Consider the following 124,753-nt stretch of genomic DNA (forward strand, 5'->3'; position numbering starts at 1 on the left):
TTAAGGGAATTTACACTGGTTATTTTTCTGCATTGGGTTGCATTCCTTCATAATCAGAAAGGAAATTTTGGCCGCCCCAAATGGAGGCCGCCTCAATTTGGGAAACCTGGGTTCTCCAAATAGATCTACTCTGCATTTTCAAGTTGCAACTCTTGTTTTCATGGCTTAATGTTTTTTATGGACATTAGGGGAGAAATTTTATACTCAGGTGGACCCATATACCCTCCAAATTTTCCATCTCTTGTGAGATAGTTAGGAAGTCGTGTTGATTGATTGATTGGGACTTAGGAAGTCCCGCATGTTTAATCGACTGCTCTATTTCATCCAATTCGTAGAAAAGGGCCATGAACAACCTTACCAAATGTTAATATCACCAATTTTTAAATAACAGTAGGATGTTAATCGTATAATACAGACTCGGAGGAGTCGAGTGTTAGTGAATGGGTGGGAAATTCATTATGAGCTGGTGGGAAAGCGTTATAGCCTAATACCTAGTGTCATCAACCTGCTAAGGATAGTATAAGGTAAATGTTTACAGTTACTATGCATTTGATTTCCCTCTGCCGCCGCCCCCTCCCCCTTAAATTGAGGATTTAATCTTGAGGCGTCATAGGAATCCGTCGACCTCCCAGATAACTTTCACCAAGCAACCAATTTAAATGTAGGGATAATATGCACTGAACTTGCACTGTATTTGCAATTAAAGCTTTTAGAAACCCCTAGGCAGCAATGCAAAGTTCCCCCGTGCTGCTCTCAGATCTAATGAGACGGGGGACGTATGAGATTTCAGTATATTGAAATTAATGGGAGAGATTTATAGCCCCACCCCCCTTTCTTGATGAATTATGCCAATTAACAAGGGCCGTTGCCTTGTCTGCCTGCCCTCCCCATTGTGCTCCCTCTGATATCCATAGCAAGATACAAAAGCTGTAATGCTCAGATTCAGTTCTACCAATTTGCAAATTATAAAGACAGACCTCATGTCTCGAGCGTCTGCAGAGTACGGCCACGGTGGTGGAATCAAGGCTCCCATCTGTTTGGTTTTTTTTAACCCGAAGTGCCATACAACATACAAAAACCAGATCAAGCTTTGATCTCACCGTCACAGCCAACATCCTGATTTTTGGGGGAGACCATGCCTGCAGACGCCTTTCCTCATGTAAGCAGATGTCGGTAAAGATGGATTTTAAAAATTGTAGTTCAGGTTTTACTTGGAAGCATTCTAGCGAAATACATGGACAATGCAAGTGATACATTAAGCACCTCCGTCTTTACAGACGGGTCTTTGCAATGCAAGCTTACGTGTTTTTCATGCCCATTTTAAGCAGACTTGAACTGTAGTACTGACTACCACTTTATCCATAACTTAAATTTTTCTGCACTTTTTGTCCCTGGTCTGAGGCAGCAATAAAAGATGAGGAATTCAGCCAGCTGTATTGTACTGTAATTATCTGCTTTCCAGTGCCTTGTTTCTGAATGGTTTGGAGTTACTTTGCATATCTTAAGCTATTCCCCGAGTTGTAGAGCAAAACACTGAAAGGAGATCAAAAATTAGATTTCTTCTCCCTATTTAAACTGTACGAAAGCTGTACTTGTATGTTTATAACTCGGCTTTTAGGGAAGAATTGTAGATTTGTTTAGCCCAAGGATTTAACGATGTATATATTTAATTTTCAGCTTCTGTTATTCAACTGTAAAGTATTTTTATATGGCGAATTGGATTGTCTAAACTTCCATTGTGGTTTGTTTAATGACACAGAAGCGGAAGAGTTTCTGGTTGGTACTTCGTTTCGTGTCTCTTTTCTCATTCGCCTGGTAAACGGCTGGTACCCACCTCAGTAGTTTTGTGCCATGGCACTTTTTGAGCACTTTCCTATAAATTCCCCTATTATTGCCGTTCTGGCAAGGGGGAAAGAGAAACAATGCAACTTCAAAGTCTCTTAATATGCACAAAGTCACCTCTTGCCCATCATCTTGGAAAACATGTCAGAGGACAGTTGCTAAGTCCACTTAAAGAGTTCTTGTCATCTCCACCAAAAATGTCGCATGTCCCTTGCAAGTGTTGCTTGCAGAATAGGCCCAGCTGCTGGTTATGTTTGATATATTCAAGAGAATCAGAACAGCCACACTAGATGCATTTTTTAGTCCTGAATTGTATAAAGCTGGGGTGTCCAACCCTGGGCCACTTTAAAGACCTGTGGATGTCAATTCCCAGAATCCCCCAGCCAGCCAAACGTTATCACTTATCAACGCTGAATATCTCCGGTATAAAGGGTAATTGCGTACGGCATCAGGTATGATGGGGGAACTATCTAGGAAGGCAGCTACATTTAGACAGTGGCTCCCTCTAAGCCAGGGGTCTCAAATTCATGTCACGGCAGCGTCACGTGACATATCAGGGCTTTCCCCCCCTCCTTTGCTAAACTGGGCGTGGCCAACGTGTGACGCATCCGGCCCATGGGCCGGGAGTTTGACACCCCTGGTCTAAGGGGATTGCAATCCAGGTGAGCCAAATTTAAATCCCAGGGAGGAACTGGGAGCATTTGTGGAAGCAAATTTTGCTTTCCATTCATTCGCAAGAAAGACAAAGGAGTGGATGATACCAAAAGTAGTCTCAACTGTTGCTTTCAGGTGCCTTCTTCCAAGAAGTTTGAAAAACACTTGGAAAGATGGCATATTGAAAAAGAATGAATAACCATTTGCCATCTCTTCCAAATTACACAGAGATTCATGGGGCTAAAACTAGGAAACAAACCTTCCTCCATAATAACGAGAGGAAGGAAAAGAGGTTTTTACGAAAGTGGAAATCTGGCCTCAAGAGCACTTAAATAACAGTCATTGAACCAGCTTGAACTGACCTTACAAGCAGCTACAGAACACCAGCTAACTCTCTTCTATTGCATGGAGCTTGTGGGAATTTAAAATCGGGGTTGGTTGCTCATCCAGTTGGGTTGGAGTTCAACATGCCCAAGCACACAGGTCTCCAGTCAACTGAGGTCACAGGAGTCATGATGCCATTGCACAAATGGCTACAAATTCCATCCTTTACACCAGTTGCGGTGATGCAACATTTGCGAGATAATGCATGAGGCAGAGTCGTTACGTCGTAGGCCAGGTGCTTGGGTGCGAAGGCCTGTTGGCTGTAACTACTGGGAGTTGAAGTAACCTCCAGTCCAAAGAGGGAGGTTTTAAGGCACTAGGCAGACAAGACTTGACAGAGCTATGAAGAATTATTTTCAGCTGCAGTAAACAATGCACCCTAAAAGTTGAGGGAATAAGGCAAGGGAGGAAAAAAGCTTGATTCTGAAAAAAACATTTCCTAGATTGCCTTTGAGGGTGATTTGCTGGTTCAAAATGTGTGCGTAGCACATGTTTATCGATGTTTGTCCTTAATAAGGAAGACACTTGATACCGATGAAACACATTTCACATGCTTTTTTTAGATGTCAGATTTAATCACAAAATGCATGGTGTGTTCTACCCAAGAGAACTTTTTATGCCGTCACTTTTTATGCAAAATTCTGGACGGCTTAAAAAGTTTTAAGTCATTCTGATTCAGACCTCTGGGTCAGAGGTGGGTTGCAAATCCTGGCGCTAATTTGCTCGCGCATGACGCTTCTGTGCATGCATAGAAGCGTCTGGGTGGGTGGGCGGAGCCTCCTATCGCCACCACTACCAGTTCGCCCAATCCGGGAGCAACCCACCTCTTCTCTGAATCCTCATATAATGTTGGGGAGATTTGCACCATGGAGACTGGCTGGTTGGAAGGACATATTTGTCATCTTCACCAGATGAAGGTTAAATAACTGGGCAGAAATTCAGATCAACAAATGGTACCCATGTCTCCTATTCGGGAGGCAACGGTGAATTATTCTAACAAAAACCAGGACTTTTAGAAGAGCAAAATTGGAGCTTTTCTCATGCATTTTAGAATACAAAACCACCGTTGATAAGTGTTTCTCAAACCCTGAATCGGACCTTCTAATTTCCCTATTCAAAGAATAGAAGCTTGACTAATAAAATGGGTATTTAATGAGTCTGCTGGGAATCTCTTGGTCAACATCTGTGTGTACAGTACTTTAAATTTTTCTGTAAGACTGATGAATGTATGTAAAGAGCAATTTCACTGTGTGATTTCCCCCCCCCCTTGCCTTAATGGCCTCAAATAAAGTATTTCTTTAAAAAAAAGCTATGGCCTGAGTTTTAATGACGGGGTGTCCTGTCTCATGGGGGAGGGGGGGGGAGCAAGAATCAATACATGGAGACAAAGTTGGTGAAACATGCCCTTGGCTGTCTATAGGCCACATTCTGGTACTTAAAATACTACTTAACAGCAAGGTGTTTTTAGTAAAATTTAAAAGGAACAATAACTTCTCTGCATTTTATGTTCTAATTTTCATCTGTGGCATTACAGGTAGTCCTCGACTTAACAACAGTTCGTTTAGTGGCCAGTTCGTTTAACAAGAAAACTGGTAAAATGGGGCAAGCTGACTTAACAAATGTTTCACTTAGCAACATAGGTTTTGGCCTAAATTGTGGTCGTAACCTGAAGACTACTTGTATTGGTTAATTGCTAAAAGAGGGTAAAGAGCAAGGATGTTTGTGGCTAGGGTGTGTCAATCAGAACAGAGCTGGAAAGGACCTTGGAGGTCTTCTAGTCCAACCCAGTGATCAAGAAGGAGAACCTATACCATTTCAGGCAAGAGGCTGTCCAGTCTCCTTAAAGACCTCCAGTGAGGGAGCATTCACACCACCTTAGTCGTTCTCAAGATGGCATCTGTGACCACGTGCTCGAAACTCGGGGTGAAAGATGTGTCTGTTCTTGGCTTTGAATATGGAAAGAAGAGAAAAGAATAGAATAACAGAGTTGGAAGGGACCTTGGAGGTCTTCTAGTCCAACCCCCTGCCTAGGCAGGAAACCCTATACCGTTTCAGACAGATGGCTATCCAACATCTCCTTAAAGAATTCCAGTGTTGGGGCATTCACAACTTCTGGAGGAAAGTTGTCCCACTGATTAATTGTTCTAACTGTCAGGAAATTTCTCCTCAGTTCTAAGTTGCTTCTCTCCTTGATTAGTTTCCACCCATTGCTTCTTGTCCTGCCCTCTGGTGCTTTGGAGAATAGCTTGACTCCCTCTTCTTTGTGGCAGCCACTGAGATATTGGAAGACTGCTATCATGACTCCCCTAGTCCTTCTTTTTATTAAACTAGACATAATATTTTGCAATTATCTTGGGAAATTTTTAATTCTTGCTTGGTTTTCAAAAGATCAGCAAAAGCCAACTGACATGCTCCTACGTAGCCAGATGAAAAAGAAAATCCTAAATGCAGATTTAAATTAAGCGTAATTTTAAAGAAAGCTGTATAAACATGTCGTCGCAATTCAGAATCAACCAAACGCTTAAAAAGAGCACTCCTTGCCCAGATGTCCCTGCCCCGTATGCTGAAAGGCACAAGGTCTATCCACTGGTGGGTTCTGGATCCCGTTGCAACCGGTACGGTGCAACGGGGCCAGCGTCCACCACATGAGTGCGTGCAGCACATGCATGCGTGCTTACCTCCTGCGACACTCCAGCTGCTTGGCAGAGTGTCGCGCAGGCGCTATACACTCCATGCACGGTAGCCCCGAAGAGCTCAAATACCGGTAAGGAATGTGGGCGGGCAGGGGGGCTCTCCGGAACGATACCCAGTGCTCCCGGCAGGCTCCGGTACGCCCGTCGTAAGCCACCACTGGGTCGCTCCAACTCCTGTGGCAGCATTCTTGGGAGGGACTTGGTTTTGCAATCATGACATGGGTCTTTAGCATTTCCTCAACCAGCTTGTTTTGCATCAGGAAGTGGGAAATAGCTCTGGCCAAAGCCTGCAAAAATGTGGACAGACTGCCCATTAATTCCACTGTTAGATCTGTCATTTCCATGTGGCTGGACCTGAGGCTAGAGTTTTCGTCACCGGCCCAATGGAACAAGTAACAGCATGGAGAAGCATTTGCTCTTTGCACCTCCTTAATGTGCATTAAACATTTGCTAGCACAGATTTGGAAGCAAATTCCATATATTGCCTGCCTTCATATTTTAAGTTGATGGCCCTCCTGACCGGGTTGTGCAATCAGATACCTCAGCAACACTGCATTGTCCAAAAGCCATAGGTCAGTGGGAGGAGAATAGTTCTCAATGGGTCTACAACAACTTGCCACAGCGAACTCACCATGCCCAACTCAACGTGGATCATCTCGCCATAGGATAAGAGTTATACTAATATCGAAGAAATAGTCAACGAGAATCGTTAAAGAAAGGATGACAAAGGAGGGACAAAATAAAATGTAAATGACGAAAATTACAATTACTAATTATTTTAAACTATCTGTTAACCCGGCGTTGCCCGGGTCTTGACAATACAATACAATAGCAGAGTTGGAAGGGTCCTTGGAGGTCTTCTAGTCCAACCCCCTGCCCATGGGATATTTGTTTATCCCAATCCTACATTAGACATTCACAAATATCCGGACCAAATGTAATTGGATTTTTCCCCTTACCAGAGGGAACCCCCCTTGTGCTGTACTGTGAAGCCGTTACCATGGCAACTCCACTGTGCTGTACAGTAGAAGCCATTTTACGGTAGAAGCCATTTTAAGGCACAACAGACTGTACCTTAACAGAACACACACCCCGAGCGGTGATAGGGGTGTCTTACCCCCACAGTATTTGTTTCCGGAGAGTAAGTCATCTGTGTACCAAATTTGGTTGAAATCGCTCGAGGCCTTCCAGAGTTATGTTGGAACATACACATACAGCCATTTCTATATATAGATAGATAATAAAGATAACAGATCATTAACTTCCATTGGAAACTGAGCCTCACAGAAGGTAGAGCTGTGGGAGCTGGCCCATACTAAAAAAGAGAAATATAAACCCCAAAACGGAACTCTTTTATCTCCTCTATCTCAAGCCTTCTAAACAGGGATATCTGGTTTCGCCAGTTTATTTCAAGCCTGCTTTAGATTCAAAGCCAGCTCTCCTTGGTAGCAGTGCTTGCCTGCCAGATAGCTTACAAGATAGCAGCTTAAAACTTTGCAACACATTAAAATAATGCCATCTGCTACTAGAGGCCTCGTTTTTTTTTATTCCAGGGAACCAAAAGTATATTCTGCAGTAAAATCAACCTAGCTTTTCCCCGGATTCTTAGAATCTCCTTTCTTGGAAGATTTTGAGTGTGCTTTTTTTTTCAAATCCTCTTCTATTTCCAAAGGAAATTCGGTTATGTGTGCTTTCACGCAGGGGAGGCAAAATCTTTTGGAATAGAAAAGACTGCAGTCCTGGAAAATAAATAGAAAAAAGGAACATCAACCCATGAGTCAGATTAAGAAACCTTCATGCCAACCGAGGTGTTCTTTGGCCTCGGTCCTCATTTTGAGGAGGCTCCGTGGAGAACTGTAAGCAGTATAACTTTGGGCAAGTTATCATCACATCTACCATCTTTCCCCCAAAATAAGACACGGTCTTATTTTCTTTTGACCCCCCCAAAATAAGCGCTTGGCCTTATTTTCGGGGAGGCCTTATTATTTTTGAGGCGCAGGAGGCGGCAAGCGTGGTCACCTCATGGCTGCTTCTGTGTTGCAATATTTTTCAGGGAGGGCTTATTTTGGGGGAAACAGGGTAGAATTGTTGGTTGGTGCCCTCGTTTTCCAACAACGACAATCTCCTTCTAAAGAAACCAGACTTGGGTGAACAGTTGGCCTGAGGAATTCTTCATCCAATGCAATTTGTTCCTCTCCAGTTGGGAACGGAGGAAATGGCCTAAATCGTTGTTTTCCAGCTTTAAGATGGGTAGACTTCAACCAGTGGTGGGTTTCAACCGGTACGCTCCGGTACGGGTGTACCGATGCCTGCTGGGAACACCAGGCACCGTTCCGGTATGGTGCTCCGGAGAGCCCACAGGCTCGCCCGTGCTGCTTACTGGTATTTGAGGTTTTGGTGCCTTCCGCGCACACATATGGAACGTACGGCACCTGCGCGACACTCCGCCAAGCAGCTGGAGTCGCAGGCAGTAAGTGACCTCAGAATTCCCCAGCCAGCATAGCATAGTTGGCTGAGAACTGAAGTCCGCTCACCTTAGGTCAGGGGTATCCAAACTTTTTGCAAGAAGAACCAGATTTGGTGAGGTGAAAATATGCCTGACATTCTTTGAACCATTAACATTAAATGCAATTGTACTATTTTATGAAAGACTAAACCAGTGGGTCTCAACCTTCCTAATGCCGTGACCCTTTAATACAGTTCCTCATGTTGTGGTGACCCCCAACCATAAAATTATTTTATGTTTTCCGTGTTTTTTCAAAAATATGTGTTTTCCGATAGTCTTAGGCGACCCCTGTGAAAGGGTCGTTCGACCCCCAAAGGGGTCCTGACCCACAGGTTGAGAACCACTGGACTAAACAAATAACTACACTAATGTGAAGGGTGATACTGAGATCTTGACTGCATTATATAGGCCAGGTCTGGCTCAAAAACAGTGGTTTTGATGCACAAGATGTCACACAGGTGAAAGTCACTTAGTCACCTCCTCACACGGTCTTGGAAGCGTGCTGCCAACTTTTATTTTTTTAGTTACAGTCGCCATTTTAGAAATGGGCACACAAGCCTTGTATCACAAGGGTCCTGTGGCGAGAGTGCTGACTCAGGCCTACAGCAATAACCACCAGCCTTGAAGGGGTGCTCAGCCAGCTGTGGATGGGCAGCAGGGAACAGCTGCGGGAACCGCTGTGCGGTGAACGAAAAACCGCCGGCCAGCGGGAATGAGTCACAACTGAGCCGGCAGGGAGAAGAGGCTGCGGACCATATGAAATTTGAAAAAGGCCAGACTTTGGATATGCCTGCCTTAGGCAAAGGTTCCCCTCGCACATATGTGCTAGTCGTTCCCGACTCTAGGGGGCAGTGCTCATCTCCGTTTCAAAGCCGAAGAGCCAACACTGTCCAAAGAGGTCTCCGTAGTAATGTGGCCAACATGACTCAATGCCGAAGGATGCAGTACTCCAAGTGTGGTCGTACTAAGTCTTTGTAAAGCGGTCCATTAGGACTTCAAGATCCTTCTCAGATACTGCTATTGAGCCAAATCCTGGACTTACAACTTCATTTAGTGACGGTTCAAAGTTACAACAGCACTGAAAAAAGTGACTTATGACTACTTTTCGCACTTAACAACCGTTGCAGCATCCCCATAGTCATGTGATCAGAATTCAGATACCTTGGCAGCTGGTTCATATTTATGACGGTTGCTGCGTCCAGTGGCCGCGCGATCCCCTTTTGCGACCTTCTGGCAAGCAATGTCAATGGGGAAGAAGCCAGATTCACTTCACAACCACGTTAAACAACAATTGCAATGATTCACTTAACGACAGTGGCAAGGAAAGCCGTAAAACGGGGCAAAACTCACTCAGTTAATGTTTCGCTTAGCAACGTAAATTTTGGGCCCAGTGGCGGTCATACGTCGAGGACTACCTGTCGCTTCTGTTCCAGAGGCAAGCCCCAATCAGTTGTCATGCCATTTCCCTGAATAACTTTAGTTTCCTCCTTTTTGAGAAAGGGAGATGAGGAAAGAAATGGCTCGTGAATCATTCTAACCACATCCTGGCCCAGAATCTGTGGGCGAATGGAAAGTGGGAGGGAAAACTGTTTGCACAACTTGGGAAAACGGCTCCTTTCTGACAGGCCTCACAGCAGGTCACAATTTCTGGCGGTTTCCGATCACATCTGAGGCAACGTGTGTGTACTCAAAGCAACTGATGCAGACACAGAAGGAAGACTCGGCACGAAGAGACCATCCTGGGAGGATCTGGACTTCTTCTGAAGGGGGCTTGCCGTAGAAACAAGGACCAGAAGCTTGCTTTGAGCCAGTGAAAGTGCCCTCTGAGCCCAGCAAGCGGACTCCAGCTCAACTCTTGCTGTGCTGGGCCCCGGTGGGGATACAACTTCTCCGTCGTCTTTCATTCTTTGGGAGAAATTAACAGAGTGGGGCAGTGATTTTGTCATCGCTTGCTGAATGCAATACATGTGCAACCCCCCCCGTGTCGTCCCCCCCGCATGTGCACGTGACCCCCCCACCAGTGCTCCGCCCCTCCCTCACCCATTTTTAGCTTCCAGGTTGGTGCAGGAGGCCTTCCAGGCCCAAAACGGGGCACGGGGGCGACTGTGCATGCTCCCCCGTGCCCCATTTTGGGCCTGCAAAGCCTTCTGCACCAACATAGAAGCCAAAATGGGGTGCGGGGGCACTACAAGAGCCCCCAAAAGGCAATGCAAGCGCCCCTCCTGCGTGTGCCCCACCGTCCGCGTATGCATGGCAGAGACCCGAAGACCTCTTGGCTGGTGGGAGGCATACATCCATTCGCAGGGAAGCTGGGCTGGGGCGACGGCTGGCTTGCCCACAGAGAGGGCCCTGCATGCCACAGGTTCGCCATCACGGGAGTAGGAGATCAAAGAATTCCTCCTCATGCCTTCGCAATCTACCACTTTCGGGAACTCGGGACAGACAAAAAGTACTTTAAACTCCATATCTATCTATCTACCTACTCACACCTCCATCTATCCACCCACTCGTCTCTGTTCTACAAGGCCTGAATCTCTGCAGCCAAGCAGAGTCCACCGTGTTCCATCAGAATGGAAGAGAACGAAGTATTTAATCCCACCCACTCCTAATTTTTTTTTCTTCCAGAGTCTCCCTTTTAGTGTCTTCTGGTCCAATATTCACTGGACTTGGGCAGTTGTGAAATGCAATTCTTTTTTTCACTACCGGTTCTGTGCGCATGGCAGGGGAAGGATACTGCCAAATCCCCATTCCCTCCCCACTCCAGGGGACGGATACTGCAAAATCCCCATTCCCTCCCCATTCCAGGAGAAGGATACTGCAAAATCCCCATTCCCTCCCCATTCCAGGAGAAGGATACTGCAAAATCCCCATTCCCTCCCCATTCCAGGAGAAGGATACTGCAAAATCCCCATTCCCGTCCCTCTCCAGGAGAAGGATACTGCAAAATCCCCATTCCCTCCCCACTCCAGGGGGAGGATACTGCAAAATCCCCATTCCCTCCTCACTCCAGGGGAAGGATACTGCAAAATCCCCATTCCTTCCCCACTCCAGGGGGAGGACACTGCAAAATCTCCATTCCCTCCCCACTCCAGGAGAAGGATACTGCAAAATCCCCATTCCCTCCCCACTCCAGGGGGAGGATACTGCAAAATCCCCATTCCCTCCCCACTCCTGGGGGAAGGATACTGCAAAATCCCCATTCCCTCCCCATTCCAGGAGAAGGATACTGCAAAATCCCCATTCCCGTCCCTCTCCAGGAGAAGGATACTGCAAAATCCCCATTCCCTCCCCACTTCTGGGGGAAGGATACTGCAAAATCCCCATTCCCTCCTCACTCCAGGGGAAGGATACTGCAAAATCCCCATTCCTTCCCCACTCCAGGGGGAGGACACTGCAAAATCTCCATTCCCTCCCCACTCCAGGAGAAGGATACTGCAAAATCCCCATTCCCTCCCCACTCCAGGGGGAGGATACTGCAAAATCCCCATTCCCTCCCCACTCCTGGGGGAAGGATACTGCAAAATCCCCATTCCCTCCCCACTCCAGGAGAAGGATACTGCAAAATCCCCATTCCCTCCCCACTCCAGGAGAAGGATACTGCAAAATCCCCATTCCCTCCCCACTTCTGGGGGAAGGATACTGCAAAATCCCCATTCCCTCCCACTCCAGAGGAAGGATATTGCAAAATCTCCATTCCCACCCCACTCTGGGGCCAGCCAGAGGTGGTATTTGCCGGTTCTCCAAACTACTCAAAATTTCCACTACCGGTTCTCCAGAACCGGTCAGAACCTGCTGAATTTCACCCCTGGATTTGGGAGAGGGGGGCGCTGAGAGGCATAGCATACTGAACCAGACCGTTGAATCTCGTCTCCTGCGCCTGGCCACCCAAAGGAGTGGAGGCAAACCCTGAATGGTGAGTGGCTGGGACAGAGGGTGTGTGTGCATCGGTGTGGGTGGATGGGTGTAATCATTTAGTAACGCTCCAGAGCCAGGCATTACATTCGGTATATTCACAGTATAACATTCACTTCTATAATAAGCTTGGCTGTGCCTCAATTCCTCACCGGCACTTTGTCAATAGTTTATTCATTTAGATCAATGTTTTTCTAACTTGCTAACTTTAAGATGCATGGACTTCAGCTCCTTGAATTCTTACAAATTGCCAAGTTCAAAAAATACTGGTTTACGTACAGAGGTTAAGTACAATTGAAAATGCGAAGTGAATTAAGATACTACCTGGACTACAAGGTCAGCGGGGGAGACTCACACCATGGACTACATGGCATATCGCCCAAAACTTGCAATCAGGGACAAGCATTAAAAAAGCCCCAATGACTGTACAGCCTAATTTGGGGACATCAAATAATTCTAGGGAGCAGCGCAAATGTTGCTGATCCAAAATAAACCGTGATAAGAACACTCTGCCTGGGCTGTACCAACCTGCACGGCCACTAGGGGGCACCAAAGCAAATTTTCAGGACCTCTTCCCCCCCCCCCCAGCTTTTCTATACAGACAGTCCTTGACTTATGACCACAATTCAGACCAAGCTTTCTGTTGGTAAGCGAGACATTAGTGGTTTTGCCCCATTTTATGACCTTTCTTGCCACAGTCGTTAAGTGAATCGCTGCAGTTGGTAAGTTAGCAGCCCGGTTAGCAGTCCGTGCCGTTGTAACTTTGAACCATCACTAAACACACTGTTGTAAGTCGAGGACTGCGCTGGCACAGTCTGGTTGCCAAGTGCCCAAACTTAGATCCTGTGACCGTAGGGACGCTGCGGCTGTCGTAAGTGTGAGGACTGGTCATAAGTCCATTTTTTTTTCCACAGCCACCGTAACTTTGAACTGTCACTTTAACAGATTAACAGAGTTGGAAGGAATCTTATAGGTCAGTGGTTCTCAACCTTCCCAATGCCGCAACCCTTTAATACAGTTCCTCCTGCTGTGGTGACCCCCCCAACCATAAAATTGGTGTCCCGGTTCCTAAGACCATCGAAAATATGTGTTTTCCGATGGTCTTAGGAGACCCCTGTGAAAGGGTCGTTCGACCCCCAAAGGGATCCCGACCCACAGGTTGACAACCACTGTTATAGGTCATCTAGTCCAACCCCCACCCCCACCCAAGCAGGAGACTTTATACCAGTGATGGCTAACCTTTTTCGGATCGCGTGCCAAAAACAGGAGTGCAGGGGGGTCGTGCGTGGGCATGCCACACCCATAATGCTATGCGCGCGACCTCCCCATGCGCCTGTGTGCGCGACACCCCCCCCCCATGCTTTTGGCCCACAATGGACCCATTTTTCGCCCTCCCCAGGCTGCAGAGGCTATCTAGGAGCCTGGGGAGAGCGAAACCAGCCCCCCCACTCTGGAGGCTTCAGGAGGCTTCCCTGAAGGCTCCAGAGGGCAAAAAACGGCCCAACGCACAAACCGGAAGTTTGTTCCCGAACTTCCAGTTTGCACGTTGCATGGTTTTTCAACCTCCGAAGGCTTCAAGAAAGCCTCCGGAGGGTGAAAAATGGCCGAAAAAGAAGGCCGAAGTCAGCTGGCCAGTGCGTGCACGCGTGCTGGAGCTGACAGGGCAATGCCTCGGGTGCCCTGACAAATGGCTCAGTGCGCCACAGGTTTGCGATTACGGCCCTACCCCATTTCTGACCAATGGCAGCCCAACCTCTTCTTGAAAATCTCATGTGACGAAGCTCCCGTGAATGAAGGGTTGTTAAGTCGAGGACCCCTTGCAACGAAGCAGGGTAGCTGAAAGTTATTTCGACCCTGGTGACAATTGTCTACTCCTTTAAAAATAACGGAGGCCTTGAGTCCCGACTCTGGAATGACGAGTATTTGGAAAAGCTGGCTGCCCATCTCAGTCCCATTGCCAGTAGGTCACTTATGAGGACAGACCCCAGCGACAGACGTCCAGAGGGATCACATGATACTTACCGGCCCAACACACACCCTTTTGTGACACAGACTGCACCGCGCTCCAAGGATAAGGAATTTGTCCTTGTCTGGGGTGAATGGGTCGTTCATAACATAGCAGTCTTCCAGGAGGCTGTAAAAAAAAAACCAATTGCAACTGAACCAAAATCAATTCCCTTTTGATCTCCATGATGTAAAAAAGATTTGGAGACTCTAGAAAGAGTGCAGAGAAGAGCAACAAAGAGGATTAGGGGACTGGAGGCTAAAACATATGAAGAATGGTTGCAGGAACTGGGTATGTCTAGTTTAATGAAAAGAAGGCCTAGGGGAGACATGATAGCAGTCTTCCAATCACAAAGAAGAGGGAGTCAAGCTATTCCCCAAAGCACCTGAGGGTAGAACAGGAAGCAATGGGTGGAAACTAATCAAGGAGAGAAGCAACTTAGAACTGAGGAGAAATTTCCTGACAGTTAGAACAATTAATCAGTGGAACAACTTGCCTCCGATATTAGAACTACTAACGACCTCCGCTCCTTCCGACAGAAGCTTAAGACCCACCTGTTCCAATTAGCTGGCTTGACTGATGTATAGTCCCATCTTTAACCTCCTGGCAAACATCTTACTGTGTAATTTTTAAGGGAAATTTTAATTATATTTGTATTTTAATTTAAATTTGGTACAGCACATTCTACCTCCTCCGTTTATATGTTTATATGTTTATATATTTATGCACATTTATATTTTGTATCTATATGGTTTTTAATATGTCTGTACGCCGCCCCGAGTCCTGTTTAGGAAAGGGCGTGGTTTATAAATAAAAGTTTACTTACTTACTTACTTACTTACTCCAGAAGTTGTGAATGCCCCAACACTGGAAGTCCTTAAGAAGATGTTGGATAAGCATTTGTCTGAAATGGTATAGGGCAGTGATGGCGAACCTATGGAGTCATTTGTCAGGGCACGCGAGGCGCTGCCCTGTCAGCTGGCCAGCGAGCATGCGCATGCTGGCCAGCTGAGTTCACCTTTTTTTAAAGCCATTTTTCGCCCTCCCCAGGCTCCAGAGGCTTTATGAGCTTCCCTGAAGCCTCCGGAGTGTAAAAAACCGGCCCCACGGGCAAACCGGAAGTTTGGGAACACACTTCCCGTTTGCTCGGAGGGTTGTTTTGAGTGCTCCGAAGGCTTCAGGGAAGCCTCTTGACAGTTCGCCATCACTGGTATAGGGTTTCCTGCCTAGGCAGGGGGTTGGACTAGAAGACCTCCAAGGTCCCTTCCAACTCTGTTATTGTATCTATTGTATCTAATGAACCACACAGACCAAGGGTGTCAAAATCAAGGCCCGCGGGCTGGATCCGACTCACGGGATGCTTAGATATGGCCCGCAGGGCCGCCCTGGAAACATCAACCGACTGGGCCACGGTGCCTCCTGGCAGTAAAAACGGAGCTCAGGAGAGCTGCGCATGGCCCTCCTGGGCTCCGTTTTCAGCTACAACAGCCTCCTGCTGCGCTCCTCCGCCAGCGAAAATAAGCCCTGTTTTCTTGCTGCTTCTTCACCCACTTTCCCCTCTGCTGCTGTCCCTCCTCCAGGGGTCTGCCTTTTGTGCAAGGATGACCCCTGGCGATCAGATGTGTGGCTTTTCCACGGAACAGGTCCTGAGTAGTGAGAAAAGATGGGCAGGGCCATCTACTTACGTGACTGAGTAGGCGTTGGGAGGTTTATGTCCATAGTAGCTGAAGGGGGCTGTTAATCCACACAGCTCGCATTCAAAAGTGTCCATCCAGGCTCTATTATGGGGAGTGGGAAAATAAAACAAAATTATATCTAAAGCAAGGCCTTCTAATCTTTTTTGTGCTACGTAAGGGAGAGGGGGCGGTCTAGAAATCTAATTAATAATAATAATAATAATAATAATAATAATAATAATAATAATAATAATAATAATAATAATAATAATAATAGGTTCCCCTGGCACATATGTGCTAGTCATTCCTGACTCTAGGGGGCAGTGCTTATCTCCTTTTCAAAGCCAAAGAGCCGAAGACGTCTCCGTGGTCATGTGTCCGGCATGACTAAACGCCAAAGGCGCACAGAACGCTGTTACCTTCCCACCAAAGGTGGTTCCTATTTTTCGACTTGCATTTTTACGTGCTTTCGAACTGCTAGGTTGGCAGAAGCTGAGACAAGTAACGGGAGCTCACTCCGTTACATGGCGCTAGGGATTCGAACCGCCGAACTGCTGACCTTTCGACAAGCTCAGCGTCTTAGGCACTGAGCCACCGCGTCCCCTTGTTCTAGGTAGCCTCTCTTTTTCCCCCCCCCAAACTGCCCCCCCCACGACTTGATCGTGTTACAGAGGAAACCAATTATGCTCAAATACAGTTAGCAAAATATAGAAAAGAATGTTATGCAGTAGAGCAAGCGCTTCTTTATGGATGCATCAAATTGGTAATAAGACAATACCCCTTTGAAGGGAGGAATAACAGTGAGATTGATAGACTTTTTTGGATTACTTTGCTGACTGTCTGGGATCGAAGGAAAAGTTAAATTTCAATTAAAGGCTCGGCAAAAAACTAAAGTTTCGTTTCTTCCCCCCCCCCCCTGAAATCCATCCACCCCACATTAACAGCGCTTCTATAAAGCAGCGCTTCTCAATTTTGCCAACTTTAAGATGGATGGGCTTCAATTTCCAGAATTCCCCACCCAATCCTAAAGTTGCCATGGTTGAGAAACCCTGCTCTAAAGCATCACAGATGGGAGAAGGGGCAGAAGAGCCAAACTCCATGATGTCATTCTCTCCTGGGATTCTGGCGAGTATATCCAAATATTCTGTCCATTGTTCATCCCAGGGATTTGCCACCGTCTTTGTACAGTAGAGTGCAGCAACCGCCAAGCACTTCTGAATGGTTGCCCTGATAGATACACGCAGGGGTGGGTTTCAACCGGTTCGGACTGGTTCGGGCGAACCGGTAGCTCTGACTATCATCTGGGAGCGAATCAGTTCAATCCAACTTTGAAGTGGGCCCACCTGCCCCACCTCTGTGCTATATTCACCTATATATCCTTTTCCGAAGCCCAGCTGATCGGCGCAGCAGAGTGGATTGCTGCGCATCAGCTGTTTTCCTCACCAAGTAATGTGGAAAACGGGTTTTCTGTAAACTGTGTGTGTGTGTGCGCGTGCGAACCCGTTGTTAAATACCCGGGCTGGTGCAGGACAGCATCAGTAGTTGAGCTGAAGGCTGCACAAGTCTTATCCAGTACCATCCACCGACTTGGGCTGATCTCAAAAAGCTAAGCATATGTAGGAGAATTGGTAGAGCCGTGGGGCGGAGTTAAACACCTCATCATTTCGGTTAAGATTTGGTGGCTAAGATGCTGAGCTTGTCAGTCAGAAAGGTCGGCAGTTCGGCAGTTCGAATCCCTAACGCCGCGTAACAGAGTGAGCTCCCGTTACTTGTCCCGGCTTCTGCCAACCTAGCAATTCGAAAGCACATTGAAAATGCAAGTAGAAAAATAGGGACCACCTTTGGTGGGAAGGCAACAGCGTTCTGTGCACCTTCGGCGTTTAGTCATGTTGGCCACATGACCAAGGAGACGTCTTCGGACAGCGTGGGCTCTTCGGCTTTGAAACGGAGATGAGCATCGGCCCCTAGAGTTGGGAATGACTAGCACATAAGCAAATCTTTACCTTTAATGACTCTAAGCTGATGATGTGCTTAACTTTGGCCCCAGCCCCAGCCCCAGCTCTGCCTGTTCTTCTCTACAGCATCTTGGATGGAAGATATTAAGACATTTTAAGATCGTGAATATTTTGGGAGAAGGCAGACTAGCCACTTCTGTGTTCTATCTAAAAGAAAACTTCATCGACATGCCATGAAGTCACCGGTCACACCATGCTACACCCAACACCATATCTTTGTAGAAAAGCCTGAGCAAAGATGGAATAAGACAGATTTGTGGTTTGAAAGCAAGCCCAATGGTGATTATAGGAGAAAGGGGGAGAAAATGTCTAGGGCAGTGTTTCTTAACCTTGGCAACTTGAAGATGTGTGGACTTCCTAGCTGGCTGGGGGATTCTGGGAGTTGAAGCCCACACATCTTCAAGCAGCCATGGTTGAGAAATACTCATCTAGAGATTAAGAGGCATAGCCCATCTTATTTGTTTAATTATATTCATCTAATCTCAGCTCCAATAAAGCAGAGACTTGAGGGGTTCCTTATATTCTTTTACTAATTCTTAAACCTGAAGGGTAGGCGAGCTAAGTTTTTATTAAGGCTGACGTGTAATGACTTGACTTCGGCTCTGGGCAAATGGGTAACATAAAATTATGTATGTATGTATGTATGTATGTATGTATGTATGTATGTATGTATGTATGTATGTATGTGTGTTACAACCCCTGGTATGGCCAAATATGTAACATATCTATTTCCCTGGCTCAGCTGATAAGGAAGAGAGCCTGTGGCTTAGTGGCAATTACACCTGCCTAATATGCAATACAGCCCAGGTTCAAATCCCAGTAAGGGTATGGCTAGCTGATGAGAGCTAAATAGCTTGAAATAGATCTATACTAGTCTCCCTTTATTTATTTATCAGCACAAATACAACATAGATATATATATTTAGAACTCCTCTGCCCTATCACATTTCTCTCACTGATAAAAGCTGGTACAAGTATTTTGCTTGGAATTTCTGTTTTTTAACAGAAGCCCTCCAACTACAGGAGTACAGTAGAACAATATGTACTTGATAGTTAGCCTATGCAATCAGGGGTGGGCTTCAAAAATTTCAGCAACGGGTTCTCTGCCCAGTAGCTGGGTGGGCATGGCCTAGTTGGCCTCCTGCATGGCAGGGCCCTCGTTTTCACCTTCCCCAGGCTCCGGAGGCCTTCTGGGAGGCCCGTTTTCCCCCCTCCCCGAGCCTCCTCACGGGCCCTGCTCTTAACTTGCATCCAAAATGGGCCACGTGGAGACTCCGGGGGAGGGGGAACAGGGTGAGATGGGAGGGGTGGGATTTGGAGGTTCTCCGAACCAGCCATAATGTTAGCTATGGGTTCTCTCGAACCTGGGCAAACCCGTAGCAGCCCACCCTTGTATGCAATGTTCTGTGATATCTCAGGAGGCTTTCCACAAACAGTTAACCATGATTGGTATGGAGGCTAAGGAGGTTTTATAGAGAAAACGGCTCACTGCTGAATTCATCCAACCAAGTCAAGTGCCCTTGAAGATTATCTGAAAGTAACCTGACAACCAGTCAGTTCTGTTCTGTGTTGGAGAAACAGAAGTCTATGTTTTTCAGGGCATGAAATGCTGTTGTTTCACAAATCAGGTTTACAAGCATTCTTCACCCATCGTGGGGTGGGGGTGGGGGTGAACCAATATATACCGTATTTTTCGGGCTATAAGACGCACCGGAGTATTAGACGCACCAAGGTTTTGAAGAGGCAAATAAAAATAAAAAAGTTTTTGCACTCTGCAGACCTCCCCAAAACGGCCCATTTTTCGCTCATTTCTGCCCTCCCCAGCCCCCAGGAGCACTCTGAAAGCCTCCTAAAGGCTCTGCACAGCCATTTTGGTGAAGGGGCAGGGTTTCGGGAGGCAAAAAAAATGCTGTATTCAGTGTATAAGACGCACCCAGATTTTCAGCCTCTTTTTTGAGGGGGAAAAGGTGCGTCTTATACTCCGAAAAATACGGTATCTTCAGGACAAAGCTGGTTTGGTCCAGTAATTAAGATATTGGACTGGAACAGAGGTAGGTTGCTGCCGGTTTGGCCCGGTTCAGCTGAACCGGTGGTGGCCCGGAGCAGCTGAGAGCGAACCGATACAGTGGCTCTTTTGGCCCACCTGCCGACCTGCACTCTATACCTTTTTTTATGGCAAAAGGCAAATTGCGCATGCGTGCACAGAATGCGGCACCTCCGCGAGCCCTGACAATCAGCTGGTTTGTCAGGGGAAGAATATTTCACCCTGAACTAGATGAGACTTAGACCGCGGCTTTTCCAAACAGCATTATCTTTAAGGTGCGAAGAAAAGAAATAAAAAATTCTGGAGAAACATATTCTAATGAAAAAACAAACTTTAATACAAAAATAAGAAATGGAAAATAAAACAAAACTATCTAAGTGTTACATTTTGGCAAAAGCAATTTTGTCTCCCAGTTTCCTGGAAGACGGACAAAGATCAAAAGGGAAGAGAAGTCTCTGGAATGTGTGAAATAATAAACATGTTAAGCATGCGCAGTACATCATTGTCAGATAAGACCTTATGACCTGCGCAGTAACTCTTTCAGTAATTATTCAGTTTAGTTTGACTAGCAAACATTTAACGCAGTGACCCGCGAACAGAACATGCGTGCGCACAATCAGCAAACCAGTAGTGACGGTAAGTGCAACTCACCACCAAACTGGAAACTAGGAGACCATGAGTTCTAGTTAAATGGCTTTTAATGGTCTGATGTCTGAAGACTCATGAAGATCCACAGGGATCTAAACAAGCCATGTTTAGCTTGAAGCAGTGTTTCTCAACCTAGGTAACTTTAAGATGTGTGGACTTCAACTCCCACAAATGTTGGCTATGGAATTCTGGGAGCTGAAATCCGTGGATGCTGGATGGGGAACTCTGGGAGTTCAAGTCCATACATTGGATTAAAGAACCGCAGAAATAAAATTAGTCAGGGGGAAGGGACTTTCTCCAACAGAGCAGTTCCACTCCGGAGTGAATTATTTCTGTGGGTCTTTAACAGCTTAAGTAATTGAGCTATGATTAAGGGCAGACAAGCCTCAACAGACAATGCAGTCTCTGTCAGAGAAGATTTCCACTGCCACACCTTTTATTTAATCTTCCCAAATTATACTCCTACCAACACTTATCTTCCTCCGCAGGTTATCCTTTCATAATTATTAAGGGAAATATTAATAATACCAGTATTTTCTGGATCATAAGGAAGCATTCTGCTCATGCCAGGGGCAAGTTTCCCTTATTACAGAAACTTAGTTCAGACATTCCACAAATCTTGAGCTATGTGGGTTATCAAAGCATCAAATGTGCAAGTGAGAGGAACCCACTTGCAGCAGAGGGAGTGGATCAAACATCAATAACTGAGTTTAAGCAGGCTTGGGGTAACCCTATGTTCATCCTCTGACAATTTTTTTTAAAAAATTCAAAGGGCAAACTTGATGGACCACTAGCTCTTTTTCTGCCATCAATTTTCTGTTTCTTATGTTCTTTCTATGTTTATGGATCAGGTGAGGATTGTCTGATCTCCAGAAATAACTTCACCTCGCAAAAGCCAACGATCGGTGAAGGTAAACAAGAGTATCGTGGTTTATCCTTTGCACTCGTGCAAAGATCAAACCATAAATGTAAGGCTTCAAGGCAAGCAATGGGATGTTTGGGGCCTAAATTAGGCCCAAATTTCAGAGGTGACTGATAATATTTGAAAGGTAAAGCCACTTTGGAGTGAAAGGCAGACTGACGTATTTCTCAAGGACAATATTTATGCAGCCACTGCGACTTGTGGCTGACATCCAAAAAATCAAGATGGCAGCCACCACCGTGTGACTTTGATTTGCACTAAGTAGGGGTCGACAACCTTAAACACTCAAAAGAGCCACCAAGGTCCTAATCAGAAGCCCCCCCATTCAATTCTGGAGCCGACCAGAAGTCCAATTCCCCCACCCTAGAATCTCCTAACTCCTCCTAACCTGTCCTAACCGAAAGCCCTATCAATTGTGGAGCCGACCAGAAAACCTGCCCCTTGCCATAAAGTCCCCTCCTGGCATGCCATGTTTCTCCCCCTCCCCCCTGCCGCCTCCCCAACCAGAAGCTCCTCTCAAAATTGTGGCGCTGACCGACAACACAGAGCCGCAGCAGAGGGGTGAAAGGGCCACATGGGGCTCAAGCACTAAGCAATCCACCAACTGGATGCTTGGATGGCAAGATACCCAGTCAATAGCGTATAAACCCAGGACTCGTGGTTTCAGATCCCAGCAGATTTTTTTAAAAAATGAATTCTTTTGAGAATATAATTGAAAAATGAGCAAATCTTCGGAGCATTCTTTAAATAATTGAGCCACTATAGGAAATTCACAAAGAAAGGGAAAGACGATCTACTGAAACTACTAAGATCCTTTTGCCTCTTAACTGATTCCAGGATCCAGACCCCCCCCCAAAAAAATTAACCCACAGGATGGAAATCAGGGAAGATAAAGTCCAGCTCATCTAGACAGCTCCAGATGGAAGTGGGATATCTCTAAGCAGCTTTTCTCCAACCTTAGCCACTTTAAGATGGGTGAACTACAATCAGAGGTGGTATTCAGCCAGTTCAGGCAGGTTCGGGCAAGCCGGTAGCAGAAATTTTGAGTAGTTTGGAGAACCGGCAAATACCACCTCTGGCTGGCCACGCCCTCCCACCACCGTTCTGTTTTTTAGCTCAGCTGATTCACACAGCAGAGCAGATTTCTGTGCCTCAGCTGAGCTAAAAACAGCTCAGATCACTGTCGCTGACACCGAGGGCGGTCTTTGAGTACTGTGTGCGCAAAGTGTGCATTAAGCATGCATGCGCAAAAATGCGCACTCTCATAGAACCGGTAGGAAAAGATTTGGAATCTGACTACAGATTCCATTGAATCTGACTACAACCCCCAGAATTCCCCAGCCAGCAGCCTGCACATCTTTAAGTTGCTAACATTGAGAAACACACACACACACACACAGAGACAGACAGACAGAGATAGAAAGACGGACATAGAGAGATACATTCACAAACTCCATTTGAATGGATCTTAACAAGGCCCCCGTCCAAATACAGGAAGCAGCATCCCTAGCCAATGTCAAAACTAAGGAGGATCAAAAATAACTCGCATTGGGATGAGAGGCCAACAGGAGTTCCTGCAAATTTGAGCAACCGCTACCCTATTCAGGGTGGATAAAAATCGATGGTTTTTTTTTTTAATCAAAAAAATTGGATTTTTTAAAAAAATCAATCAGATTTTTAAAATTTAAATCGGAATTTTTTTTCAATTTTTATCCAATTTGTTTTAATAAAAGGCTTTTGGAGCAAAAAAATATATCTAAAGATAGTTTTCTATTGACGATACATTCATAAATTAGTTTATTCAGCCTGAAATGGAGCTCAGTTGTGTAGGACGAGGCTGTATATATTCCGCAATATCGGAACTGTCGGTGAATCAACAGCAGGTCAGAGGAGGAGCCGCTGGGGGGCATAGACGACAGCTGCTCTTTAAAAATTATGATCTGAATCGAGTTGATGCAAATCAAGCCTTTTCTTACTAGTGATTTAAATCATGATTTCAATCGACTTGGTTTAAATCAAATCCACCTTCACCCTATTGCTGTCAAAATATGGAGCACAGGCATGTTGGGTCAAGCTTGAGATTGTTTTTGTTCTGAATATACACTCCTGCTGAAAACAAGGCATTTTAGTGGGCAAGGGGTGAGACCCCTTGCAAAAGTTCTATTTACTTCTGCATCACCATTGAAAAGCTGCTCCTTCTCCACCCTCCGCCCACTTCCAATTTGCAGCGGAAGCTGAGTCCCGTCCCCCCAATAAAACTGCCAAGACTAGGCCTTCCTTGCTGGTACACACAACTGGAACCCTGTCCCCACTCAACCACTTTCCCCCTATGCTAGCTCAGGTGTGTCAAACTCAATTTCATTGCGGGCCGCATCAGGGCGGGGGGGGGGGGGGGCTGGCTGACTGGGTAGGTGTGACCAACTGGGTGGGCATGGCCAGCTTGACACCACTCCCCAAACTCCTGGCAGGTTTCTTCTTCGCGCTGGATAGACCAGGACGGACCCTTTGAGCTGGATCTGACCACCTCGTGGCCCGGATCCAGCCCGCGGGCCTTGACTTTGACACCCCTGTGTTAGCTGATTGACTAGCAGCCCAGATGATGATTTCAAGGGAACGGACTCCAATAGTCAAAAGCGGTGTAAAAATTGCTTTCAAAATCCATTTAAGGGGAAAAAATGAATCAAGGAGAAAGAACAAAGCAAGTTTTGATTGGCCAAGCTGCCCAAGCATTGGGAATACAAAGAGTAGAGAGTGGGTGAAGGGGAGATACTCAAAAGGGGGTAACCGATGCCAGCAAGTTAACTGCTATCTGTAAAGACTCTGGACTTGGCAATGCACATAAAAACCAGATTAAACCTCCATCCCACCACTGTGCCTTTCTTTCTTTCTTTTTTCATAGTTTTTTATTTTTCATTTTCATAACATATAAATCGTATGTATACTATTACATAGCCAACATTGTATTATATTCTTAAATGTTTATATCAATTCAATTCATCTTACCATTAACTCCCCAAAAGAAAAAGAAAAAAACCCAGTTATTGGCTCTTTTGCTCTGCATACACTACCGTGTTTCCCCGAAAATAAGACATGCCCTGCTAATAAGCCCAATCGGACTTTTCAGAGCATGCGCCATAATAAGCCCTTCCCTGAAAATAAGCCCGGCCCCAACTATTTCAGCACATGGGCAACCATTCCCCGCCATTACCACTGTACCACCTACCGGTACAAGTTGCGGAGCAAAACGAGGGCTCACCGGAAAAACAGCAGCAGGAGAAGCAAAGTGCTTCCATGCCCCGCCCTTCCCTCCCGCGCAAAAAGAGCCCGTCGCAAAAAGAGCGGCAGGCAAAGCAAAGTGCTTCCACCCCCCCTGCCCTTCCCTCCCGTGCAAAAAGAGCCCGCCACAAAAACAGCGGCAGGCCAGCAATGCGATCACCCCCTCCCGCCTGTTCCTTCTCGCGCAAAAAAACACCGCTCACCCCACCCCAATGGTAAAGGCAGCCTGCCTGGTTCCCTTCCCTGCTGTCCCTTTAGAGATGGGTGGCAGGTGGGGGGGGGGAAGAAGTGAGGCGCGCCTCTTACCTTTCCAGGTCCGTTGTGTTCTTCGCCCTTTCGTCCAGTGAATCCCCTTGTAAAAAAAAACTTGCGAGTTGAACTCATGAGTTTTTTTTACAAGGGGATTCAATGGGCGAACGGCCGAGGAACGCAACGGACCTGGAAAGGTAAGAGGCGCGCCTCACGGCCCAACACGGCCCACCTCGCCCCAATGGTAAAGGCAGCCTGCCTGGTTCCCTTCTCGGCTGTCCCTTTAGAGAGGGGTGGCAGGTGGGGGGGGGAGGAGAAGCGAAACGTGCGTCCTAGCGCTACCAGAGACTGACAGCTCCTCTGCGTTCCTCACCCTTCCGCCCATTGAAGCCCCTTGTAAAAAAAACCTCGTGAGTTGAACTCATGAGGTTCTTTTTACAAGGGGATTCACTGGGTGAAAGGGCGAGGAACGCAACAGACCTGGAAAGGTAAGAGGCGCGCCTCGCTTCTCCCCGTCCCCACCCGCCACCCCTTGCTAAACGGATGGCGGGGAAGGAAACCAGGCAGGCTACCTTTACCATTGGGGCGAGGTGGGCGGTGTTGGGCCGCGAGGCGCGCCTCTTACCTTTCCAGGTCCGTTGCGTTCCTCGCCCTTTCACTCATTGAAGCCCTTTTTTTTACAAGGAGATTCACTGGGCGAAAGGGCGAGGAACGCAACAGACCTGGAAAGGTAAGAGGTGCGCCTCGCTTCTCCCCCATCCCACCTGCCACCCCAGTTGCCCCGACTCCACCTCGATGTAAGGGATTACGGGGTTATTGAAAGACACACACACACACACACACACACACACACACACGGCAGCAAGCTACTTTATGCACAAAAATGGAAGGACGGTTCCATCCCCACAATGGACGAATAGATGCAAAAGTTGATGGAGTTAGCAGGGATGGCGAAACTAACTGCTTTGATCCAAGAAAAAAACATAAGTGCTTTTGTTTCTACTTGGAAACCCCTTCTGGACTTTGTGCTTGAGGTGGGGAAACTTTGATTTTGGGTTTTACTGATCAGAAAGATTTGTTGTTATATAGAAATGGCTAGATTTTATTATTATGTAGAAGTAAAAAAGTTAAGGTTTGACATTACTGTTTTATTCTACAGCACCAGATGGAGGGAGTTGGAAGTCATTGCCTTTTTTTCTCATTTTCCTTTTCTATACTTCTCCTTTCCCCTTTCCCTCCCTTATTTTTCCTTCTATTTGCTTCCGTATTTTTTGCATTTTATATTTTAAACTAATAAAAACTGTTAAATTTTGGGAATCGTGAAGAAAAAGTAAGTTTGCAACTAATCATCACATTTATAGCCTTTGCGGGTCTGCCAAGCAAAAGGGAGTTCATAAGCACAGTGGCAGTTTCACTTAGCAACCAGTTCACTTAACAACCAAGTTACAAGTCCCAATTGCGAGCGCCAAACGTATAAATGGCTGAGAAATATTCTTGCTCATCTGTGGGTGCTGCTGCCATCTAGAGGACAAACTCAGAAACTTTTGCCAAACTCTCTCTTTGGCAAGAGAACATCTGCAAAGGACAGGCTTGAAATGCTGGATCTCAAATGCAAAGGCTGCATGTTTTTAGAGACCATGCAAATATTTTAGGTAGTCTACCCACCCACCCCCGCCTCCCTTGAGATCAGGCTGGCCCCTTCTCTGGAGGTTTTAAAAAAATTATTAAAAAGGGAGGTTTTTCCACCAAAACATTATCTATACCACTTCTGGTTCCTCTGGTCTTTGTCTCCTACTTTGGGTTTTGCAGTTGGGACTTATTGCCTTAATTCCTTTGTGGCTTTTATCATAGCAACTTGTGAGCGATTGTCAAATCAATAAATAAACGGAGCTAAAATACTGATGCAGAGATAGCCTACAACCAGTTTTCTCTCGGTGCATGGATTTGTGTTTTTGTTTTGAAGAGAAGTGCAGATAGGTTGCCTAGCGGATGGCTTAGTACAGGGCTGATCGATCAATCTCCCGGGCCACGGGCTGAATGCCTGGTATAACGAAGGAAGGAAGTCCCAAAACATCATGTGTCGCTGCCGTGACGTAAGTTTGACATCTTGGACTTTAACCAATGAAGTTCACTTATTTCTTAAAATTTGTTAATCAGATTTATATCCTACCACCGTCAAAAAAACAAGCAAGCACAATTACAGTACATAGAGGAGTATTTTATAAATGTAATCTGCATATATAAAAGCCAAATACCACTCACTCATCACAAAATCTCCAGAACCGTAAAGTCTACAAACTTGACATTTGGCACGCATGTTCCTCTTGGCTTCTAGGTGCTCACTAAGAAAGGATTTTTCAAAATGGCCATCAGATCATTAGTATTTCTTATACAGTAATTAACACGCTCTGATGCTAAAGAGTTCCACTCCCCCTTTCCACCTGAAAAGGGCTCTGTTCCAACTGCCAGTTGCCTTATATTAATACACTCTAATGCTAAAGAGTTCTACTCCCCCTTCCCACCTGAAAAGGACTCTGTTCCAACTGCCAGTTGCCTTATATTAATACACTCTGATGCTAAGAGACATTCTATTCTCCCTCCCCACGCGAAAAGAACTCTGTTCCAACTGCCAGTTGCCTCATATTCCGTTACCTCAGTTCAAACTGGCAGACGTTCCACTCCTTCACTCAGGAGCGGCCTGGGTATTTCAGCAACAGAAGACAAGTCAAAGTTTGACCTCTATTCAATGTCCATTTTAATCACAGGGGAGCCAACAAGGAGTTCGCCACTATCTTGACACAATATCCCTGGTTCCCAAAACTAAAAACAATTCTACGAGGAAAAGTCTATGCGACTTATAGTTTCGCTTCTTAAAACTGAGCCTGAGAAGAGGCTCATCAAATAGACTGTGAAGGGGAAATTGGCAAGGCCACCACTAACCAGGCCCTTCTAAGTTGCTGCGCTGTTCTTCAGCCAAGACAGGGCACACAAGACCCTTTAGTAAGTTGACTGTCTGAATGTAAGAGGCACCTAAAGCAACACTGATCTTATATTTTATAATACCTTGGTAAGGCCACACTTGGAATACTGCATCTAGTTTTGGTCGCCACGATGTAAAAAAGATGTGGAGACTCTAGAAAGAGTGCAGAGAAGAGCAAGAAAGATGATTAGGGGACTGGAGGCTAAAACATATGAAGAACGGTTGCAGGAACTGGGTATGTTTAGCTTAAGAGAAAGAAGGACTAGGGGAGACATGATAGCAGTCTTCCAATATTTCAGGGGTTGCCACAAAGAAGAGGGAGTCAAACTATTCTCCAAGGCACCTGAGGGTAGGACAAGAAGCAATGGGTGGAAACTAATCAAGGAGAGAAGCAACTTAGAACTGAGAAGAAATTTCCTGACAGTGAGAACAATTAATCAGTGGAACAGCTTGCCTCCAGAGGTTTTGGGACTTTCATCACTGGAAGTTTTTCAGAAGAGATTGGATAACCATTTGTCTGAGGTGGTGTAGGGCCGTGATGGCAAACCTATGGCACGCATACCACAGGTGGTGCGCAGAACCCTCTCTGGAGGCACACAAACTGTCTCCCAAGCTCAGTTCCACCGTGCATGTACCTCCTGACGGCCAGCTGATTCTTGGGTCTCTGCCGCGCATGTGTGCGGGGCGGGGGGCTGCATGCGGGAAATGCCTGTCCATGCACAGGGGGAAGGAGCGGTTACGCACAAATGCATGGGATGGGGTAGCGCGGGGGGGCAACACCAAACCCTCCTCCCTCCCCCCCAACCGTTGTTGGGTTCCAGGAGGCTGCAGAGAAGCCTGCTAGGCCCAAAATAGGGCATGCAGGGGCGGTGTTGTGCGTGCATTTCATTATGGGTGCAGGCATACGTGAGGACAAAAAGTTTCATCATCCCTGGTATAGGGTTTCCTGCCTAAGCAGGGGGTTGGACTAGAAGACCTCCAAGGTCCCTTTCAACTCTGCTACTCTGTTCTAATCCTGAAAGTCCAAAGAGGGAGAAAGCGCCAGAGGACAGCCCCACCTTGATTTTTTTGGGGGGGTGGGGGGTCCCTAGAAAGAGGCAAAGAAAGGTTTGGACAGCTCCATCAGCAAAAGAGAATTTCTGGAAGAGCAAAAGCCTCCAGGAAAGGTCCCCCTCCCCCCCCTTCAGTGCAACTCTTTTCAAAACAACGTCGCTTGGTGTATTAGTGGTGCATAATTGGTAACTAGGTGGCTAAGGCACTGAGCTTGTCGACCAGAAAGGTCGGCAGTTCAGCAGGTTCGAATCTCTACTACAGGTGAGCAGGGGGTTGGACTGGATGACCTCCAAGGTCCCTCTGTTATTGTTTACGTTACTACACTGCAGGGACCGTCCCCTCCCCTCCCAAGATGGCAATGCCCAGCTTCATTTATTTCAAGGCTGCATTTTTCCCTCCTTTCCTCCTCGAGGGTAAATCTCTGGCATGATAAACCACCGGCTTTTCGGCTGAAGGAGGCAACCGAGCCCCGCTGCGTTGCAAGGGCCTGAATGCTGGAAGCCTGCCCGGATTCAGCCTGGCCGGCATTTCCTTAAAGGGACCCACCCACCCCCACCCCCCTTCGCTGCCTTCCACGGGAACGTACCTGGCCGCTTAAGTTCACACGTGTAACACGCGCGTAAGGTTCGAGGTGGGAGGGGGAGGAGGGGAGCAGCACCTTCCCGTTTCCTAGCCACGCCCACGGCGATGACGCTGCGTGCTCGGCTGCGTTGCTCCGCCCCTTCTTAAAGGAGCAGTAGAACGCTCTGCAGACTGGAGAATTCTGGGAGTTGAAGTCCGTCAGGCTTAAAGTTGTTAAGGTTGGAGACCCGTTTTAAGGAACACTGAGACGGACGGGGGGGTGGGGGGGAGTCGCTCCTTCACAGACACACAGACACAGATGATGATGATACTCAATTAAACGGACTTGCTGGCAGGAAATCCCGTGCAAATCAATTTTGGTTGCTCCATAAATTCAGGGGATAAGGCAAGACTCCTCTACCTGTCTACTCCCTTCAACCGAGGGCCCCTTGTCCACCTGCTGAGACCCCCCTTCCCACCCCACCCCCGAGGGAGCAGCACCGGGCCGAGCAGGGCTGAACCTGCAGAGGTTTCCTCGGATGGGAGACCATCAGGTAATCCCAAGATGGGTGGGATGGGGGAGCACTGGAAATTTGGAAAAGAATTGACGAAGTGCGCTGTGGAAAGCTATGTCCACTGTGCTGGCAAGAAGATTTGTAGGGATGAGGCTTCCCGAGAGCATGAAGCAAATCCTTGTCCCAAAAAAAGACCCTTTTATTAATTGACTGTGAATTCTGCTCATTCGTATCCAGCAAAGTCTTTTGAGGGAGGATTTACAGTCACAGGCCTTATCTGGCTTGGAGAGCTACTAGGCCGGTATCTGCAAAACTTGGCAAGGAGTCTCGGAGAGTCACAAACCAACGAAGCGAACTAATTGTCTCCTGCAAACTCCACTCCCCTTTTGCTCCTCTTTTATTTCCTCTGGGAGGGGCCGTTCATCGCCATTTCCCTGTTCTTTAGCTGTTCCCTTCATTTGGCAACTCTGTGCATGCGCACACTGGGAACAGGCTACAGCTGTTCTTCTGCCGCACTGATCTCTGACTCTGAAGGCAGCTGATAACTGGCATACGGCTCTGGCCCCCTCTCTGCCTCCAATACAGAGTCTTCATCAGAGCCTTCCCCAGACTCCAGGACTGGCCCATGTTCCTCCCCAACCTCCTCACTGTCCGAATCTGCTGCCAACTCTGCTGGCTGCTGGCAGGCCACGACATAGTGTGAGAAAAGGACATTTTTAATTATGAATGTGCACGCACACAAACACACGTATGGTCATAAGTGTGAAAACGGCCATAAGTCATTTTTTTCCAGTGCCGTTGCAACTTCAAATGGTCACTAAACAAAAGGGACCTGTACACACCTGTGCACGCACGTTTGTACGCTGTGATTATTTATTACTGATTATCCAGCTTTTGGACACCCATAATGGATGCCAACACTTTATTGTGCCAGTTCCTAAGGCAGAACATGGGATAGCGGTTTTGAAAATGTTAAGGATGAAAACAGAACAATCAAAGAGACTTAAAATATTCTTTAATCTTGACGGTGATCGTTCTTTGGCAGGTAAGGTGCTCTAATGTTTATGAAATTCCCTCTGAAACCTTTTTTTTTAAAAAAAAACGATCAATGTTTCTTGCATTAATTTGACTTTTAGGTTTCGATTCTTCCTCTCCAAGAAAGATGGTTGAGACAGCAGTTCAGCCACTGGCTTTCGTTGAAAATGTCAACGGATGCTGCAGTTTGAAAAATTAAAGAATAAGAAAGGAGCTTGCATTTAAAAAAAGGCTCTCTGAAATAAATACAGAAGTTTTAGAATAGTTACATAAAATGTCTTGGTCCTGGTCATTTTTCCTTCTTCATAACCGAGAGGATAAAAGGCCAGCAGGCATGAAAATAGAAGAAATCAGAATATTCACTTTTCATCCCGATTGGCTGTATGTATGCTTGCCAATAATGAAAGAATAATTATTCCAAAAATTGTAATGTGAATAAGCAAAGAGACTCCAGGCTGAAGCTAATGCCTGGAAAAAGGGATTTTAGAAATTTGAGTCCTGATTTTCTTCCCTTTTTTTGAAACCAGCACTCAAATGACAAGATACACCATTTTCTTCCCATTTATTTTCCTGGCTTTGAGTCCAAGGTGATGCATGCTTTTCCGCTCAGGAAGCCCAAAAAGCACCCGATTAAAGAGTTCCGTATCGGTCGTTGATACCGGCCTGAACGTGATGAAAGCCCAAATTCGGTGGATTTTATGGAAGAGAAAATTAACCACCTCGGCTTCGTCGGAAGGCTCTTCGTAAACCGGCTGCTTCATGTCCTCGTAGGCCGACATAATCACCGCTTGGAATAAATTGATCAAAACGCAAATCATCACCATCATGAAAGAGGCCAGGAAGAGGCCTCCCAGAGCACGGTTGGATCTGAAAGCCGTGTCTTTAAAGGCTGAAACACAGTACGAGAAGACGGTCTGTGCCGAATGGGTCATCATGTTGTAGTTCCATTCGTACTGGCCAAAGACCAGGTAGCCAAAGGCCATGTAGACGAAGAAGTAGACGGCCACCACTAAGGCCATGGAGCAGATACCTGGCAGGGCGGCTAGAATGGACCTCTGGGCCAGGCGCACGTCGTAAAAGAAACGAGAGTACCTGAGAGTTTTCAAGACGATCAGAAAGGCCAAAAACCCGAGAGTGATCCTCAACGTTTTATCGACGGAAGAAACTTTATGGAAGGGGATGTATTGGTTCGGTTGACGGAGGTAGAGCTCGATAAGGCCGGAAGCCAGCTTGAACTTGAACGCAAGTTGCAGGAGGAAGAAACAACACACCGCCTTTATGCCGAAGTTAATTAAATTGGAAACATTTTTTAGGTAGTTGAGTCTCTGCTGCTCCACTACGCAAAACTCGTCAATGATGTAAAAAACTAGCATGTAGCCTACCAGGATGAAAACAAACTTCTCCCTTCGGTCCAGCTGCTTGAAAATGGGGAGTCTATAGGAGTGGATCCACAAAGTTGCGTTAATAGGGCCTAAGTGAGAAAGTTCGAAGATCACCGATATGCTGCAAAATAAGTCCGTATCAAAATTAAAAGTTGTCATCTCGACTATTAGCGCCCAAGTGTTCTCATCCAGCCAGTTGTTTTCTTCCAAAGATGCCATTCTTTTCATTGATTCGGAGACTGTCTCCTTGGGGTAAAAATTGAACATATACTCTCCCGCTTTGTACACATTTCGCTCTCCGTAGGAATTGTATCTCCAGGGATCTCTGACTTTGTGGTAGGTAAAGCCTGTGAAATTTCCCGAAGGATTCGCCACGGATTCATTAACGGGGTTCTTCCATGACCCGAGATAGTTCCTGCGATCCCCTTCGTCGACGCCATATTTGTGAAGACAGTGGCTTTTACTAATCACAAATTTATTTACAAAACTGTGTGGATAGAAGCATTCTTTCTCACTACGCTTTGCTCTTATCTGCCGCATTATGGGCAAACCCAGGATCTTGGACCAGGTGTCCGGGAGAAAGGTTGGCTTCACGGGATTGTGAATCAGTTCCAAAAAGACCTCTCTCAACCAGTGATAAATCTCCTTTATTTTGCTGACTTCAAAAAGCCCCTTCGACAATTTCGACTTCATATCTTGATTGTAGTAAAAACTCGTGGTGTTTTCCATGGAGTAGGCAATGTTCAAGATGAGGATTAAGAAGACGAAGTGGCATAGGACGTCCTTCAGGAAAACGAAGGCTTGATGTCGGATCTTCTCTCTTTTCTTAAAAATGGTGATCTCGTCTTCTTCCAGGGGCTGGTACTGCTTGCTGCCTCTCATTCTCACGAGATTGTAATGCAGTTCTCGCATGTCGTCAGCGTTCATGCTGGGTTCGTTCAGTTTAATCTCCAGGAAAGTTTCCTTGATCGACCACGGGATGTTTTCACAGGAATTGGGATGAAGCGATTTGAGGGCAGAAAAAAACAGGATGTTCAGCGTCTGAAGGAAGAACATGCTGACAAGCAGTGAGACGGCAGATGCCACGAGCCATTCTAAAGAGGTTTTGTAGTCCTGGGATGTGCCATATAATATGATAGAAAAAGAGGATGTGGCAGAAATAACCAAGACCAACATCCATGAAGCATACTTGTTCCACCAAGATATGATCTGGGGCCTTTTGAAGAAAAGCATGCTGGGAGTATTGAGTGGCCTCGTTTGCTGCTCTGCCTCCTTCTCCGTGGAATTATTGTTAAAATTGATGTTGGCATGGCCAACGTCCGAAGCCTCTTCCTCCGTTGAAATTATATTGGCATCCCCCTCTGGAATCGTGCAGTTGTATCGGGTTTTTGCTCTCTGCCGCCCCCTAATATTCTTCTGTTGTGCCAGGTTTCGGGCATCGGAGGCAGCGGCAAAGCCACCGTCTTGAAAACCAGGCCCTGGGGATTTCGAAGCAGTCTCCTGAAGGTAACATTTCTGCAAGAGTTCTTTCCAGTTCCTCAGATTTCCAGTCGTTAAATGAGAACACACTTTTTGCTGAGTTTCCGGGATTTTCTGGTCAGAGGGCTCTTTCTGCGAATATTTGAACAGAGCAGTTATGATCATCTGCAAAGGGAACGAAATGAAAGCGCTCTGAATGCCAATTATTAGAAGCCTCAGATACTGCAGATGTCCTGGATACATCTGCTGATCCACATCATCCTTGAAGAACATCATGTTGATTAGCAGGATGCAGAAGAGAGTGGCTAAGCAGCACGACAGCCTTTGAAGCCTGTTGAAAGAACCAGTGCACACATGGGCAAAAGGGGAGAACCATAAGTGATTGTCCGCAAGATCCTTGGAGAAGCAGATGAGGAAAAAATCCATTTTTTTTAAAGCAGCCAAGGGCTGGACCACAACAAACACCCTCTCAATCAGGCCGTTGTCTTTATCCAGAGCAAGCCATTTTTGGCATATGAATACCCAAGACTGCTTGGTGTACATATTTTCCACCTTGACTCTACTCAGGAACCAGCTGGGGGAAGAACCGGTGTTATCGTGCCAAGCTTGAAGGCAATAGATGTCTCCCAGGTCATTCTTAGAAGTCAGGAGAAAGGTATTGATGGAGCCACGGAGGAAAGGCACGTGTTCAGGGTGGCTCAAGCGGTGAACGTCACTGACCGCTTGGTCCCCTATCAATTGGATGAAAACGGTGGCTGTCGTTCCTGCCCCGATGCGGCTGCCTGTATAGACGGTGACCAGGTAGCAAACTTTATCAAAGGGATCGTTGTCAGGCAAGACAATGGTGTGGGCTCTGCTTTCTAAATCAGACCTATCTTTTCTCATTGCCCAAATAGCCAACAGGATATAGGTAAGAAAAATGAAACCGACGGTCAAGATGATCACCGGGTTCCTCTGGATTTGAGCCAACTGGATCTTTCTCATCTCTGCTGGATCAGGATAGACTGTCACCTTCCCTGCTAAAAATGTGACGTTTCCCAGGGAGGCTCTTCCTGTTGGTGGGTCGACACTCCTCGCAGTGCGCCTTTTGCCCGCACAGACGCAGTGTAGCTTTCTCCATGTAGTCTGAGGTCCGAGATGACACTGATCTTGTCTCCAAAGTGTTTGGGCATCATCCAGATACAAGCAGTTGGCAGTAAACAGCATGAGGGCAAGTCTCTGTGAATTGTGGTCCTCCAGAAACTGGTTGGATTGGAAAACAATAGAAATGTTTTGTTTTTCAGCTATGCTGCCTCGGAATATGGATTTGAGTAACGTCTGCGAAAGGCAAAAAACGTAAGGCCTCTGAAATACACAGTCGTCACCTGTGGAATTCTTTGTCTTCGAGATCACTGGCTTATTGTGGGAAACATTAAAAATAGCTATGGGAGGATGACTAAGCTTGAGACCCACGTATATAAAAACCTGGAAAGTAAACTTTGGTTTTGTCACTACCTGGATTAAGATGTCTTTGGAATTTCTACAGACTTCAAAACTGAATCCTCCAGATGCTTCAGGGAAGTTTTGGCTGCGCTCCACCACCATCTCAAATACAGCTGCCTTTTCCTCATTTCTGGTCAGGATCATTTCAACCACATCAGGCACGATTTCAATCACATCACCATTAGATTTAATTCCCGCCATTTTGAACCCTGCCACCCTTGTGCTTATATTTCCCAAAGATGGCAACCAGAAAAATGGATTGTTGTCAAAGTCATAAACTACCGTAGAAATTACTGCATCGTTGGGCAACTGGTCATATTCCACCTGCTTCATTTTGGGATAGAAACAGTTTTGGCAGTCTCTTCTCTTAGCAGAACTTTCAGAAATATCCTGCTTTTCTTCTTTCCTTAATGTGATGGTCCAGTCATCAGCTCCTATGACGGTTTCATGTTCTCCTGGGACTTTGCCTTGTAAAAGGAGGTCTGTTAAAATTTCAGCGACAGACATGGTTTCCTCAGCCATGATTCTGTGGCTTTGTGGGTTTTTTAACAGGGAAGCTTTCAGGGCTTTGGATAACCCCACAAGAACAGCAGTTCCAAGATCACAGATTTCCTTAAAACCTCCATTTTCTCTGTTATGTCTTCTCAACCCATCAGTCACGTCCTTGAGCTTTTGGACTACAAGAAGCTGTGATTTCCTGTTGATTTCCCCAATTTCTTGGGTTATCTGCAAAATACTTGCGATCACGTGATTTGCCTCCATTATGTTTGTTGTCGGGATCTCAGCCAAATGATTTAAAAGAATTTCACGCAGTTTGGTCTTAGAGGAGTGGAGTCTTGGAAGCACTTCTAGGTCATTTAAAGCAGAAGCCACCATGTGGACAAAATATCCCGCACTAAAATAATCCCCACGGTTGAGAAAATATATGATGGGAGCTGAAGTTCCACCGGTTAGGTTATGCAATTCTTTTAACACAGCCTCTGGTTCCTTGACTTTCAGTAGGCTGTGCACTGTGGTGGGTAGTGTCATTTGGGAATAAGCACCAAGACCATCATATACTTGGACATGTAAGTTCAAGAGATATTGCTTAGCAGGTGCACCTACGGGTAAAAAAGATGGCGGAGTTTGGGATTGATCACCAAAATAGACAATAGCGCCCAAGGTACTGTTTCCTCTAATAGGCATTTCCATTGAATCTAATGCCACTTTGACCTTATAGGTAAGAGGCAAATGTTGATCGCTAAAGCCGCTGCAGTGAACAGAGAATTTTGTTAGAAATGCTATTCCTGTGGGAGGGTTAAGGCTGCACTTTCCAAGTGCTGGGGGTATATTTATAACAAATGAATAGTTACAGAGCAATGGTTCGTGTCCCTCCAGGCCTACTTTTAATACAAGCCTAAAGGAGAATTCTGCCATATGCATCAAGCCCAAGGGTTTCACACAGAGGTATGGATTAGTTCTCCCTGTTGACGTTCGGGTGGCCCAATCAAATTGGAGCTCCGAGGAATTTCCTGAAAAAAGTGACCAGTGAAACCGTGGCCTATCAAACGTTCTGCAATTTAGGCATTTGCCAAATAGGCAAAATCTTTCTGTGGGGATCACGGATCTTCTGCAGTTCTCAATACAGGTGAGGTTCAGGGCTAGCCAAGCATCAGGCTTCACCTGGACCCTTTGTTCAGCCTGGGCCTGTCTCCTTCCTTTATGAACCACCAGAAGGAAATAGTATGTGGCATTTTCTTGAAGTGTTCTAGGTAGAACTGTTTGCAGTGGCTCGGAAGAAGCTGTCCATCTCAAATCTGCCTGATGTGGATGACACTTGCCCGTCTCACTCAAAGTCATGAAAATGTAGTCTGTTTTTTGTTTGGAGCAGTACCAAGTGAAGGTGAGGCCTTCAAAAGGTTGGGGGGCATCTGGATCAGAAGAGGCAGATCCGTTCAGAATCCATTGGTCAGAAAATCTAACCGTCTGCAAATCACCTCCAGCGATGACCGCCCAGAGTCTGTTGTGCCTAATCCTGACAAACACAGAATCGGAGACCTCAGCTTTCTCTAAAGTGTCCATTGTGATTAATGTTATGGTCAAATTGAATAAATACAAGCCTTCATCTAGGCTATCAGCAGGAACGTTTAAGTGTAAAAGATCCTTTTTCCCAACTGCAGGAGGGTTGAAAGGTTTTGACCAGTCTGGACCAGTCTTTATATCTGGAACTTTATAGATTCTCCAAGTTATACGTGTTTGCCTTGGTTCTGGACAATTCACCTCAAAATCAGCTGAGAGAATGAACGAGATCTTTTTACTATAATTTAAAACAGGATTACAATAATGAGATTCCTGGATTTTTACTCTTTTCAGGAAACAAAATCTTTGAAGGCAATCCACTGTAGACTTCAGGACCTTTGAGGTATAAGTACTGACTTTGGTTTCCAAAATGAAATGTCTTTGGCCGATTTGTGTGCAATTGACTTGCGCTATGAAGCCTGCGTATAAAGCAGGGTTGAACGGAAGATCAGATATAAAACGGGCCGCGTTTTTGACACGATCTCTGTAACTGTAAGTAGCATTCCAGGGAAGATCTTCCTTCTCTACACCCAAACATTGTAGGTTGAAGGTCCACTTGTGCTGGAGTAATGGATTCTGCAGTGGAATAAACCAAGCAATATAGACCAAACTTGGCACAAATGAAGGGCCGCTGTTGAAAATGTGGATTTCTACATCTTTCTCTGAATAAGACTTCAAATGGACTCCTTTTCTGTTAAGATACATATGGATGTTGAACCTGTACCAGCACCGGTGGACAAATTCAATGGCGATCAAGTAAGAGAGACTTTGCTGTTGATAAAAAAGGTAGTACGTGCTGGAAGGGATGTGCAAGCTACTAGAAGAGCCTTTGATAAGATAGAAGAAACCCCATCTGTGGGTAAAAAAATAGGTGTCTGCCTTGATTTTCCGCGTGTTGATGGCAAGATAAGCGAGAGGCTGATTCCTGGTCTTTAGACCTAAAATGGCACCTGAGAAATCTAATGCCCCACTCAAATCCCCAGATTCTGCCTCTTCGAGAACCAAAGAGAAACGAGCCACAACGTTGTTCCTGAAAGATGGTGGACTAGGAGCAATGGAGTAATTGTTCCGTAAAGCATATGGATTGTATGTGGTAGACCAGAATTGTCTGTTGTGAGCATCCACCAGGCTGTAGGTCTTTCGTTGGGAGTTGACTGAGGAGACATTCCAGAATAGACGGATAGTTCTATGAGGGATGCGGAGTAATTTGGAATGGGCACTGTAAAGATGCAATATGATGGGTTCCACCTGCACGTCCAAACTAGGCCTGACCAAAGGCCCTTGCTTGACATGGAAGGAAGGAAGGCACAGTCCTTGGTGGGTGTAGTGCACCATCCGACAATGCCTGAAATAGGAGGAACACCTGTGGGGCAGCCAACCATCACGGTAGTGATTACATAGTGAAGAATATGGATGATGGCTGATGGGAAGGAAAAGGGTTCGGGGACCACCCGATCTATAAGTGTAATGATGGCGCCATCTTGTTTTATGAAGGCATGAACAGCAGCTTAGCTGCATTTGTTTCCAGTCATGTTTGGGGAAGGTGGATGGCCAGAGCAGGAACAGAGAGGCATCTTGGCACTGCAACTTAATTCTCAGATGTTGGTGAAGATGACAAAGCACACTGCAGGAACAGGAGACACCCTGGATTGTGATATCGGCGGAGGTTGGAGACGGACGGATGTCATGTTCTTCAAAGACTAGTTCCAGCGCCACATGTCCTGAGCACAGAAGCATGGTATGCCTCAAGATGGATCTCCAAACCCAACGATGCTGTAGAGAAAACCCATCCCTTAGCTGCTTCCAAGTTCTTGAAAGAAACTCTACAACTCTGAATGAACCATCCTCACAGTTAGCGTCCCATGAAGATGAGGTTTGGGGTTTGTCTTCTTGTGGCCTATAGGTGTGGTTAGATGTCATCAGTGATGGGGGCAGGCATAAAGAAAGGGGCATGATGACTGCCCATGGGAAACAAACCTTAAACATGAAGAATAAATACATCTGGAAAGGTTTGGGTCAACAGCCTTAACTGCTCTAGATGGAATGACTGTGAGGGTTCTAGAACTTGGCAACTGGGCAACCTCTGTTGGAGTTCTGTTGGGTTGTAATTCTGACCACCCTTTGATTATGTGACTCTTATGTCAATGTTTCTCAACCTTGGCCTCTTTAAGATGTGTGGACTTAAAAATGCTGGGTGGAGAATTCTGGGAGTTGAAGTCCACATACCTTAAAGTGGCCAAGATGGAGAAACACTGCTCTAAGTGGCAGGAATTCTTCAGGACCTGGGGCAGTTTTTACCAATGTGCTGAGAAATAGTCACAATAATGTTTTATTGTTGAAGAAATTATCATCATCATCCACATCCATCATCATCATGCGCTTTACGTCAGTAAGTTAGATTATGATGATATTTTAAGAATGCCCACATTTGATACTCACTGGCTGAAGGTTGACTCAGCCTTCCATCCTTCCGAAGTTGATAAAATTAGGACCCCAGATTGTTAAGGGCCATATGCAGATTCTATAAACTGCTTAAAGAGGGGTATAAAGCAGGTGTGAAATCCAGCGAGGTTCTGGAGAACCAGTAGTGGAAATTTTGAGTAGTACGGAGAACTGGTAGAGGAAATTCTGAGTAGTTCAGAGAACCGGCAACCACCAAGCCACACCCACCAAGCCACACCATGCCCACCAAGCCACACCCACAGAACCGGTAGTAAGAAAAAATTAATTTCACCACTGGTATAAAGCACTGTGAAGTGGTATATAAGTTTAAGTGCTAAGTGCTATTACTATCTATCTATCATGAGCCGTGATGATCCAGTGGTTAGATTGGAGTACTGCCGGCTACTTTTGCTGGCTGCCGGCTACTAACAGTTCATTACTAGCTACTAGCGATTCTGACTGATTCAAGGTTGACTCAGCCTTCCATCCTTCAGAGGTTAGTAAAATCAGGACCCAGATGGTGGTGTTGGGGGCAATAGGCTGACTCTGTAAACCACTTAGAGAGGGCTGGAGAGTACTGTGAAGCGATATACAAGTCTAAGTGCTAAGTGCTATTGCTATTCCAAATTGAACTGGGAGGTAGAAATCAAATCAGAAACATTCCAGAAAGGTATAACAAGAACAACCGGCAATTTTAATACCAATCAAAGACTAACTGAACAAAACTACCGTATTTATTGAAATAAACAGGAAAGAGATGCTTATAAGTGACTTATTAAAAAAGAACTTTCACTTCACCACTTTTCATATATCATATAACAAGTGCAAAAAAAGGGGCACTAGAGAAATCTCCTAAGATAAGAAACTGTGGATAAAGAATGGAAAGATAGGAACCAGGCAAGATAGTGAGAAGGAAAGAGTTCAAGATTTCAGTAAGGAAGTACCCCATATATCTGGGGGTATTAGTAAGAGAGGGCACCAAAAGCATAAGTGGGAGGCTGTGAGTTGAAGCTTCACCTGTCTTTTATATACCTCCACAAGCAGGAAGCACATTAAAAGGGGCCAGGTGTCAATCAGGTAGTCACGGCCACCATTTTGAATTTCTTGATATCTCTATATCTCCATCTCCCCTGCAGACCCCACTGCAAACATTTTTACATTCTGGGTATCTAATGTTTCCATGTTCTATAAGGCATTGTGTGGTGGTGTCTTGGTTCTCTGTAGCAGCTGATCTTGATGTGGAGAACTTTCTAACCAGTGTGTTGACCTTCCAAAGGGGGTACAGCATGGATTGGACCTAGTGAAAGATCTAGAGACCAAAAATGTACTTGGTTTTTTTCTCTCGTTTCTTTGTTGTAAACCATCTTGTGGTTTCTTCTGCTTAGTTAGCACAATGTGATTGGATGAGTTGGTCAGATCATAGTTACTGTCTGAAGTCCTCGTTCTGGGCAGATTTTGAGCAAGCTGAATGTCTCTCCAGAAAGGACTTCACTCCTATCATCTGTCATTCAACCTTGTTACTGATGAAAATGAGATTGGTCACAAGTCCAAAGCTAAGAATTCAACTGTTGTAGGGCTTCCAGAATAACATATAACAGCCATTTCAAATCAAAGCAGTGGAAGACTGTCTGGGATGAGAGCAGAAGACAGTTTGGGAATTCAGTCTGATCCAAAGGAATAGCCCAAGGAAATAAATTTAACACAAAGTTCTGATTGTTTTCCTCAGATAACAACATAAAGCCTTTCTTTCCTTCCCAAGCGCTTTCTTAAGGGCTGTTTTCTACGTTTCTTAAATTTCCCATACAGTACAGTATTAAAAATATCCGTCTCTGATTTTGTGTAGGTACCAGTCCTGGCAAAATACCACATCCTGTACACCTTCTGGAGTATAAAATACATTACCTCAGCTTCATTGGAAGGCTCATTGTAAACAACTTCCTTCATGTCTGAGTGAGCTGACATGATGAGGACCTGACTTAAATTGACAAAAACACAGATCATCACCAACAGAAAGGATGCTAAAAAAAGACCCCCTAGAAATTTGTCAGACAAAAATTCAGTGTTCTTAAATGCTAAGGCACAATAAGACAACACGGTCGTGAAGGAATACATCAGGCTGCGGAAATTCCATTCATGTTGGCCAAATCCCACATATCCGAGTGCCATGTATGCGTTGAAAAATATGGCACCCATTACAATTATATTGATGATACCACCAAGGGCTGTTCTGATGGATTTTTGGGCTAAACGTAAATCGAACAGAAATCTGGCATAGCGATACGTTTTCAGAACCAGGAAAAAAACCAGAACCCCCAGCACACCTCTGACAGTCTGGTCGAATTGGGAAGCCGTATGGAACGGAATAAACTCTTGGGAATGCAGTAAGTAAAAGTGCACCAAGTCGGAAGAAAGCTTGAATTTGCACAAAAGCACCACTAGAAAGAGAATACAGGCGGTCTTTATCCCAAAGTTGATTAGATTGTTAGCCAGGGTAAAATAGCTCAGCTGTTCTTGGTACACCATGCGGCATTCGTCAGCAATATAAATAATGAGTATGTATATCGTCAGACAAAAGAAGAAAATCTCACTCATGTTTTGATGGGTGAAAAACGGGAGTTTGTAAGAATGTACAAAGATGCTGGCATTCACGGGGCCGAGGAAAGAAGGTTCAAAAATGACGGAAACGCTGCAGAACATATTGGCGTCAACGTTAAAAGTTGTGAGTTCGAAAATCACTGCCCATGTCTTGTTGTCAATCCAGCTGTTCGTTTCCAAAGCTTTCAACCTTTCCGTTGAATTCACTTGTGGTTCTTCGGGGAAAAAATAGAATGTATATCCCCTGGAAGGATATTCATTTAATTCTCCATGGGAGATATACTCCCATTGGGCACTACTTGACTCATAACTGAAGCCTAAAAACTCAGCATGGTTCTTGGGAACTGAGGTGTCCATAGGAGTTGACCACGAGCCCATGTAGTTACTTTGATCTTCCTGGCTGAATCCATATTTGTTCTTGCAGTGAATATTATACAGCAAAAACATGTTTTTTAATTCGTGGGGATATAGACATCTGTCTGCAGATTTCCTTCTTATTTGCCTCATTCTGGGCAATCCCAGGATTTTGGACCCGGATTGCAGAATATAGCTTGGGTGATAGGGATTGTGTATCAGTGGCAGAAGGCTGTTGTTTACCCATCTGTAAACATCCTGGCGTCCATTCAAATCGGGTAAATCAGGAGAAAAGTTTCTAGACATGGCGCGATTGTAAAAGAAGGCGGTCGTAACGTCTATTGGGTGTGAGACGGCGAAAATTAAAGCCAAGAAGATAAAATGGCAGAGCATGTCCTTCACATATTTGTAAGCTAGATATTGAATCATCTTCTTCTTTTGCAAGGCTATAACATCTTCCTCTTTGATGGGTTGGTATTCCTTGGAAGCTCTCAGTTCCACCAGGTCATTGTGCAACTTCTCCATCTCATCAGCGTCCAACGTTCTTGGTTTGTACGTCATAGCTTCATAGCTTTGCCATGGGATGTTTGCGCAGTATTTTGCCAAACAGATATTCCAGCTGGCATAAACAACAATTTGCAAGGTCTCAAAGAAGCTCACGTGGAGACAGAACAATATCAGAGCAGCTATTAGCCATTCGGAGGATGTTTTGTGGTCAAAAGACAGGCCAATGAACGTGATGAAAAACGATGCTACCCCAGATATAAGGAAGACAAAGAACCATGCACTGCAAGACAAACATCTACCCCATTGCAATTTCTGAGTTTTACCCAGAGTTGCTTTCTTTTCTGCTGCATAATTATTACTAACATTGGTATCTGTGGCTGAAAACTGCTGTGATTTTATCTCTGAAAGTTGGGTACCTGCTTTAGGAAGGCTTTCGGGCAAGCAAGGGAAGCTTTCCTTTCCCTGACCCTGAGCGAGGTTACACTGGGAAGACTCCTTCACGGAGTACTTAAACAAGCTTATTGCAATCCATCCCACAGGAAGGGAGATGAGAGCACCGAGAACACCGGCTGTTATGGACCTCAAATACTGCAATTCTAGGAGATAAACCTGTTCTTCTTTCTTAGTGTTGAAGATTATCGTGTTGACCAGCAGGGAGGTCAAAAGTATCGCTAAGCAGCAGGAGAGCCTCTGAAATCTGTTCCAGGAGCTGTCAAGGCTGCGAACAAAGATAGAGAACCAAAGGTGGTCTTGGAACCAGTGATAACTAAGCATTATCAACAGATAATCAGTTCTGCTGATGGGGACTTGTGGATCCGTGACCTCGAAAGTCCATTCTATTTGGTAGTTACGCCTTCCGAGGGCCAACCATTTTCTACACAGAAACAGCCACGACTTGTTTGTGTCTACGTTGAGGATTTTGATTCGGCTCAAATACCAGTTAGGACCGAAGCCACAATAATTGTGCCAGATGTGGATAGAGAAGAGATCTCCCAAATCTTCCCCAGTAGTTAGCATAAAAGTATCGATGCAGCTGTTCTGAAGGATCTCTGGAAACAATGGGTGCTTTAACAGATGCACATCACTTTTTCCATTCTGGCCAATCAGCTCTATGAACACATCTGCTTTGGTCCCTGCACTTGGGCGGCTCCCGGTATAGATGGTCACCAGGTATCTCATGGTGTGAAAGGGGTCGTTATCTGACAAATCTATAATCTGCTCTTCAATATCAATTCTGTCTTTTCTTCTCGCCCAGACAGCCAAGAAAATGTAGAGTAAGAAAACAGCAAGCACCATCAACCCCGGGACAGGATTCCTTCCCGTTGATTGTAAAAGCAACATTTTCATGTCAACTTGATTGGGAAATAGAAGTAACTTGCCAGCCAAAAATCGGACTCCGGATCCTGAAGCTCCTCTTGAATCGGATCTAGTTGACTTCGTGCTGTTTTTTTTTCCTTGGCAGACACAGTGGATTTTCGACCAGCTGGTTTGAGGTCCAAGGCTACAAGGTTCTTCTTTCCACTGATCCTGAACGCCTTCAAGAGACAAACAGCCTGCTGCAAAGATAGCAACGCGGAGAGATTTTGCGGTTTGATGTCTCACAATTGGGTGTGACTGCAAGACAATGGAAAGGTTGAGCGTGTCTGCTCCCCTGTTATAGGCTGGAGACCAAAGCAATGACTTTGGAAGGCAAAGGACGTAAGGAGTGTTGAGAGCACATCCAGTAATAATTGTATCCTTTTGGAGGACTGTTGGAGGACTTAAATGAGAAGCGTTATATAAAACTAAGGGAGGATGGCTCAGATTGAGGCCTAAGTAGATAAATATCTGGAAAGTAATGTTCACTTGGGGCACCAGTTGGATAAAAATATCACTGGAGTTTCTTTTAATTTCCAAGCCGAAGCCACCTGTCGTTTTAGGAAGTTTTTTATCTGGCCCTATAGTCAGATCAAAGATGGCCTTGTCTTTCCTAGTCAAGATCATCTCGAACACATCAGGAACGATGGTAGTTAGGTCTCCTTTAGAATCGGCTGCCGCCATTTTGAACCCTGTCACCATTGTGCCAATATTGTCAGCAAAAGCCAGCCAAGGGAAAGGATTCTGTTCAAATTCGTACAGAACGGTGGAAATGACATTATCTTCTTCTAACTCCACATGAGACCCCTGCTTCAGTTTTGGATAAAAGCAACTCCTAGATTGCTTCCTGTTTGAGAAAGTTCCAGAAATGTCCCATGTTTTGCCTTTCCAAAGGTGGATGGACCAGTTTCGGGTGGCCATTTTAGTTTCGTGCCCACCAGGGACTTTGCCTTGTAAAATGAGATCTGTTAATATTTCGGTCACAGAAATAGTTTCTTTAATGGCATCCACGTTAGGATCTCTGTGATTCAAGAGAGAAGCATCCAAGATATTGGACAATCCTGTGAAAACCCCGTTGCTAAGAATCTCCGTTTCCTTTGAGCCCAAGCCTTGATTCCTGTGTCTTCTCAGAGCTTGACTGACTGTTTTTAATTTTCTTACTGCAAGCAGCTGGGATATTTTATTGACTTCAGCAATTTCATGCGTTGCTTGGCAAATACTTAGGATCGCCTGATTGATCTCCCCGATACTAGTGCTAGGAATCCTTGTGCTTATATTGAGGAGGTGTTGACGCAAATCTGCTTTAGGAACCCAATTGGAGGGTGAAGCTTTAATATTGTTTAAGGCTGCGGCCATCATGTATACAATATAGCCTATACTTAGGTAATCCTTGGTGATGAGCAACTTGGTCATAAGGGCACTTGATCCATTCATCAAATCATATAGTTCTTGATGGAGGACAGCATTGGTTGGTGGTTGTCTTTGATCGAGCACTGTTGCTTGCAAAGTGACTTGAGAAGATGCGCCAAGGGCATCAAAAACCTGAACATATATAGTCAAAGCAAAGGTCCGTGAGGGTCTGCCAGGAGGAAGGAAAGACCACGGAGTTTTGGATTCATGTCCAACATAGATGATTATCCCCAAAGTATTATTTTGAATTGAGGATATGGAACTAATTGTCATTTCATCTGATGCTGCTATTACTTTGTAGGCAAGAGGCTGATTTTTGTCCTCAAATCCATGGCACTGGACAATGAATTTTGTTAGAAAAGCTATTCCTTCTTTTGGATGAAGGACACATTTCCCTATCTGTGGTGGAGCATTAATATAAAAAAAATATTCACAGCTAGAGGACTGTCCATTTTTGGTGATGACTTTTAGGCTCAAAATGTAGAACTCTTCTGCCATGGAGACCAAAGCGAAGGCTTTGAAATGTAGATATGAGCTGGATCTACCAGTAGTTGTTCTGGAAGACCAGTCAAATTTGATTTCATGGGACTGGGCCGAGCGCAGTGACCAATAATACCAGGATTTGATTTCCCTGCAGTTCCCACATTTACCAGACAGAGAAAATCTTTCTGTTGGAATTACTGACGTTCCACAATTTTCAGTGCATGCAATGTTTAGAATGAGGGCACTCTGAGCACGCACATGTATGGTTTGCTGAGCTTGTGTTATCCTGCTACCATTTTGAACTAACAGGAGAAAATGATATGTGTTATTGGCCTGAAGAGTTTCCGGAAGTACCATCTGAATTGAATTGGAGGATGTGGTCCACTTCAAATCCACCTGATCTGGATAACATTTCCCAACTGTGCTGAGGGCCATCGATGTATAGTCTGTTTCCTGTTTGGTGCAATACCAAGTATAGGACAGTCCCTGAGACAGACTGACCAGCTCACCATTGGACAGGACAGATCCTTTTAGAATCCACCGATCAGAAAATCCAATGGACCTAAAGTGGCCTCCCATGATGACGGCACCCCAGCGATCTGACCCAACCTCTATCAACACTGCATCCGAGCGCTCTATCATCTGGGGGAAAGTGGGTGAAATTAATTGCACAGTAAAATTAAAAAGATACAGGCCAGTATCCAAGCTGGAGCAAGGGATTTTTAGCCTGATGAAATGTCTTCCTTCAATGCCAGATGGATTAAAAGGTTTGGACCAGTCTGGTTTATCTGACAGATTAGAGACTTTATAGATGTTCCAACTAACTTTAGTTGATTTGGGGCCTGGGCAATTGACCCGCATGTCTGCTGCAAGTGTAAATCCAGTCCCCTGTGCGTAATGCAGGATGTGTTTGGTATTAACCCCCCGGTGGATCCTAACTTTGGGAATGGTGCAAGTTTTTTGCTGGCAAGCAATTTGCGATTCTATGACTTTCAGCGTGTAAATATTAAGCCTCGCGGTGAACACTATGGGAATGTTTGCACTCTTTATGCATTTCACTCTGGCAACAAATCCCGCATACGAATCAGGATGGAAAGCTAAGGCAGAATCGGGAAGGAAATGAGCTGCATTTGGGGTCCGATCAATGTAGGCAAAACTGGAGTTTTCCACCAGGTGCCTGCCCTCGGAATTGAAAACTTGCAGATTGAAGGCCCATTCACACTGCAGAAGGGGATGCTGTGCGGGGATGAACCACACAACATAGACCAAGCTGTTGTCAGGAGAAGTGCTGTTGAAGACATAAATGTCCGTCCCCTTTTCCCCTAGAGACTGGAACAGCGCCTCTTTCCGATTCAGATAAATATCCAGGCTGAATCTAAATAACTGTAGCTGCACGAATTTAACTGTAATCAGGTAAGAGAGGCCTGCTTGCTGATAAAGTACATAGCAGAGGCTGGAGTTCTTAGCAAGGCCCATGCTCAAGTTTCCTTTTTGGGTAGAATAGTAGAGTCCTTGGGCTCGGCTAAAAATGTAAGTGCTAATTGTGTTTTCCTGTGGGTTGAGTCTTACGGAAATTGAGCTTGTCCTGCTTGTTCTGAAAATCAGGGTCCTGTTTAAGAAATCAAGGCTTCCCCTTGCTCTCGCCGATACCCTCTGGCTGGTACGGAAGTACACACTGGCCACGACCGTTTCCTTGGTCTGGTGTGATGTGGGCACAGCGCAGAAATGGCTGTGCAGGCCAAACGGATTGTAATCATAGGAATGGGACCACTCTAGGGATCCTTGTGTGTCCAGGAGTTGGTAGGCTACTATTTCTGGGCTGAGCTGCTGCAGGTTCCAGGAAAAGCTCAGGGCCCCTTGTGACGGTCTCTGCAATTGGGAGGTTACCCTGAAAACAAAGAGCAGAGCAGGCTCCACCAAGAAATCCAGGCTGAGGCTGTTCCGGGGACCCGGCTTATAGCTGACCGAAGCAATGTAGGATCCGCGGCGTGGGTACTGCACAGTCAAATGGTAACTATAGTAAGGCATGCAGACCTGGTGCAACTCGGCAGTGGGATAGTCACTACATAGGAGGGTCTCATTGTGCTGGTTGGTGGGAATTAGGAGGGCCTCAGGGAGACCCCCTTGGCTCTCGAAGTAGTAGCGCCAGGTCGAACTCTTGAGGCGGGCACACCAGCCCAGGCACACCGGCTGCCTCTCCAAAATGGGAAGGGTGTGAGGCTGCAGCAGGAAGAGATGGATATCTTGCTCCACAACCTCAATGCTCAAGTTGTGATACAAGCACAAGGGAGCCAAGCATGAAACTGAGGTGCACTGCATGGAGATCCGAGAACCAGCCCAAGGTGGATGGGGACTTTTCCATGGCAGGCCTGGACTGAGCATCAACTCACCTGCCCAGGAAGTCGTCTGGTTGACCAGGATGGCATCCCGATACCAGTGGCAAAGAGGAGGCATTGGAGATTCTGCCCCTTCCTCCTTGGAGTATAGTTGGGGGGCTTTTGAGTAGTGCAACACCACATGTCTGTCCCAAAGACACGAGACCTGGAAAGGAAGGTCTTTTTGTTGATAGACACGGTTCTCAGGCTTGGCACAAGTGACCGACAGCGGTGGTGGCATGAGACGAAGTTGTGCTGCCAAGGTGCTGGGGCAGCCACCAAACCAGCAGAAAAGGAAGAGCAGAGGCCAAAGGAATGGCTCGGCTCCCCCAAGGAAGAAAATGGTGTCAGTAGCTCCAGACATCATACCAGCTGTTGCTTAGTAACCTTAGAGATCTCAACGGGAGGAAGTGAGCCAGCGGATTCTAGAATCTTTCTTCAGTTTAGATTTCTAATATGGCCACCAAGATTCTGACCAACTTAAAACAAAGCAGACCAAGGGACTTGGGAAAAATTTGAGAGTAATAATTATAAAAGAAAAATAGTGAAGTATACATTTGACTAATTAAACAGCATCCATACTGTAGGTATTTCAATATTGCAACCATTTGCCTTAATTTAACCAATTTGATTTGGATTTCCACAATTACAAAGTCCAAAGGTAGGAAATATTATGCTATGTTGTCATGCTATAATATCCTCATATCCACTGGTAGCATTTGATGGGTATTTTTCGAAGATTGTGGGTGTAAATTTGGTGAGCAAAAGAAATTATTCAAAGAGTAGGAGCATGTCAGCAAAATGAAAAGATAGAATGTATAGGAATTGGCACATTAAAAAAGGCAACCTTCAAATGTCTGGTTCTCAGAAAGTTGCATCAAAATTTCTGTGGCAATGTAAATATATTTGTTTTTATTAAAACTATATATTTTTAGGATAGCACCGTAACAATAGAAGTAACTTGAGGTTTGCTAATTATGAATACCTATGCTTACATCATCTATTACCTATCCAGATGTAGGACTGTATCTTCTTCTCCTCCTTTCCAAAATATATACATATGATGCACCCTATTCTCTATAATAATTCCCCCCATTAATAGAAGAATAGAACAGAACAGAATAGAATAACAGAGTTGGAAGGGACACTGGAGGTCTTCTACTCCAACCCACTGCTTAGGCAGGAAACCCTGCACTACTTCAGACAAATGGTTATCTAATCTCTTCTTAAAAACTTCCAGTGTTGGAGCATTTACAACTTCTGGAGCAGGGGGTTGGACTAGAAGACCTCCAAGGTCCCTTCCAACTCTACTATTGTATTGTATTATTGTATTGTAAAAGTTGTTCCATTGATTAATTGTTCTGACTGTCAGGAAATTCCTCCTTAGTTCTAAGTTGCTTCTCTCCTTGATTAGTTTCCACCCATTGCTTCTTGTCCTGCCCTCAGGTGCTTTGGAGAATAGTTTGACTCCCTCTTCTTTGTGGCAACCTCTGAGACATTGGAACACTGCTATCATGTCTCCCCTAGCCCTTCTTTTCATTAAACTAGACATATCCAGTTCCTGCAACCGTTCCTCATATGTTTTAGCCTCCAGTCCCTTAATCCTCTTTTTTGCTCTTCTCTGCACTCTTTCTAGAGTCTCCACATCTTTTCTACATCATGGCAACCAAAACTGAATGCAGGATTCCAAGTGTGGCCTTACCAAGGCATTATAAAGTGGCATTAACACTTCATGTGATCTTGATTCTATCCCTCTGTTTATGCAGCCTAGAACTGTGCTGGCTTTTTTGGCAGCTGCTGCACACGGCTGGCTTATATTTAAATGGTTGTCCACTAGGACTCCAAGATCCCTCTCACTACTATTGAGCAAGGTGCCACCTATACTGTACCTGTGCATTTTGTTTTTCTTGCCTAAATATAGAACCTTACTTTTTTCACCTTTGAATTTCATTTTGCTAGATAGCGCCCAATGTTCAAGTCTGTCAAGATCCTTCTGTATCTTAAGCCTATTCTCTGGAAGGAGGTTCTCTACTACATACTGTTCAATGAATAAATGCTGCCATGAGCCTTGATTATTTTCTTTGGGTCCGACATTTTGATTGCACAACTTCCAGAGCTGACATTTTTATTACAACTGCATCAGAACTTTTACAACCACACAAAATGCCCAGTAATGATTTTAGAAACACCAGTCTAAAAACTGGAAAAGTGGCCACACATTATCAGTTGTATTGCGCTGACTTGCTTCTGTTTGTTACTTAATTTTGTTTGTTCAACCCGATTGCAAATGCAGCGCAAATAGAATCTGTTGCAATGACAGAATTGTCTCGTCTTACTAATGCCTTCCAAAAAAACTCACTTGAAAAAGCACATGGTTTAAATAGATTATTTATTAGAATAATAACTGGAATGTAGAACAAAACAGATTCTTTTTAAAATGGCAAGGCATACGAAGTAATGGGCTGCTTGTTGTTACAGGAAAAAATAAGAATTTGGGCAGAGTCAAAATTTAATCGAATATGAAGATAGTTGCAAGAGGAGACTGAAAACTCTGTGGAGCTCAGTTTGGGACAGAAGCAGTAAAACTGTACCTGATTTTTACGGAAGCCTTTTTCAAACGGTAAGGAAAACCATTTTCTTGCCTTCTATTTTACTGTATTTCAGCCCCGGTTTCTCTCTATCCGTAACTACCGATTTACCAAATATTGTAACATTGGCGTAATCGTCTCCAGTATCTGGCTGGCGGGTTAGATTACGCCATAGGCCTCGCAACTTCAAATACAAAAAGTTTATGGCTTCGGCTTCATCTGAATGTTGCTCGTAAACGGTCTGTTTCATCGATGTGTAAGTTGATATTAACAGGCCCCTCCATAAATTGACGAAGACGAACCTCACTGTAAATAGGATCGACGCATGGAAAAATATGGTGAGCCACCACCTCGATGCAACATCCATCTGCTTAAATCCTGAAAAGCAACAGGAAACAACAGCCTGCAGAGAGCGATCCCAGGAACTGAAGGACCACTCATACTGACCAAATAGGAGGTAGCTAAAGATCATGAATGTGCAAAACAACAGCACGGCGAGGGCTGTCAAATGAAGAAACACAGGGAAGGCGGCTGACATGGTTTGCTCCGCAAGGCGCACCTTGTACAAGAACCTGAAATATCGGTAGGGTTTCAGCACCAGGAGAAAACCTAAAATACTCGCCACCATCCTGTAGAGCTGATCAATTTGAGAAACAACGTGGAAGGGGACAAATTCTTCTGGATTGAGCAGATAAAAATCCAGCAAGGTGAATGCCATCTTGAATTTCAGGGCGATGAGTAATATAAAAAACATACAGATATTCTTGATGGCGAAATTATTTAAATTGGTCGCCGTTTGGAGATAACCTATCCTTTCTTGACGTAACATGTGAAATTCATCCGCTAAGTAGAAGACAAGAATGTAAATCATGACTCCATAAGTCACCAACCGGGAGGTGCTTTCATACTGGAATTTAGAGAGCTTATATGAATGGACTGACAAAGTTGAACTAACGATGCCAAAGTTGGTAAACTCAAAAATGACTGTGATGCTGCAGTACAGATCTACGTCCACAGTAAATGTTGTCAGCTCAAAAATCAGAGCTCGGGTCCGTTTATCAAGCCAATTATTGCTTTGCAAACTTTCCAATCTTATTGTCGTGTTTGGCCGTTGTTCTCCTGGGAAAAAATAAAACGAGTATCCGCCCGGGCCATAGGAATTTACCACACCGTAAGACTTATATTCCCATTGATCAATATCGGATTGATACGTGAATCCTTGAAAATTGGCAATGTGACTAGAGACGATTATGTCGACCGGCTTGGTCCATGACCCGAGGTAGTGCTTTTGATCTTCTGGATCCTCAGCGAAGTCATAGTGACAGGATCTTTGGCCGATTATGTAATTGTTTGCAAAATGGCCTGAAGGAAAACAAGGCCTTTCAAGATGTAGGCCTCGGACCTGTCTCATTCTGGGCAAACCAAGAATTTTCGACCATGAATCTGAAAGGTAGGTGGGTTGATAATCGTTATGTATCAATGGTACAAAAGTGTCACTCATCCAAGTGTAAATGTCCTCAAGTTTTGTTACGTTGGACAGACCACGATTAAATTTAGTGTGGATCACTTTGTTGTGGTAAAAGGAAACGGTGGGTACAGTGGAGTAAGCCACGGTTAGAACGCAGGAGGCAAAGATAAGATGGCAAATGATGTCCTTTACGAAAACAAATGCCAGGTGTTGGGCCCGTACTTTTTTCCTTAAGATGACGACTTCGTCCTCTTCCAAGGGCTCGTATTCTTTGCTCTGCCTAATCCTGACAAGTTCATGGTGAATCTTTCTGACATCCTTAGGATCTATATTCACCCGGAGCAGCTTCATCTTCTGGTATTGCTCTGCCGATATCCAGGAGATGTGCTTGCAGTACTTGAGACTAATGGTGCTGACTCCTGAGATGAGGGCCATCTTTAGGGTTTGCAGCAGGAAGACGCTCTCAAAAAATGACGTCATGGATGCTATGAACCATTCTGTGGAGGTGCTATAGCCGTAGCTGAAGCCATATAAGATGATGAACACGGAAGAGACGATAGACATGAAAAAAACAATGGCCCACGCGATGTATCTCCACCACCAGGCGAACTGTGGCTTCCGAGTAAACACCTTGATCAGCATAATTATCCTTTTTCTTGCACTAATTTTAGGGGCCTCCTTTTCTGAGCCAGCGGTTGCCTCACCTGCTTTGCCCTCGTCTTCTTCATCAGTACTGGACGAGGAGGAGCTTTCTTCATCTTCCTCACTTGTTTCCGAAGATGAGGGACTATAGTCAGGCACCATATCGTCCTTGTCATCGGAAGGCTTTTCCTGGGAATATCTAAATAGGACGGTCATAGTCAGCTGTAGAGGAACGCAACACAGAGCACTGAATGCTCCAATGTACATGGATCTCACAATCCGGAATTTTAATGGAATAATTTCTTCTTCTTCCTGACCACTGAAGAACATGATGTTCAGGAGCAAAGTTGAAAGCATTATAGCCAGGCAACAGGAGACTCTCTGTAGCCTGTTGAAAGTACCGGTGACCACTTGAGAAAATATGGAAAGCCAGAGATGATTATCTTCTAAGTCTCTAGCCAGGTGTATCTGAAAGAAATCCATTTTCTCCAACCTTGTTTTTAGATTTGAAGAAAATATGTATCTTTCTATTTTGCCATCCGCCTTGCCAAGGCCTAGCCACTTCCTACATATAAACAGCCATGATCGTTGGGTATCCAAATTAAATACTTTGACTCTGCTTAAGTACCAGTTGGGGGAAGAACCACCGTTGTTGTGCCAGATGTGAATGCAATAAATATCCCCTATGTCGTATCTTGTAGCGAAAAGAAAAGTATCAACAGCGCCACGATACTGGGTTGAGAATTTGGGGTGCTTCATACGATGGACATCACTGTAACCATCTTTCCCAATCAATTCAAGAAAAACATCGGCCGTGGTTCCGGATCCCAAGCGACTTCCGGTATAGATGGTAACCAGATAATGCATTCTGTGATAAGGATCATTATCCGGCAAGACAAAGATTTTGTTCTTTCTTCTCAAGTCATCTTTATCTCTAATGATGGCCCAGGACGAACAGAAGATGTAGCCAGCAAAAATGAAAAACACAGTCAAAATCGTCACTGGGTTTGTGTCAAAATTTGCTGAGAGTATTTTCTTGAGGTCCAAAGGATTGGGGTAAATCACAAACGTGTCACCAACAAATCTGACTTCAGGCTTTGAAGGCTTTGTCCATTGCTGCTGAACCATTCTGGGGTTCGGTCCGCAGACACAGTGAAGTTTGGACAACGTGGTCTGAGGGCCGAGGCGGCAGGTCCCTTCGGACGATGGTTCAAAGTTTGGAAGGTGACCTAGGTCTCGGCAGCTTGCGGTAAAAACCACAATGCGAACGATCTTGGTGGTCTGCTTTCTGACCAGGGGGGGAGATCTTAGGACCACTGAAATGTTCCGTTTAGTTGCTGGTTCAGACCAAAGCAATGCCTGTGGAAGGCAAAGGATGTACGGAGCCTTAACTGCACATTTGACATTGACCCCACTTTTCTGCAGAGTAGAAGGCTTGTCAGAGAAAGCAATGTAAGACACAATTGGGGGGGAGCTAAAATTGAGTCCCAAGTAGATGGAGACATTGAAAGTGATGTTCCTGTGGCACAAAATCTGGACATATATGTCTGGTGAGTTTCTGTTGACTTCTATGCTAAATCCACCAGCTGTGGCCACCCGCTTTTTATCCAGCCCTATCGTCAGATTAAATGCGACGGGATCCTTAACTATTCTATCCATGATCACTTCGGCCACTTTAGGGGTGACCCCAATGACGTCACCATTTGCTTTGGCCCCAGCCACTTTGAACCCCATCACGAACGTGTGATTATCTCCTGCCTTCCTCAGCCAAGGGAAAGGATTCTCTTCAAATACATAATGAACCACAGAAATCAGCACATCTGCTGGCAACTCCGCCTGGCTTTCCAACTTCACTTTGGGATAAAAGCAATTCTTATGAGAACTTCTCTCGGAGAGAGCCCTGGAAACTTCCTGCTTTTCCACTTTCCATAAACGGATGGACCAGCCTTTGGCTTCCATGTTAACGTGGTCTTCCCCAGGGACTTTGCCTTGTAAGACTATATCTGCCAAAAACTCTGACATTGAAATGATTTCCCTGATGGTGTTCGCAGCCCCATTCTTGGAGTTCAAGAGGGAAGCTCTTAACACGTTAGTCAGCCCAGTAAAAATGCCCCCAGCAAGGACTTCAGCTTCTTGAGAGCCCAGATCAACATCTCTGTGCCTTTTCAGAGCTTCGCTGGCCTTTTGGAGGATTCGGACTGCGGTCAGCTGGGACTTCCTACTGACTTCGTTTGCATTCTGCGTTATTTGACAAATGCTGGAGATGATTTGGTTTAGTATCCCTGTTTCGGTGATGGGAATCCATGCAGTTTCGTTAAGTAACATTTCTCGTAGTTCAGTTTTAGAATGGTAAAAACTGGGTGACGGCTCAAGGTTATTTAATTCGGAAGCCACCATATAGATAACGAATCCCGCATGAAAGTAATCTTCAGTGTCAAGGAAGGCAGAGGCGGAGGTATTGAGCTGTCGAACTAGGTGATACAGTTCATTGAGAACCAGATCTGTTGGCTTGCTGGTCCTTGAGTCGTATACCGTTGCCTGCAAACTGATTTGAGAAAAAGCATCATCGGTGTCGTAAACTTGAATAAGTATGTTCAGAGCATATTTTTCAGAGGGTACACCGCTGGGAAGAAATGAGGGCGGGGGGTTCCGCTGATGACCAAGATAAACAATAGTCCCAAGTGTGTTATTTTGCAGAGATGATACGTTAGCTATTTGGGCTAGATCAGAACGGGCAATGACTCTGTAGAGAAGAGGTCCCTTCTTGTCATCAAATCCAGAGCACTGGAGGGTAAATTTGGTCATCAGCGCAATGCCTTCCCTTGGTTCGATGAAACATTTTCCAATCTGAGGGGGCATGTGGACATAAAAAGAGTAGCTACACACAGCCAACTGGACTCCCTGCATACTCACTTTCAGTTTAAGGATATACAACTGGCCATTCATGAAGCTAAAGGCCAAAGAATTTATATGCAAATACGGAGTGGTTCTCCCAGTGGTCGTTTTGGAAGCCCAGTCGAAATATACTTCCTTGGCATCTGCTGAAAGGAGGCTCCAGAAGTAAACCAAGTGGGCTTTTTCACAGTTCAGACACTTTCCATACAAAGTAAATCTTTCAGTGGCTTTGATGCCTTTCTCGCAGTTTTCCAAACAGAGGATACGCAGGACAGGCTTGGGACCAGGAAGGACCTGAATGGCTTGAAACGCGGGGGCAGATTGGTTTCGCTTGACAACGACCAGCTTAAAGTAATACGTCGTGTTTTCCTGAAGAGTCTTCGGTTCAACAACTTGCACCGGCTCTTTCGAGTGGGTCCAGTACAGATCACGTTGCCTCGGGTGGCATTTCTGACCTAAACCCAACTTCATCACAGAATAGTCTGATTCTCGTTTGCTGCAGAACCAGTGAAACAGAATTCCTTCCCGAGGCTCCATAGAATCCGGATCTGAAGATAAGGACCCATCCAAAGACCACCAATCAGAAATGCCAACCGTGCGGAAGAGGCCTCCAGCCATAACTGCCCTTAACCCACTTCCTAGAATTTGGAGGTAAACCGAATCAGACTGAACGAATGTTATGTTTTCTGCAGGTAGATGCACGCTCATGGTCAAATTAACATGATAGAAGCCATAAGGCAGGGCATTTTCAGGTATGTGCAACACGATACCCCTTGGGTTCATCCCTTTGGGGAGCGTGAGAGAGTTTGGCCAATCTGGAATTGACCATGCGGTGCTGAGTGTGTATATTTTCCAAAGAAAATCAAGACCTGGACGAGTTCTGCATTTCACTTCGGCTGTTGCTTGCAAAGTGACGTCTTTCTCTCTCTTATAACGCCACACAGGTTCCGAAGGGTTGGGTTTATGGATGACAACGGTCAGTTTACGGCAATAACTTTTCTGGCAGGGCACAACTGGCTCCATCACCTTGGAAGCGTAAGTCCCCAGGGCGGCTGTTAAAACCGCTCGTACGAGTCCGTTTTGCCTGCAATTCACTTCTGCTACAAAGCCCACATACTGTGTGGGTCTGAAGGAGAAGACAGAATGCGGAAGAAAACGAACGGCATTTTTAACACGGTCCCTATACGTGTATGTCTTACTCCAAAGGATGTGCTCCTGCCTGGAATGAAAAAGTTGCAGATGGAAAGCCCAGTCGCACTGCAAGTAGGGATGTGGCACAGGAATAAACCACACAACATAGACCAAGTTTTTATCGGGAGACTGTCCACTGAAAACATGGACTTCCATCTCCTTTTCAGCCAAGGATTTGAAGAGACCCTCCTTTCGGTTCAGATATAAGTGAATGCTGAACTTGAACCACTGCGTCTTCACAAATTCAATAGATATCAGGGTAGAAAGGGCCACTTGTTGGAAAAAGAGGTGGTGGAGACTGGAAGGCCCACTGCCTTCTAGGGTAGAATACGAGAGCCCAGATTCCTGGCTAAAAAAGTACGTCCCTACTTTGATTTTCTGTGGGTTCAGCCTGATGGAAATCGGTCCAGCAGCACTGCTTCCTTGGAAAATCAAGGTGTTGTTAGAGAAATTGAAGCCTCCGCTCAGCTTCTCAGAGAATGTTTTACTGGTACGGAAGTAGATTCTGGAGATCACCTTCTTCCCCGAAGCTTGCGAGATGGGCGGAGCGCAGAAATGGCTTTGCAGACTGAAAGGATTGTATTTGTAGGAGAAAGACCATTCCTCCCTTCCGTGCAAGTCCTCCAGTATATAGGCCGTTATGCTGGAGCTCAGAGGCTGGAGACTCCAGGAGAGGGTGAGAGGCTTCTGGGTTCGACTAAGCAGGGCAGAAGAAGCACTGAAGACATGGAGAAGAGCAGGCTGCACATCGATGTTCAGGCTGAGGCTGAGGGGAGGCCCGTTCTCTAGGTGCAGCAAAACGGTATAGGATCCACGCTGGGGATAACGCACGGCGACGTGGTAGTGATAATAGGCTTCGCAGACACGGGGCAACGGTTGCGGAAGGCCTTGTGTGGAGGCAAAGGGTTCGCTGTGTTGGTTACTGGGAACGAGACGGCCTGCAGGGCTTCCCCCTTCACTCATCAAGCGGTAGCTCCAGGGGGAACTCTTGAGGCGGGCGCACCAGCCTACTGTCACAGGCTGCCATTCCCAAATAGGAAGGCTCTGTGGTGACAGGAGGAAAAGGTGGACATCTTGCCTGGAAATGTCAACGCTAAAGTTGTGGTGAGTGCAGAGAGGTTGACCGCACAGGGCTGACACACATTGCATTACAATCCGAGTCAGGGCCCAGGGTGGGTAGGGCCTTTCTCCATCCAGGCCTTTGCTCAACGCAAACTGGCCTGACCAGTCATTGGTTTGCATGACCAAGATGGTGTCTTGGTACCACTGGCAGTGAGGAGGAGGAGGAGGAGGAAGAAGAAGTTGGGTATCTGGTACTCCTCTCTCGATCTCTGGTGTCCCTTCAGGCATCTTAGAATACTTCAGGTCAACCAGTCCATCCCAGATGCAGGAGAGGCTCAATTCAGTATCGTGCTTCTGGTAGACACGTTGCTGGGCATTTGAGCAGGTCACCTGCAAAGGGGGAGGCCAAATATGAGGCGGTGTGGCTTTTGTACACTGGCCAAGGTACCCCAGCAGAACAACCAGGAGCTCTGGACAATGCATTTGGGGGGCGGGCGGGTTGAGCACTCAGGAAGAGCAGCTTGCCAGCATCCAGCTCAAGCCAAGCTCATGGATTGTTTGGATTCTAGAACCCCCGAGCGGTTGCCCCGAGCAACTGGAATTCAAGGCCATTATGAAAGATCTTGTAAAATTCCTGAATGTTTAAAGCATCCTGCTGGCTTTCCTTCATTAAGAAAGGGGGGGGGGAATAACCAAGCTTTTAGTGCTTGGCTTGAGTTTTGTCTTTATGTCCTCAATTTGCGACCACAACTGGACCCAAAATTTCTGTTGTTAGGTGAGGCGTTTGTGAAGTGAGCTTTCAGTGCCGTTGTAACTTTGGTCCCTAAATGAAGTATTGTCGAGAACTACCATATTTTTCAGAGTATAAGGCGCACCAAGATTTTGAAGGAGCAAATTAAAAAAAAATTTTTTTTTGCACTCTGCAGACCTCCCAAAAACGGTCGGTTTTTTGTGAAAATGGGCGCATTTGATTTTTTAAAAAAGGGCATGAATAGCCTTTAGGAGGCTTGTAGAGTGCTCCTGAGGGCCAGGGGGTGTCACAAACAAGCAAAAAATGGCCCATTTTTCACAAACATGGGTCCGTTCTTTTCAAAAAAAAGGGCCATGAATAGCCTTTAGGAGGCTCATTGTGTGCTGCTGTGGGCTGAGGGGATTTAACCGTTTTAACCGTTGGGAGGGGAATTGGCTACTGGAAGATGCCCAAGGCCATTTCAGCCACCCCAATTCCCCATTTGGCTCTCGGTTCAATACACCACAGGATTTTGTGTTCATTTTCCCCCTGGAAACACCAGTTTCCACTATCTCTTTGAAGGTCCAGTCCTCATGGATAAGCAAGAGGACCCTAACCAAGAAGCTCCATTACAACCCCTAACTGGTATGTTCCTGGCAGGAACCTTACAGGTCTGGACTAATGAAAGGAACCTCCGAGCCCATGTCTTCTCCATGAACATAGGTGTGTGTGTGTGTGTAGGAGAAACTGGAGTCGTCTTCTTATGTGGGAAAGATGCATATCTATGCTTACCTTTCAGCTGGACTGGAACATGTACCCTGATACACCTCCTCCACAAAATGGATGTGGTAAGCGGGGAACAGGCTCTTCCTTTTCCTCTAATGGGACATGTTCAGAAAAGGATGCTGCTCTTAATCCCACTGTTAGCAATCCTGGGAATAGTGACAGCAGTTGGAACAAGTGTGGATGGAATAACACACTCCATCATACAGTTTAGATAGGTGTCAGAGGAATTCCAAGAAAGCCTAAACCAAATTGCTGGCACCTTGGTTGAGGTCCAAGATCAAATAGACTCCTTGGCAGCAGTGGTTTTACAAAACCGGTGTACCATAGACCTCTTAACTGCTGAGAAAGGTGGGCTGTGTGGGAGAAGACTGCTGTTTCTATATGAATAAATCAGACGTGGTCCGAGGAATAGCCAAAGATTTGCGGGACCGGGCATCCAAGATTGGAGAGAGGCTGCAAGGGGCAGATGCATGGTTCTCTTGGTTACCTGGGACTGGTTGGATTAAACAAATGCTATTTCTACTGTTATTCAGGATTGCAAGCCTAGCCTATCTTCCTTGTGTGATACCGCAACTCAGACAACTAGTTATGAGATCAGTAAAGGAAATACAGGTTGAAAAGGAATTAGTTTTGATGGAAAGCCTTATTGACCGTAGGATTGCCCCACCTCTCTATGATGAGGATGAGATTTCAGACACAGGCACATATGTTCAACTTGCATCCTAGGGATTGGAGAGATTCTGTATTATATGCTTGCGTTGCTGATCAAACGCTCTGTAATAGGCTAGACTCAATTGTAGCTAAAAATAGAGTCTAGAAGGAGGGGATAAGGCAGGATTAAAATATAAAAGTGAGTGATGTGACAGAAAGAAGATATAAAGACCTGCTTTTAAGACGTGTACAAAAACAGGAAATGTCAAAAGCCAAAAACCACAGAGTTCAGCTAAAGTTCTTACAAAGCCACGTAGCCATTATGAGACTAGAACTCCATACCTGTGGGCCAAGACAAAAGGGGAAGTAAGACAGTATCTGCTTATAAGGCTTCTTTCCTCAAGGTAACCAATCAGAAATGGGTTAAGTATTTCCGTGTTGCGCTGCTTTTGACAAAGTATAAGAATGCGTGCTTCCATGAGAAGAGTTGTTCAGAAGTTGCATGTTTACTTTTGACTGACTTTTCTGAACCTGGCTGCCAATAAACTTCTCCTTGATCCCGAAACGTCTAAGCCCTGTTATTTTCTGCAACAGTATAGCATTTGCTTCATTTTGCTAGCAGGCTGGTTAGTGCAAAGGGTGTCTGTGTGTGAGTGTGTATGTGTGTGTGTGTGTGTCTGTACACATGTGTGTCTGTTTGCCTACAAAGGCTACTCTGTTTCATGCACCAGGCTAATGCTACTGAAGAAAAATACATTGTTATGGCATAATAGCAGAACAGTATTGGAAGGGACCTTGGAGGTCTTCTAGTCCAACCCCCTGCTCAGGCAGGAGACGCTATGCCATTTCAGCCAAATGGTTGTCCAATCTCCTCTTAAAAACCTCCAGTGGTGGAAGTCTGTAGAGATTCTCAATCACCCAGGTTAAGATTATCCCAAAAGTGCTTTTTTTCAGGAGGCAACTGGCTTTTCTTATTTTTTTTTCTTTTGAAGACGTTTCGCTTCTCATCCAAGAAGCTTCTTCAGCTCTGACAGGATAGTAGGGGATGGAAGGATTTATTATCCCTGGCAGACAGGCTTTCGAGTTTGGAGCGGTTAATTCGAGTCATTATTGTTGCCCTTGAAGCTGAAATAGTCATTGACAGGTAGGATGTTGCAGTAGATAATTTTATGTACTACCTTCGGTCAGACCAAATCCTGTCAGAGTTGAAGACGCTTCGTGGATGAGAAGCGAAACGTCCTCAAAGGAAAAAAAAAACAGCGGCCTCTTGGGAAAGCACCTTTGGGACAACCGTGACTGAGAATCTCCACAGCCACACAAGTGATGGAGAACCCACAAGGGCTGCGGGCTCGGCCCCCTCACGAAGGGATCCAAACCCGGCCCGGGGCGGCCCGAAACTCGGGCAGAGGAGAACGGAGAGCCAGTCAAAGTCCCACGCCGCGCGAGCGCCCGCCGGGCTGACAGGCCGGGACGATTGCGCTTTCGTTTTGGATTGGAAGGCGGCGCCCGGCGTCTGCCTGCCGTCGCCGCCCCCTTCCTCGCTCAAAAGGCCGGAGCTGAGGCTCCGCAGACGAGAGGCGGCAGCCAGGGCACCATGACGGGGCTACGGGACTGCAAGGTGAGGCCCAGCGCAGGCGCCTGGGGGCAGCCGCTGGACGTCTTGGCGGCGCCCCGGACCGTTTCGCCCCGCTTCAAGTTTCTTGCAGCCGCTTCGAAACCATCTGTGGCTTTTGTCCAGGAGGCCGGAGAACGTCCGGGCGTAGCCAAGGGGGCGTTTCGGGTGGTTTCCTCCTGTCCCGTCCTGTTTCTTGACTCGTATCAGCGGAGATTGAGGGGAGGGGGCTTCCGTTGGTTCTAGCTTGGGGCCGAGCAGAAGCCAGGGCGGCCCTAGGAGGGGCTCTGTGCAGGGAGAGAAGGAGAGACGGGTTCAAATCCAGCCTTAGAGCATTCCAGAGTGGAGTTGAGGCCAGTTGGGGCCAGTCTGCTCACCCACTGCAGAGTCAGGAGAGGGCAACTCGCATGCCACTTTGAGCTGCCGAACGAAGAGGGTGGCCTAACTCAGAAAACGATCTTGCCTTGACTGCCCTAGTATGAAAATAGATAATAGCCATTGCAAAGCCAAACTTCTTGTGTTTTAAAATAGTATTTATTACATTTCCCAACATTGAAAACACAAAATGTAACATCTGTAACAGCTTCTCTGTATCGGTATCCATACCTTTCGTAACAATCCTATTTACAAAAATTCTAACTCTATATCACCATCCTAAATTATATCCTTACTTAAATTATTTATTTATTTTTATTTATTTTTATTTAATTAGATTTCTAGACCGCCCCCTCTCCCCGAAGGGACTCGGGGCGGTGTACAGGTATAAATTTAAAAAACCATACAAACAATAGCATACATAGCTAAAATTAGATTAAATAGCCCCTGTATGAATTTATAAAAATTAAAACTTAGACCATAAAACCAATCATAAAAATTTAACAATAAAACTGAGGTGGGAAAGCTGGAATTAGGCCAGGCCGGCTAGCTGGAACAGGTGGTTTTTGAGTTTCTGACGGAAGGAGCGGAGGTCCTTCCGCTTATAATAACATCCACTCACACATTGATATCATATCTTTCTTACAAATTTTGCATTCTATATATTATACTTTTGCATCCTACGCCTTAAGTTCTACGTTGACTCTCAAGCCAGGAGTACCATCTATTCCAAATTTGATTGTACTCTGTTTCTTCCCTCTCCTTCATTTCCATAGACAGTCTATCCATTTCTCCCCCTTTCTTAGATTTTCCTTCTTATAATTGGGTCTATAAAACCAAACTTCTTCGATGCACTTTTTCCTGGTGGTGCCCCATCCAGCCTTTGCAAAGCCTGCCACAAAGACCCAACTTCTTGGGAGCAAGGGAAGCTTGGAAGTTAAGTCTCTCTCTCTCTCTCTCTCTCTCACACACACACACACACACACACACACACACACTCTCACTCTCACTCTCTCTCACTCTCTCTCTCTTTCACACACACACACACCCCAGCCCAGTTTTCCCCAGGTTGCAGCAGAAGGGATGCTGTGTAGGGCAATGTGTGAGGTACTGGATGAGGAGAGCCGTGCCAGCTTGCTTCCTTGGCATGGAAGACCCGTTGATGGTCCGAACTTTGGTCAACGGTTGCAACTCCTGGAGGCAGAATTGAGCTGATCTGGTTGGGAGCCTTTCCGGAGTGGGAAGTGTGAGGCGAAGGAAGGAAAAGATTGGGAGGCAGGTTATTCATTACGTGGAAAGCTGAATCGTGGACAAAGTTCAGGAAGTGACATTTGGAACTCCTGGGGGTTGGACTCTGTGGTTGAAGAAGTTTTGCAACAGTCTCGCCAAGGTCTCTACAACTAGCCTTCAACAAGTTGGATTAAGGATTTTTGGAGTTTCTGGCTCAATCCTTGCTTGGATGGGGTAGCCTAAATAGATGTTCAGTTGGGGAAAGGAGGGTAAATGACATGCTCGAACAAGGTCACAAAATCTGGTGCACAGCATGTGTGCGGTGAGGCCATGATACGTGATGACATCTCCAAGGGGTGTGTGGATAAATGACCGCGGGAGCCAATTTGGTATAGTGGTGAAGCACCAAGCTAGGAACTAGGAGACTGGGACTTCTAGAACCACCTTGGGCATAAAACCAGCGCGTGCCAGCCGCTTTTTCCTCAGCCCTAGGAAGGAGGCAATGGCAAAGCACTTCTGAAAAACCTTTGCCAAAACACTGCAGGGTCTTGCCCAGGCAATCTTATCAGAATTGCACATGATTGAACAGAAGGAGAAAAGTCCCATCGATGTACAGTGTTACGTTTATAAACTTTAAAAAAGAATATGCTGCCAATGTCGGTGAGTCTCTTTGTTAGGATCCGGGCATACTGGGGTGTGAAGAGAATGGACTTTGAACTGAAAATGAGTGCCAGATTAGCAGGGAGGGCTTGAATATCCTTTGAGGGTTGATTTTGTGTGTATGTGTGTGGGGGTGTGCTTGTGTGCCCTTCAGGTTAGCCTTGCATCCTGGAGACACCCTTGGACATTTCCTGTCAATATTTTGAAGTTTTGAAACCATTTCCCAGATGGTTTTCAGACTCTGGCTGAATTAGAACTCACCATCTCTGGATTTCTAGGTGAAAACCATTTGGCCAGTCCCTGTTGTGAGGAAAAGAGGAGGAGAAAGAAGCATATATGTATGCTCACCGCCTGGAATTATTTATCGACAATAATAAAGATGGGATATAAATAAATAGAACCACTACAACTTTGAGGGGTGAGGCCAATCATTATTTGCTAGTTAGAGAAAAATACTGGGTTTTGCTAATTATGGAAAGTACTGTTGCTACTATTGATTGTAGCAACAGTAGATTATGGGATGGAGGGGAAGATAGGCTGATTTGCCAGCCGTGTAAAAGATAGCATGATTTTCTGAACATATAAAGTTATGCAAGATTGGATGGGAGGCTACCAAGAGATCCCAGGCCTATGCTAATTGGAGAATCTAAAGAACATCCCAGAAGAAGGGAATGGTGAAGCCAAGAAAGCAACATGAAGTGAGCAGGCTTTGAGCTCAAATCAAAGAAAGTTTTATCCCTTTTCTGCCTGCCCTGTCTTTTGAGAGAAATAGTCGTGCTATTATGAAAAGCAAATGTGTCTGAATTGGCTCCCGGGGGGATAATTTCAAAACTCTAGTTGGATAATGATGATAAATTTTTGTCTCGGGATGTATTCTCACAGTGCTAAAAGCCAGCGGCATTCGCAAGGCTTCCTGTGAATCAAAACCCTTTCAGTAAGGTATTTAACCACCACCTACATCTTGGTAAACTTAAAAAATGTGGGATAGACAGCATCATCTAACAGATGGCTTTGTAGCTGATTGACAAACGGCACTCAATATGTGGTTATCAACGGAACTACATCTAACATGGAAGGAAGGAAGCAGGGAAGTACCTCAAGGTTCTGTTTTACACTTCTGGAGGTGTAAAAAAGTACAAGGGACTTTTTATCACATATGGCGAACCTGCCCGGAAACACAAAAACATTGGACAAACATTTGAAAATAGGTGCAAGAAATTTGAACAGATACAATACAAACCCGAAAATCTTTCTGCTTGGGAATAATCAAAGGGAAATATACAAAGAAAATTAAGTACACATTAACACATCTGCTAACCACAGCTAGAATAGCATTTGCCCAATGCTGGAAACAAAATAATACCCACTCGGATGAATTAGTGATACAAAAAACTTTGGATTGTGCAGAGATGGACAAATTAACACTGAAATTAAAAGATAAAGAAGAGTCGGAATATTATGAAATTTGGAACAATTAGTACTGTGCAGTGATTCACTTAACCACTCCAGCAATAAAAGTTGTAAAATGGGGCAAACACCGTATTTTTCAGAGTATAAGATGCACCTTTTCCCCCCCAAAAAGAGGGTGAATATCTGGGTGTGTTTTACACACGGAATACGACATTTGTGGCCTCCCGAAACCCTCCCCCTTCACCAAAATGGCCGTTAATCTATTGAAAGTAATGAAAAAATACATTTACCAGAGTTCCATAGATTTTAAGCCTCTTTGTTGTTAAAAAAAAAAAAGCAACATAAACAACAATTTTGAATTGAGAAAAGTATCTTTCCTTTGTGTGTCTTCTGTAATTTTGTGCTTGTGTTTCAGTTTTTCATTTTGCATCTTTTCCAGGCCTGGCAGGACGCGGGACTTTTCCTTTCAACCACCAGTAATGAGGCTTGTAAACTTTTTGATGCTGCGTTGACTCAGGTGGGGATGAGGAAAAGGTTGTGGGAGAGACTGGTGGGCATAAAGATTCTTATTACTAACAGTCAGTTGTAGAAATTGTGACAAGGGGAAGGAAAATGCCAAGAGTTTTATATCTTAAAGACAAGCAAGTTGATGGGTGCTCCATCATTGGAGGCTTTTAAGAAGAGACTGGGCAGGCATTTGTCTGGAATGATATAGGCCCGTGATGGCGAAACTATGGCATGCGTGCCACGGGTGGCATGTGGAGCCATTTCTGAGGGCATGTGAGGAGGTGCCCTGTCAGCTTCAGTGTGCATGTGCGTGCTGGCCAGCTGATTTTCGGTCTTGATTTTCAGCCGTTTTTCGCCCTCCGGAGGCTTCCCTGAACCTTCTGGGTTGCCGAACGCGCAACTCGGAGGTTCGGGAACAGATTTCTAGTTTGCACGTTGGGCTGTTTCTCGTCCTCTGGAGGCTTCAGGGAAGGCTCCTGAAGCCTCTGGAGGGTGAAAAGCCATCCAATGGGCAACCCAGAAATCCATTCCCGAACTTATGGTTTGCATGTTGGGCCGTTTTTCACTCTCCTCAGGCTCCTAGAAAGCCTCTGGAGCCTGGGGAGGGCAAAAAATGGACTACCGGGCCCACCAGAAGTCAGAAAACGGGCCGTTTTTGGCCTCGTGGTGTGTGGGAGGCCGTTTTCACCTTCCCTAGGCTCCTCGAAAGTCTCTAGAGCAGCGGTTCTCAACCTGTGGGTCGCGGCCCCTTTGGGGATCGAACGACCCTTTCACAGGGGTTGCCTAAGACCATTGGAAAACACATGTTTTCGAAAAAATACGGAAAACAAAAAATAATTTTATGGTTGGGGGTCACCACAACATGAGGAACTGGTTGCGGCATTAGGAAGGTTGAGACCCACTGCTCTAGAGCTTGGGGAGGGTAAAAAAATGAACCTACCAGGCCCACCGGAAGTCAGAAAACGGACCATTTCTGGCCTCCGGAGGGCCGCAGGGGGAGGGGCAGGGGAAGCCATTTTTGCCCTGCCTAGGCTCAAAGAAAGCCATGCACAGGACAGCGGCAGGTGGGTGGGTCATGCGCACATGCACAGGGGACATGGCGTGGGGAGGCATTAAATTATGGGGTGGGCACGTCAGTGCATGGGATAACGCACATGGGCGTGCTTTTGGCACCTGAGGCAAAAAAGGTTCGCCATTACTGATATAGGCAGTGGTGGATTTCAGCCGACCCGGTTGTTAAATTGCTGACTGGCCCTGCCCCTTCCAGGAGTCTCCACGCGCCCCGTTTTGGCTCCCAGCTAAGTGCAGGGATGCCTATTAGGCCCAAAACGGGGTGTGGGAGGGCGTTTTTGCTCCTGGGGGGTGCAGGAGGCAGAGTGCTGCCTGGCCACGCCCTCTCGGTAAATGAAAGTAAGTGAATACCACCCTTAAGCAAAATCCACGAGTGATTTTTAAATATGAATAGAAATAAAGGAGCGGCCTTAAGGATATTTTGCTACATGTCTACATTTGGAAGAAGTGGCTTTTTAGTGGAAGTTGTCCTTCTTTTTGCTCTTTCACAAAAGGCTCTCTTTGTATTCTTAACCAACAAGAGTTATTTCCTTTATTCCAGTATGTGACCTGGACGAATGACCAGAGTCTCGGGGGTCTTGAAGGAACCTTTTCAAAACTACAGGTGGCAGATCCTAACTTTGGTAAGTGGGCCATCAGGGCTGATCCAAGAAGGATCCAGTGATGTGGAGTGGCTTAGAATTTATTTATTATTTACGTATTTATTTAGTTTGTCAAACATCTACAAGATAACAGGTATGAGTATCAACATGGACATGAACAAGGCAAATGAGTACAGATAAATGGGGACAGTAGTACAGGGACGGTAAGCACGCTGGTGCGCTTATGCACGCCCCCTTTACGGACCTCTCAGGAATGGGGTGAGGTCCATGCTAGACAGTTTGAGGTTAAAGTAACGGGGGTTTGAGGATGTAACTCCGTCTCCTTCCTTCCTTCCCTCCCTCCTTCCTTCCTTCCCTCCCCCCTTCACCTTCCTTCTTTCACTCTCCCTCCCTCCCTCCCTCTACTTCCTTCCATCCTTCTTCCTTCTTGCCTTGCCCCTTCCCTCCCTCCCTCCCTTCGCTTCCTCCTCACCTTCCTTCTTTCACTCTCTCATTCCCTCTCCTTCCTTCCTTCTTGCCTTGCCTTGCCCCTTCCTTCCTCCCCTCCCTCCCTCCCTTCTCATCTACCCTCCTTCCTTCCCTCTCTTTCCTTCCTTCCCTCCCTCCTTCCCTCCCCCTCACCTTCCTTCTTTCACTCTATCCCTCCCTCCCTCTCCTTCCTTCCATCCATCCTTCCCTCCCTCCTCATCTTCCTTCCTCCCTCTCCTCCTGTTTTATCTCTTAAACATTTACAATATAATATACAAATATGACCTACAGTACAACAGTTTTTTTTAAGCTTAGCATTAAGCTTTTTATTTTGTAAAAATATTGTTCGTTGGCTGCTTTATCCATTGGTTGGTTGCTTCCCTGCCAGCCGACCTAAAGACTTGAAAAACCCTCTGCTCTTTATTGGCAGTCATGGGCAATGTGATTGCCAACGGTTTGGTCCTGATCAGTACTGGGAGTTCGGTGCGGCTGGACAAGAAACTGGACGAGGCCATCAAGGCCATGGTGTCACTTTCACACTCTCAGCCCTTGAGTGAGCGGGAGAAAATGCACGTGTCTGCCGTGGAGCTCTTCGCTCGTGGGTATGTTTTTCCTTGGATGAATTGCGTTTTGCGTTTGCGGGCAATTCTATGCCTGCAGATGTCCATAGAATGCCTTTTTCTACTATTTTGTGACAAAATACAGTACACAGAGGTTTTATCTTTCAAACAGTGGTTTATATACAAGGTTTATATATACATACATACCAGTGGTGGGTTCTAGCCGGTCCAGGCCCCCCCCAACAGACTGAGGGACCTTGAATTGGCCCCCTTTTTAAAACGTTTGAGGACCCCTGACTTACAACCTTGTGTGAACACTACCGTATTCTTCGTTTGACAAAAAAGTGGCCATTTTTAGGAGGTCTGCAGAGTTCAAAACCTTTTTTAAAAAAATTGCCTCTTCAAAATCTTGATGTGTCTTATACTCCGGTGCGCCTTATACTCTGAAAAATATGGCAATTTGTAAACTTTTCTCCTTGCAGGCAGATCTCCCAAGCTTGTGATACGTGGGAAGAAATCCTGCAGAGCAATCCAACCGACATGCTGGCCCTAAAATTTGCCCATGATGGCTATTTTTATATGGGAGCCCAGACTCAAATGAGAGATTCGATTGCCCAAGTTTATCGTTATTGGACTCCAGATATTCCTCTTAGTAGGTAAGGCCATTTTTTTCCTGTGTTTCTCCTCCTACATTGGTACAAGCTCCAGTGATGTTGCACGCATTGTGACATCACAACACCACCGTTTGTGTTGTGTGACACCGTTTGCCTTCCCAAAAATTCCCTTCAGACCAAAGTATTCTAGTTTCCCCTCCTTAACAGAGGTGTGTGTGTGTGTGCGTGTGTTAACAACCACAATGGAAGATGAAAGAATTGGAGAGAAGATTTGAGAAAGGATGGAATGAAGCAGGATTCCATTAGGAAACCTGTGATAAACACAGAAAAGAGTCTGACCTAAGCTTCACCAAATCACGAAACAGACTCCTTGTCCCGAAAAATACCCTTTTTATTTGGCTAATGTGAATTCCTAGCATTCACATCCAGCAAAGTCCCGGCAAATAGTCTTTCAAGGGTGATTTGCAAACACAGACCTTATCAGTCTTTGGATAGTTGCCATGTCGATAGCTTCCAGATGCAACGCTGTACAAGGAAATACTTGGCAAGGAGTCTCTCAGATAAGCAAATCTTCACACTAATAAACTAATTGTCTCCTGCAAACTCCACTCCCCTTTTGCTCCTATTTATTCCCTATGGGAGGGGCCATTCAACATCCCCTTGTGCCTTTACTCCCAAGTCAACCTCTGTTCCTTAACTGTTCCCTTCTCGTGGCAGCTCTGCGCATGAGCACATCGGGAACAAGCTCCAGCTGTTCTCCTGCCCCACTGATATCCTACTCCGAAGGCAGCTGATAACTGTTGGATAGCGCTGGCTCCATCTCTGCCTCCAACGCAGAGCCCTCATCAGAGCCTTCCCCAGACTCCAGGACTGGCCCATGTTCCTCCCCAACCTCCTTACTGTCTGAATCTGCCACCAGCTCGGCTGGCCACTGGCGGGTCACAATACCATGTTCAGCCAGACCATGGACCCCAAATGGACAGTGGCCCAGGTTCACGTATATTGCTAAAGCACAAAGAGTACAGAATCCAGAATAACAGATTGGAAGGGACCTTGGAGATCTTCTAGTCCAACCCACGTAGAGACTTGTCCTACTGCCTTCCCGCCATCTGCAACTCCAGGGACTTTTTGAAGGCTCACTGCTCACCTTCAGCAGACTGCAGATTCAGCCCCAGGTGGGGCAGGGAGAGGGGAGACATACCATGGCCCCTCAAGACAAAACCCCAAAGTTACGATATCGTGCGGAGTTGCTTAACTTGATCTGGCTTGGGAATTCAGTGGCCTCTAACCCAAAACCAGATTGACTTGGCCTGTCAGCAAAATGTTGCTTTGAAGCAAAGAGAGAAATAGCAGGAAGCAAAAAAGAACCCAAGGGAGGTTTACTCAAATAAATTATAGAAGAATGATAGGAGAAAATCAGAAGACATACAAAAGGAAAAAGAAGAAGAAAAAGGGGAACTTAAGAGTAGGAGGCAGAGGAGGAAAAGAAAGCTGAAGAAAAATAGAACACTAAAGAGAACAAGAGATGAATTAAGAGAAAATGGTTAGGAAAGGAGTAAGGTAAAAAAGAGATATTGGTAGAAAATGAAATATGTTGATACTGTTGATGATATGTAGCTAAATAAGATAATATTGTTAAGTGTGGATAACCAATTAAGTAAAATACTTGTTATATTGAAATGGAATTTGATGATATATGCTGCATACCGACACTAGAAATAACAAATGGAAAATGAAATGATAAAGTTGGTACACTTTTTTTCTGAAAGGGAGAAAAATGGTTTTGTTTGTTTATTTATTAAGAAAAATTTAAATTTAAGATGGAAATATGGTAAGAAAATAGTGGGGCCGAAATTAGAAATGATAAATGTGATGTAAAATTAATTATGTATAAGAGAAAATGTAAAAAGGGGGGAAAACCCGGATATCACTTCGATTGTAAAGGGGTTTTAACATTTGTAACAAAAAATAAAACAGAAAAAAAAAGGAAATGTTGCTTTGAAGAGGCATATCAAAGCTGTGCTGATTAACTTCTATGTGAAAGGTTTCTTCTTCTTTTTTTCTTCAGCTACATTAAAGGCATGTATGCCTTCGGCTTGGTTGAAACCAATTTCTATGACCGTGGTGAAAAGCTGGCCTATGAGGTAACTGAAATAAGAAGCAGACCTGTGGCAATGAAGGATCTTACTTTTCATTTCTTGACAGAGAAGTTGAGTGAGGGAGAAAAAAACAACAACAGAAGGGACTGATAAGGAACTCTCTGAGCCACACATTTTTATTCAAAGGCCGAAGTTTCCATGAATTCCATTAAAAGCTTCAGCCTTTAAATAAAATTTGGCAGAAGAGGCACTATCAAACATCCTCTGATATTTTTTTTTGCCACCCTGGAAGCGTGTGAGAGGCTCTTGATGGCAGATGTAAGGTAGATGTGGAAACTAACCAAGGAGAGAAGCAATCTATAACTAAGGAAAAATTTCCTGACAGTTAGAACAATTAATCAGTGGAACAGAAGTTGCCTCCAGAAGTTGTGAATGCCACAACACTGGAAGTCTTTAAGAAGATGTTGGATAGCCATTTGTCTGAAATGGTGTAGGGTTTCCTGCCTAGGCAGGGGGTTGGACTAGAAGACCTCCAAGGTCCCTTCCAACTCTTCTCTCTTCTCTTCTCTTCTCTTTTCTTCTCTTTTCTTCTCTTCTCTTCTCTTCTTAGATGTGACTGTGTTTATTTCCTAAGAGCTCAATAAAGGAGATTCCTCCGAGATTTCCAACTTATTGGTTGCTACCCAGAGGAGAAAGAACACTGATCTCTGGCCAAAGGAGTATCTGAGCATTATGTTTTCTTGTCTAACTAGAGCATTTCAGCCCCCTCTACAGAAAATACATCTACTGCAGCATTTACAGGAACGTTATGATCCCAGTGAGGGGAGAGGGAGAAAGAGTAACATCCTAAAAACTGACCACACCTCCCTCACCTGAATCAGGGTTTGGGGCTCCCCATCATATGTCTCATGGGAATCTACCCAAGTCTTACAGTAGGTGAGGTTCTCCTCGTAATGCGATGACAGCTTCATTAGAATGCATAATTTTCTTTCCCCTGCATTCCTCAATTAGGCTTTAGCCATCAATCAGAGAGACGCGTGGTCTGTCCACGCTTTGGCTCACGTGAATGAAATGAAAGCGGATTTTAAGAGTGGGCTGGCATTCATGAAGCAAACCGAAAACAACTGGAAGGTAACCATCTACTTATTCGTTTCCCCCCCCCCTAAAATGGCCGCCAGCTTCCTCTCGGCTTGAAGGGTTTGTGGCAGGCATGAAACCCTCTTGCCTTTGCTATCGGTTCGGGACCAGGAGCGTGTTCCTGTGCACGCTTGCGTTGCTCGCACGCAGCGCTTCTGCGCATGCCCAGAAACCTCTGTGCATGCGCAGAGGATCCGTGATGACTTTTGGGGGAGTGGGCGGAGCGCAATAGTGGTATAGGGTCCTTGCAGGTTGCTCGAAAGAGTCAAGGTGGTGACTGAAGCATTGCCCCTGTTTTATGCGTATGCGGAGAGCTGTTTAAATGGTCCTTGCAGATCCTTAGCGGATTTTGAGTGCTTTTATCAATATCTTAGATTTTTGTTGCATTTTAGTGTGGGGCCTCCTTTGTGATCAGTTTTGTCGTTCACAGGAAACCAAAATGAGCAAGGAAAGGAAATGCCCCACATTTGGTGATCCATCGGGCAAGCAGCTAAAGCAGGGGTCTCAAATTCAAGGCCCGCAGGCCAGATCTGGCGTGCGGGATGCTTAGATCTGGCCCTGGAAAGTGGAAAGGACTACCCCTCCTCCAGTGCTCCATTTTTGCTGGCAGACAGTTGTTGGAGGCCGTTGTGGCCCAAAACAGCCCAAAAATGTGTGCGACCCCCAGGGCTCTGTTTTTGCTGGCAAAGAGCTGCAGGAGGCCGTTTTAGCCAAAAACGGAGACAGGGCGGGCCATGCGTGGCCCCCTGAAGCTCTGTTTCTCCTGGCAGAGGGCTAGCAAAACAAACTCAAAACAAAACGAAAGGAGAAATGTTTCCCCTTTTGCATTTGAGCATCCAAGAAGGGACAGGAAAGGAGAAAGGGGAAAAGGGAAGACAAAGAAAGGAAGAGGGGAAGAGTGCAAGGAAGGAAAAATAAGGCATGACGGGAAGGAAGAAAAAAGGATAATGAAGAGAGAAAGAAGGAAGGAAGGAAGGAAGGAAAGTTATAATGAGGGAGGGAGTGTCTGAGGGAAGTCCTAACTTAGCACTTGGCTATCATAGGTGCCCCCATAAACATGACATTGAGCTGGCCATGTCTACCCTGGCCACTCCCCACCCCCCAGGTCAAACCCAATCCTGATGTGGCCCTCAATGAAACTGAGTTTGACACCCCCGAGCTAAAGGATCGGTGGTGAGAAAACTATCCATTCAGATCTTGTCACTATGGCTACATTGGTGGCAAGTCTTGGCTAAATCACTGTTTGCTTAGCTCCATCCTTCAGAAATATGGAAGTTTATATCCTGATCTATCTTAGCGGACTGTTCTAAGAATGAATATTGCAACAGGAGCTGTCAGCATCAGGAGAGGGATGGGGGGGGGGATGTTTCACATCTGGAACATCAGCATACGAGACCAAACTCTTTGGCCTTGGGTTAATCATCTTGGCATTTCTCTAAGGATAGTTTCCAATAATATAGTCTTGGAGGGTGTTTTGGTGGCACCCAAATAAGTTTCTAGCTTATAATGACCATACTTTTTCCATTCCAGGACAGTGATATGCTGGCTTGCCATAATTACTGGCACTGGGCTTTATACTTTATTGAAAAGGTAAGTGCATTCTTCCACCACTATCTATCCTTTCACAAGAGGTGAAATACATATGGAAAGTGAAAAGTTGGCATCCCAAAGGTGTGTTTTTTTTTTCCAAGAGGCAACTGGACTTTTTTTTTTTGGTTGTTCTTTGAAGACATTTCTCTTCTCATCCAGGAAGCTTCCTCAGCTCCGAAGAAGCTTCTTGGATGAGAAGCGAAACGTCTTCACAGAAAAACAAGAAACTCCAGTTGCCTCTTGAAAAAAAAAATCACTTTTGGGACAACCATGACCTGGATGACTGAGAATTTCCACAGACATTTAGACAGTGGTCATTGTCACCAACCAGTAGAAATAGAACAAAATGTCACCGTATTTTTCCGAGTATAAGACGCACCGGAGTATAAGACGCACCAAGGTTTTAAAGAGGCAAAAAAAATTTAAAAAGTTTTTGCATTCTGCAAACCTCCCAAAAATGGCCTGTTTTTTGCGAAAACAGCATGAATAGCCTTTAGGAAGCTTATAGAGTGCTCCTGGGGGCTGGGGGGGGGCAACATTAAGCAAAACAGGGCCCCTTTTTTTGCTCATTTCTGCCCTCCGCAGGAGCTCTCTGAAAGCCTCCTAAAGGCTCTGCATGGCCATTTTGATGAAGGGGGTAGGGTTTCGGGAGGCAAAAAAATGCTGTATTCAGTGTATCAGCCTCTTTTTTGAGGAAAAAAGGTGCATCTGATACTCCCAAAAATACGGTAATCAGGCCCTTTGGTGAGAGTAAATCTTGCTCTAGATTAGTGTTGATGAACCTTTTGGGCACCAAGTGTGAAACGGGAGCATATGCATTAGCATGGGGGAACGGGGGAAGACCACCTCCCACAACACACTCGCGTGGGAGCACCAGAAATCGGAAGAGCGGTTTCTGGTGGGCGCATGCGCACCGGTCACCTGGTCTTTTGGGTTCTGGTGTGTGCGCTTGCACCAAGACCAGCTGGCCGTGCACATGCGCATGCTGGAAACCGGAAGCTCAACTTCCCAGCATGCACACCACGGAGCTACTCTTCCGGTTCCAACACTCCCATGCATGTGAAAACCAGCTGGCTGGCGCACATGTGTGCGCCAGAACCAGGAAGAGCAACAAGTGACTGCTGGCGCGCCCGGAGAGATGGCTCTGTGTGCCATAGGTTCACCATCACGGCTCTGGATTTGTATGGGATGGAATCGGAGCCATTTGCCAGCAGTTAAAGTCAAAAGGGGTGCTACCACCAGGAGGGTCAACGATGGATTTCACTTCGACAACAAAATGACCAGATGTGGCATCCAGTTTGTGTGTGTTTTTGCTGAGTGTGCTGGTTTATTATTTCTAGTGGGGTGATGGGACCTGTTGTGTATGTGTGGCTATTTCCTGAAGCTGATAGTGGCAGTGATTTTAGCAACCACAGTGCAAGCAAGACTCACATCAAAGGGCTGGACCAAGGAAACCTTCTTCCCTTGGCTAGTTTGGCTAGTCTCAGTGGTGGGATTCAACATTTTTTACTACCGGTTCTGTGGACGTGGCTTTGTGGGCGTGGCGTGGCTTTGTGGGCGTGGCAGGGGAACGTTACTGCAAAATCCCCATTCCCTCCCCACTCATGGGGGAAGGTTACTGCAAAATCCCGATTCCCTCCCCACCCCACTAACCTGCTTTCCAGCTCTGTTCTCCTGTTCAGGGCAACAAAGGAAGATCAGCTGGGAGGCAGCGGGGGCGGGGCCAGCCTATTTGCCGGTTCTCCGAACTACTCAAAATTTCCGCTACCGGTTCTCCAGAACCTGTCAGAACTGGCTGAAGACCAACTCTGGCTGGTCTAGAGAAAAGAAGGACAAAGGATGACATGATAGCAGTGTTCCAGTATTTGAGGGGATGCCACAAACAGGAGAGGGGGGGGGTCAATTTATTTTCCAAAGCACCAAAAAGGAAGACAAGAAACAATGGATGTAGATCAGGGGTGTCCAAACTTGGGAACTTTAAGACTTGTGGACTTCAACTCCCAGAATTCCCCAGCCAACCATGGCTGGCTGGGGAATTCTGGGAGTTGAAGTCCACAAGTCTTAAAGTTCCCAAGTTTGGACACCCCTGATGTAGACTAATAAGGAGAGAAGCAACCTGGAACTAAGGAGAAACTTCCTAACAGTGAAGACAACTAACCAGTGGAACAGCTTGCTTTTAGAAGTCGAGGCGCTTCATCACTGGAGGTTTTTAAGAAGAGACTGTCACTGGTCTGAAATGGTATCGGGTCTCCTGCTTGAACAGGGGGTTAGACTAGAAGACCTCCAAGGTTCCTTCCAGCTGTATTCTAATTGATTGGCCAGGAACGTGGTGTTTACAAATCATTGTTTGTTGGATCCCAGCGCCCAGTAATTGCAAATAAGACAACAGATTACATCGGTTAGAACCTGAGATATTAAAATTCTGATGACTCTTTTTCCTTCTTCCTTCTTGTTTATATTATTATGCGTGCAGGGTGATTATGAGGCTGCTTTGACAATCTATGATACCCACGTAAGTACTACATTTCTTGCTTTCATTGTATTCTTATCAGTCGCACCTCAAGCAGCGAGTTTACTTCCTGTGAAATGACTACATTTCTGTGCCAAATAAAACTGGATTTGCAAATAGAGCATGCCAGTATGAATTACATAATATGTGCTCCTTTTTAAAAAAAACAAGACATCCTCCTGAGTTTGCAAACAAGAGTTTTTCAGAGTAAAGACACACACCTCTCTACACCACTGTTACAGGGGACCACTAGAGCAGTGGCCTCCAACCTTTGGGGCACCACGGACCGGTTCTGTGGTGAGAGGTTTTTCCACAGACCAGAAGGGGTGTGGTTTTGCATGCTGCCTGCATCCCAATGTTTTGACCCACCAGCAGAACTGGCAGCAGATTCGGACAGTGAGGAGGTTGGGGAGGAACATGGGCCAGTCCTGGAGTCTGGGGAAGGCTCTGATGAGGGCTCTGTGCTGGAGGCAGAGATGAGGCCACAGCCATATGCCAGTTATCAGCTGCCTTCAGAGTCAGACATTAGTGGGGCAGATGAACAGCTGGAGCTTGTTCCCAGTGTGCGCATGCACAGAGTTGCCAGACGAAGGGAACAGCTAAAGAACAGGGGTCAACTTGGGAGTAAGGTGAAAGGGGAATGGAGTGAAAGGGGAGTGGAGTTTGCAGGAGACCATTCGTTCACTTAATTGGTTCGTGACTCTCTGAGACTCCTTGCCAAGTGTTTCAGATATCGGCCTGGCAGTTCTTCAAGCCAGATAAGGTCTGTGACTGTACATCCTCCATTGAAAGACTTTGCTGGATGTGAATGAGCAAATTAATAAAAGGGTTTTTTTGTCGAGACAAGGAGTTTGCTTCAGCCTCTTGGGAAGCCTAGATCATAACACCCACAGATGGGGCTTCTCTTGTTTTCATGAACTGATTTTTGGCATGCCACAAACCAGTGCCAATCCCTGGGGGTTGGGGACCCCTTCATTAGTGGGGTGAGTTTTTTGTTTACTTATTAAATCAACCTGAGGTATTCGAATTCTCTCTGTATCTCTACTGCAGGATGTCAAACTCGATTTCATTGAGGGCCGCATCGGGGTTCTGTTTGACCTCAGAGGGCCGGGGTGGGCGTGGACAGCATGATTTCACTTGTGTGGGGGGCGCCTGTGGCGACCCAAGTGCCCTGCCAGCGAAAACGGGCTCCCGAGCTCTGTTTTCAGCGGCAACATCCTTCTGCAACCCTCTATCAGCAAAATCGGAGCTCGGGGGTGGGGTGGAGTTGGGTTTGTCTGTTGCCCTTGCGAGCTGCTTTCAGCTGGGATGGTGCCCTGCAACCCTCCCGAGCTCCGTTTTCACTGGCGGAGACACCTCAGGCCGGTCCTCCCTTGTTTCATAAGCAGTCCCGTGGGCCAGATCTAAGCACCCTGTGGGCCAGATCCGGCCCCCGGGCCTTGAGTTTGACACCCCTGCTGTACTGCCATTTAGAGGTACTCCAGATTCAGCAGTTAAGCTCTGGCAGCCCTACTCTACCCTCCAGTCAGTTGTGTATGAGTCAGTGCTTGCTTAGCCTGAGAAATGTGCGCGAGAAAAAAAATCTGTGTCGTAGGAAATTGTGGTTTTTGTGGCTCCCCTCTACACTTAATATAGTGAGGCCCATTTTCTTGTGGGTAGCCAGTATCGTTTCAGGGCATATCTCCTTTGGTATTTACTAGCATGCGTGTGCTTTATTTTAAATTTAGGATTCCAATAGCAAAGGCTAGACCCTGAAGAAATGTATAAAATTCTTTTTTTATATAGTTGATAAATGATGGAATTTCAAAGAGGTTAAGAGATGATGGATAATGAGAAAATATATTAACGAAATGGGAAATATATATACAGTCAAAATAGTAGTGTATACATTAATAGACAATATACATTTACTACAACCCCAATAAGTTAAGTGTAGTACGTGGGAATTTAGGATTAGGTAATTTAATTGCATTAACAACATCAATAATGTGTTAAAATATACCTGTGAATTTAAAAAAGTAAGGATTAGAAATTGTGGAGATCAAAAATGCTGTATTCAGTGTATAAGACGCACCCAGATTTTTTTTTGGCGGGGGGAAAGGTGCGTCTTATACTCCGAAAAATACGGTATTTATTTGTATCACTATTGTTAATGGGGTTTAAAAAAGATTTGATTCAGTCAATGTACTGTCTATAAAATGTGTGTGTATATACTGGGGAAAAAAAATAAAAAAAAATAATGCAAAAAAAAAAAAGAAACGTTTAAAATTTTTAATTTTAATTGAAAGGGTTTTCCTCTCTTTTGTGGAATCCTTTGTTTTAAACAGGAATCGCGGCTGTAAAGAAAACACAGAGTAGGAATAAGGTTAGAGGAAGAGGAAAAACTATTCTGACAGTTTTGTGGAGGAAACTGAACAGTTCAAGAAAATGCTCTTCTCCTCCTCCCCTCTGGTCCCCCCCCCCCCTTAATAGCTCAATCTAAACTCTTAATGATTTTGGGTTTGCAGATTGCTCCCAGATTACAGAAAAGCGGGTCCATGTTGGATGTTGTGGACAACAGTTCCATGTTATATAGGCTTGAATTAGAAGGTAAAAAAAAAAAGAGTTTTCATACGTATATTATCTAAATCAGGAGTGTCCAAACTTGGCAACTTTAAGACTTGTGGACTTCAACTCTCAGAATTCCCCAGCCAGCAGAGCTGGCTGGGGAAATCTAGAAGTTGAAGTCCACAAGTCTTAAAAGTTGCCAAGTTTGGACACCCCGATCTAAATGTTTCCCAGAAGAGATCTCCTTCATTTTGCTTCACCTTCTTCTTTACAATTTAAGTTGTTATTTATATTCCGTGTCAAACAAAAAGCTTGTTCAGCTCCAAGTGTTGGAAACTGCCCAGCTGGGCATCCCATTGGTGAGTTGTGTTTCATTTGGCAAAAGTGGGCAGCTGAGTTATTATTTCGTTCTGTTTTATCCTGCCCCATCCCATCCCAGTCTATTCCATTCCATTCTGTTCCTGTTTTATTCCTGTTCTGTTCTATTCCATTCCTGTTCTATTCTGTTCTGTTATGCTATTCTATTCTACTACTGTTCTTATTCTATTCTGTTCTGTTTTATTCTATTGTTCTGTTCTGTTCTACTCTACTCCCCTCCTCTCCCCTCTACTCTATTCCTGCTCAGCTCCATCCAGAAATACTCGAGGAACAACTGAATACAACAAATTAATCAAAACAATGCAATAATAACCACAAAATAATCACAAGAATGGCAGTCCAACAACAAAGCAAATGTTGCCTTGAACTTCAGAGGGAGAATAGCATCGTTCTCTTCTGGGAGGCAAACTGTGGCAGTCCTGGGTTGCCAAAAAGGAGCAGAAGACAATTGTCACTACCAAGTCGGGAGGTAGTAGAGCATAGACTGTCTTCGGGGAAGAGAACTAGTTTTCATCCTGAGACTGCCTGGCTCAGAATAAGCCCCCAGAAGAAGACAACTCCAAAGTATACAAAGCGATTACCATTTTTTGGGAGTATAAGACGCTCCAAAGTATAAGACGCACCTAGCTTTTGGGGAGGAAACCAAGAAAAAAAAATGTGCCTCTGCCTCCCAGCAATTTGCCTCCTTACAGCAAACAGCCAGTTTCAGCTTCAGCACAGCCTGATTAGCACAAGAAGCTGATTGTCGGGCCTCCCTACGATCAGCTGTTTCAGGCTGCAGGGATTGCCATAGCCTATTGTCGCCTCTGTGTGCCCCATTTTCGGCCTCTGCATTCCATTTTCAGCCTCCGCCCGCCCCGTTTTTGGCCTCCGCCCGCCCCATTTTCCACCCGTTCCAGGCAGCGGGAATCAGAATGGGTGGAAAATGGAACGCACGGAGGCCGAAAACGGGGCATGTAGTGGCCAAAAATGGGGCACGTGGAGGTGGCAATAGGCAATGGCAATCCCTGCAGCCTAAAACAGTTGATGGTTGGGAGGCCGATCCAACCAACAATCAGCTGCTTGTTCTAAACAGGCAATGCTGAAACTGAAACAGGCTGTTTGTTGTTTGTTGCAAGGAGGCAAATTGCTGGGAGGCAGAGGCCAAAGGGTGGGGGCCGTCAGGTGGGCGCGGCTACATTCGGTGTATAAGATGCACCCAAATTTTCACCCTCTTTTAGGGGGGAGAGAGTGCGTCTTATACTCCAAAAATATGGTACTTCTGTCGAAAATTTATATAGTGGCCCAATTCCCTCACGGTGACTCTGCCAGCTTACGGAAATAAAAGGCTCCTTTATTCCTAGGGGTGAATGTGGGTAAGAGGTGGAAAACAATAAACCAGACAACGAAGAAACATGCGCAGGATCACATCTTGCTCTTCAACGATGCCCACATTCTGATGGCCTCCTTAGGTGCTCAGGATCAAAAAACTTCCAGTGAGCTCCTCACCACTTTACAGGACCAGGCCCAGTAAGTGACTCACCATGCTAACAGCAGGCCCCCTTGTTCCTACCTGTTCTCTATGGCTTCACGTTGGGTGTTTTAAGAGGAGCACTGTTCATAAAGTCAATAGAGAGAGAGTTTTCATTTTCCAGACTAGCCTGTGAGTCGCTGTTCTTATCCAAGAACTACAGGAAGTACTTGACTTAAGGCCATAAATAGGGAATAAAATATTGTTGCTAAGCAGGGCAGTTGTTCAGTGAGTCGAACCCAGTTTTACAACCTTCTGGATCAGAGTAGAGGTAGTCCTCTACATACGACCACAATTGAGCCCCAAGTTTCTGTTGTTAAATGAAGCATTGGCTAAGTGCGCTTTGCCCCATTTTACAACCTCTCTTGCCACAGTTGTAAAGTGAATCATTGCAGGCGTTAAGTCAGTAACACGGTTGTTAAGTGAATGTGAGCTCCCCATTGACTTGGCTTGTCAGAAGGTTGCAAAAGGCATGACACCCCCCCCCCCCCAGGAAGCTGTGACCGTCATAAATTCGAGTCCGTTGCCAAGCTTCTGAATTTTGAATCACGTCACTATGGAGATCATGTAAGCCTTAACCCTCTTAAATACATGGTTGGTTGCCAAAAGCCCAAATTTTTATCATTTGACTGTCGGGAATCGGGGGTGGGGTTCTACTGGTTTGGACCAGTTCGGGCGATTGTCGGTAGCTGCGACAATCAGCTGGGAGCGAACCGGTTCACCCCGACAATCAGATGGGCCCACCCGCCAACCCGCGCTATTTTCCTACCTTTATCTTCTCAGCTGATTCGCGCGGCAGAGCAGATTCCCCCATGAATCAGCTTGTTACTCTCCAAAGGAAGTGAACATTTCTTTAACAACCGATTCGCGCGATCACCGAATCGGTTGTTAAACCGGGAGGATCCCACCACTGGTCGGGATGCTGCAATGGTCATAAGTGTGAGACCTGATGGTATCTTTTTCCCCAGTGTCGTAACTTCAAACATTTGCTAAATGAATGGTTGTAAGTCAAGGACTGCTACCTTCAGTGACATCTTGCTAGATTTGGACAATTCTTTGCTTTGGACTTCATTTGGACTCCCTGGCCTTGAAGTGTCAGTGGCCAATCTTTTCATTCAGGGTCATTTGGTTACCGTATTTTTCGGAGTATAAGTCGCACCTTTTCCCCTCAAAAACGAGGCTGAAAATCTGGGTGCGTCTTATACACTGAATACAGCATTTTTTGCCTCCCAAAACCCCACCCCTTCAAAATGGCCCTGCATAGCCTTTAGAAGGCTTTTGTACTCCTGGGGGCTGAGTGAAAAACGGACAGGTTTTTGGTCAATTTTGCCTCCCCTCCCAGCCCCCAGGAGCACTCTATAAGCCTCCTAAAGGCTATGCATGCCCTTTTTTTTGACAAAAAACAGGCCCATTTTTCGGAGGTCTACAGAGTGCAAAAACTTTTTTTTTTTAAATTTGCCTCTTCAAAATCTTGGTGGTCTTATAATCCGGTGCATCTTATACTCCGAAAAATACAGTAATTTCACACGGTCACTTCCAATCTGGATGTCTTTCCTAGGACTTTTACTGACGATCAAGAGCTGAGCCTGGTACAAGCATTGGGAGCGCCTCTTCTACAAGCGTTTGTGGAGTTTGACCAAGGACACTATGACAAGGCCGTGGAACTGTTGTACCCCATCCGATATCAGGTTGTTAAAATAGGAGGGAGCGATGCCCAGGTGAGACGGGAACTGGCCTTTGCCGGCTTTTTCATAAGCGTTTTATTCCTTATCCCAGTGTTTCCCAAACCTGGGCCACTTTAATTATGCTGGCTGAAGAATTCTGGGAGTTGAAGTCCACACATCCTAAAGTAGTCCCGGTTGAGAAATGTCAGAATGTGCACCTGTGACTACGATTTTGAGACAACCCAGGAGCAAAATACAGTACACAGAGGTGTCTTTCAAACAGTGGTTTATCTGAAAAGTATATATGTATAGTCAAACTATTCTCCAAGGCACCTGAGGGTAGAACAAGAAGCAATGGGAGGAAACTGATCAAGGAGAGAAGCAACTTAGAACTGAGGAGAAATTTCCTGACAGTGAGAACAATTAATCAGTGGAACAGAAGTTGCCTCCAGAAGTTGTGAATGCCACAACACTGGAAGTCTTTAAGAAGATGTTGGATAGCCATCTGTCTGAAACGGTATAGGGTTTCCTGCCTAGGCAGGGGGTTGGACTAGAAGACCTCCAAGGTCCCTTCCAACTCTACTATTGTATTGTATTGTATACACATACACATACTAGGCAAAAACAGGCAATCAATCAATCTTCAACTATAACACGGAAGCAGAGAGAGAGAGAGAGAGAGAGGCCCTCACATGACCTCCCTTATATAGACAGCCTCTTAAAGTGATAACCCTGCTCATTCATTCTCATTGCATCATCTCGGTTTACAGCCTTACAGCAGCTGGTCAGCTATTAAATCATCATTACCTTAATAAGAAATAATGCTTTAAACTGTGAAGGGACCTCAGTAAGTAATGTCCTACAAACGTCTGCTTTTGGGAAGCCTAGGTCAGAACAGTTAGGCACTGGACCCAGCTATTCCTCCTCTTCCTCATCAGCCACCCCCAGACCTGGGGGGGCTGTTGACTCTCCATCTGAGGGCTGACGGATGGCCCAGGCTCAACCCCCCCCTCTCTCTCCGCCAGTTCCATTCCCTCTTCCCCCACCGAGCTCTCAGGCTGCCTTGATGCTGATCCTTACTCCCACGCCGCCCCCTCCTCTAAATCAGCTGCTGGAGGGTCTGGCAAATGACAAGGTACAACACGGAGCTTCATCCTGGCCAATATCTTGATTTTTTCCAACCTTCCTCTGCAAATGTTCCACTCAGTTTGAGGATTTAACAACCATGAGCTGCAAGCCAGGTGTGAAATGCTATCGGTTCGGGCCAGTTTGCCCAAAACGGAAGTAAAAAATGCTACAGGTTTTCAGAACCGGTAGTAAAAAAAAAATACAAGAAAAAGTTTTTTAAAAAACGTTACGACGATCACATGTCGCACAGCTGATCTTCGGAACTTTTTAAAAAACTTTTTAAGCATTTTTTTACTACAGGTTCTCCGGAAATGCGCGGGTGGAGGTGGGGAATCCATTTTTGCTCCCAGCAGACTTCCCTGAAGCATGCTAGGCCAAAAGTGGGGAGTGGGGGGTGTTGAGAGAGAGAAAGAAAGAAAGAAAGAGAGGGGGGGAGAGGGAAAAAGGAGAGGTAGGAAGGACTACAAACCTAACACTAGACGCAGCTTCAGAGGATAATCCAGGGCTGGAAGGGACCTGGAGGTCATCTAGTCCAACCCTGCTCCAGCAGGACATTGTTAAAGTGAGTTTCTGTCTTTTGATCCCCCAGTTACATGACTTACATAGCCACGCCCACCATCACATGACACCCCCCACCAAGCCACGCCCACAGAACCGGTAGTAAAAACAAATTAGATTTTACCACTGCAGCAAGCGTGAATATAATTCATCCTGTGCACCACTTTCCACCTTGTAGTATTTCCTTAGAGGCCATAGCAGCATTTATTTTCATTAAAAATAAAAAGGAACCTGGTTATGTTTGATTTTGGGGGGAAACAGACACTCCTTTCCATTCTAATTCCACGTTGGCTAACTGATGGGTGGAAGTGGGCTGCACATTTTCTCTGCATTGACACCTAATCGGTTCCAGATGCTCACCTTGGAGTGAATAACATCTCCTCTACGTTTCCTTCCCTTCCAGAGAGATCTTTTTGCCCAGTTGCTGATTCATGCTGCTTTAAAATGCAAATCCAAAGCCAACCAAAGACTTGCTAGGTAAGTACAGCAAGTACTAGATTCTGGATTTGACCTGGTTGAAAGATAGCAATGAGCGTAGAGGGGAACCGTGGTTGCAATCAGTAAGAGGAGCAGAGATTCAAATTTTGACTGGCTCGAGGCGGAAACATCTGCAGTCACCACTGGATAGCAAGGAGGACAATTTTCTTTGGAGACATCTGTTGTTATTTGGAAGAAGGGAGAGAACTTTTCGCTTTTATTTGCAATGCCTATACAGTTTGTTTGATTTTATGTTTGTCAACAAATACAAGGAAACAAGTACGAAAACACATGAAAAAATGGCACAAATAAATGGATATACAGTAAATAAACAAAACATAGCCATAAGAACATAAAAAGAGTACATATAAATGGGACAGGGATGGTAGGCACGCTGGTGCGCTTATGCACGCCCCCTTAGGGACATCTTAAGCAATGTGTAAGGTCCCCGGTAGACAGCTTAAGGTAAAAGGTATGAGGGTTAGAGGAACTAACAACAGGCTCAGGTAAGGTGTTCCACACACTTACTACTCTATTGCTGAAATTATTTTTCCTCCAATCAAGATTAGAACGGATTACATTCAGTTTGTGTCTGTTGATAGCCCTTGTGTTATTGCAGTTGAAGTAAAAGTAGCCATTAACAGGTAGGACGTTATGGTAGATTATCTTGTGCACTAAGCTCAGGTTGTAATGTCATCGGCGTAGTTCAAGGTTATCCAGGCCTAAAATTTGAAATCTGGTGGTCAGTTCACGACCGACTCCCATTTATTGGAGATGCAAAGCGAATGGTTATTAGCCATTCATCCCCTGCTATTAACAAACTTGCAGTTCAATTGTATCTGCCTGGAAAGGCAATCTAAACCAATTTTAGTGTTTCCAAAAAAGCTAACCACTATCCTCAATTCCAGCTGGAAGCTTTTGCCTGCCTGGAGATGCCTTGCTTCCTTTTATGATTTTGTCTTTATTGCAGGATGCTTTTATTTTTTATTTCTTAATATAAATCCACAGATGTGGGGTTTTCTGTTGGGAGTGACCAGTCCTTCTTAGCTTCCCCCACCCCCAAGATCAATTATTTTGTAGTTTATCCTGTAGGTTTTGTTTAGTTTGAGTTGCTGACCTGTAATAAGGCTTTTGATATGATTAACCAGGATTAAGTAGGTGTGGGGGGGTGTCATTCATTCATTTTATTAAGGCGTGAGAAGCTGTCCCACCCCCGGTTTAGTGAAGGGCAAAAAAGTCACATCACATGACAACGTGATGCCGTGAGTTTGGTATCCCTAGACTAGATCAGGGGTCGGCAACCTTAAACACTCAAAGAGCCATTTGGACCCGTTTCCCACAGAAAACACCGGGGCCCACAAAACGCTTCCCGTGCCTGACTATTTCCTGAGCGGCCACAAAACTAGCATATGTAGTTGAATTAAGCCTTCTGTTTTCTTCTGAAACTTTTCTTTTCTTGGATTTATCCATGGTTGGCCTACCGGTGTGTGTGTGTGGAAAAGCTCAATAAATTGTGTGCTGGTGGGTGTTGCACATTGGTGGTTGTGACACTTAATTTGAGTAACAGGGAGACGCAGCAGAGGGATGAAAAAGCCACATGCGGCTCCAGAGCCCCGGCTTGCTCACCGCCGGACTAGATGATCCATGAGTTCCTTCCAAGTGTAATTCTATGCCTACTTTTGATATCTGCAAAGAAAGTTGTACTTCTTTTCACATGGCTGGTCCAGGTCTTATTTTGGGGGGAATCCAATGAGCCTTTGGGTTTTAAGGGTTTAGAGCCATGGTGGCGCAGTGGTTAGAATGCAGTATTGCAGGGTTAATTCTGCCAACTGCCAGCAGTTTGACTCTCATCAGACTCAAGGTTGACTCAGCCTACCGTCCTTCCGAGGTGAAATGAGGACCCAGATTGTTGGGGGACAATAGGCTGACTCTGTAAACGGCTTAGAGTGGGCTGTAAAGCACTGTGAAATGGTATATATGTCAGGTACTGAGGATTTATTAGCTGCCAGCTTATGTAAGGTTGTAAGCTGTATAAACTGTAAGCTGACGCAATGAGGATGAATCAGCAATACAGATATAGCCAGTTTAAGACCCTAGTGGGGTCCACACAAGCCTTTTATCATTTTAAGAGGTGTCTATATAAAGGTGGCCATTAGAGGGTCTCTCTCTCTCTCCCTCTCCCTCCCTCCCTCCCTCCCTCCCTCCCTCTCTCTCTCTCTCTCTCTCTCTCTCTCTCATTACTCTCCTTGTGTCCATAGCGGAGTGGTTAGGGATTTATCTCTGACAATACAAGTCTAAGTGATTGCTATTTAAAAAGTTCTTCTGTTCAATGTTTTAAGAGCATTGTCCCTTTATACTTTAGATGCCTCCTTATAGAACGTGATGAATTCAGACCAAACTCGCCATTAACCGAACGACTGATGAGGAAAGCAGTAGGCCTTCACGTCCTGGGCTAAACCGAACATCATATAGAGATTTCAAGTCAGGGAGATTGTTGTTGTCCAGACTTGCATAAATCCAAGAAATTTATACGTTCTTTGGAAAACGGTATCCATTGCTCAATTTTGACCCATCTTGTCCTACTTAGCTTATTGAATGTTACTTGCTTCCCTGCATCTCTACAGAAGCATAAGGCAGCCAGATATAGAAGGTGTCTGTTTCTGATTTGTTGGCAACGCTAGTTTACAAATACGATTTTTAAAAAATCAACGGGGTACAATTAAAAGCTTTTGGGCTGCAGAGCTCTCAAATAAACTTTTGGTTATTCAGAAAGTATAAATGTATTGCCTATTTTTTAAAATCACCCTGCCAGGGAGATCCTCTGCTTGGTTGTGGCTAACTGAATAGTGGAGATGTCTTGATATTTTTTTAGATTGACTAATGCATGGAATGGAATACTTTATTTGGCCAAGTGGGATTAGACACACCTGTTCTGACCGAGGCTTCCCAAGAGCATGAAGCAAACTCCTTGTCCCGACCAAAACCCCTTTTATTAATTGACTGCGAATTCTGCTCATTCCCATCCAGCAAAGTCTTTCAAGGGAGGATTTAGTCACAGACCTTATCTGGCTTGGAGAGCTGACAGGCCAATCTCTGCAAAACTTGGTAAGAGTGATGGTCTCGAAGAGTCATGAACCAATTAAGCGAACTAATTATCTCTTGCAAACTCCACTCCCCTTTTTTATTTCCTCTGGGAGGGGCCACTCACAGGCCTAGAGGAGATTCACCCTGACTGCTCTTTAGAAGGCCAGATGCTGAAGAGGAAACTCAAATACTTTGGCCACCTAAGGAAGGACTCCCTGGAGAAGAGCCTCATGCTGGGAAAGATTGACGGCAAAAGAAGAACAGGACGACAGAGAATGAGGTGGCTGTATGGAGTCACCGAAGCAGTCGGCGTGAGCTTAAATGGACTCCAGAGGATGGTAGAGGACAGGAAGGCCTGGAGGAACGGTGTCCATGGGATCCCGATAGGTTGGACACGACTTCACAACTAACAATGCTAGGTGTCTATTTCATGTCCTGGGAGATTATAGAACCCACAAATTTGAAGGACTCTACTGCTGATACTGTGTTGTTGAACATGGTAAGAGGTGGTAAAATAGAAGGGCTTCTCTTAAAATCCACAGATCTCTACAGTTTTAAGCCTATTCATCTTCAGTTACAGCAGCATCATAGGGCCAGTTATTCAACCTCCTGTCTATATGCAACCTCATCACCACCTCGAAATGACCCTTGTATCATCTGCAAATCGGCCAAATGTACACAATTTACAAATGAGGAGCATAAAAAAAAAAGACAACCCACTTTGGTAAAATTAACGTTTTATTCATCAAGCATTTTAGCAGGGAAGTAAAAGAAAAAAAGGTACAAAAATCACTACGAAAGTCCTCAGCGTAGGAGCTGGAATTTCTGTTGCCAAACAAAGTGGTTGTAAATTATGTGACCACGCCGACTTAACAACAGCAATCCCGGCTCTCTTAAGCGACTACCCAAGCCAAACCAAGCCACTTTATGTTTGGTCCCACCCAGCCCTGAGCCTTGGTAAGGGGCTGATTTCCAGCTCCCTCGCTCCACCCATCTCTCTTCCATCTTGTCCCTTTTGGGTAGCCTGCACTCTGCCTCGCGGAGTGGGGGGCAGCTCTACAACTGCACCCACCCCCCGGAAGCCGCAGTCATCTCATCCGTCACCTTGCACCTTACACTCCGAGACCCTGCCACCTGCACTCCGCCATTTTCTTACTCCCAGCGCTAACAGGTGTGCCCAGCTGCCAGGTGTGGGAAAGAAAAAAACACACACACATGCATACAAAAGCAGTGCCTAGTTTGATATGCTGCGATTTAGATAAGACTGCTTTTGGCTTTTATTTTTCTTTCCTCAGCCAAACTCCAGCCCAGTAATCAATCAGACCCAGCTCTCCTCATCAGCAGTAGGTGCAAAGGGTCAACTAGGGCAATGGAGTGGACAGCAGAAAGGCATATGAATGGGGGAAGAGAGGCAAGTGGTGGTGGCAATTTAAAGTGCCCCTTTACTCGTAATCGTGAGAGGGCTGCCCACTTCCCGAATTCTGATCAAGCGAGTGGCACTGCAACAGCTGTTAACTTCAGGTCACACACACTCTTAAGTCTCTTCACGTAGGGCCATTATGAGTGTGAACAGTCAATATGCGTTTCAAGGTTTTGATAACAATCTTTAAAGCGCTCCATGGCTCAGGACCTAGTTACTTGCGGGATCGTATTCTGGCCTGGCTCAACTTTGATCCAACTATATCGCTCCTGACGGGTTTTTTTATTTGGGGTATTTTAATTGCATTCAATTTATTTAGGGGTTTTTAAACATTGTGTTTTTACTTGTTTTTATCTATCACTTCACCTCCTCCTTGTATATGTCGTGTCACGATGTTAAAAAGTTTGCTAGGCCTGAGCTGCCTAAACTGACACTCAAGAGTTAAACTAAGAAAGCTTTATTGCGCAGGTCATAAAACAAAAAGTTCTTATCTGAAAGTGATTTATTGCGGTTACACATTCCAAAATTCTTTCTCTTTTTTGTTCGGCAGCCAACTTTGGCAAACGTAGCTTTCATTATCAAAATGTAACCAATTAGTTATTTCTGTTTCATTTACTTTTTATTTTATTATTAAAGTTTGTTTATTAATTAGAATATTTTAAAAGACTTTTATTTTTTCTCAATATCTCAAAAGATATGCGGAAGGGAAACAGCCACGGTCCATTGATTTCAGATTTCCCAGGGCATTTTTTTTTCCCTGACATGTCGTGTATATGTCTTGGTATATGTTTTGTTATATGTATGTCGATATATTTATTTCCTATGTTTTGTTGTACGCCGCCCCGAGTCCTTCGGGAGAGGGTGCGGCTAAGAAATAAATATTTATTTATTATTATTATTAATATGTCAAGGATGATCGTTAAAAAAAAGTAAGATTTTATTGATAAGGCACAACTGGATGTTTCTTGATAGCTAGGCTTGAATGCCCACCCCAGTCCTGGCACTTCTATTACCACAGTGACGCTTTTTAAGCCAAACATCAGCATCGCATTTCCCCAATATTCTGCGTTGTGCAATCAATATGCAAATATGCCAAACAAGGAAAGGTCATACTAATCTCATCTAAAACGACAAAGCGAGGAAGGCATGATTGCTAAACTGAAACCATGAAACAGCTGAAATTGGAATTTGCCAGAAAGCGCCAAAATCATTAAAAGAGCAAAAGAGGGGATGCTGATGATATGCACAGGGACATGATTACGTTGGTTGCAATAGAAAACGAACAACTTTTAATCATGGATCCAGAATCGCAGGTATATTTTCAAACCACTGGATCTTATCGCTGATGCGACCTTACGCTTCTACGCGGATCGAACAGGAGTTTCTTTGGATAATCACTCACTGTTATGTCTTCAGTAATAACTATTTGCAGCCGTCTAGGAGGACCAAAGTCCAACCTTATTGGTGGGTTAAACACCCATCCATAATAAACGTTATATATTAAAGGGCTGAAGGAGAATAAAAACTTTGTTTACTAAGAAACAAAGTTAGTAAAAATGGATTTGAAACCCCCCAATTTTTAATTTTTAAAAAAAAAACATTTTCTGTATTCCTTCTTAAAACATCTTTGTGATCAAAAATAGAGTCGGTTTTCTATCCATCAATCATAGCGATTCAGCCTTTCCTGCTCCTCTGAAGGTATGTGTTGCTTCTATAAAATTGGATTGATTTGAAAAGAAAGGCCCTAGGCATTCAAACTGCTAAGCAGATTATGGCAACGCAAAGGCATCTTTTAGGACAAAATACATTTCTTTTCCTCCCTGTAGTAGATAAGATACGCAGGGTAAACCTGATGCTTCTCGAAAATGACGAAGATGGATGGGTTGCCTGTGTTATCCACACAGCTGTCGTAAAAGTTGAGCATATTAGTCATTTTCGCCGGTGGGCGAGTGTACGTCTGATGCCCCACGGTGAACTCGCCCACTAGAACTTGAGCTAAAAACATCATCTTCTCGTTGTCCTTCGCCTGACAGTAGTTGTCTGAATAGCTGGCGTCTCTGGCAAAGTAACTTCCTGGAAAGCAGGGAGGAAAAAAAACCATTCAAATCGCTTCACACAGAACAATTCCTTGACTCTAACCCAGGGATGTCAAACTCGAGGCCCGCGAGCCAGATCTGGCCCGTGGGCCCTCCCTGGAAACAGCGAAGGACCGGCCCGCGGTGCTTCTGCCAGCGAAAACGGAGCTCAGGAGGGCCACACGCAGGCCTCCTGGGCTCTGTTTCTAGTTACCACAGCCTCCTGGCTGTTTTCACTGGCAGAGAGTTTCAGGAGGCCATCGTGGCCATAAACGGAACCTCAGTGACATTGAGCCCGCCATGCCCCCCCCCTTCCCCAGGTCAAAGACAACCCTGATGCAGCCCTCAATGAAATCAAGTTTGACATCCCTGCCCTAACCAAACTAGCCCCGTGGTCTGCCTACACACACACACACACACACGGTACTTGACTGGGCTCTGCTTCTAGCCCATGTGCTGACCTCTACCCATCGCTTCCACTGAGTTGCTGGGATGTCGCGGAGTTTCCGATTTAGAAAGAAGGCCCTGTGGAGTGAATCCCACGCTTCAACTGAAAACTCAAGAACGGATGTCGCGTAAGTTGTGGGTTTCAAGATTTATTTCCATTCATTCCTTCATTGGCGTCCTGCCTTTATATATTCTAAGAAATAACTCAAGGCAGCAAACGTACCTAATACTCCTTCCTCTTCCTATTTTCTCCACAAGTAGTTCTCCGTGGAGTGGATTGGGTCTGTGACCTTCCCACCAATGGTGGTCCCTATTTTTCTACTTGCATTTTTACCTGCTTTCGAACTGCTAGGTTGGCAGAAGCTGAGACAAGTAACGGGAGCTGACTCCGTTACACGACGCTAGGGTTTCGAACCGCCAAAATTCCGACCTTTCTGATCGACAAGCTCAGCGTCTTAGCCATTGAGCTTATAACTTGTGTCAATTGTGCTGCAGTGGGCTGAGAAGTCATGCGCTTTGGGGCAAAGTTGGTTGGCCTCCGTTTTGTTGGAATAAAGTTGTGTAGATAGTCTGCTTCCTTTTTCTGATATTCTGGGTTGCTGCAGTATTTGTGCTTCTCTGAATAATGTTCTCACATAGTTTCTCTTAATGCAGTTGGGTTGCTACCTTCCCACCAAAGGTGGTCCCTATTTTTCTACTTGCATTTTTACGTGCTTTCGAACTGCTAGGTTGACAGAAGCTGGGACAAGGAACGGGAGCTCCCTCCGTTACGAGGCGCTAGGGATTCGAACTGCCGAACTTCCTGATCGACAAGCTCAGCATCTTAGCCACTGAGCCACCACATCCCTTCAGGCAAAAGTAGTGTGGGGGGAAAAGTCTTAAGTGGTTCCTAATGACTTTAGGGACATCTCCACAGTTTCCTCTGCAACTTTTGTCCATTTTTTAAATCCCCTCACTCTCCAAACCAGACTGCCGCCCTAACAAGTCTCACAGCCTCTCGGTCCAAGTACCAACCAGATTTTCCTAAGCTTCAGAGAGCCCATCAAAGCCAGCAAAATGCTGTCCCCCTAATGGATCAAAAGGAAGAGCAGCTCAGCATTATCTGTCTTCCCTGGGAACAAAGCTCCTTTGTCCAAGCACCTTAAAAGTTGCAGTTGCAATGGATGGCTGTGGAAGTTGGACCATAAGAAAGGCTGAGCGCCAAAGAATGGAGGCCTTTGAACTCTGGTGCTGGAAAAGACTCCTGCGAGTCCCTTGGACTGCAAAGCAATCAAACTGGTCAGTCCTAGAGGAGATCAACCCTGACTGCTCTTTAGAAGGCCAGATCCTGAAGAGGAAACTCAAACACATAATGAGAAGGAAGGACTCACTGGAGAAGAGCCTAATGCTGCGAAAGATTGAGGGCAAAAGAAGAAAGGAACAACAGAGAATGAGGTGGCTGGGTGGAGTCAACGAAGCAGCAGGCGTGAGCTTAAATGGACTCCAGAGGATGGTGGAGGACAGGAAGGCCTGGAGGAAGGTTGTCCATGGGGTTGCGATGGGTCGGACACGACTTTGCAACTAACACCACCACCTTAAAAGTACTTACCTTTACCATAAACGGTCCCATTTGTGCCACAGAGTCTCCAGTCAAAGTTGTCTGTGCAGATGGCTTTCAAGCTAGAAGGGACTGTCCCATGGAAGAGGTACTTCTCGTCAATGTTCCCTCCCCCTTTCTTCTTCCTCATCTGCTCCTTTTGCCTAGAAAAAAAAGAAAGATTTATCTTGTTCTACCAACATTGAGCCGGAGGACAACTACGTTCCTCCATAGGGGATGGACGCCCCCTTGGCTCAGCACAGCAGAGAAAAGGGGGCCCTTAAGTGGGCAAGCTTTCTAACACAATAGAATGTTGTGACCCGCCAGGGGCCAGCAGAGTTGGACAGTGAAGAGGTTGGGGAGGAACCTGGGCCAGTCCTGGAGTCTGGGGAAGGCTCTGATGAGGGCTCTGTGTTGGAGGCAGAGAGGGGGCCAGAGCCGTATGCCAGTTCTCAGCTGCCTTCAGAACTAGACAGCCGTGAGGCAGAGGAACAGCTGGAGCCTGTTCCCAGTGTGCGCATGCGCAGAGTTGCCAGAAGAAAAGAACATGTAGCTGGAGAATTCTAGTTGACGTTCACCCATCTGCAAGTGGCCAAGCTTCAGAAACACCGCTATAGAGGTATAAAAATTAAAAATAGAATCCTCTTTTAACTACCCCATAATCCCTTGCGGGATGGAGTCTGGGCAACTGAATGGAGCTGAGTGTTTATTGGCCGGATGCCCTTCCTGTCGCCAATGCGGAGTTTTCCCCCCCCCAGCGGATATATTCTCATCGTGCTCAGAGAAAAATCTGCTTCTACCTAGGATTGAACTCACAGCCTCCTGATTATGAGGCGAGAGTCCACCTGTAGGCCACTCCGCACCACTCCTACAAAAAATAAACATATGCATTTAATACATTTTGAAGGTGGACTGATATGCCCTGGGTAATTCAATTACCATATTTTTCGGAGTATAAGTGGGACCTTTTTCCATTAAAGAAGAGGATGAAAATCTGGGTGCGTCTTATACACCGAATACAGTATTTTTTGCCTCCTGAAACCCCGCCCCCTTCACCAAAATGGCAATGCATAGCCTTTAGGAGCCTTGCAGAGTGCTCCTGCCGTCTGGGAGGGCAGAAATGAACAAAAAACGGACCGTTTTTTGCTCAATTTTGCCCCCCCCTCCCAGCCCCCAGGAGTACTTTGTAAGCCTTCTAAAGGATATTCATGCCCTTTTTTTTGGACAAAAATTGGGGTTGTTTTTGCCCCAAAACGGGCCATTTTTTGCTTGTTGGGGGGGGGGCACCCCCCAGGAGCACTCTATAAGCCCCCTAAAGCTATTCATGCCCTTTTTTGGGGGGAAAAAAACCGGGCCTCTTTTTGTGAAAAACGGGCCGTTTTCGGGAGGTCTGCAGAGTGCAAAAACTGTTTTTAAAATTTGCCTCTTCAAAATCTTGGTGCGTCTGATACTCCAAAAAATACAGTAAATAAAGTGAGTGCCTTAAGAGGTCACGATGCTCCGGTTCTTGTAACATTGACAGCAATGATGTAATAAAACAAAATACACACCACTGGTAGACTTGCCAAAGAGATGGGTTCTGAATTCGTTTTATTTTGCTAATTTTATGGTTTTTCATCGTCTGCTGAAAGAGAGTCTCAACTTTCAAGAACTCCTGAGAATCTCGGTTGAGTTCAATGGCCTAAAACCAAAAATATTACAAAGTGTTGAAGACATTCTTTGCCTCCAGAAAGAAAAGGAACGATTTATTCAATTTAAATCCCCAAATTGGAATACTTGCAATACTATAAATTTGGGTTCAAATCAGAGTTGGAAAGACTACAGAGCATTGACCCCAACAATGAACAGGGGCATTATATCCTATTTTCTCCTCACCCTTCTCTTCTCTTTCTTAGGTTTTGGCTTTTTATGGAAACCACAAGAAACCACAGAAGTAATGAAGCTAATAAATGAGCACTTCCTCCTGCCCAGAACTTCCACCAATCAGAATAGAATAGAATAGAGAGTAGAATAGAATAGAATGTAGAGTAGAGTGGGATAGAATAGTATAGAATTCTTTATTGGCCAAGTGTGATTGGACACACAAGGAATTTGTCTTTGGTGCCTATGCTCTCAGTGTACATAAAGAAGAATAAAATAGAATATATTCCTCAAGAATCATAAGCTACAACACTTAGTGATAGTCATAGGTTAGTAATAAGCAATCAAATTATACTAGGAAATAAATAAAACAATATAAATTGTAAAGATACAAGCAACATAGTTACAGTCATGTTTACAATTCAAACTTACATATTCTAATATACTTCTGGATATTTTAATGCAAGCTCACAGATGACATATGCTTTTCAGACACCTACGTACTATTTTTCAACACTTCACCTAGAATACTAGATCTTATTCAGGTGGGAAAAAAATTTCTGCAGCACTGCATTATACTGCAATATAAAGTTTCTAAAAATAAGGAATAGGGCAGTAAGAAATATATGTGGAAAAGATGCAAATATCACCAAGAGATCAATTACCGCGTATCCAATAGAAGGTAGGGTTGTATAATCCCAGTTTGGAGGGTAAGTTGGAGTTGTTACAGGAGACACTGCGGGTGTAGGAAATGTTGTTGTTCTTGTGGGAGACACTGCAGGTGTAGGAGTTGTTGTTCTTGTGGGAGACACTGCGGGTGTAGGAGTTGTTGTTGTTCTTGGAGACACTGCGGATGTAGGAGTTGTTGTTGTTGTTCTTGTGGGAGACACTGCGGGTGTAGGAAATGTTGTTCTTGTGGGAGACACTGCGGGTGTAGGAGTTGTTGTTGTTGTTGTTGTTGTTGTTGCTCTGTGTCTGGGTACAAGCAAAAAAAAAGTGTGAGGGACAAATGGTTAATCTGCTCCCTCTAGTTCTAACTACAAGAACCACTCTGGGAAAAAGCAACACAAACATAAAAAAAAACATGATTTCTCCAAAATTGGGAGGGGGGGGAGAGTTGTAGCAGGATTCTACCTGTCCTCAAGGTAAAGGTAAAGATTCCCCTCGCGCATATGTGCTAGTCGTTCCTGACTCTAGGGGGCGGTGCTCATCTCCGTTTCAAAGCCAAAGAGCCAGCGCTGTCCGGAGACATCTCCGTGGTCATGTGGCCGGCATGACTCAACTTCAAAGGCCCACGGAAGGCTGTTACCTTCCCACCAAAGGTGGTTCCTATTTTTCTACTTGCATTTTTACATGCTTTCGAACAGCTAGGTTGGCAGAAGCTGGGACAAGTAACGGGAGCTCAATCCATTAAGCGGCACTAGGGATTCAAGCCACCAAACGGCTGACCCTTCTGATCAACAAGCTCAGCATCTTAGCCACTGAGCCACCGCGTCCCTCTACCTGTCCTCAAAAACAGCTCCTTTTCAAGAAATTAGAAAAAAGAAAGAACAAAGCAAACTGAAGCATGGGGTCTTAATTACATTCTGAGACACACACACGACACCCCTATTTTACCCTTTCTTTGTCCTGACATCTTCAGAGGACACAAACTTGGGGCGTCTTCGGACCTCCCGTTGGGTAGGATAATTCACATTTGTCTGGATCATATCTTGAAAAAGAGGATAGAACGTTTTTAGTTTAAGATAAAAAAATCCAAAAGTCACTGACTATGCCTAGAGAAAAAATGCAGGGGGGAAAAAAAGGGAGTGATGCTTTTATCCCCATATCAGATTTGAATTACTGTATTCTTTGGACTATAAGTGGGCGGAAATGTCTGTGCGTCTTATAGAGCAAATACGGACCCATTGTTGGCCTCCCAAAGCCTCCGTGCATCCTGTTTTCCATCTCCCCAGCATCTAGAAGCACTCTGCAGGCCAAAAATGGGCCTGTTTTTGGCCTCCGCGGGTCCCGTTTTTGCCTTCCCCAGCGTTGGGGAGGCTGACAAAGGGACCTGTGGATGCCAAAAACGGGCTCATTTTTGGCCTGCAGTGTTTTTGGATGCCGTAGAGGGCAAAAACAGGACGCGCAGAAGCAAAAAAAAACACCTATTTTTTTCTTGATTTCCTCTTCTAAACCAAGGTGCGTCTTATGGTCTTAGTGCGTCTTATAGTCTGAAAAATACGGTATGTCTCAAAAGCTACAGTAGCACCTTTGGCCTTGCAAAAACTCACAAACTCCAAAGTCCCATTTTTGACCTCTGGAACTTTTTTTTTCTTTTTGGAAGATAACCGAAATGTTACAGAGGATTAAGGTAGCGGTGAAATCCTCCGAAGTCTGCTACTGAACTCGCGCATTGAGCGCCTGGGCGGCTGAGGCGAGCCCACGCAGCGTTAAAAAAGGAACATTTTGAAGCCTTCCAGGTAAGTAGAACAGGGGAGGAGGGAAGCAGGGCCAGGCAATTTAGGTTAGCTAGAAAGCAGGAAATCCTACGATTCTAACTAATATAAATCATCTGTCACATCTGATTGTCGGAAATATTGGTAGCATTTTTTTACTACTGGTTCGGGCAACCAGTAGTAAAGCATTTCACCCCTGGATTAAGGCTCTCATTTCATCTCCACAAACTGGAGTGGTTTTAGTCTTCATCTCCCTCTTCCCTATGCAAAAAAAAAAAGAAAAGAAAAAGAAAAGGGGGGCAAGTAATTCTGGTTCTTCCCACTTGGCCAACAAAATAATCAGAAAACAGGAATAAGCAATTTATAGCTCCGAGGTCAAAACCCAATTGCTCGTCTTATTCAATGGGAATTTGAGAGCAGAGCCGCAACCCTTAAAAAAAAAAAGATCCTCTGTGCATAGCCAACTTAGAAAAACGATTTCAATGGGGAAACAATGGGGAAATCAGACTTAGGGATATTTTGAACAGACGGTACCTCGACCTTTTGGAAGTGGGAATTGCTTACTTTTAAAGCTCAGGATATATTTCTGAGAGCCAGCTTCAAATTGGATAATCCCATTTGGATCTGCCAGGTAAAGGTTCTCCAGATCATCTGAAGTAAGACTGGAAGGCTGGATTTGCTTGTCCTGTGGAAATGAAATGTTACACGTCATTTATTGTTAGAAGGTAAGGAGCAGCTGTTCCTCCTCTTCCTCATCAGCCACCTCCAGACCTCCAGCTGCTTGGCGTAGCGTTGCACAGGCGCCGTACGCTCTGTGCGTGTAAGCCCTGATTGGCTCAAGTACAGGTTAGGAGGGTGGGTGGGTCCTCCGGAGCACCGTCCCAGAATGGTACCTAGTACTCCCAGCAGGCACCAGTACGGCCGTAGTGGGGCGTACTGGTCGAATCTCACCACTGCTCTTCACCCTCAGATTCCCTTAATGCTGGCCCTGATTCCTACGCCACCTCCTCATCTGATTCGGCTGCTGGAGGGGCCGGGGACTGACAGGCCAGTAACATTATCCTAGTTTGGGTAATGAAACATCTGCATAAAAACAACCAAGTTCAGAGAGCACTCCCTTATGGCTACAAATATTCTCCTTTATTGGCTGAGAATTCTCCTACGGCTGGAAGCCGCCAACAGAGCACTTCTACGGACTAGAGGTGCCCCAGTCCTCTACTGACCTGTTTCCCATATTCGACCCATTGGCCCTGATCATTCTTCCAGTACCACAACCACTTGGTTGTCATGACAAACTTAGCCTCTTTGGTGACGGATGACGGAGTGGACAGGCGCCGAATTGGAGGATTGGCAGAAGTCAAGGTCGTGAAATCTAGCCCTAGATCTGGAAATCTGTAGAGGAGAAAGAATCCGGCTCAGCTTATCCACTCCGCTAAATCAGTCTAGTTTTCTCTCCCATTCCCTTGCCCTGAACAAGCCATTGTTGGCTGGTTTCGACCAGGAGGATAAACCTTGATCCATGTCTAACAAACATCACTACTGGGTTTGCACAGAAGGGGCAGGTCCACCTCTCTCGTTTGCTGCTTCTCCGTGGATTCTGTGCTTGGTTTTAGTGAATTCCCAGCTATAAGGGGAATCTTAATCTTCCATTTGTATATCCTTTCCCCGCAGAGTGCTTTCTGTTCAGACCTGTAGCCCCTTTTTCAACTTCAGATCTAAATCCTGAAAATCTGTGGAGGTTTTCCCCAGATCCAACCTAGCTCCTCTGAAAACCAGGAGTTTTAGATGCTCAGAGGGCTGGCTGTTACCAGTCACTAAAAAAGTTTTTGCTACCAGTCAAAAGAAAATAGTATGGAGCTAAAAAAAACCAAAAAAGTAATTGATGCATTTGAAGATTGAGATTTCGGAAGGTTGGAGCATTAAGGCTTTTTTTTTTTGGGGGGGGGGGGGAGGGGGTATGTGCATGTAAAAGAATCCCTTAATTCAATAATGGGCCGTTCAGGAAAAAAAAAAATCTGATGGGGGCAGACCCAGGCCCCTCTCTATAGATTAAATGCACTTAGTTTCCCTATTGCTTAATCATCATAAAATACCGTACGACTTCTCGCGGCAATGGGAAAGGGCAGCCGACTCATGAAACGAAAATAAATCGGCTTCCTTATTGGGGAATTAACTTCATCAAAACCAGCAAACATATTCACAGGAATATTGATTTGCTCCAAGAGTGGGCAAGGAGAGTTGCTGGATCCCTTTTTATTCCCTAACCATTTTAAACTGGGTACAAATAGTTCTCAACAATTGGGACTAGAATTTCAGTCGCTAATTAAGGTGGCTGCTGAGCCCGATTTCATGGGGTTTTTTTTCCTGTCAGGCTTGTTAAGTAAATCACTGCACTTCAGTGGATCACTCGGTTGTCGAGTGAATCAGGACTTCCCCCCTTTGACTTTGCTAGTCGGAAGCCATTTTGAAAAGTCACATGATCACGATCCTGGGATGCTGCAACTGACCTCAATACATGCTGGCCGCAAAGGACCAGAATTTTGATTATGTGGCAGTGGGGACGCTGCCCCAGTTGTAAGTCAAGAACCACTTTTACCTAAACCGAGAGATTTGCTGTAAGGGAAATATTAATATTTGAGAGTTGGACAACATAAGCATCCCGGTATTATTGACGAGATTCCCCAAAAGATGGCCAATTAAAGTACTTATAGACTGATTTCTTTTAAGCCAAGGCTTTTCTTACGAGCTTAGCTTTCATTCCCCTGGATCCTGGAGTAACATGATGAGATTTCTACTTGAACGGCTAACTCTGCAATAAGTAACATTCAAGGACATACACCAAGGGTGAAATCCAGAAGGTTCTGGAGAACCGGTAGCAGAAATTTTGAGTAGTTCAGAGAACCGGCAAATGCCACCTCTGGCTGGCCCGAGTGGGATGGTGTTATGTCCGCGCCTGATTGGCTAAGACGTGGCTTGGCTGAGCGCGGGCTGTCGGACAGTTCCGATTGGCTGCCCTGCTTGACAGCTCCGTATAAATACCTGTCAAGCAGGGAAGGTGCTGAATCTCTCCTGTTTATAGTTATGACTGTGCTTGTTGCAATAAACCGCGTTTAATCTCCTCAGAAGTGTCTCGCCTCATTCCTTCGTCTAATCTCCTCATGGCGGGAATGGAGATTTTGAAATATCCTTCCCCTGCCGCGCCCACCAAGCCACGCCCACCAAGCCACGCCCACAGAACCGGTAGTAAAAAAAATTGAATTTCACCACTGCTATACACCGTTTTCTTACTAAGCCTTCTTGGTTAACACACAGCTGGAGATCCGCTTGTTTCTATAAGTAACATCTCTTTAAAGTTACACAACCCAACTTTCTTGTAAAAGATAAAGGTAAAGGTTCTCCTCACACATATGTGCTACTTTTTCCTGAATCTAGGGAGCAGTGCTCATCTCCGTTTCAAAACCAAAGAGCCAGCACTATCCGAAGACATCTCCGTGGTCATGTGGCCGGCATGACTAAGTGTTGAAGGCGCACGGAACGCTGTTCCCTTCCCACCAAAGGTGGTTCCTATTTTTCTACTTGCATTTTTACATGCTTTCGAACTGCTAGGTTGGCAGAAGCTGGGACAAGTAATGGGAGCTCACCCCGTTACGCGGCACTAGGTATTCGAACCGCCGGACTGCCGACCTTTCTGATCGACAAGCTCAGTGTCTTAGCCATTGAGCTACTGTGTCCCTTTCTTGTAATAAACAGCAAATTTTGTGAGTTGAAAGACAGAATTGGTGAATCCGAGGTGCCCTTGGGCACCTGTAAAAATGTGCACAGGGAGAGGTGTGGCATTGTCATTGAAGCCCTGCCCCCTTTGCAGGCAAGTACAAGAGAGCCATAATCTTGAAGCACAATGCTGCAGCCACCATCTTGCAAATGTTGTCATCTCCTCCTTGCAAAGACCCCTGGCATTAGCCCAGCTCCCCTTTTTCGAGAGAAAAGTACCCCAGGCTTCAATCCCATCAGGAAAATGCAAACATCCATTAAGAATTTCTTTTTTTTACAAAGCATAATTTCATCTTCTACCTGGTAATATTTGGGTCACAGTAAGCCTGTTCAATTTCCTCTCTTCTGGGAAGATCCTTCCAGCCATTGATGGTTTGGTTCTGCCACCGATAAGGAAGATCATAATGGATCATATTGCAATTATCTACAAAGCGAACGAGCAAAAGTAAATCATCTAAGCTTCATTATACATTTTATAAAGCGAGCCTACAGACGTGCTTACTACAGATTGACATTGAGTCTTTATTGGATACCTCTTGGGCCATATCAAAGTGCAAAGTTCCAGAAACAAATCATTACTAAAATTTGATAAAAGCAATTTAAAATGGAATTTGATAAAATACCATTTAAAATGAAATTGGCATAAAATACAGTCTAAAATGAAATTGGAATAGAATACAATAATTTAACATATAGATAAAATATGATAAAATTATATTGCGGTGTCACCCCTGCAATCTACCCCAATATGCAGATCTCAACCGCACTATTTTGGTTAACTACTGTGCTGTGTTAAATGCTATTTTCCAGTTCTGGCCGCACATAAAGTAAATTGTTTTGATGTGGGGATCCCAATGGGTCCTTCGTTTGGTATATGGACCAAGGTATCTGTCTCTCACCCCCTTATACAAGCAACAATCCAATAGTGAGCCAAGTCTTCTACCTCTGCCACTCCGCAAATGCAGAGATGCTCATTGTAGGGTACAGAATGGAATCTCCCATATCTGACCATTGTATCAAGCTGTTCGAATCTCGCTAATGTAAGTATCTCCCTAAGATGTTTTGGCAATTGTAACTTCAAATAGCTATCTACTTGAAAAGTATGTTTGTATTTGGTCAGCCATTTAAAGTTACCCGCCTTACTAAGGACAGCCATATCATTTTGTGCTTCTATATCCTTAATTCTTTGGGGACATGCTTACTACAATTGACTGACCATCTTTGACAAATAACTTTAGTTCAAGTTTCCACGCTGATGGATAAAAGCAGAAATCTAAATTCAACATTTTCTGGCTGATAAGAGGTTTTGTCTGCTCTGCAGGATGTAAATCCAAAGTCAACAGTAAAGCTGAACTTTGTATCCTGTCTTGTTATGTCCTATTTTCAGGTACCTATAATAAAGCAGCAAGTCTTTGGTTTATCAAGTGGTGTGTGTTACATATGATCAGGGGTGTCCAAACTTGGGAACTTTTAAGACTTGTGAACTTCAACTCCCAGAATTCCCCAGCCAGTTGAAGTCTACAAGTCTCAAAGTTCCCAAGTTTGGACACCCCTGCATAAGATGGATTAGATCCCCAGGAGAAAGCCATGAAAATCTGTATCTACATGATTGCCAAGGAAACTACCATGAAGCATCTTAGTTACTCTGGATCCAAGAAATCCCATACCTTTCTTTGCCTTTCTCCGTTCCCTCTTTTTATTCTACTCTAGAGCAATGATTCTCCACCTTGGCCATTTTAAGATGTGCGGACTTCAACTCCCAGAATTCCACACATTTTAAAACGGCCATGGTGGAGAAACAATAATCCACAATGAACTTATTTCAGGCAGAAGAGTAGCACCTGCCATTGTTGTAAGCTGGATAAAGTAAGAAAGCAAAGGCTATCTAGATTCAGAAGTGATCAAAAGAGTGAGGTTGAGAACAGCAAAATGGTTGTCTGTCCTTTGATGGGCATGAGGGGAATTCCCTAGTGTGTCTTCCCCTCATCATTGTTTCCCCCCTTTCAAAGCATGGAGAACGGATGACGCTCTGGGAGTACGCTCTATGGTTGTGAGCTGCAGAGCGTACAACCATACAGCGTACTCCCAGAGGGGCATCCATCCTCCATTGTGGCTTCCAAAGCATGGAGGTACGATACCGCTCTGGGAGTACGCTCTATGGTCGTACATTACCACAGAGTGTACTTCCAGAGCGGCATCCATCCTCCGTGCTTTGAAAGCCGCAAAAAAAACCTCAAGCAGCAGGCGGCGCCAGCAGCGGAGATGCCCTGGCTCTGCAGGTACTGTAGAGTTAGCCAAGGGCATCGTGAGCCTGCGAGTCGCGTGAGCCACTCACGCAACCGCCCTCTCCAGCCATCCAGAGCTCCATTCACTCACCTAGGGGCATTCCGAAGGCGTCAAGTCACAGGAGGCGGAAGGCGATAAACGAGCGCTCGCGTTGCTTGGTGCCTTCTGGGTACCGCTAGGTCGGCCAGTGGCGCTGTGCCCGGCTGGAAAGGGGGGTTGCCGGGCGGCTGCTTGCAAGCGTTGTCACCTCATGGCTGCTGTGTTGCTGTTGCGACAGCGCAACACAGCCATTCGACCCTGAGGCTGTGCCCGGCTCTTTGGGAGCCCGGTTGCAAGGGAGCAGCCGCCCGGCAACCCAAAAACAATAAGCCCTCCCCTTTAATAAGCCTAAGGCTATATTTCGTGGGTCGTACTAACGGTACTAACATTTAATGCCAGATTTTACATACTGTAGGAATTCTTCATGTTATTTATGCTATTGTATTTGCATTGTTAGTTGAATAATAAAAATACAATAGTATAAATAGCTTTTCTCCTGGAAAAGCAGTTTACTATTAAACAATGGGGTAGAAATTTCGAAATAAAAAGTTCAGTGGAATATGAAGAACAAGTAAAAAATGTTTGCCAGTAACGTCTGGTAGAAGAGATAGGAAAATGGTTATAGTAAAGAACTGTGGAAAGAAAGAAGAGGAAAAACATTAACCTTGAGCCTGTGTCAAACACCCACCATCCACTCCCGGCCAGCCACACCCACACACCCAGCCCTCTGAGGTTAAACACAGCCCTGATGCGGCCCTCAATGAAATCGAGTTTGACACCCCTGTTCCAAAGCAAGCAAGGGCATTAAAAAAAGCAGAAACACTACGGCTAATGTGGATGGAACTTGCCAAGATATAACAACTCGTAAGGACAAATTAACTGTCACCTTCTTCGCTGCGACTTACTTTTATTTTTACAGAACTGCCAGACATAGTACAGACAGATTTCATCGCTTTTTTCCTTCTCTGCGCTTGGAAATTTAGGAGCTCTTTTTACACCTATAAAAAAAAGAGAGAAATTAAAGGACACGACATCCTGCTTCAGTAAAAACCGCAGAATGGCGTTTTTTCCCAAGTGCAGAAGGGCCTCTCAGTTCTCTGCTCAGGACTAGCAGCTCCTGAACGATGGAGGCTGCAGGAGAGGGGGGGGGATTTCCCCCCAAGTTATATGACCCACTGACTGGAATCCCTTGCTCTTTAATTGGGGGCGAGTGTTGTGAACCGCCAGCAGATCTGGCAGCAGATTCGGACAGTGAGGAGGAACATGGGGCAGTCCTGGAGTCTGGGGAAGGTTTTGATGAGGGCTCTGCGTCGGAGGCAGAGAGGGGGCCAGGGCCCTCTGACAGTTATCAGCTGCCTTCGGAATCAGACATCGATGGGGTAGAAGAACAGCTGGAGCCTGTTCCCAGTGTGTGCATATGCAGAGTTGCCAGACGAAGGGAGCAACTAAGGAACAAGGGTCGTCTTGGGAGTAATGCCACAGGTGGACCTTAGGAAATAAAAAAGGAGCGAACAAGGAGTGGAGTTTGCAGGAGACCATTAGTTCATTCCTGCATTCTTGCCAAGTATTGCAGCGTCTGAAAGGTATCGGCCTGGCCACTCTCCAAGCCTGATAAAGTTGGTAATTGTGAACTATCTTGAAAGACTGTGGGAGAGGAAGAACTTTGCTGGAGAGGAATTCCCTGTAAATTAAATAAAAGGGGTTTATCGGGACGAGAGCTTCATGCTGCTGCGGAAGCCTAGGTCAGAACAGTGGGGTGAAGGTAAGCTATCTTGGAAGATCACCTAATCCAGGGATGTCAAAATCACAGGCCGCGGCCCTGGATGCATCATGCACTGGCCACGCCCACCCCCAGTTTAGTGAAGGGGGAAAAAGTCATGATAGGTCATGTGACGATGTGTTTGATACCCCTGATCCAACCCAACGCAATACCTACTGCAGGAATTCACTCTATTTAAGCAACTTCAGGAAAACCAATCACTTCCTGAGCAGATCTGTTGTTGCTGCATTTACTGTTAGGGACTTTTAGAGAAAAACTCCTTATCCATCCTAGCTCTGAGAGTATGCTTGTTCTCAAAGCCAGTCCTCTATGCAAATACCATATTTTTCAGAGTATAAGATGGACCTTTTTCCCTCAAAAAAGAGGGTGAAAATCTGGGTTCATCTTATACACTGAATACAGCATTTTCTGCCTCCCAAAACCTCACTCCCTTCACCAAAATGGCCATGCATAGCCTTTAGGAGGCTTATAGAGTGCTCCTGGGAGCTGGGGAGTGCAGAAATGAGCAAAAAATGGGCTGTTTTTTGCTCAATTCCCCCCCCCCGAGTCTCCAGGAGCACTCTGTAAGCATCCTAAAGGCTATTCATGGGCTGTTTTGGGGGGGTCTGCAAATCGCAAAAACTTTTTTTTTAAATTTGCCTCTTAAAAACCTTGGTGCGTCTTATACTCCAGTGCATCTTATATTCCGAAAAATACGGTATGTATTTATTAATCTACCCATCTTTCATAACCTCATCACATTCAACTTCCTGTCCAAGGATCCTTTTTGCTTATTAATATTTTGTTTACAGATAGTCCTTGAGTTATAACCATAATAGAGGCTGCCCATTACCTCCATAAATCATGAGGAAAGATAAAAAGGGATCCGTGACTACCTGTTTTGTGGCGGTCATTAAGCAAACACCATGTTGATTAAGCAAACCCATGGTTCGCTACAGGGGCGGTTTTGCTGAACGCAGTTAAGTTTCCCAGCAAAACTGTTGTCACAGAAAGATGGGCAGGTTGCTAAGTGCCCCAAATCTAGTCACATGACTGCAGACTGCACATGGCAACCATCAGAACTTTGGAACTTCATCATAGGTCCCCTTCTTTGGGTCCATGGTAACTTCCAACAGTCACTAAACAACTGGTGATAAGTCAGTTGCTCCTCTTACGGGGACTACATGTATACATCTAATGAAGCAGAAGTTACGTGATGCAGGATGCCTTAACCCTCTGTCTCATAAACTTTCTCATCCTATCAAATTAGACACGTATTTCTCAATGTGAGCAACTTGAAGATGTCGGGACTTCAACTCCCAGAAGTCTCCAGCCAGGATATCTTCCAAGTTGCCAAAGTTGAGAAACACTGATCTATATGTTGTTGTTGTTGTTGTTATTAGTTGCGAAGTCGTGCCCGACCCATCGCAATCCCATGGACAAGGTTCCTCCAGGCCTTCCTGTCCTCTACCATCCTCTGCAGTCCATTTAAGCCTACTGCTTCGGTGACTCCATCCAGCCACCTCATTCTCTGTCGTCCCCTTCTTCTTTTGTCCTCAATCCTTCCCAGCATGAGGCTCTTCTCCAGTGACTCCTTCCTTCACATTAGGTGGCCGAAGTATTTGAGTTTCCTCTTCAGGATCTGGCCTTCTAAGGAGCAGTCAGGGTTGATCTCCTCTAGGACTGACTGGTTTGATCGCCTTGCAGTCCAAGGGACTCGCAGGAGTCTTCTCCAGCGCCATAGTTCAAAGGCCTCCATTCTTTGGCGCTCAGCCTTTCTTATGGTCCAACTTTCACAGCCATCCATTGCAACTGGGAAAACCATAGCCTTGACTATAAACACTTTTGTTGGCAAGGTGATGTCTCTGCTTTTTCGTGTGCTGTCTAGATTTGCCATATCTGATATATACAGATATCAAAAATACAAAATACAGAAGTGTGCACTTTGTTGTAGACTAACCCTAGTGACACCCAGGCCTGATCCCCAAATCCAAAGGTGCTAAAAAAAAAAAGGAATTGGCTTACCTTGGTCAGGCCGATCTACTTTCACAAAATTATTCGCGTTAAATGGTCTCTCATTTTTGGGACGTCTGTTTGGGTATTCTTTCTCTGCTGCAGAGGTACAATTTGGGGCTCCTACAAGAATGGAGTGGAGATGATTTCTATGGTTTTGCTGATTAAAGGGATTATAGAAAGAAGCATGCTGTAACCATACGAGGGAATAAATTTATAGCTGTTCGTAGAACTGCTGAGAAGATGTGAAGTTACTTCTTGGCAATTTTTCCTTTCTCTTTGTGGGAAGCCCCCGCCCCCCACTAGAACGGAATATTTTGGGGGATATTAAAAAGGAAGGACAAAATATTTCCCCTAAAGGAGAAATAAATAAAAAATCTTGAGGCAGAAACCAGCCACAGTTTCCCTGCCCCAAGCAGAAACTGAAGAGGCCAGCTTTTAGAAATGCAGATTTAGACCCATTCGGAAAAACTGGGTCAAGACAGAAACTCAGATAAGCAGCAAACGGCTCAAACACCCGAGATAGGGGTCGGCAACCTTAAACACTGTAAGAGCCATTTGGACCTGTTTCCCACAGAAAAGAAAACACCGGGAGCTACAAAAACCTTCCTGTGCCTGACTATTTCCTGAGCGGCCACAAAACCAGTATATGTAGTTGGAATTAACCATTGTGTTTTCTTCTGAAACTTTTCAGAAATTTTGAGTGCCATATTTTTCGGAGTACAAAACGCACCTTTTTCCTTGGAAAAAGAGGCTGAAAATCTGGGTGCGTCTTATACACTGAATACAGCATTTTAGGCCTCCTGAAACCCCAACCTCTTCACCAAAATGGCCGTGCAGAGCCTTTAGGAGGCTTATAGCGTCTCCTGGGGGCTGGGGAGGGTAGAAATGAGTGAAAAGCAGGCTGTTTTTTGCTCAATTTTGCCCTCCCCAGCCCCCAGGAGTACTCTACAAGCTTCCTAAAGGCTATTCGTGCCCTTTTTTTGAAAAAACAATAAAAATAAAAACCCGGCCTGTTTTTGCTGGAGAGCAATTCACTGTAAATTAAATAAAAGGTGGTTATCGGGACGAGGACTTGGCTTTGTGCTGCTGGGGAAGCCTAGGTCAGAACAGTGGGGTGAAGAGGCTATCTCTGCCTCTTCAAACTCTTGGTGCATCTTATACTCCGAAAAATATGGTAGTTCAGAGAATTGGCAAATACCACCTCTGCTGGCCCCAGAGTGGGGAGGGAATGGGGATTTTGCAATAGCCTTCCCCCAGGAATGGGGAGGGAATGGGGATTTTACAGTAACCTTCCCCCAGGAGTGGAGAGGGAATGGGGATTTTGCAGTACCCTTCCCCCAGGAGTGGAGAGGGAATGGGGATTTTACAATATCCTTCCCCCAGGAGTGTGGAGGGAATGAGGATTTTACAGTAACCTTCCCCCAGGAGTGGAGAGGGAATGGGGATTTTGCAGTACCCTTCCCCCAGGAGTGGAGAGGGAATGGGGATTTTACAATATCCTTCCCCCAGGAATGGGGAGGGAATGGGGATTTTACAGTAACCTTCCCCCAGGAGTGGAGAGGGAATGGGGATTTTGCAGTACCCTTCCCCCAGGAGTGGGGAGGGAATGGGGATTTTACAATATCCTTCCCCCAGGAGTGTGGAGGGAATGAGGATTTTGCAGTACCCTTCCCCCAGGAGTGGGGAGGGAATAGGGATTTTACAGTAACCTTCCCCTGGAGTGGGGAGGGAATGGGGATTTTGCAGTATCGTTCCCCCAGAAGTGGGGAGGGAATGGGGATTTTGCAGTATCGTTCCCCCAGGAGTGGGGAGGGAATAGGGATTTTGCAGTACCCTTCCCCCAGGAGTGGGGAGGGAATAGGGATTTTACAGTAACCTTCCCCAGGAGTGGGGAGGGAATGGGGATTTTGCAGTATCGTTCCCCCAGGAGTGGAGAGGGAATGGGGATTTTGCAGTATCGTTCCCCCAGGAGTGGGGAGGGAATGGGGATTTTGCAGTATCCTTCCCCCTGGAGTGGGGAGGGAAGGGAGATTTTACAGTATCCTTCCCCTCTACACCCACCAAGCCAAGCCCACAGAACCGGTAGTAAAAAACAATGAATTTCACCACTGAATTGTACCCCATTCACACTGTTTGATGGAGATGAAAAGTATTATAAATAAAATCAATAAAACATTTAAAAAACTTTCACAAAAAAAATCAAGGGAGGGAGAGAACGACAAAGGAATGACAAGAGAGAGGTTCTGAAACAGGAAGTGGCCCCAAGAAGATTGCAAGGATGTAAAAGGCTCACTGAAGTCCTTAATGAAGGCAGCAATCCTGGCATCACAAATGGCTTGGATGTTCCAAATTGTCTCTTGATCCAGGCCTTCGGAGACCAGCAGACTCGTAGGAATGGGGTCCAGAAGATTGTGAGACCTCTTGCATTGGGGGAACCGGCATTCTCCTTTGAGAAAGTAGCGGCAAATGTGAAGCCGGGAACAACTTTCATTCAGAGTGCAGCTCCCTCCCCCTTTGTTATAGGCACCGCACACCTGGAAAAGAGAAAGACAAACAGAAAGACAACAATGTTCCTCCGTTTGGGATTGCACACAAAGCAGGAAAACATCCTGGGCATTGTTGCGGCCCGCCAACAGAGCTGGCAGCAGATTCGGACAGTGAGGAGGTTGGGGAGGAACATGGGGCAGTCCTGGAGTCTGGGGGAAGGCTCTGAGGAGGGCTCTGTGTCGGAGGCAGAGAGGGGGCCAGGGCCGTGTGCCAGCTATCAGCTGCCTTCAGTGTCAGACAGCAGTGAGGCAGAAGAACAGCTGGAGCCTGTTCCCAGTGTGCGCATGCACAGAGTTGCCAGAGGAAGGGAACAGCTGAAGAACAGGGGTCGACTTGGGAGTAAGGCCACAGTGGACGATGAATGGCCCCTCTCAGAGGAAATAAAAGAGGAGCAAAAGGGGAGTGGAGTTTGCAGGAGACAATTAGTTCATTGACTCTCCAAGACTCCTTGCCAAGTTTTGCAGATATCGGCCTGTCAGCTCTCCAAGCCAGATAAGGTCTGTGACTGTAAATCCTCCCTTGAATGATTTCGCTGGATGGGAATGAGCAGAATTCACAGCAAATTAATAAAAGGGGTTTTTGTCGGGACAAGGAATTTGCTTCATGCTCTTGGGAAGTCTCAGTCAGAACAAATACTTAACCCTGAATCTGTTTGTAAGAAAGTTACAGAGTCATGTTTTTATCAGTATTATTCCAGGGCAGCCTAGCAGTTCGTGAGAATTTTTAAACTCTCTTTTTATTCTCTTTTACAGGACGTGAGCTTTTTTTGAACTCAAAGAACTTGCCTCTTAGTAAACACCAATTGCAGTGTGTGCTTAGGAGCTCTGTTTGACACACGCTTTGACACTGTACTTTCATTGGCCATTCAAGCATGTTTGTGTATTAACACTTGTTAGCTATCTCTAGGTGACTCTTAGGACTGGCAGCTATAAAAAAAAATAGACCCTACAAATAAAACATAAGCTTTAAACGTGTTGTGTCTGTATAACATGTTGTGTCTGTGCAACATCCCTAACTCCTGATATTGAGCAAGGATGTTGCCATCCATATCAGAAGCCGCAGTCTGGGAGCGCAGATTATCTGGCCTAAGTCAACAAGGTCTATTCTTGCTAAAGCAATTCTGAAACCAAGGTCTTCTTGAGATCCGCGGCTCTGTAAGAAATAACTGGTCTATAGGTTGGCATAACTTACATCAGGTAAAAGAAAAGGGTCGTTTTGTAAAAGTAAAACGCACAGTTCCTCTTCATTAAGGCCAGTGAGTTCATGGTTTTTCAAAACTCTCCGGTTAGTTTCCGAGAAAATATCGTGTGAATATTTGCAAGCGCTAGAAGAAAATAAAAAGAAACAGAGATAAGTAAACTACCCAAAGTTCTTAAAATTATAGTTGCATTTATGGAAGCACTTTATATTTCGGTGATGATTTTGTCCTCTTGTGCTGAAATCGTGCACACCTGCGCATGCCCACACCCACGACGCAATGCGCCCCACCCACCTGCGCATGCACACGTGAAACCCCTACTCACGCCCATGGTGGGGGAGAGCATTTTCAACCTCCTCAGGCTCCGGAAGCTTTCCTCGAGTCTCCGAGGGGGCGAAAACAGCCTCCCCCGTGCTCCGGAGGCCTCCCAGAAGCCGGAAACAGCCTGTTTCCGGACTTCCCGTTTTTCACCCTCTCCAGGCTCTGGAGGTTTCCCTCCGGAGGGTGAAAATGGCCACCACCACCCGGGCTCTGTAGCCCCCCCCTGAACCTCCCGGCACCAAAAATGGAGTGCGGGGGGGGCACACCCACTGCACTCCCCCTGCCCACATAACCCCCACACATGCTCATGCGCCTCCCGCATGGCATAGGTTCACCATCACTGTTATATTCCATAAGCCTATGTTTCCCTTTCAACTCTGAATTTATTACTGAAAATAAACACCAAGGACTGACTCTCACACAAACTTGGGAAATATTACTCTAAGGAGCAGTGACAGTCACACCTAAAAAACAACAAACCTACGACACCAAAACTTTCTGGGCTTTGAGAAAACAAAACTTTCTGGACTTTAAAACATAGTGGTGATTAATCATTTATTTAGGAACAACTCTGCAAGTTAACTATCGCAGAGAAACAGATTAATGTGGGAGAAAACTGTGCCTCAAACTGAGCATGCGGTCGTTACCAGAAAACAAACGTTTTCAGAACTTTATCTTCCTTATAGCTTTTTTCACTTAGTTTCTTCCTGGAATCACCTGATTCAAACCATCGCTATCTTTCTATGCTAAAACTGCATCATTAAACTGTGATTTAAATACAGTTGAGGAGAGAGCTGGGAGTTTTTTCAAAAAATATATCTATCCAGGCAAGTATCATCCTTATTTTTTCCAAGTTCTATTGAATACGGTTATGAGCTTAAAGTGAATGGATTCATTAGAATCTGGGAAAAAGTTAATTTTCACATACATACAGGTAGCCTTCAACTTATGACCGCAATTGAGCACAAAGTTGTTGCTAAGTGAGAGAGTTGTTAAATGGATTTTGCCCCATTTTATGACCTTTCTTTCTTCACACGTTACATGAATCTGGCTTCCCCACCTACTTTGCTGGCCAGAAAGTCACAAAAGGTGATCATACTGGAACGGTCATAAATATGAGTCAGGTGCCAAGCAGCTGAATTTTGATCACATGACCCCGAAGATGTTGCAACGGTCATAAATGTGAAAATCGGTCATAAGAAGTCACTTTTTTCAGTGCTGTTCTAACTCTCAACACTTACTAAACCAGTGTTTCTCAACCTTGACAACTTGAAGATGTCTGGACTTCAACTCCCAGAATTCCCCAGCCAGCTGGCTGGGGAATTCTGGGAGTTGAAGTCCGGACATCTTCAAGTTGCCAAGGTTGAGAAACACAGTACTAAACGAACTGTTGCAAGTTGAGAGCTACCTGTAGCAGTTAAACACAGTAGTTACATTTTCAGCACTATGGAACGCATGGCAGATTTGATTTACCGTATTTTTCGGACTATAAGACGCACCGGTGTATAAGACGCACCGAGATTTCGAAGAGGTAAGTAAGAAAAAAACGTTGTTGTCCTCCCTGCCCCCCCCCCCCCGGAGCCCTCTACAGGCTTCGGCAGGGCTGGGGGAAGGCAAAATCGCACCAGTGTTTATGAAAACAGGTGGAAAAAGAGCCGATTTTCAGAAAAACTGGTCCATTTTTGCCTTCCCCCAGCCCTGCTGAAGCCTACAGAGTGCTCCTGGGGGCTGCGGGAAGGCAAAAACGTATCTGTTTTTGTGAAAAACGGCCCGTTTTTTGCAAAAATGGGATGCGGGCGGCAGGGCGCACCAACATTTCCACTCTCTTTTAGGGTGGGAAGGTGCATCTTATACTCTGAAAAATATGGCAAATCAAGTTGATTTAAATCACGATTTAAATCACTAGTAAAAAGGCTTGATTTAAATCAGGGGTAGTCAACCTTTTTATACCTATCGCCCACTTTTGTATCTCTGTTAGTAGTAAAATTTTCTAACCGCCCACCGGTTCCACAGTAATGGTGATTTATAAAGTAGGGAAGTAACTTTACTTTATAAAATTTATAAAGCAGAGTTACAGCAAACCCCAACCGCCCACCATGAAAGCTGGAACGCCCAACTAGTGGGCGGTAGAGACCAGGTTGACTACCAGTGATTTAAATCAACTCGGTTTAAATCATAATTTTTAAAGAGCAACTATCAACTCTGTCCCGCAGCAACTCCTCCTGACCTGCTATTGGCTCACTGACAGTCCCAATATTGCAGAATATACAGCCTCGTCGTGCTGCATAACTAAGCTCCATTTCCTGCTGAATAAACTAAATTATTAATGTATATCTTAAATGCAAAACTATCTTTAAATAGTTTTTTTTCACTCCAAAAGCATTTTATTAAAACTAGTTTGATTTTAAAAGTCCGATTTAAGTTTTAAAAAATCTAACTTTGATTTTTTTAAAAAAATCATCGATTTTTATCCAATCTGATGGAACAAGAACAGACGGGGGGAGGATACGTCCTTAAATTTCACCTCCTTCCAGTTCTGAATGCCACATCTTTAGGGCTCAAGCTCAACTGAGGTTTGATAGAACCCAGTGTTGGCTGCATTCAGAGACAACACAGTAAACCACAATCCATAACATAGAAATCCCAATGAGATTTATTTTCACCCTCTTAAACCAAAGCGCCACGAAGCAGTTTAGGGCTCAATGGGAAATTTTTGCAATTCTCCACTAATCCATTCGTGCTGCTTTCTTTCTCTCCTGGTTAACACTAGTTCCAACCATGGTAAGTCCTGTTGCAAGTTAAAACCCACCCCTCTCCTAGAAAAGTGAAATATGTTGGGATACACTAAAAAGGCAGATTATTTCCCCTAAAAGAAAAGTAGAAACTCAGAGAAACAGAGACTCAGCCCTCATGTTTGTTAATGGGTCATTAAGGTCCTGGGCCAGTCCATTCTACATAACAAAGGTCTACCAGGGGTGTCCAAACTTGAGAACTTTAAGACTTGTGGACTTCAACTTCCAGAATTCCCCAGCCAGCATGGCTGGCTGGGGAATTCTGGGAGTTGAAGTCCACAAGTCTTAAAGTTCCCAAGTTTGGACACCCCTGATCTAGCCCATTTCATTGCCCTTCATTGCACCATCCACCAAGTTTCAACCACACTTGGCACACAAGACAACCTACAAAGCTAGCCATGACCTCTGACAGCAACCAATCAGGATACTCTTCCTGTGCCCCAGGAAGTTCAAAGCCCAGGAGAGGGCATAAAACCCCAGGGACTCTCAGCATCTCTTCCCTTTTCTGCTCAGGAACTCAAGCCATGTGATTCTGCTCAGGAACTCAAGCCAGGGGTGGGTTCCGGCTTCTTCTACAGCTGGTTTGGTCAGGGACACGCTTCACGCGCGCAGGCACAGTAGGTTAAAAAATGCTGTGCACGCGCCGAAGCAAAAAACAAGATGGCGGTGCTGATGGCACCGCCGATAGAACCGGTTCGGGGGCGTGGCCGGCCAAGTTATTACCTACTCGGCCGAACTGGTAGGAACCCATTTCTGACTCAAGCCATGTGATCCTGTCCACCATTAAAACTATCTTTCCAAACAGCCTCCGTGTTCCCAGTGTCTTTTTCCCCCACTTGGAACTGAACCCAGAAAGACATTTCTTCCAACAGTTCCTTCAAGATTGATGCGTGCACGTGTTCTGTGCTCACACTCTTGCACACTCAGGCAAGACACAGGCAGACGAAGCAGAAATCTTCCCGTCTCCGCCTCCTGCTTTCTTTGGGGCTCTGCTAGCTCCAAGGCATGGTAGTGGGATGCGAGTCCCCCTGGGGCTAGCAAACGGAGGAATCTCTGGGGCTTACAGGGGTCAACCACCCTTGGCCTGATCAGCCTGCGTTTATCTGGTGCCAAATGAGATTAGGTTATGCTTTCCTCCTGTAGCTTACGAGGAAATCGAAACCAAAGGCCAGGTTAGTAGCTGGCATGCAAGAGAGATCAGTGACTAATACAGTCTTGTGGTATCAGCAAACAATAAAAGGTCTTTTTTTTTCCCTTTTTTGGATGGCTTGGCTCATTGGCACTCAGCCCATCGAATCCCCTTGCATAGAGCATCCTTATCATTTTGAACGGATTAAAAGGGCTAGGGTGATCCTTTCGCCGCAGGCGGAAATTGTGGGAGGCCGACTGTGGAGCTAAAACAATGACCCCAGGCACAATTTAATTAAGCCTGACATTTTTCAAGCCACACCCACAATTGTTAGCTCATAAAAAGACTTCTCAGCAATCCCTTCGATGCTGGCCCTTCTGCATTATCCACTGCTTCCTCTTTCTATTCCTTCAATCCCCAAACTGGCCAAAGCAGGCATTACAGATTAACAGAGCTGGAAGGGACCTTGTAGGTCATCTAGTCCAACCCCCCGCCCAAGCAGAGACCCTTACACCATTTCTGACTGATGGCAGTCCAGTCTCTTCTTGAAAGCCTCAAGCGATGAAGCTCCCACAACTTCCAAAGGCAACTTCTGTTCCATGGGTTGATTGCGCTCACTGTCAGAAAATCTATCCTAATTTCCAGGTTGAATCGCTCCTTGTTCAGTTTCCATCCGTTATTCCTTGTCTGGCCTTCCGGTGCTTTGGAAAATAGCTTGAACCCCCCCCCCCCTCAAATATTGGAAGACTGCTATCATGTCTCCCCTGGTCCTTCTCTTCATTAGATTAGCCATGCTCGGTTCCTGCAACCGTTCATTGTATGTTTTGGCCTCCAGTCCCCTAATCATTTTGGTTGCTTTTCTCTGCACTCTTTCTAGGGTCTCAATGTCTTTTTTATAGTGTGGTGACCAAAACTGGGTACAGTATTCTAGGTGTGGCCTTAGTAAGGCTTTATAATGTGGTGTTAGTACCTGTGAGTTTCTGCTCCAATAAATCAGGCAGCCTTTATTGTCAGGATTTTTCATGCTTGGTCGCTTTAAGGTGGGTGGACTTCAACTCCCACAATTCCCCAGGTGGCTTGTTGGTTGGGGAATTCTGGGAGTTGAAGTCCCCATCATCTTAAAGCGGTCAAACTTGAAAAAACTCTGACCAAAATCAACTACTGTTTATTACCCCCCCCCCCCGACTGCATTTGCTTCTGAGGTCTCCAATTATTATTGGTATAACAACAGATTTCTTTTTTCCAGAGGTGTTCAACTTCGATCTTCCAAGTCCTGGCATTTTGTGTTATTTTTTTTCTAATTGTTATTCTTCAATAGCAACATCAATAAACCAGACTTCCTCTTTTCAAAGGATTATATTATGTTATTTGGGGCTTGTTTGGGCATGCCTCTTTTTCTCTGTTGGCTTTTGACCCCCTGTTTTTCCTATCTGATGCTAACCGCAACCACAGCATAAGTGGTTTCCTTCTTTTGGGTCTCCTGTCTGGATTCCTGGGTTTACTGTGCCCTTCTCCTCTCAGCATTTTTGTTTAGACTAAGTTGTTCCACCTTCCTCCCCCTTTGCAAACAGAAATAATGAAAATCTCAAAGAGATCAAACAACCTTGAAACCAACCATTCACAGCTATTGGGACGCTTTCTTGAATTTGCAATTTATTTTCACTTTGAAACACCCCAAGTAAAAATCAGTAGAATTTGTTTGGTTTTTGACTAGTCCCCAGAGGCTACTTCAGTATCTTGATCATTGTCCTTTTTTAAAAAAAAAAATTCTAATATGAAAATGTTGTAATAAGCAGAGGGTAACCAAACTGAATTCAGAAAACGTATTTTCTACCATTAGTGAAAAATCCCAGAACGCAAATCTATTTGGCAAGGAGTTATAAAGTCTGTGCATAGCAGGACTGAAAAATTCACAACGGATAGAAATCAGATTAACACAAACTATGATCTAAAGAGTAATTTTGGTGTAATAGTGGTTGATAGAAAGCAGGAGGCTCTGAATTCTAATCTGGCTTTAGCCATGAAAATCAGATGAGTGACTTTGGGCCAGTCCTCTCTCAGCCCAACACACCTCGCAAGGTTGTTGTGGGGAAAATAGGATGAAAATGGGTTGGGATATGTTTACCCTTTTGAATTATTTGTAGAAATAGAGAGAGGGGAGACTGGGAGTTGAAGTCCATCCGTCTTAAAGTTGCCAAGACTGAGACTGACTCTTCTAGAATATAATTCTAAGCCTCACAGAAAAAGTTGCATTAAACACTAATAATTAAAGAGAAAGAACAAATTAAATATTATAAGATATGGGAAGAATTTTATCAATGGTTAGAGGAAAAAAAGGGAAATTGGAAATGAGGGAAGAAAACTAAAAGAAGAGTAGAAAATATATTAAGACAGAGGTATAAACAACATAATTGTTAGTGTTATGATGAGGAAGATAATTATGATTAATATTAGTATTGTATTTTTATTAGAAGATATGTTAAGAGGAAAATGAATAGGTTAATAATGTTCAATCGTTTAATATACTACAATCTTAAGATTAGAGAATATTAATATTAATGTCAATGATGTTGTAAATGCTGAAAGCTGTTGCACAGAGATATTTGTACCCAGACGACACACAGTTTATGGAAAGAGTAAATGTTGAAAAAATAAAAAAAGCTTTTTATAAAAAAAAGAAGAAAAAGCTGCATTACTCTTTCCCAGAAAGTAAATAAATGTTTGCTATATCGAAAGTGTGAGTTATAAAGGGTGTATTTAAGAACAATAGATTTCTACAGGACTTGGTACATTTTTAAAGCCACTAGATCTCCAGGAAACTGACTTGGAAGATCTTCAAAATAAATCATAAATCACTTCTCTGAACTGTTTCACAACATTTTGATCTGGTGAATAATCAGACCATCCGATTCTCCATCTGAAGATTTAAGTCGGCCATATTTATAAGCGACATTTCGGCTAATTCTTACTCGGTTCTTACTCGGTTCCATATTCTAATTGTTAGATGCCCACTCATGCGTGGGCAGCCATATTTACAAATGAATGAATAAACTACATTTAAAATGTAAAAGAAAAACACAACAACATTCACTCTTACCCCAAATTTTTAGACCTGCTGACATTTGATTTCAACCCAAATTCTTGTTCCTTTGAAAGCAAGGTCAAGCACAGGCTGAGAACAAATTGTTGTTTTTTTGTGTGTCATCATCACCATTTTAATTCTCAGCTCGTTCTCAGAAAGCCATTTCTGCCCCCCAAAATGTTCCAGATGGGATTTGGGTCTGGATTTGGAAAATGGTTTATTTAAGTCGATACAGGTGGGAACCAGTAGGATCAAAGGAGGAATGAATGCCCATTTTTATGGGGGTTTATATGGGAGATTCCATCCCCAAAGAAGTTCAACAGGTCCTGGAAAAGCAGTCGGATAAAGTGGGGACGAAATGAAGCGGAAACTGTGAATTAAATAAAGCCACGACAACAAAAACAAAAAAAGAACGATTTCAGAATTAAGACTTGGCATGTCGTCCCAACTTTCGGATTACTTATAAGGCTATTTTTTAAAGTTTTGTTGTTGTTTAGAAACAAGACTTCCAGGCTGCAGTTAAAAAGAGAGGGAGACAAGGCTTGTTGTTTTTTCCTTAAGCATGTTGTTCATCCTTTTTGTGTTGTTGTTATGCCCTTTAATCCGAGGTCTTCCAACTTGGCCACTTTTAAAACTTGAGGACTTCAACTCCCAGAATTCTCCAGCCAGCTATGTTGCCTGGAGAATTCGGGGAGTTGAAGTCCACAAGTCTTAAAGGTGCCTTAAAGTTGCCAGGTTTGGGGACCCCCTGCCCTTAATATTCTCCCCCTTTCCCATATCTTCGAGCCCCGCTGACCCAAAACACTTAATCCCAGGACGACCTTCCCCACTGTGCCTCTCCCACCTTTTTCCTGCCCAAGCCTCTCTCCCCCCCACCTCCACTCCTTGCCACAAGTTAAGCAAGGGGTCATGAGGACTAGCGCCCCATTTCCAAAAGGCGCCCGCTGCGGATCCGCCCCGACTTCTCCCACCTTTTTCCTGCCCAAACCTCTCTCCCCCGCCTCACCCCTTGCCACAAGTTAAGCAAGGGGTCATGAGGACTAGCGCCCCATTTCCAAAAGGCGCCCGCTGCGGATCCGCCCCGACTTCTCCCACATTTTTCCTGCCCAAACCACTCTACCCCCCCACCTCCACTCCTTGCCACAAGTTAAGCAAGGGGTCATGAGGACTAGCGCCCCATTTCCAAAAGGCGCCCGCTGCGGACCCGCCCCGACTTCTCCCAGCTTTTTCCTGCCCAAACTACTCTACCCCCCACCCCCACCCCTTGCCACAAGTTAAGCAAGGGGGTCATGAGGACTAGCGCCCCATTTCCAAAAGGCGCCCGCTGCGGACCCGCCCCGACTTCTTCCAGCTTTTTCCTGCCCAAACCACTCTACCCCCCACCCCCACCCCTTGCCACAAGTTAAGCAAGGGGGTCATGAGGACTAGCGCCCCATTTCCAAAAGACGCCCGCTGCGGATCCGCCCCGACTTCTCCTACCTTTTTCCTGCCCAAACCTCTCTCCCCCGCCTCACCCCTTGCCACAAGTTAAGCAAGGGGGTCATGAGGACTAGCGCCCCATTTCCAAAAGGCGCCGGCTGCGGATCCGCCCCGACTCACTTGACTCGGCATCTCCCGCGGAGGTTCAGCTTGCAGAGGTGCAGCTTCTCGCAGCCCGCGCAGAACTGGCGGACGCAGAGTCGGGCGGCCGAGACGGCCAGCACGTAGGGGTCGCCGCCCCTCCGGACCTCCAGAAAGCGCCCCTGCCCGGCGTCGTCCAGGACCTGCTGCAGCTGGCTCAGAGGCAGCCCCATCTCCTCCGGCAGCTCCGAGAGCCGCACGCCGCCGCCCCGCGAGCACAGCACCTTGGACAGGTAGCTGCACACCGCCGGGTCCGCCATCCTCGCCTGCCTGTCTGCCCGGCCGCCGCCGACTCCGCAGCCAGCAGGAATCGAAACCGAACGGCGGCCGGAGGGGGCGGGGCCTGCAGAGGAGAGGTGCGCCTGCGTAAAACGGGCCGGGTTGGTGGGGGGGGCAGCCCTTGCGGGGGCGGTAGGGAGACGCCTTGTGTGTGTGTGTGGGTTGCGCGCCCTCCCGCAGCTTTCCCTTCGGAGGGAGGGAGGGGGCTTCCCTGGCCGAGAGCCTGAGGGGCGGTTTGCGCGAGGGACGCGGGAGGCAGAGGGCGGAGTGGGGGAGCCCACGCGTGACCCAGGGGTGCCACTGACTGACTTCGCCCCTTTGGCTGCCCGGAAGGCAGTTTTTATTTCCAGCCTCGGGTGAAAACAAAGTGTGTGTTAAAGAAGGAGGGAGAAAGGAAGGAAGGAAAGGAGGGAGAAAGGGCTGGAAAGAAGGGAGGGAGGGAAAGAGGAAGGAAAGAAGGGAGAAAGGTAGGAAAGAAGGAAGGGAGGGAAAGCGGAAGGAAAGAAGGGAGGAAAGAAGGGAAAAGGGAGGGAGGAAAGAAGGGAGGGAGGGAAAGAGGAAGGAAAGAAGGGAGTTAGGGATGGAAAGGAGTGAGGGAGGAAAGAAGAAAGGAAAAGAGGAAGGAAAGGAGGGCGAGGCAGAAAAGGAGGGAGGAAAGAAGGAAGGGAGGAAGGAAGAAAGGAAGAATGGAGAGAGGGAGGGAAAGAAGGGAGGGAAGGAGGAAAGAAAGGGAAAGAGGGAGAAAGGGAGGAAAGAAGGGAGGCAGAAAAGGAAGGAGGGAGGATAAAAGGAAAAAGGGAGGAAAGAAGGAAGGAAGGGAAAGAGGAAGGGAGGAAGAAAGAGAGAGGGAGGGAGGAAAGGAAGAAAGGAGGGAAGGAGAGAGGAAAGAAAGAAGGGTGGGATGAAGAAAAGAAAGGAGGGAGGGAGGAAAGAAAGAAAGAACAGGGAGAGAGGAAGGGAGGGAGGGAAGGAGAGAGAGAGAACGCAACTCTCCCCAAAGTAAGATTGCCCTCGACATACAACAGTTCATTTAGTGACCATTTGAAGTTACAACGGGTTTGAAAAAGGTGACTGATGACCCTTTCTCACACTTGTAGCATCCCCACAGTCACATGATCAAAATTCAGATGCTTGGGAACCGATTCGTACTTACGACAAGCTGCAGTGTCCCGTTGTCAGGTGATCACCTTTTGCCAACATCTGACAAGCAAAGTCTGGTGGGGAAGCCAGATTCCACTTAACAGCCGTGTTGTTCACTCAACAATTTCAGTGATTCACTTAACCACGGTGGCAATGGGACAAAACTCACTTAACAAACGTTTCACTTAACAGCAGAAATGTTGGGCTCACAATTGTGGTCCTAAGTGAAGGACTCGTGTAAACTGCATCTTATGAATTGCTTGCAAATGCTGTGCCCTGAAGCACATCCAGCCTCCGGGATGTTATTTGGGGACAGTTTGGTTGCAATCCAATGACTTCAGGGCCTTTGGCCACCAAAGGAAGCAGCGTAAAAAGAAGTTAAACTAATCTAATAAATATGTGCAGCATAGCAATCCGCTGCTGGGATCTTGATGGTATGTAGCACGACCTTGGAATGTTGTACATTTATTTTTTAAAATTCTGCAAGCAAGACTTCAGCACAGAAGGGATTTTTTTAAAATGTGATTTTTTTCCCTTTACAATAAGAGTGTACAAAATTTTTAAAAGATTAAGGGGAAAAAGAGAGGGAAAGAAAAAGGAAGGAAGGAAGGAGCAATACATTTCCATTAGGTTGTTTTTAGATTTCTCCTGAAAGAAAGAAAGAGAAAGAAAGAAGAAAGAAAGAAAGAAGAAAGAAAGAAAGAAAGAAAGAAAAAGAAAGAAAGAAAGAAAGAAAGAAGAAAGAAAAAAAGAAAGAAAGAAAGAAAGAAAAAGAAAAAAGAAAATTACGGTAGTTCAGAGAATTGGCAAATACCACCTCTGCTGGCCCCAGAGTGGGGCAGGAATGGAGATTTTGCAATATTGTTCCTCCAGGAGTATGGAGGGGATGGAGACTTTGCAGTATCCTTCCTCCTGGAGTGGGGAGGGAATGGGGATTTTGCAATATCCTTCCTCCTGGAGTGGGGAGGGAATGGAGATTTTACAGTATCCTTCCTCCTGGAGTGGGGAGGGGATGGAGACTTTGCAGTATCCTTCCTCCTGGAGTGGGGAGGGAATGGGGATTTTGCAGTATCCTTCCTCCTGGAGTGGGGAGGGAATGGAGATTTTGCAGTATCCTTCCCTTGGAGTGGGGAGGGAATGGGGATTTTGCAGTATCCTTCCCCCAGGAATGGAGATTTTGCAGTATCCTTCCCCTGGAGTGGGGAGGGAATGGAGATTTTGCAATATCCTTCCCCCAGGAGTGGGGAGGGAATGGAGATTTTGCAGTATCCTTCCTCCAGGAGTGGGGAGGGAATGGAGATTTCGCAGTATCCTTCCTCCTGGAGTGGGGAGGGAATGGAGATTTCGCAGTATCCTTCCCCTGGAGTGGGGAGGGAATGGGGATTTTGCAATATCCTTCCCCTGGAGTGGGGAGGGAATGGGGATTTTGCAGTATCCTTCCCCTGGAGTGGGGAGGGAATGGGGATTTTGCAATATCCTTCCCCCAGGAGTGGGGAGGGAATGGAGATTTTGCAGTATCCTTCCCCTGGAGTGGGGAGGATATGGAGATTTTGCAGTATCCTTTCCCTGGAGTGGGGTGGGAATGGGAATTTTGCAGTATCCTTCCCCTGCCACGCCCACCAAGCCTCGCCCACAGAATCGATAGTAAAAAAAGATTGAATTTCACCACTGGTCATAAGTCACCTTTTTCAATGCCGTTGTCACTTTGAACGGTCACTAAATGAACTGCAGAGGACTACCTGGGCCTGATGGGCGCCACCCATTCCCCCTGCTCCTCCCTCCCATCTCCAGGGCCTGAATTGCTTGCCACCTCAGGTAAGGCCACGCATGCCACAGCATTGCCAAGAGTGAGTCAGCATATTTGCTGTTTGTTTTTTAAAGAAAGCTGCATTGTTATTTTGGCCTCGGTTGCTTAGTTATCTGATTACATCACCCAGACACAAGATAGCAGAAGACTGGATTTGCTTTTCCTCCGCTGGAAATAAATGTTGAGAAGAGGGAGGGATCACGGGTGGGTTGATTACTATCGGGTTGCTGTCGGAGAACTGGGGCATGGCAGGCCTTCGTCACTGCCGGTTCCAGCAACCCAGGCCACTAAGTTACTACCGGTTCAGCTAAACCAGTCTGAACCAGTAGGAGCCCACCTCTGGGAGGGATTCTGTCCATTCCACGGACAGCCAGCAGGATAATTCTCTGAAAATCAGAACTGGCAGAAGCAAAACTCAGCTCAAAAACGAATTTGATATTATATTTCGGTTTGCG

At 45.5% G+C, this 124,753-nt stretch overlaps 6 protein-coding genes across 12 annotated transcripts in view; 2 read left to right on the forward strand and 4 right to left on the reverse strand.

Annotated features, from left to right (window-relative positions):
• PPARA (peroxisome proliferator activated receptor alpha) overlaps positions 1-4,787 on the forward strand; it is a 53,448-nt gene extending 48,661 nt beyond the window's left edge. For both annotated transcript variants that reach the window (XM_081958008.1, XM_081958007.1), the window contains exon 8: positions 1-4,787. This exon is cut by the window's left edge and continues 3,710 nt beyond it. The gene's annotated coding sequence lies outside the window, so the exon portion shown is untranslated.
• A 1,526-nt stretch (positions 4,788-6,313) lies between these two features.
• CDPF1 (cysteine rich DPF motif domain containing 1) lies at positions 6,314-29,554 on the reverse strand. The gene is made up of 4 exons (XM_081958050.1): positions 29,446-29,554; positions 15,682-15,774; positions 14,014-14,125; positions 6,314-7,312 (listed from the first exon to the last, which is right to left on the reverse strand). The coding sequence occupies exons 2-4, from the start codon at positions 15,765-15,767 to the stop codon at positions 7,160-7,162; spliced, it is 351 nt and encodes a 116-aa protein (XP_081814176.1). The 5' UTR covers positions 15,768-15,774; positions 29,446-29,554; the 3' UTR covers positions 6,314-7,159.
• A 1,548-nt stretch (positions 29,555-31,102) lies between these two features.
• Positions 31,103-49,257, reverse strand: PKDREJ (polycystin family receptor for egg jelly; the record flags this gene model as incomplete). The annotated part of the gene is made up of 2 exons (XM_081957119.1): positions 31,103-39,144; positions 41,716-49,257. The coding sequence occupies 2 exons, from the start codon at positions 49,255-49,257 to the stop codon at positions 31,501-31,503; spliced, it is 15,186 nt and encodes a 5,061-aa protein (XP_081813245.1). The 3' UTR covers positions 31,103-31,500.
• Positions 49,258-51,338: 2,081 nt separating this feature from the next.
• LOC309394574 (polycystin family receptor for egg jelly-like) lies at positions 51,339-85,532 on the reverse strand. Of its 4 annotated transcripts, XM_081957937.1 has the most exons (4): positions 85,047-85,532; positions 82,555-82,615; positions 65,879-65,948; positions 51,339-59,129 (listed from the first exon to the last, which is right to left on the reverse strand). In XM_081957937.1, exon 4 carries the CDS (start codon positions 59,025-59,027, stop codon positions 51,507-51,509), a length of 7,521 nt encoding a protein of 2,506 aa, XP_081814063.1. In that variant the 5' UTR covers positions 59,028-59,129; positions 65,879-65,948; positions 82,555-82,615; positions 85,047-85,532; the 3' UTR covers positions 51,339-51,506. The 4 variants fall into 4 exon arrangements, with proteins under 4 accessions (XP_081814063.1, XP_081814060.1, XP_081814061.1 ...); XM_081957934.1 differs by lacking the exon at positions 65,879-65,948; XM_081957935.1 differs by lacking the exon at positions 65,879-65,948 and having other exon boundaries at positions 82,555-82,707.
• Positions 62,422-88,391, forward strand: TTC38 (tetratricopeptide repeat domain 38). The gene is made up of 14 exons (XM_081958001.1): positions 62,422-62,524; positions 66,633-66,710; positions 68,313-68,394; positions 69,272-69,443; positions 69,884-70,057; positions 72,084-72,159; positions 73,126-73,245; positions 74,782-74,841; positions 77,315-77,353; positions 79,858-79,939; positions 81,619-81,784; positions 83,344-83,503; positions 85,539-85,612; positions 87,975-88,391. Exons 1-14 carry the CDS (start codon positions 62,501-62,503, stop codon positions 88,066-88,068), a joined length of 1,401 nt encoding a protein of 466 aa, XP_081814127.1. The 5' UTR covers positions 62,422-62,500; the 3' UTR covers positions 88,069-88,391.
• Positions 88,392-91,031: 2,640 nt separating this feature from the next.
• LOC309394587 (protein mono-ADP-ribosyltransferase PARP12-like) lies at positions 91,032-121,383 on the reverse strand. 3 transcript variants are annotated; one of them, XM_081957969.1, is made up of 14 exons: positions 121,052-121,383; positions 112,122-112,254; positions 110,677-110,917; positions 108,393-108,503; positions 105,514-105,606; positions 102,584-102,707; positions 99,736-99,904; positions 99,077-99,197; positions 97,692-97,785; positions 96,980-97,049; positions 96,740-96,904; positions 95,765-95,895; positions 94,227-94,378; positions 91,032-92,189 (listed from the first exon to the last, which is right to left on the reverse strand). In XM_081957969.1, exons 1-14 carry the CDS (start codon positions 121,330-121,332, stop codon positions 91,909-91,911), a joined length of 2,166 nt encoding a protein of 721 aa, XP_081814095.1. In that variant the 5' UTR covers positions 121,333-121,383; the 3' UTR covers positions 91,032-91,908. The 3 variants fall into 3 exon arrangements, with proteins under 3 accessions (XP_081814095.1, XP_081814094.1, XP_081814093.1); XM_081957968.1 differs by having other exon boundaries at positions 96,740-97,043; XM_081957967.1 differs by having other exon boundaries at positions 96,740-97,049.
• Between the last annotated feature and the right edge of the window lie 3,370 nt (positions 121,384-124,753).

Source organism: Natrix helvetica (assembly GCF_964273705.1).
Source record: "Natrix helvetica genome assembly, chromosome: 6".
NCBI lineage: Eukaryota > Metazoa > Chordata > Lepidosauria > Squamata > Natricidae > Natrix > Natrix helvetica.

What these genes read in the sequence shown, in the direction of transcription:
- LOC309394587 (XM_081957967.1), bottom strand. Translation starts at nt 121,332, where the DNA reads ATGGCGGACCCGGCGGTGTGCAGCTACCTGTCCAAGGTGCTGTGCTCG. An exon ending in TGCCTTCATTAAGGACTTCA is followed by an intron (nt 108,504 to 110,676) that starts GTGAGCCTTTTA and finishes CCATTCTTGTAG; the next exon opens with GAGCCCCAAATTGTACCTCT. An exon ending in GCAGTTCTGTAAAAATAAAA is followed by an intron (nt 102,708 to 105,513) that starts GTAAGTCGCAGC and finishes TTCGCTTTGTAG; the next exon opens with ATAATTGCAATATGATCCAT.
- CDPF1 (XM_081958050.1), bottom strand. Translation starts at nt 15,767, where the DNA reads ATGGACACTTTTGAATGCGAGCTGTGTGGATTAACAGCCCCCTTCAGC. An exon ending in CCCAACGCCTACTCAGTCAC is followed by an intron (nt 14,126 to 15,681) that starts GTAAGTAGATGG and finishes TTTTTTTTACAG; the next exon opens with CCTCCTGGAAGACTGCTATG. An exon ending in AAAGGGTGTGTGTTGGGCCG is followed by an intron (nt 7,313 to 14,013) that starts GTAAGTATCATG and finishes TTTATTTTCCAG; the next exon opens with GACTGCAGTCTTTTCTATTC.
- LOC309394574 (XM_081957934.1), bottom strand. Translation starts at nt 82,599, where the DNA reads ATGGGGGAATCTGCTCTGCCGCGCGAATCAGCTGAGAAGATAAAG. An exon ending in AATCAGCTGAGAAGATAAAG is followed by an intron (nt 59,130 to 82,554) that starts GTAGGAAAATAG and finishes CCCCCTTTGCAG; the next exon opens with GTGACCTGCTCAAATGCCCA.
- TTC38 (XM_081958001.1), top strand. Translation starts at nt 62,501, where the DNA reads ATGACGGGGCTACGGGACTGCAAG. An exon ending in GGTGGCAGATCCTAACTTTG is followed by an intron (nt 68,395 to 69,271) that starts GTAAGTGGGCCA and finishes CTTTATTGGCAG; the next exon opens with TCATGGGCAATGTGATTGCC. An exon ending in ATATAGGCTTGAATTAGAAG is followed by an intron (nt 79,940 to 81,618) that starts GTAAAAAAAAAA and finishes CTTTATTCCTAG; the next exon opens with GGGTGAATGTGGGTAAGAGG.